Genomic DNA, 144,179 nt, shown 5'->3' with positions numbered 1-144,179 from the left:
TTTGAGGTGGGGGGTGCTCTCTGTGGGCCTGCACGCTCCTGTCTTTGAACCGAGGTCAGCTTCTTTAAAAGCAGATTATACTTCCGCTTCATGGTAACATCAAGGCACACTTCAATGTGTTTTAAGCTAAATAAAAGTAAAGGAAAGAAACGTATAATGTCATACTATTTAATCTTTTAGTGGTGTATTATTGATATTAAAACTTAAGATGTCCTTACATTTGGACTGCAGATATAAAAATGTAATTGTATCAAAGTTTTAATTTGTCAATATTCAAATAGTATTTTAAATGTGAATGCTGCATGTTAAAGTGGAATTTAAGTAAGCACGACATTTGCTTTGTTTTTTTTGTGCTGTTTATTCAGTACAATAGGCATTTCAGTGTTGACGTAAATTCTATCAATGGGAAAGATGCCACTACGTTCATGAAGCATGGCTAAATGCGTATCAATGCACCCGATTCTGATTTCCCACCCACCCACCCAGTCTCCAGCTGACACTGAGTGACTTGATACACCGTGTGTAGTTGTGTGTATGTACGTGCGGCTTGTTTTCTGACGCAGGCAGAGGCAGCGAACCAGTGATGCAGAGCCTCACCCTCACCTTTAAAACCATCGTTGTCAAGTCATTGTCACAGACCCAGATCTTTCTTCAAAGGTGGACGCATCGAGACCACAGCAGGTAAGGAGATAATGTCATTTCACCATTTAAAATAAACTTTAACTTTTTCTAGTTCTGAAATATGTGTTCTGTTTTGTGCACTGTTTGGTTGATTTACCAAAATAATATGTTTCATTCTAGTTGCAAAAGGAAAAAGGATTGGACGTCACTTCGTACAAAATCATCAGAAAATAAATATGTGGGTCTTTGAGAAGATAAGGGAGAGCATGGAGAGCATTCCTCTAGAGCTGAGCCGGTACATGGGGACGAGTGAGGAGGACATCTTTCTCTCTTCTAAAGCCAGTCTCTCTCACAATCTGCACAACAACATCCTCACACCAGACAAAATCCCAGAGTTCTGCCTGCCCCCTAGGCTTTGCAAGAGAAGCAGCACCTTGTCACACTCTTCATATGTAAAGTCAGAGGACCTGAGGAAGAAGAATATACATGCATCAATGGCTTGGAGGAATATAAAGAAACCGTTGCCATTCTCTGCAGAGGGGTATGGTCTGACTGGAATATTTGAGAGCCCCAACACTCGAAGAAAAGAGTCTTTGTTCCACTCAAAGCGCCCTGTTTACTTGTTTGATAGAAGCCGTCCTACTGCACCACCCAGAATGGCAAAAGTGACAAACCTGCCAAAGAAAACGTTATTGGGGGTTCTCCCTCTGTTCTCATCCAAGAGTCTCTCAGAGACAGGAAGCACAGGAAGTGAAACACCTTCTTCCAGTGACTGCTCTCCCCTTAGTTCACCTTATAGTCCTAAATCCTCCCTCTACTTACCACCAGGCAGTGGCCATCTTAAAGGAGCAAAATCCTGCCCGTCGCTGATTAACAGCAGGGAGACCAGAGTGAGATTGAAGAGGGGGGGTTTAAGTTTAACAACATCACACAGCAGCCCTCCGAGTTTAGAGGGCAGCTCACTCACCTTAGCTCCACCTGCTCTCTTCCCGCTGGATGTCCTGCAGTGCCAGGAAAGACCTCAGCACGAACACGTCCTCACTTTGCAGGGCAGAGGAAGAGTGCACCTCTATGCTGAGCACACCACATTCTCCACCAACACGTTTTTATCCCTTTCCACCGTCAGAGTGCGTGTGGAGTCTGTGGAAGGCCTATGGGATGATAGTGACCGACGAACCCTGAACTGTGCAGTGAGTTTGTGTCTGATCCCAGGGAAGCTGCAGCAACAGGAGGGCGCCACCATCAGGAACTGCCGCAACCCTGTGTTTAAAGAAGATTTTTTCTTTACAGAGCTCAGAAGAGAGGATCTGCAGGAGCTGCAGCTCAGGTTGAAAGTAGTGGGTAAACCTGCAGCTGGTGCGATGAGGAGAGGAACAGTCATTGGAGCGGTAACAATACCACTGTCTGAGTTACTTCCTCTTAAAAAACGCATAGATGAATAACTCATGTTGTGTCATTTGGAGAGTGGACAGCACATGATATAAATATGACACAGTGTACAAAGAAAGAGGTTAAAGAGAGGGACGTTAAAAATAAAATAGTTTGTGAAGGTTGTATGAGCATTTCGCAGCTATCGTGTTATAATTTTCAAGATAGTAAGGCTACCACAGAGAGTATTTAAAAGTGTATACAGTATTTAAAAGTGTATAATGTATTTTTGGTATTAAACCATACATGTAAGTCAAACTGCAGTGTCAAATATAGCATGTTTATGTGAGGTTACTGTACCTTGTTTTAGATATCCGGTTTCACCTGTCTCCCTAGCAAGAGAAAATGTTCATAATGTTTGACCATTAACATAATTATTAGACTTTTAAGTTCTTGTAGAAACTGTCCTGAAGGAAACATGTTGCTGTATTGCACAATGCTTGACATTAGTGGAATGTGTTATTGAGTTCACTGGTATGTCCTGTATGCCCATCTCCTTTTACTATTTTGCTTGTGTTGCTTTGATGTGTTCTGTGTGTTCTACACTAAGTACCGCTATGGTTCTAACATGTGAAATAGTTTTAACGTGAATGTTTATGCTGTCGTCTTGACCAGGACCAGAAGTGGGAAGTAACTAAGCACATTTACTCAAGTAGGCTACTGTACTTAAGTACGATGTTGAGATACTTGTACCTTACTTGAGTATTTCCATGTTATGCTACTTCGTACTTCTCTAAAATTGTGTCCTTTTACTCCACTACATTTAATGTATACCTTTAGTTACTTTGCATATTTGGATGATTAATGTGAAATATAAACAACACTTATAAAAGACTTTAGTTACACCTGGAGTAAATTCACAAGCTACCCTGCATACAAAGCATACAAAGTCATTAAAACTAGCTGAACTTTTACCAGCTTTGATAACACTTTAATGCATCAACAATAATAATGAAAACTTTAACTTTTGGTATATTTTGATGCTAATACATTTGTAGTTATACTTGAGTAGCATTTTGAATGCGGGACTTTTACTTGTAACTGAGTGTTCCTTCACTCTGGTATAGGCTATTTCTACTTTTACAAAAGTACAAGATCTGAGTACTTCTCCCACCATGTATATATCAACAGGACCTTTTGGCTTAATAAAGGATAAAGACCAAATAAAAGAAAAATACATGATTTATTTACTTAAAGTGTATTTACCTCAGGCCTCTTTCCCAGTGTTGCAGCAGTGTGCATTTGTAACGCTTACCGCGGGACGTCCTGATGTACGTTTTTTTTAAAGAGTGGCATGGATAAGTAGGCTACACACAAAGTAAGCATTTTAAGAAAACTGGATACAGCATAGGAGACATCTTACCGTGCATTCCTTTAGCGTTTTTCATAAACCCCGCCTTATATTCATGGCTGCCAAACCGCCTCTTAGGCAAAATAAAGCAAAATTAGTCTGGATTCAGCTATTACAACTTTTAGGACGGAATCATTTAAATAAGGGCTATTTAAGTGTTGTACTGGATGATTGATTTGAATGTTTGAATATGACAAGTTAATTGTATGTGATTACTTATGCTGCATTATTGACCAGGACACCCTGGAGAAGGACACCTTTTGAGTCAATGAGAACTTTCTGGCTAAATAAACAAAGGATAAACAAATACAAATGTATTTAAGGACTGCAACTGTGGAATAAAATCCCACATAAAGCCACTTAGCCTACTGCCTACTTATCCTCGTGTCCCCTCTTTCCAAGAGTTGCATAAGGGAGTGATCTTTCTAGAAACCAATCGTATTGCAGGTACGGCATGACGTCAAGTCCCGCCCACATCGGGACGTCCTAATCTGCAGACTGGGCAGTGGGTAAACGCAAGCGCCTGACAGAATGTAAACATGGTTACAAGTAGATGAGAGAAACGCCAACATGGTCTTCGAAAGCTTGGTGGTTGATGTCCTCAACCGATTTTTAGGGGACTACGTTGTCAACCTTGACTGCTCACAGCTAAAGCTTGCCATATGGGGAGGTAAGTGAACTTGTGTTTGTAATTTCCGTGGACTAGCTCGCTCGCCAAGCTAGCTAGCTAATGCTAACAGACGTTAGTCACCACTCGTGTGAGGCTTCCAGCTGTCAGCGTCAGTCTGGGTATTTATTTGTTAACTGTCCACTATGTACCGGTATATCAGTCAACAGTGTTCATTTGTGAATGCTACAATTACCTTTTTGATAACGTACCTTGTTTTCTACGACAAGGATGTTTGCTTAGTGGTAGTTTCAGAGAAGCAGTTCGGGGTCACACCCTTCCACAGAGCCAGGTGACAGTCTGTGGTTCAGACTGTGGTTCAGACTGTGGTTCATACTGAAACATACTGAATGTTTCATACATACTCCGTTTCAAAAGCTCAGCCATCGAGTCTGATACTCGCAGCTCTGCACACTGTCCGCGCAATTAGGGGATTAGAAGAGAGCTTTCCGAGCCAAAGCTAAAAATGTACAAACTTGTAGCAACTAGTAGACTAGTTTAACCACTGTGTATGCTCTCGTTTTACCAAACCCTGCAATGCAAGGCTTTTATATTACGTTGAATTAAATCGATACTAAGGTCTGTTGATCGGACTGTGTTTCTATGAGCCACAATCCAATACTAATCTGTTTGCTCATCAGAATGTACATAGTAACAATCAGTTAACAAATACTCATTTGATCACAGGTGATGCTGTTCTTAGAAATCTTGAAATAAAGGAAAATGCCTTGGTAAGTTGCTAATAAATGTGCAAAATTAGTCTGTTATTTATTCATTATGTGCGTTAGTAAACTGTTTATTTTGTTACAGAGTCAACTTGACATTCCTTTTAAAGTGAGAGCCGGTCATATAGGTGAGATTGTAGTTGGCGTCCCGATTTAAAACACTTTCTATGGAGAAGAATGTTTTCTCACTTTGTGTTTCTGTTAACAGGACGGCTTGAGCTAAAGATCCCATGGAAGAACCTGTACACACAGTCTGTAGAGGCAACACTGGATGGGGTCTATCTACTCATAGTCCCCACAGCAAGTAAGATGAATAGCATGCATCAAATATGAGATTTAATTCATCATCATTGACATTATAGTGTATACTGATTATTACCACCATTTCAGTTGACCAATACAGTTCCTAAAGGATATTAACTGCTGTATGTCAATGTCAAAAGGAAAACACAGTAAACATCTTTGCCTCTAAATGCATTTAAAATATCAGTCTTATCAATGTCAACCCTCCTGAATGACCCTTATGACTAGCACACACAACGCACTGTAGAACAGAAGTCAGACAAAGAGGGTCTCAAAACGTATTCATGACCCTAAAGTACTTGTCAGGACAAACAGGAAACTCAAGCACCACCTTCTGTACAGTTCATTGTTTCCAATGTGCAGTCGGATAATCATTTCTATTCACCCAATTCTTTCCAGGCATAAAGTATGATGCAGACAAGGAGGAGAAGCAGCTACAGGAGGCTCGTCAGAGGGAGCTACAGCGGATAGAGGAGACAAAGCAGAAAGCTGCTGAGCAAGGTGTGTTGGCGTGTGTTTTTTTGTCAATGTGTGTTCTAAAAATAGAAGTTAACACCTACTTCTGGTGATATGGCATGTTGTATTGAAAAGCATTGTTAGAAGGTTTTATATCATTATTGTGCATGAGGTCAGAGGTCTGTTTCCTAAAGTTAAGCTTCAGGTGCGTTGCAGGACTCGTTAAGGTCTCATATTGATAACATTTGTTTCTGTTGGACAGAGAATCCAGATGTTGAAAAACAGGACACCTTTGTGGAGAAGCTGGTCACTCAGGTCATCAAAAACCTGCAAGTTAAGATCTCTAACATCCATGTGCGCTATGAAGATGATGTGAGTATTCAACCCTGAGTTACCTCACTTATGGGTATGCCTGTACAGCGTTGCTCACATTTGTTTTTGTAAGCAGTAATTGATAAGCACAGAGAGAAAGACGTAATCCCCAACGGTTTTCTTTTCCACAGGTCACCAATCCAAACTGCCCCTTGTCATTTGGAGTGTCACTTAAAAACCTCAGTCTTCAGGTAATGTTTTTTTAAGGTCCCTCCTTTTAGATTGTATCCTAATAACATTCAATAATTAAGGCGTTGCTAGTCGTGAATTCTTAGTTCAAACTTAAACATTATATAATACAATTTTAACACCGTTTGTTTGACTCCTCCAGACATGTGATGAGAAATGGAATCCCAGACTTTTGGATGAGAATTCCCGACTTTTCTTCAAGGTGAGAAATTGAACCACATAATCAGATGAGCTATATCTGTACCCAAAACATTTATGCAACTAGAAACCGATCATATTTACTAATAACCCCACTTTTGGGTCCAAACCTTTGAAATCATTGTACACTGTCAGATATGTTTCTTCCTCATGGTAAGCATCTGAACTACTCTAATTGTCTTTTGTTTACCTTCTTCTCAGTTGGTTCAACTAGACAACTTGTTTGCCTACTGGAATGTCGACTCTTTACTCTTCTCCAATCACAATGCAGAGGAAGCCTTAGTGAGTATCACAATTAACGCTGTGTTGTACATTGCCTACGCAAGCCTTGCTTTAGTCAAGCCATAGTCTGTTTTATTCAGCATAAATAACACTCTGAACGGGCCAGTCGTCACTTTCAAGCAGCAGGGAAGATTCAATGTAACCTTTTTTTTTCTTAAATCCTTTAAAAGCCTTTGCTTTTAAATGTTCTTGGTGGAAATGTCAAAAGACTTCTGCAAATGCTTCTGAGCTTGATGCAGATTAAGTAAACCTTTCATCTAATGCACAAAGACTCTCCCTAGAATACGGCCAATGGTAATTATTGTTTTGTAGTGATGATTTAATTCTGGATGTTGTTAAGGCGTTAACACATAGAGATTCAATAAGATTTAAGAATATGAGTAATGATAACATATGAAATGTAAATTAAGTTCCTTTACCTTTGTCTTTTTGTAGCAATGTCTGCAGAGCAGCATCGACGCACAGAACTCTCTTTCAATCAGCCATGACTTCAGTGAGTATCTAACTGAATCTAAATGTTTTCAGTTTTTATACTGTTATTTAATATGCACACTTGAAAATATTGTATAGCTCTCCTAATGAAGCCGCATTTTACTACGCACACATAAATCAGTAGTTTTCTTGTAAAATGTGAAGTGGCTCTTGGGATGTAATGGCCAGCTCTTACACTGTGGGCCACCAACAATGTGTGAATCACACCATCAACAGCAACATATTTGAACAGATTTCAGCACTTTTGAGTTTCTATTGCTGGTACAAGCTTTTGCATTTTTGAAGGGAGAACTTTGCAATTGAAAAAGTATTTTAAAATGTTATATCCCACTAAAATACAGGTCCATAAATCACTGTACAAATGTAAAGTTTATAAGAATATCGTTAATGTTAACAGTTTGCTTCTAAAAATAATTTTGATGTTGCTGCTCCACAGTTTTTCGTCCTATCTCAGCGGCCGCTAAACTGCGGATGAATCCCAGGTCAGATGTGGACTTTTCCTCTCCTAAAGTGGACCTGATGGTCCATCTCAGTGAGGTGGCCATTGAACTCAACAGACCCCAGGTAAGTTTGTGTGTAGTGTATAAACTTGTCTATGTAAAAGGCAAAGCCTGTTTAAAAAAAGGGGAGAGAAATAGAGAGAAGTTAAGGAAAATAAAATGAATTCAAAATGTCAAGGGGTAAATTGTTAAAGAGCTGTTCAGTGATGATAACTGCATATCTGTCAGGACTCTTTGCACATGTGTAATTGCTACCTTCCTCTCTTTCCAGTACATTAGCATCCTGGGGCTGCTGGGCTCAGTGGATTTGATGTCTCGCAATCTCCCGTACAGGAAGTACAGACCCGAGGTCCAGGTTCACAGAAATGCCTGCATATGGTCAGAAAATACTTTTAACATTTGACTTTGGTTTTTAAATGCCAAATGACATGTGACATTTTACAACTTTAGTATTGTCGATTGTGAAGTTGACTTTATGCATCGATGTTCCCTTCTTGCAGGTGGAAGTACATGATCACAAGCGTCCTGGAGGTGGATGTAAAACCTCGTCTCCAGATGTGGTCCTGGCAGCACATTCGCATTCACCGGCAGACGATCAAGTGTTACAGAGAGCTGTACAAGACCAAAATCACCTGCAAGAAACCCAGCGAGGACCTGCTCAAGGAACTCGAGGTGAGAGAGAGCTGGACAAATCTGACAGGGGGAGGAGGGGGAGATATCAAGTTCGCTATTTTTATATCTCTTAATATCCTCATATTTGAAACACTGACAGCCTCATACGATTTTTCTTTCAAGTATTTTTCTTTCAATGTTGCCAAGTACTAGATAGAAAGTAGTTTCTCCCTCATCCAACCTATTTTCATGCATCATGATGCATTGATTTCAGCAAGATACAATTATTACATTTCTTTCATAAACCAATATTATGTAGTCTGTTTTTAATGTATTTTTTCATGCTTTAAAAAGTCCTTGTCTGTCATGCCACGAAGTATTATTTAAATGTAAGAAATTTGAAATGGGTAATGGTGAGGAAAGAGGCCAAAGTAGGAAGAAAATGTAATTGTAACTTGATTATATGTGTGGCCTTGAATTATAAACCTATGTGGCTCTCTAAATGTATTTCTTGTGGGAAAATACTTCCTATTCAAGTTCAGACCTGCAGTTTCTGCCCAAGTGTACACTGACAATACTTGCTTGGCTTCAGTGACCATCATTTATTGCCTGTATGAAAGGTAAATGTAATATAATATGCAACTAGTTAATTACCTTCTCAAAATCATTCAAGTGATGCATCGTTCAAGCCATAATGACCCACTTATCTGGTGTTCAACCCTTTAGAAGGATTGATCGAATTGCATTTGAGGTTATGTACTGCAGAGAGATACATCTCTAAATCTAAATGTATTTCCCTCTGTCTCTTCTCTGCTCTGCAAGCATAATCTCCTCCTGATGTGATTAATAATGAACAATAAGGAATCAATGCATTCCTGCATGATGTAGCAAGAAGCCGCTAAAAGCTAATGAGCGTGTCTTGTATCTATTCTCAGGGGCCTGAGAAGACCTTGGATATTTTTAACATCACGTTGGCCAGACAGCAGGCGGAGGTGGAGGTAAGCTCTGTTTCACCTTGTGAACTGTATTCTACTCTGTACTGTATCTGTAGCGTCAATTGTAATGTCTGCAGCACTGTAGCTAACAAATTATGCTAAACTGTTAAGATCATTTCAACCGTCCTATATTCTACTTTCCACAGATACAGCAAAACAGTGATGAATACATACATTTCCAATCATGCTAATGGATTACAAAAGACATATCAATTATACTCTGTACTATTAATTATTTGAAAGCAAGTTTCAACCATCATATGACCGAAGTGATGACAGTTATTGGCACTGGCATCTTGTGGTCTAAGTTTAGACTGAAGTGCTGAAGGATTATGCACTCAAGATGCACCTGTGAGTTTTACATAGTCTTAGCTTTACTGCACCTATTTTTGCTATAGACTGCAATTCTGCCACAGAATATTTCAAATACAAAATACTGCATATAAATATTGGCGGCTTGTTAAATAATATTTTGTCTTGGATACATTTTAATGACTCGTAATGCAATTTGTACTGCCAACATTTGAAAAAAAAAAAATAATAATATATTATATTTAAAAAAAATTCAAGCTGTCAACTATCTTTTTTTACTTTCCCAGGCAAGCAAAGCAGGTCTACGAATTTTCCGTCCAGGGCTTAAGATGGAGGAGGAGGAGTCTCAGGGCTGGTTGAGCTGGATGTGGAATTTGGGAGGAGAGGCCGAATCAGAAACCGAAGAGGTCAAGACTGGAGGTAACCCATTAAAAGAAAAACCAGCAAGACATTATAAAAGATAATAATAACAGAACCAAAGCAAAGTGCTCCAGTGTATTTTTGTAAAAATCCCTCTATGTTGTTGGCTTTTCTTACTCCTCACATTCTTTCTATTCCACGTATTCCCACTTGCCCTTTCTCTCTGTTTAAGGTTTTGATGAGCTGTTAACCTACGCTGAGAAATCCAAACTCTACACTGCCATCGGATACAGTGACACCGCTGCAAATCCAAACCTGCCAAAGAATGTGAGTCTCTTCCCTCTGACACCCACCAGTCAACGAATAATACACTAAAGTCTGGCTCTCCAACCCACAACAAACAAAGATCAAATAGCAGAAACTGTATCAGATACTTTAATTATGAACTATGTTGTTGTTTATTTATAGTTTGAGGACATGAAGGTCGATTTCCACATGGAGAGGCTGTCTGTGTCCATCAATGACAACAAGGACAAAGATGAGATCATCAGGCTGACTGTGGGAGAGCTCAAGTCCACACTCACTCAGAGACCTGGAGCGCAAGCCATCAAGTGGGTCCTTTTCTTTTGGGTGGGGGGCGGGGTCCTTCATAACATTGATTGCATTTGTACTTAATGTTTTAAAGAGCCTCCATTGAAAACACACCCTATTCAATTGATTTTGAGTAAAAAAACATTCAGCACAAGCACCTTTGTTTCCGTTTCAATACAAATAAAAACAAATATATATATTTAAAGGGCCGGTGTGTATGATTTATTGGGAGTGGGGATTTATTGGCAGGAATTGAATATATAATTTTCATAACTATGTATTCAGTAGTGCTGGGGGGAAACGATTATTTTGAAAACGATTAATCGGGCGATTATTTGATCGATTAGTCGACTAATCGAACGATTATTTTTCTGTTGTTCAATTCATAAAAAACGTAATGTAAAAAAAAAATTTTTCACGATACTGTGTCTCAGGGGATCTTAATATTTAAGAACCTATTAATGTGTTATACCAGATTAACGGAAATAATCTCAGCTAACTGACGATACAAACCATGTTTACCAAAACAAAACACAAGTCTCATAAGAAGCATCTAAATGACCCCTGAGCGAAAAATGCTAACGGACATTGGCACAGATCTCAAGATAAAAGTACCCTTATTACTTATCGTAGCTGCACATACAAGATATCCGATTAAAGCTGAGACTCCACAGATTATGTAGGTACATAGTATCATCACTGAGTGATCCGGACTCGCGACAGGGGAAGCAAATACAGTCATCACAACACGTACCTTCACAGAGCTTCTAGGGAGATCGTCTCACCGCCGTAGCTGTCAATCTGATAAAAATACGTGTTCAATGGCATTCAAATGAGAAAAAACGCGGCTGAATCGGTTAATCCATAGGTTTTTAACGTCTATGTATAAAAAAATTATTGAATTTATAATCCATAATTCCATTTTAAATCGGAGAGCAAATGCTAGCTGCTAATGGTTGCCACCACAGCTAGCTGCTGCTTCCGATCAAGCAGCAGTCTCAGTGAGATATAAATATATAAATATCTTTGCGTTTTGGACTAACTTTAAAATATTCCCATGCTTTTGAAGACCTGGGGCGAGATGTTTTCGTTTGAGGGCTTCGTGCGCAATCCTGTGAGGAGGAGTTGGTAGCCGTTTCAGTCTCCATTGTGTTAGAAGTGCGATTGCGAACTGCTTGTTGCTTTGGGTGACCCACGTGTGTGTGGCGTCATACAGTCTATGGTGGCGACGCGTCGACGCGGAAATATGTCGTCGACGATATTTTGAAGTCAACGCGTCGACGACGTCGACGCGTCGCTACAGCACTAGTATTCAGTCGTGTAGAACTATCTGGAACTAATAATCGTTGTGTTAGAATGAGGTGGTGGGCCCTCTCACATGCAAAGGGCCACTGGCTCCGAGCTCTGTCTTGACAGTAAATCTCATATTCAGGATCCTGATATTGGTGAAATCGACATTTATTATCTTTTTCTTCATCAGAATCACAGCCCAGCTCAGTTTGTTTGAAGTCACCGGCCTGGCCAGTAACCGGCCCGCACCGACCCTCCTGTCATCCAGGAAGGCCGCCACAGGAGACGGGACCCCGCTGCTCTGCATCCTGTTTGAGACCAACCCGCTGGATGAGAGCGCCAACCAGCGGCTTCATGTGGAATCACAACCCTTGGAAATCATCTATGACGCTGTGAGTGGTGTCTGTCGGCATACATGTACCAGCATTACATAATAAAAGAACATGAAAAGTTGTAAATATTATATATTTCTGGTGGGTTTTGTCTCTGTAGATAACGGTGAACAGCATGTCAGCGTTCTTCTTGCCCCCCGATGACCTGCAGCTGGATGAGCTCACCAACGCAACCCTCATGAAACTGGAGCAGTTTAGAGACCGCACATCCACCGGTCAGTGGCACACACATGTACAGACCTCAGGAACTGATCCCAAGCCTGGTCTCAACTCTGATGGGCAGATATGTCCATTCCTCTGCCCCTCTATTAACTGGGTCATTTTCCTTTTCCCATATGCTTATCCATACCCTGCGGGCCTCGCCCTCTAAGTCAGTTGAATTGTGGTGTTCCTGTTTACTTCCTTGTTTCCTGAGATTGTTTGCTGAGATTTTAAGCTTGTTTTGATATTACAAATGCACAAAGCAAAGCTACCCTTCCTTTGAACAGTACAACTGTTAGAAATGTTGAAATGGGAATAAGTAATTAGGTTAAAGGGGACCTATCATGCAAAATGCACTTTTGTACGTCTTTATACATGAATATGTGTCCCCGGTGTGTCAGGGAACTCACCAAGTGTCAGAAAACACAACCCTCTCTCTTTTCCTCCATACCCAAATCTCTAAAAACGGGGCTGCAACGGAGCTGATTATTATTTGAATTGTTCTGACATCAGAAAAGGGGTGCTCCGCCTATATGGGCAACTCTCCACCTATCAGGGGAATGAGAGACCGCTCGAAAGAGCTGGAGACGCTGTAGTACATATGCCAGGCCTGTAAGTGGCGCTGTAGTCTGCCACAAAAGCAGAATCAGCCCTTGCAAAAACAGGGCTGGAAAAGAGCAAATAGAGCGAAATGAGGCATGGCTTAAATGCATGATCTGTTTGGTATTTTGAAAAAAAAACTTCACAGACATGTTTTATATAGGTATGGCCCTACAATATATGTTTCAAATATAGCATGATAGGTCCACTTTAAATATATGCAGAAAACATACTCTAGCATATTTTACACATTAGGCTGAGAATGAATGTTATCAAGATTTTTTTTATAACAAATCATTCTTGTTATGTCATGAAAGTCTTTTTGATCACCGAGCTGATCCCTTGTTTTGTCTTTTCTTGCTACAATTAAGTTAACGACTTCTTGCTTTTGTTTTTAGGTCTGATGTATGTGATCGAAACACAGAAAGTTTTGGACCTGAAGGTGAACCTGATGGCCTCCTATGTCATCATTCCACAGACCGGCTTTTACAACGGCACTCAAAACATCCTGCTTTTGGATCTTGGACATTTTCAGGTCAGAGAGTGTAAAATGTAACAGTGGGCTAAATGTGCAACCAACACACAACTGTATAAAAGAGCCTTCTGAGTTGTTTTTTTCCAAATATTTAATTTGAGGACTTTAGAGTACTAAAAGTTTAAACATTTCAATTGTGTTGTCTTTTCAGATGTCCAGTCAAAGCAAGAAGAATCTGCCTCAGCTGTCAGTGGGCACCAGCAACATTGAAGACATTATGTCCAGAGCATACGACAGCTTTGACATACAGCTTAGCAGCCTGCAGTTCCTTTATAGCAAACCAGGTACCTTTCATGGATACTTTAGTCTTAGTGTATGATTGTGTGTAGTAGGTGATTAACTCTTGGAGCCTTGTTGGTTGTTGTAGCCTAGAAAACAGAGGGATGATTTTAGGACATTTAGTATTGAGGGATCATATATGAATGGAGGAAATAAAAGGAGAATAGGAAAAGTATGAATGCTCTGTTTTCAATTTTTCTGTGAAATAGAAGGAAATGCTAATCATGTTCTGTGTTTGTATAGATTGGGACTGGAAAATGGCTCGTAAGCAGAAACAGTCACCGCTGCACATTCTGGAGCCGGTGGATCTGACGGTGGTTTTCAGCAGGGCGATGGTCGTCACAGACTCCCGCATGGCAAAGTCAGTTTGAAGTTTTTCCATAACATCCTATTATTTCGTTTTCTGTGATGTAGGGCTAAAGATTCTGAGCACACTAAATCTTTTGTTCCGATGTTTGCATCTGTGTTCTAGGTTTAAGATGTCGGGCGAGCTCCACCTGCTGTCTCTTCGTATATCTGATGTTAAACTTCGAAATGTTCTGGAGCTAGTTGACAGTATCCCGCTGCCTGAGAGCATACCTGCGGCAAACGGCTCTGCTTCATCCTCCAAGGTAAGAACAGTCCAATTATCCCTAAATGGTTCTGTTCACATTTTGTGTTGATTAGATGAATTACCTAACAATAAGTAATGGTTTTGGGCAGAAAACATGATGTTTTGAGCTCAATTGTACACATGTTAAGTGTCAATGATAGCTATTTCGTTATAGTGAGACCATCTTCAGAGACAAAATGATTAAGAGGGATCTTTTGATCATTTATACAAATCCACCAGTGGAAGAAAATGATTAGATTTAGCATCAAATCTGAGACATAATGCAGCATGGTCGTGTCCATCATATACTTCGATCATAATGTTCTAAGCCCTTTCAAACTTGAACTTACCTATTTCCATGGGCTCCTAACAAAAACACAACACAGTGTTTATTACAGATTCATGGACAGAAAAGCTTGACACACAGTGCTGAGCTCCGTATCAAAGTATGTGTTTAGGTTTAGATAATGAACACCACCTCTATGGGGCAGGTACTGTCCTCTTTAATCTAATCTTGAAAGTTCACTGTCCCACACTCTTGAAGGATGTAATGGTTATGACCTAATAATAACAAGTTGTAGAAAATGAAGTATGTGTATGTCTCATGTTTTGGTGTTTTTTCCTCCTCAGCCGAAGCAGTCGTTCACCCCACAACTCACTCCCAGAAGACCTCTGAACTTAGCCGACCAGCGCTCCTCTCTCATGTTCGAGTCATGTGAAACCATCAGCATCACCTCGTTGGGTAAGACGCATTCTTGAGCCATTTCCTCCACGCTGTGCGACACGTGTAATCGTCGCACTACATTCTTTTGAGTGTGTGTATTTCAGTATAGCAGATATGTCATTGTGTGGGTTTTTGGATTTGTCGCCCCTCAGGTTCAGAGGAAGATTTGTTTTACGATGCTCCCAGCTCTCCCGTCGGTGATCGACCATTCTTCCCAGATAATCCGATGCCGCTGCACTACGCAAAGTTTAACAGAAGTAAAAGTTCAGAAGCTCAGAAGAACATGACTGACCTCATCTTGAACTTTGAAATCAGTCAGGTATAGAGAGGTCTTGTTAAACAAAGTTACAAAAAAACATTGTCTTTCATGCTGTTTAAATTCTCTAATTGTCTTTCCATTATTCTAATAGTTATTTTTTCTTTGTCGCTCTGCATGTTCTCCTCCTCTGTCTCCTCTTTGTTCTTCTAGTTTTCTGTTCAGTTGTGTCGTCTTTCTGGAGATCAGGAGGTCGCGGTGCTTCACTTGGACATAGAGGGTCTGGGCACTGAACTGAAACTACGCACCTTTGACATGACCTCTAACACCTACCTACGGGAAATCTGCCTCAAGTGCCCTGAATACATGGGTCAGTAGATGCTTTCAGGACTGAGTGTCTCCTTAAACAGTTCAGGAGACATTATTTATAACTCAATTTGGGGGTTATGAGTCTTAGCTGCACTTTGTATTTGTCATGTGTTAATTGTTTCCTCTTTGTTTAGATTCTGAAGAGCAGCAGGTTCAGCTGATCACCACTCTGGACAACTCAGAGGTTGACCTGCTCACCCTGGAGTATATTAAAGTAAGTTGTTATACCATTGTTGAAATTGATTATTTTGAGATATATTTATCTACAGTTTACAAATTGTCAGTTAGGATGCATGTCTTCCAAATGGTTGTAAATGGCTTTCTCATTATGGATTGTGTCCTCTTTTTTTTTAGGCTGATAGAAATGGCCCTGAGTTCAAGTCTCAGCACAACAATACAGAGCAGCTCATCAAGGTGAAGGAAATGTTAAATACATTATTTCCACTGTATTGGAGTACATTATTTTCTTGCACCAAGTTTCACCATCAGTATTTTATGCTTGAAAAAGTTGCTAAATACATAATTTAAAACCAAAATATGTTTAGACTGTTGCCAACAAAAGCAATATTTGATGCAAAAAAGAAAAGATGCCATTGTTTTTTCTCCATTAAAATGTGGACGTTGCATTCCCATACAGGTGACCTTCTCATCCCTGGATGTTCATCTACATACAGAGGCTCTACTCAACACCATGAACTTCCTCACCAACCTCCTTCCTCCATCCACCAAGAAAGAGGCAGTGCAGGAGGAGCTCCCCATCATTCCTGAGGAAGAAGAGGCAGAGAAGGAGGGAGAGAAGAAGGAGGAAACTACTGTAGCCAAGAAAAAAAGTACCTAATAAATCCTTTCAGAATTTAATTCAATGTTACTTTCCACAGCCGTCATTCTTCTGTGGTTGTCTTCTTCAGTATTCAAAGACTCACCTTTTCTTTCTCACTTCCTCTTGAAGGTACAAAGCCTTCAAAGTTTGCAGATGTGGTGAACTTGCATATCAGAGCTGATCTCCGCTGTCTGAAGGTTTTCATTCGGGGACAGAAAGCCAGGATTTCTGAGATTAGTATTGAAGGTATGAAATGGCTGTGAAGCTCTCTTGCTTGACCCTGAAGATATTAAATTCAGCCCTTCTCCAATACACTTTTGTGGATATTGATTATTTTATAGTTGCCTTTTTAGTTATTATCTCTGAATTGGCATTTCATGGAAGTATACCATTAACTGAGGAATGAACACTTTCTTACTGACTCACTTTCTCAACCACCCAGGTCTGGTTTCTGAGGTTCTGATGAGGAAGAAGGGGATGGAGGTTCTGGCCAACCTGAAAAACATTGTGATCCTAGACTGTGACAAAGATGCTCTTTACAAGAAGGTACAATCAGCAAGTGGCCCTAAAGGACTCTATGCTCATCTATCGTGACCTATGTCTCTTTGTCCAATACAAATCTGATTCTATGTCTATATGGTCTATATTTATACTAGTCTTTATTTTCTAAATGTTGACCACTATGCATGAGAGGCTCTGTAAAGAAATAGTAGGTGATTCTGATTTGTAATGGAGAAAGAGCTCAAACGCGATTGAATCTCCTCATAAGGAATTGCAGGTTTGTCTCGTGCTCTCATAGAAGGGCAATAATAGATAATAGTCTGTGCTTATGACTGTGTTTTTTCAGGAGAATCCAATAAGGCTATCTCTGTCGTGCATTCACTTACACACATACTTTTACACTCTCAATAAATCACCATGTGTATTTTAAACAAATTCAGAATAACCAATGTTTTGTTTTGTTGCAACATAAGAACATGTCAAAGAAGTTGAACGTCATTATGTAGCCTGTATTTAATTAAATATTTTAATTCACTATATGTATCTATCGGATAAAAGTGTCTAACAAGTGACATAATATTGTTGGTCCCACCTGAAAGCAAAAGAGAGACTTCAGATTTTAGGTCCAAGGTCAGGTGGCGAAACATTAGTGTGTTATTAAGTTTTTTGCCTTTAATCTGTGTGCTCTATTAAACTTTTGACCTAATATCTGTCCCTATAAATTCTCTCCTTATATATAATTTAGATGTGTTTGTTTATAGCTCTTTAATTCTTCTTTCCTTTAATTAATTTCTCAGGCTGTGTCTATAGCAGATAAGGAAGTGTTTGCCTTCCGCATGGTAAACTATACGGACGCAACAGAAGGAGACGCCTATCTGGACATGTCTAATGTTGACACTGCTGTCACGCTGACTGTGGGATGCATTCAGGTCATCTTCCTCAACAAGTTTGTCTCCTCCATACTGGTAAGTATTGCATATCTCTGTCACAATCCTACACTTGTAACAGTTGGTCTTTTCTAATCTGTGCGGGAAAAGGCTGATACAGCCCTGCATGCAAATTTATATATACTTCGAAAGCATGTGGGTCTCTACAGTTATTGTATAAGGTAATGATAACATTTGAACTGTACATTTTGAAAGTGCCATGAATTTAAATTCAATATGGTGCCATAAAGCTACATATACAATATAACACTTATTAACTCATTTAAAACTGTGGATGGATAGATATTGTCATTTGTAATACTTTTTTTCCTCCCAGGGATTTATCAATAACTTCCAGGAGGCTAAAGAGGCGCTGACTGAGGTGACAGTCCAGGCTGCAGAGAAAGCAGCGTCTGGTGTGAAGGAGCTGGCCGAGCGCAGCACTCGTATCAATCTGAACGTCCACTTCAACGCACCCGTCATCTTCCTGCCTCAGTCCTCCTCTTCCTCCAATGTCATTGTAGCTGACCTTGGTCTGCTGTCCGTCAAGAACCACTTTGCCAAGCAGCCCTCTAAGAGTGATGCCACGATCCCGCCTGTTGTGGATATAATGACCGTGAGGCTGACTGACCTCAAGATGTACAGGTCAGAGAACGGCCATCTTTAAGAAATATGATTCTATGTTAACTTATCGAAATAAGCTGTTTAGCAAAGCAGTAGATGATGTCACTGAATGCAATAATCACATATATTTTCCATAACTTTTCTCCTTTTGTTTGTGTTGTTGCCGTCTTCTGTCTTCAGGACCACATATAAAGATGAAAGTTTTCAGGGAGAGACCCAGCTGTTAATGCCAGTCAGCTTGGACTTGGAAGTGCAAAGAAATCTTTCATCCAACTGGTACCACAGCATACCGGACATAGAGATCACCGCTCATCTGAAACCCATGAGTGTAAGTACTTGGGAGGGAAATTACTGATTTATAGCAAATGTAGTTTTCCTTTCGACTACATTTGGGTTGGGCGATATGTCCAAAATTTTCTTTCCAAATATGTAGTAATTTTATATGTTAATAAAGATATATCAGAATAAATTGTCTAAATGAAATAACCTCATGGTAAGGCCTATTGTGTACCTTTTGTGAAAGTACTGAGTATTTCCTCATCTTTTATAAGCAATTTTCTGAAAATCTATGGTCAGTTTTAGCTTGTTATCAATTCAGACTATGTTATTGTGGATTGCAATATCGTGAAATATATGATTTTTTGCTTGTTTATATTATTTCATTGTTTTGGTTTGAAGTTTGATGAATGACTAATGACTATAATGACTATAATTGTGTTAGTGATAATCCCTTTAAGTTTGTCCAGTTAGAAAAATGGTGAAGATCGAAATATGAATCAATTCTCTGTATGTCCCCTCCAGCTGATCCTCAGCCAGGATGACATGACGGTGGTCCTGAAGACTCTGAGTGAGAACCTGACAGAGAAGTCTGATGCTGTTCCACCTCCAGCTCTTCCTTCTCCCTCCACTGATCGATCCTCCGACACCGTATCCAACAAAGAGTCCATGGGCTCTGGAACCACCGGACCAGCCAGCAGTAAGCAGTCTTAGTTCAGCATCACAATGTATTTAGTCATTTAAAACATTTGAACATTGGATACAAATGCTCTATGGGCAGATAATTACATACGTCAGTCCTCTAAATTAAACATTTAGCTCAGAGTTTAAAGGGTTAAGGTGAGCCTTACACAAAACAATCCTAGAAAAGTTAATGACATTTAAAATGTTTTTTATACTTTTTAAAGGGGACATATAATGAAAATCTCACAGCTTCAGTGCTTGTGTACATACATTTTGAAAAAGAAATGTGGGCAGCCTGGGTAAAAAAACAAACATATTTCTCTTCCTTTCCTCTGTCAGATACAAGCTCTTTATAATAAAAATAATCTCCACTTACATAATGACACCTTCCTTTGAAAAGGTTCACCTTATTTTTCTTGCAGGCCAATCAGACTGGACTTCTCTGAGGCTTAAAGAGACGGGTGCTAAAACAGAATTAGAGTGTTTATTCAGACAGAAAGCATGAGAGAAATAATGTGTTGGTTGTTTTTACATTAGAGAATCCAAACATATTATAGTAGAAACCCAAACAAATATATAAAACTAAAACTGAAAATATAATGTGCCCTTGAAAAAAATATCTAAAAACGAATCAACCTCTTTTTAAGAATGTTTGTTATTTGTGCTGTGTCATTTCTATAGGCAACACAGTGGTGACGGCTGCTGTTGTGGAGCCCAGAAAAAATAGCAAGCTGAAGAGCACACTGAAACTAGACTTCAAGTTCGACTCAATGACACTTGTCTTGTATAGCCCTAATGGGGATACGGTAATGCATACACATACACACACTTGCATGCACACACACATGTATACACACCAAGTGATGTATGAAATGAGGCTTGTTTGACCTAATTTTACAAAACCTGCATAGCAAACTTGTTCTAACCAAATGTTTATGTTCACTATCTAGTTACTACGCTAGATTCAACATGATGAGCAGCTGAAGTGGCAGAGTTTACTCTGGGCACCATCTCCACCTCCGTCCACATGTTCTCCGACAGCTCCATGAAGGCCTCAGTACGACTGTCTGCCTGCCTTCTAGATGACAAGAGAACCAGAATCAAAATGGTCACCCCGAGGTACTGGGAAAACACACACACAAAAAACACACCGCGCTCACACACATACAGTATATCAGTATAGATAACAAATGTTTTACATTGAGACAGAGCCTTTACCATCGCAGCCCCCTTCCTCTGGAATTCAGAGACTGCACTGACCTGCCCACCTTCAAAACACTGACAACAACTCACCATTTCCGACTGACCTTTCATGAGTGATTCATGTTGTGTCCTTCTGCTAAATGGAGAAGAAAATGCAATTGTATTGCTCAATTTCATTTGACTTTTTATCTTATTTCCTTTACCTCTGTAAAGTGTCTTTAGGCACCAGATAAAGCGCTTGAAAAATAAAATGTATTATTATTATGGTATATTTCATCATGCCTGTGAAATATTTAGTTAACATTTCACAATAATTGTAATAATTGTAATAAAGTATTACACAATATTATAATAATAATAATGAAGACAATATAATATAATATGCTCGTTTGATTGATGAGATTTTATAGTTGTCGGCCCCGGGATGGTTTGTGTGATCTTATGAAGAAAACTTGTATACTGAATATAGAAAAACATGATAAGACGTCTGAGCCTGTAACACATGAATACCATGCCAAAGATATAATTTAGGTCAAATTAAATGTAACTTTGTTTATTCCTCTCGTACTTTGTTTTCTCTAGGATGATTGCAATGCGTCCTGGTGCAGAACAGAACATGATGGTGGAGGTGAACTATCGTCAGGGCCGTGAAGGCACCACTCTGGACACGCTGGTGCAGGACGTGTACCTGTGTGCCAGCATGGAGTTCCTTCACATCGTGGCAGACATCTTTCTCAATGCCACCCAGCAAGGGTTTGCTCAGGCGCCACAACCCAAGACCAGTACTGGACCGGGAGAGAGAAAGAATATAAACTCCTCTACAACATCTAAAGAGTCCAGTGAGTTTACCATATCAGTTTTAATTAAGTTTAAGTTGTTTTTTATTCAGCATCATTACGCTATCTGCAATGTATCAGATGCAGCAAAGTGGTGAGCATGTGGATGAAATAATAACCTTTTTTAAATAAGAATTCAAATCATCTGACATACTTTTACCCAACTTGAACTGATGTGTACTCCATGATACTCTCTGCCGCTGTCAGCTGTCGCTCCAGCTGTGGTTTCAAAGACAGAGATAAATGTTATGGTGCGCAACCCGGAGATTGTGTTTGTGGCTGACCTGACGCGCGCCGACGCTCCGGCTCTGGTGATGACCACGCAGTGCGAACTAGTGATGAAGAGTAGTGCAGAGGGATCACAGATGACTGCTGTTATCAAGGAACTCAAGGTTTGTATGAACATGTTTATGTAAGCCGCAAAATGCAGGTTAAGTCTTAAGTGCTCTCGTATGCAATATAAATGTTATGGTTGTTACTGTAGGTGGTGGCGTGTCCATTCTTGAGAGAGAAGAGGAAAAACAACGTAACGACAGTGCTGCAGCCGTGTCAGGTTTTCTTCCAGAGTTCTCAATCCCTAACCTCCCCTCAGGCTATGGAGGTCTCCATCAATGCTCTAACATTAAAGGTAATTCTTTTATTAGTTAGGCTACCCCTTTCAGAATTATATTTGTGAAAGGTCTGTTGTTTTAAATTATACTTTTTAAAGAGGTTTTTTCAGTACGTTTCCGTCTAGACGTTGTCGATAATAAATTACTTATTAGGAAATGAATTGCTTTTTCTTACATATTAACTGACAGAAGTAAAAGTGAATAGATCCCTACCTTAACAGGAGATCAATTTGTTTCCCTTTTTAACGACCTTGTATGCATTCATTTTATCAGAAAACGCAGAAAGTCAACCAGTATGTCTGGCTACAACATCATAACATCATTCAAGTTTCCCTTTCAAGTTATAGTAACCATCCTCCAGACAGTAATTGTTTAAGGAGTAGCATAGAGTTTTAAAAAATTGGCATATTTTCTTATAATTGATGCAGGTTCGGCACAATACGTTTGGCATCAGCCAACAGAGATGTCAATTGGTGGCATCAAGTCAAAGAAAAGATGAGAAAAAGAAAGTTGACATTTTGTATGATTAGAAACGTAGCTTTGAACTATGTACTTGGTATAAAACATTATGTGTCTGCTATCTGAATCTCTGCCCAGGTATCTCCGATCATCATCAACACAGTGATGACCATCCAGTCTGCGCTGACTCCCACAGCGGAGACCCCCGAGGAGCTGACCAGTCCGGTCCCTGTGGACCTGTGGGAGAAACGGGGCTGGAAGGAGCTTAAACTGTGGTTCCTAGAAGAAGAGGGGGATGAAGACACAAAGTCACTGGCCCCACTGATACCAACTGGAGAGTCATTACAGGTGTGTGGCTGCATTGACGTAAATGATAATACCTTATAGTTGTATGCTATGATATTTGTTTTGCAGTTTTTATTTATTACCAATTGTTTATTTCTACTCTTTTCATTTCTACTTATGTGCAATGCCTTGTTTTTTATGCTGCTGCAACGCAAACATTTCCCAATTTGGGATCAATAGAGTACATCGTTTCTAATCTGTGATCACAGTCATACCAAAAACTCTTGATCAGTGGTTTTTGAATCTGTACACTGAATAAGAGTTTGATGCATTATAACAGGTCATGTCATTTCATGGCTATCCCTGCAGGTGACCATCAAATCGATCTGTCTGACTCTGGAGGCTGGAGTGGGACACCGCACGATCCCCATGCTCCTGATCAAGTCCTCCTTCCATGGAGACGTCACAAACTGGTCCACACTTATTAACTTACAACAGCATGCTCAACCTGGAGGTAAACCACACGGACACTATATTCTTTAACCTTATCCCAAGACCTTATCATAATTCTAAAAGATAACTGTAAAATATGCTGTTTGTTTTCTGTCCTTGGTTAATAGGTTCACTATTACAATGAGGTGCTGGAGTATGGGAAACCGCTGCTGGAGCCCTTAGAAGATGAGAAGGATGGTTTTAGATCATGGACTCTTGAACTGAAGGTACTGATATACTGTACACAAACATACCCAATATGTGAATATTCAAACATGCGCACAGTGTTTAACATGTTTATCTTCCTATAACCAGATGAAGAAGAAGCCAGTGAACTACATAGGTTCAGATGAGGTGGATTTTTATGTCCCAGACTATAAGACAGTCATTGTCATCAAGCAGTAAAGACCAGCTCAACATCACCCTCTCCAATGTGGGCTGGCCATGTATGAGTAACTTGGGCATGGTAAGGAGAAGGGATGTTAACATTTTAACAGGAAGTCAAAGGATAGGCGGTCCTCTATAATGTGTTCTCAGTCTCTCTCTCTCTCTCTTCTCTCATCCTCTCCTCTCTCTCTCTCTTCTCTTCCTCTCTCTCTCTTCTTTCCTCTCCTCTCTCTCTTCCCCCCCCAGGCATTTGCAGAGGCTGCCAAACAGACAGCTGACTCCTTCCAGAAGGATGAGGCTCCCTTCATAGTGAAGAACCGCCTCGCCTGCCAGTGTCCGTACCGCCACAGTGAGATGTTTTGTCCCATCGGCCAGCAGGGCCACCAACCGACACAGTTGAGCTGGAGGATGGGCAAACACTCGGGTTGGACTATTTCACCACAACAGACACAGACCAGTTCTCAGCCATGATTTCCTTTGAGTGGAAAAGAGTACTACATACAGCCCAGTAAGTTAACCCGTTTATGGAATCATATACCGCGTAACAAAATATTTTAAAGTCAATCATTATTTGTTGTGATGTCACCAGTTAAACATTATTGCCAACAGTCTTTAGTTCTACATACTGATATACAACTGCACATCAGCAGGAGAGGACTCTTTAAAGTAGAGACACTACATACTGATATACATAGAATTCACTTCAAGACACTGGTACTTGCTTACCATGCTGCGAATGGATCTGGCCCTTCGTACATCCAGGACATGGTTAAAACCGTACACCCCAGCGCGTGCACTATGCTCTGCATCAGCCAAACGACTCGCTGCGCCCTCGCTGCGAGGGGGACCCCAAGTTCCCATCGGCAAAACACGTGGGTTTGCTGTCCTGGCTCCAAGATGGTGGAATGAGCTCCCCATTGACATCAGGACAGCAGATAGCTTGCACATCTTCCGGCGCAAACTGAAAACTCATCTCTTTCAACTCCATTTCGAGCGTTAGAACTATTAACGAAGCACTTTTATACTAATAAAGGCTGTCTTATCTAAGCACGTTGAGTAGACACTTGAAATGTTTGGCTCTATGAAACCTGATGTACTTATATGATTCTGTTTTCTTCAAGGGTTGTGGTCTTCCTGGTCGAATGTACTTATTGTAAGTCGCTTTGGATAAAAGCGTCAGCTAAATGCAATGTAATGTAATGTAATATACACCTGAACATCAGCAGGAGAGGACTCTTTAAAGTAGAGACACTACATACTGATATACACCTGAACATCAGCAGGAGAGAACTCTTTAAAGTAGAGACACTACATACTGATATACACCTGAACATCAGCAGGAGAGAACTCTTTAAAGTAGAGACACTACAAACTACATACTGATATACACCTGAACATCAGCAGGAGAGGACTCTTTAAAGTAGAGACACTACATACTGATATACACCTGAACATACAGCAGGAGAGAACTCTTTAAAGTAGAGCACTACAAACTACATTACTGATATACACCTGAACATCAGCAGGAGAGGACTCTTTAAAGTAGAGACCACCACATACTGATATCACCTGAACATCAGCAGGAGAGAACTCTTTAAAGTAGAGACACTACAAACTACATACTGATATACACCTGAACATCAGCAGGAGAGGACTCTTTAAAATAGAGACACTACATACTGATATACACCTGAACATCAGCAGGAGAGGACTCTTTAAAGTAGAGACACACTACATACTGATATACACCTGAACATCAGCAGGAGAGGACTCTTTAAAGTAGAGCACTACAACTACATACTGATATACACCTGAACATCAGCAGGAGAGGACTCTTTAAGTAGAGACCTACACACATACTGATATACACCTGAACATCAGCAGGAGAGGACTCTTTAAATAGAGACACTACATACTGATATACACCTGAACATCAGCAGGAGAGGACTCTTTAAAGTAGAGACACTACATACTGATATACACCTGAACATCAGCAGGAGAGGACTCTTTAAAGTAGAGACACTACATACTGATATACACCTGAACATCAGCAGGAGAGGACTCTTTAAAGTAGAGACACTACAAATTACATACTGATATACACCTGAACATCAGCAGGAGAGGACTCTTTAAAGTAGGAGACACTACATACTGATATACACCTGAACATCAGCAGGAGAAGACTCTTTAAAATAGAGACACTACATACTGATATACACCTGAACATCAGCAGGAGAGGAACTCTTATAAGTAGAGACACTACAAATTACATACTGATATACACCTGAACATCAGCGGAGTGGACTCTTTAAAGTAGAGACACTACAAACTACATACTGATATACACCTGAACATCAGCAGGGGAGTACTCTTTAAAGTATACACAGACTAAACAGTATTTCTCAGATTGGGGTCAGGGTCCAGTGTCACTTATAGTAATTATAGATTATATTTTATATTTTATATTTATTCAATCTACTCTTACAATCTTTGACTTTTTTAAAGACCTGTCAAAAATATTTGTAAAACATTTCTCTTTCTTTTTTCTTTTTTCGCATTTTCTATAACCAAGACTGAGAGGTGTAAAAAGTATGCCTAATTCATTTATAAACCAAGAAGAGGACTTGAGTGACCTTTCAGTATATTCTTTATCTTGTAAGGGGTCTTTTCATTTTTAAATGATGACCTACTTAATTTCTGTTTTTATATTTGAAAATCATAATATTAAAAAATGTCAAAATAATACTTTAAAAGGTAAGCACTGATGAACTGCTCTTATTTCCTCTGCCCTCTCCAGCTCCGATGGGTCACACCTCAGCCAGCGTGATCCCCCTGATCAAAGTGGGCCGGGGGATGTACAGTGTGATGCACACAGACTCAGGAGTCACTCGTTTCCTGGTCTGTCAGATTTACACTGTGGAGGGCAGCAAGTACGTCAAGATCCGCTCTCCATTCCAGGTACTACACTGATGAACGTATACATATTCCCCTCAATTTTATACTCATTATGTTTATCTCATCTGTAATAACTTCCCTGTTAACTTCATCATTGAAAATAACTGATTATAAGCAGCAGTCTCAGCCGAGGTTGAACTTTATGTATTAAAATAGCATAGGATTTAAATTGAAATACAAGAACATACATCTCCAAAGCCTAATTCTTTCTCTCCTCTTTACGCAGATCATCAATCATTTCTCAATCCCATTCAACATTTTTGAGGGATCAACATGTCTGGGTAAAGCTCTCCCTACTGAAGAGTTCTGTGTGCCTTTGGACTCATATAGGTGAGAGCAAACACTTCTCTTTCCCTCTGTCTCTCTTTATCCCACTCTCACTATCGTAGTACACACTCCCTCACCCACATCTGCTCTCTGCTGCCTCTCAGGTCTGAGCTGAGCCTTCGGCCAATAACAGAGGAGGACACTGATGATCAGGAGGAGCAGTACGAGTGCTCAGAGGGTTTAGCTACGAAGACTTCCACGCTCATCAGCCCGACACACGCCTGCAGCAGACCTGCCGTCGGCGTGGAGATCAGGGTGGTGTTCTGATGGTCAACATGGTGCCCATCGAGAGACGCTGTGACATTCAAACACACTGGAGGTGTTGGGGAGAACTTCGATGTTCCCTTTGTGCTTCATCTGTGGCCTTCCATCCTGCTGCGCAACCTGCTGCCTTACCCCATCTCTTACAAACTGAAGGTATGATGTCTCTGGTAGTGACCTCTCCAGTGGGCCATTGGAGATGGAAAAGGACTATATGGCTTGTATGTTTTAGCACAGTCCAACATTTTACAAACTATACAGATTTTATGTATTGGTATTAATGCAAGTATAGTATACAAATGTTGGATGTCCGATCCAAGGCCGGGTCATTTTATATTAAGTATCTGCTGATATCGAGCCCTGACTTCTATTTTCCTCATCATATAGCTGAACGCTGCACACATCAATTATTGTCCAATATACTCTGTACAGTATATGCTTGACAACTGAGTAACTGCATTCCATTTCAAACTTAGCAATACATTAAGCATCAATGAATGCACCAACAAGGAAGTCCTTATAAACAGGGGTGCACATAACTTTTTTGCCCTGGTTCTCAAAGGAGCACCTGGAGATGTTGCTTGGTGCGCATCCTTAAAAATGAAATAAACAGGACCTTTTGAGGGGTACTTGACTTTATGAACGGGGGGGGGGAGGTGCGCTAGTGAGCACGCTCATGACTGGTCGCCGGAGCGCATAAAGCAGACCCTTCACGCCATAGCGAGGGGTAGAGCGAGGGATCGCAGATTCCGTCGTGCTCGCGGACGGATTAAAACAATTAAACCTAAATGGCTCGAGAATTATACTTTGGCGGTCGTTAATATACCTGGGCGGCCCGCCCAGTAAAGTCTATGTGTGGGAAACCCTGCTATCTTACCAGTTCTTATGCAACTCGCAAATATCTCTCTCTCTTTTTTTTTTTCTCTCTCTCTGTTGGTGCGCAAATGCGCCTTTTTTCCAATGATCCGTTGCTCCTTTTTTGGCGGGGGGTGCGCATACGCACCTGCGCACCAGTTATGTGCAGCCCTGCTTATAAACTGCTTGCAATTGCATTGATGCATGGCAGTTAGAAAACCCTAAAAGTCTGAAAACAGGCAATGCTTTCAAAAATGAATGGTAGTAATGTGTCAACACTTTGAAAGTAACATTTGCAAATGTAATGCAAAGGCTACACATGATTCAAATATATATATAGTTCATATTTATCTTCAGATTTGTCTACCTACCATCATGTCTTGTTTACAGACTCAAAACAGAATGAATGCTGAGCTTTTTGGCCAATGATCTTACTAAAGTCTGTTACCTCAGATTCACTGTTGAACTCAGTGTTGTTTTCTACCTGCTCAACAGGACAGTGGTGTCTCTGCCCCTGAGGCCACTCTGAACCAGGGCCACTCTGCCCAGCTTCACACTGCGGTCATCAACCAATCAAGTCTCGATCTGTGCCTACTGAACTACTTGGATCAGGACTGGTCTTCTGAGTACAGGTTGGACTTTGATGTCATTCATTGTTGAAGTTTTTTCCCATCGTTATTTTTTAAATGTGATTATTTTCATGGAAAGGCCATACTGTAGCTCCCAGAGTAGTATGATTTAAAGTCCACAACACAGGTTACCTTATCTATTAACATACAAAGTATAAAAGACAAGTCAATAACGTCTAGATTTCTGCAGCATAATTTCCCCTCGGGTTAGGCAGGCAAGGCAAGGCAAGTTTATTTATAAAGCACCTTTCAAACACAAGGCAGTTCAAAGTGCTTTTAAACACATTATCCTGTCATTTAGTCTCCACAGTGACCAGGAGGAGATTACCTTCATCGTGTTCCAGTCTCTACGAGAGTATGACGAAGAGGATGGTGAGGATACGGAGAGGAAGAGACCTGACTTGGACATAGCAGTGCATGTTGAATATAACCAGGGACAAACGGTGGTGGCTATCCACTCTCCATATTGGATGGTGAACAAGACAGGCAGGTTGCTGCAGTACAAGGCCGACGACATCCACCGGAAACACCCGCTGGACTACGACATGCCCCTGCTCTTCTCCTTCAAGCCTCGCTACTTCCTGAAAAACAATAAGGTAAAGGGGTTCATATATTAAACATTTTATAGCATTATAGTTTATGTGATATCTTGAGATCTTTTTGTAGGGAAAAACAATAACTACAATGATTTGTATTATGCATTGTAATGGTGAAAATGATAGTAATGAATGTAATATCTCAGAAACAAATATCAAAAGGCATACTTAACTATGCTCGCAGGGAAAAAGTCTGCTGCTTATTTTGAGCAGGTTGTCCATGTTTGAAAAAAACTGCATATACACTTTAATTTTAGTTGAGTGAGTATTGGTACATATTAATAATGTGGTCATTATGTTCATCCCTCAGGTCCGTCTCATGATATCAGACAGTGACCTCTCCGATGATTTCTCCCTGGATACAGTTGGTAGCTATGGAGATGTGAAATGCAAAGGCCGATACAAAGACTACTTGGTAAGATTTCCCACATACAGTAAGAGTCAGATATATTAGAATTTGAAATGACTTTGGTCTGTAACTCGTATTGGAAATGTACATGAGTGTGTCATCTGTGTATTTGTGTGACCTCTGTGTGACCTCAGGTTGGTGTGAAGATTGACGCAAGCAGTTTCAGTCTGACCCGCATCGTGACCTTCGTGCCATTTTACATGCTGGTCAACAGAACCAAGCACAGCGTGTTCATTTGTGAAGAACGGCAGGACAACTGGACCGAAGCTAAGCCCCTACAGGTCAAAGCCAAACCCATCATTGTTTGCGTCTGTGTTTCCCTGCACATGCTTTGTTATCGTGTGAATAATGCTACTTAAATGCTATTTACACAATGAAACACTTTAGCTTAACTGACTAATGTCCAGTACATTTAAACCCATGTTAATATCCTCAGGGATCATAAAACTGCTGTTACTTATTGCAATTTACTTTTCTTTTACATTTATTTACCCTCCCTTTATTTATATTTAGCCTATATGTGTTTTTATATTAGTTTGTTGTTACTGTACTATATGTTTGTAACTCGTATATTATTCTTTTGTTGTGCCTGTGGAAAACCAACCTCTTTCCTCTATCTACTGTACTCTCCTGTCTATAGATGAATGCCTCTCTTAAACACGTTTTAGTTTGATATCAAAGGTCTAGATTAGTAAACTACATCAATGATTACAGATTTAAAGGTTAGGTTTTTTTTAAACTGAATGATTACTGTGTATCAATTTCAGGTGAAGCCCACACTATACATGTTATTCAATATTTTTGTTTTATTCCGTATTTAGTCAGCCATTCCCTTTTGGCCTGAGAACGACACCAAGCGGCTGAAGATCAAAGTGGAAGGTTGTTTGTTGCCTCCTCGGACGATTGACTTCACACGACCAGAAAACTGCCTACTTCTGCATCTGGACAACTCTGTAAACACACACACACACACACACACACACACATAACTTATTTTCTTCTTAAAGAGCATTTTGAAAATACCTTGTAAGTTATTCTAGTATGTCAATTATGATTTTCTTTCCTGCAGGTGGGTGGGATCACTGTAAATGTGAACTTGTCCGAGCACTCGGCCACGATCCGCTTCTCTGAGTATCACGATGGCGCAGCCCCTTTCCTCATCATCAACAACACAAAGGACCAGACACTGCAGTTTTATCAGAGGTGAGACAATAGGAGAAAAGGCAGGGAAATAAACGTAACATTTTATACCGTGCAGTTTTGTTTCAGCAGTAAGTGTGGGATATATTTGCAAAAAGGTTGAGAAGTTAGATATTATAATCAGGATGGATGAAGCTTGTGACCACGGTTCATCATGGGATCGCTGGGCTCTTAAACTACCACAGAAATGCAAAATGTACAGTAGGTTAGGACTGTTTGGATGTAGAACATTTATTGTAAGACTTTTCCTACTGCTTTATCTTATAATATTTCAGTACTTTGTTGGTATAAGTGTTGTCTATAAATGTGCTTTCATAGTGCTCCAACTTGAATCATCTTGTGGATGCATCACACTCACCCTAAGTGTGAAGTGCACAATGAAGTGTAAACTGAAAATCTCTCAAAACCCAAAGTAGGATGTTTGCCGTGACAATGATTCAGCCTTTGTGTTTTCATATAACTCACTTTGTGATCAGCAGGTCAAAGTTTGAACAAAGTGGGATTTATTCATGTTCAACATCTACATTTCATTGTTATGTACTTTGCACATGTGTTTAATGATGCTCTTTTCTCTTGTTGCAGCAGTTTTAAACAGCTAAGTCTATGATAACTAACAGCGTGTTGCTGATAGCCATTTGTGTTTTTGTGTTGGGGGTCACGCAGCGCTCGGACAGATTCCCATTGGGTGGCTGACAAGCTACTCGACCTCTCCTTCTCAGAGGAGGAGGACAGGTAGAACAATATGGAAAAGGAAAAACTCTTCTGACACACTTTGAACTCAGAAAAATACACATGATTAAAAATAGGGGGAAAAGAACAGCCTCAGATAGCTAGTATAAGAGCTCTCTGAGCAAATGGGGAAGGAAGGAGGCTCTCACTATGTGGTAAAACTACATATGAAATGAAAACACAACTCCAAAGATCCATAAACAATTAATGGGGCAGGAAAGAGGGCACAAACAAAGACACACAGTTGATGCAGCCCCTCAATATGATTTGGTATAACATTACAAAAGTGCTAGTCATTTTAATTTGAGTTCAACAGTGGAGTGCAAAGTGTGTTCAGATCAAGAGTGCAGGTAAAGATATGTGGACGAAGAATACAGCTTTGGTTCTGGTTTGTCTGTGTAATCTGCTCCTCACCTTTACCAATGACAGATACATATCATCCAGGCCTTGTCCAACATGTTATCACCATCAGAAATAATGTTGCTGTCATCATTAGACTAGAATGTAATCTAAATATTTTTATAACACAACTATTTACACAGGGATTCAACTTTGTTCGAAAACTGGAATTCATTTTTTCACAATGTTTCCAACATTATTTATTTAAGAAGCAAGGCAAGGCAAGTTTATTTATATAGCCCCTTTCAGCACAAGGCAATTCAAAGTGCTTTACAAAAATGAAAGACATTAAGAGCATTACGAAATAGTGTATCAGAAACCTATTATAAAATGGCATTTAAAAACACTCAGCGTCGCTTAAATACACACCTTTCTATTGACGCTAGAAATGCACACTGATAGACCATTGGGCCAGAGTTAATGGAGCAGGTTAGACATCAAAACCCATTCTCATGTATTACTATGTTTCTTTGATCTAAGCGTTAAATCATCCCTACTCGTAGAAATACTAGTTTTGAATGCTGCCGTCTGGATGGGATTCCGCCGGTGGAATCACACCTCCTGCTTCTTCCAGTAGTTCTGTTGCTGACTCTTTGGCTTTTTCCATTGTCTAATGTCTGCTTTGTCTCGTCCGAATCGAGATCAGAGTGATCATGCATATATAAACTCTATCTCTCCAGCCGAGGTATTGGGGGCTCTTTCGGTGTTTGGCCGTCTTTCCAGTCATGCTGTCATGTTTCTGTCCGTTGATGGGAGTAGTTTGTGTATTCTGTCGGGGAGGTACTTTGTAATGTCGGTATATTCTTGGTGGCTGGGCTCTGTTATATTGTCCTCTGGTTTACTGTGGTCTGGTTTACATATCTTCATTTCTATCTTCTCAAATGAGTGGAATATTATTTCCTAATTGTAGTTGTTATCAGTAATGTTATTGACGTATACGGTATGTGTGTGTGTCTGGGTGTGTGCAGCTCTCAGAAGGAGGCAGAGCACGAGGGGCTGGAGGCTGGGAGAGCGGTGCATTACACCTGGACCGAACCCACCGGGTCCCGAGAGCTCTGCTGGAAGTGCGGTACTTACAGTGGGAAGCTGAAGAGTGAGGAGGTACTGTGCATGAGACATAAGACTGTTTGTGGTTGAGGAATAATACAGTATGTATACCTTTTATTTATAACAGACATCTTCATTTAGCCTTTATCTTATCATAAGTAAAGGTGTTTCTCACAGCCATCGCAGCGGTTAGCTGTTTTGTTTCAGCATTAAAGCAAAATGTGTTACCTTAGACATAGACCTTGTAGTGCTCACACTCATTACTTTTATAAGCTCAAGTATTTATATAGAAAATTTTAGAAAACAAACGAAAGGATCCTGTGATGTTGATTAAAGCATGTACTACTTCGAAATACAGTCCTAATATCTAGTTAAATAGCTCTATCCTTATTTTGGTTGTATAGTTTACTGAGGTGTATTGCCAATGTTGTAGGTTATCTTTGCCATTTTAATTAACATCTTAAGTATCCCTTTTTTAAATTCTACTCATATCGTAGTTCCACATAGTTGTCGGTGATACCAGCATAATACTGTCGGTGCATGCCATTGCTAAATTGACTAAATGTCAAAATGTGTATGTTGGGTGATAATACTGAGACGTGTAAAACAAAGAGTTGTTAGTTGATAATACATTTTATAAATACAATTTCCAATGTCATAATAAAACTGGGGCACAGTCTTTGTTGTGCTTAACAAAATGATGTTACTTTTAAACAAACGCGTGTTTGTCTGCTCTTCCATCTTTAGGACCTGCTGGTGGACATGAACAATGAGGGGAAAACTATTTGTGGTGTCCTTCTATGAAGGTAAAGTACAAATAGTTTTAAAACACAGATCCCTTAAATGGATTCTGCCAGAAAAGCTGCATTTCTGGACAGCTCATCTCTACAACTCTAGTTCATTTTGATTACACTGCCCTCTCCTGGTATTTCTGATTATCACAACACTTCAAAAGCAAACTTCAAAAGGCTAAAATAAATAGATAAGAATATTAAAAGTTATCATACCCAGCTTACAAGAAGTTGTTTGACAGTTTGTAAAGCTTTTTGATTAAATAGCTTAATCGTTAAGCATGTAATTGGTACATCAGTACAAAGTAACAAAGCATATTTCAATGCATTGTTTTAACGGTTTATTTTAAAGATAATAAGAGCATGTAGACACAGCTACCAACATTTCTGTCTTGGTTTGCTTTATCTTGTGTTGTGATAAGTGTTTATTGTTGATCCAAAGGTCTCCAGCGAGTTGTGCTCTTCACTGAGGAGCTACGCATCTACAAGCTGCTCTGTGAGAGCGAAAAGGCTCAGCTGGCCGAACAGGAGATCATCCTGTCGCTGCAGAACGTGGGCGTGTCTCTGGTCAACAACAGCAGCGGCCAGGAGATCTCCTTCATTGGGATCACAAGGTACAGCAACATACACATGCACATGTCTGAGTTTTGGCTTTTTAATGCCTGTGTGAAGTTGTATTTGAATGCCCTTTTGTGCTGTGTTTCCTTTCCATTTAGTTTTGATGGTTGTTTCAAAGCACTTTGAATCGCCTTGTGGCTTAAATGTGCTATTTAAAACCAACTTGCTTTGCATTTCCTAATGACCTTACACTCTGCTTTCTTCTTTGTTGCCTCAGCTCTGATGTGGTGTGGGAGTTAAAGCCTAAGAAGAAGAATCGGTGGAAGTCTATGAGCGCTAAAGAAGCTGAGATGCTGGAGAGCAGATTCAAAGAGTACATGGAGTCTGGCCCCGTAGACCACGCCATCGCTGACCTGGATAACAACTTCCAGGTTGGATACTAAATACTGTTTATTAAGCTTCTCTTATTTGAACCCGGGTCCAGGGAATGATAAAGTGACTAAAGTTGTCCATTTCATGTGACTTAGGTAGAGTATATATACTCATAACATGTCATTTAAAAAGTTGTAGCTGCAGGTGGTTGATTATTGAAAATAATGCTTTGTCGCTGGCATTCTTGTTCAATAATTTAACACAAATGTAAATCTCCTCCAGGTGTCCTTTACTCCCAATGGCCAGAATATGCAGATGTTCCAGCCGTGTGATGCTCCTCTCAGGAGGCACTTCCTGCCTGCAGTGAAGGTGGAGTACAGCGTCTCTCCACGACAAAGAGCCTACCGTGTCCAGATCCACCGCATTCAGGTACAGCCACATATAATCAAAATATACTCTTAATATCAAGTATATATGTATATGTCCTAATTACAGGCGGACAAGTCATCCAAATGCCTTCCTCAGCATTTGTTCATCAATATATTTTGATTATTATTTATCAGCTTTAAGTATGCATCCTTTCCTCCTGCAGATCCAGAACCAGCTGCCCGGAGCCATCTTCCCGTATGTGTTTTACCCTGTGAAACTGCCAAAGTCTATCACCATGGATGCAGGTCTGCTATTCCTCTTGTACGTCATGTTTAGCATTATGTGCTGTTTGTATGCAGTGTTTCAATTTGTAACATTATTTTATTTGTATTTTTATTACAGAACCCAAACCTCTAACTGACATCAGCATTGTTACCAGAACAGCAGGGCACTCTGATATCTCACGCATCAAGTAATTTTTACTTTGAATGATTTTCTGACTTCTCCCAGCTCCTCAAGTGTCTTTCCACTGTCCTTTATACCATTTCTGTGCTCAGTCTTACTCCTTACTCTCTAACATTTCATTGATCTGAAAACTATTTTCTTTTCAATCTTTTCCTGGAATAACTGTTTTCTTTCATTCAACTTCAAAGCTGTGATGGAAATGTTTGTCCACCTCAGGTACTTCAAGGTGTTGATCCAAGAGATGGACCTGAAGCTCGATCTGGGCTTCCTGTACGCCATCCTGGACCTGTTCACTCCTGAGAACGCCAGCATCATGAGCTCACAACAGGAGGTCAGATACTCTCATATAAAGAGTCTTTTGTCTAGAATCTGGGACACACAAGTTAAAGAGTCATACATTCTGACTTTTGTTGTCTATGCCAGTATAATATAATGCTTGTTTTATTCCACTAGGTGGAACTGTTCGAGAAGGACATAGAGTACATAAAGACAGAACTGAACCATGTCTCTGCTGCTGACACCTCTCCCATCAGCCTCTACGAGTACTTCCACATCTCCCCCATCAAGGTTTGTAAATTGTATACTACAGTATAGTTAGGAAATGCAAAAACACCACTGTTCCACCACAAGTGATGGAAAAGTCAAATGAAATAAATCCTTATCAAACATGAATACAACTGCATCAAAATCTACAAGACTGCAACAAAGACCCAGCTACATAACGTGTTTCTGTTGTGACTTAACCATAAACAGCCACGCTTAGTCATGTTTTGTTCTTTTTGTTGCAGCTGCACTTGAGTTTCTCTCTGAGTACGGGAGGGGAAGACGGCATGAAGGAGAAGAGAGACAAGGAACTCATCCCTGTCCAGTCCCTGAACCTGCTGCTGAAGAGTATCGGTGCCACGCTCACAGATGTGCAGGACGTCGTCTTCAAGTAAGAATCATTTGAAGGCCCAAATAACAATACACATAAATGACACGCAGGAGCAGTGTTTTGTTTTTGTGTGATTTGTTGCTGAAGGAGTCCTTAATATTTGATTTCAGGCTGGCCTTCTTTGAGTTGACCTTCCGGTTTTGTACCACCCAGCAGCTACAATGGGAGGTCATCAGGCATTATTCCAAGCAGGTAACACACATTCACACAAGGACAAGGACAAAAGCCAAGATTATAAAATGTTTTCAGATTGAATTTATTTTTAAGTTCCTCAAGGTTTTATTGAATAACATGAATAAAGACCAGATCCTGGCTACCATTGAGCTTACCAGTTTTTATCTTTGCTTATTTCAGGCTATTAAACAGATGTATGTGCTGGTGCTGGGCCTGGATGTACTTGGAAATCCTTTCGGGCTGATCAGAGGACTGTCGGAGGGCGTGGAAGCCTTCTTCTATGAGCCGTATCAGGTAGGAATGTAATGCTAAAATAGGCTATCAATGTTGAGGCATTCAAAACCAAAAGCTTACTTTGAATTCTTATTATTTAAGGGGAACATATACACAATACTCTAACTTTGAATATATGACTGGAGATTGTAAGCAGCAGAGATATTGTCTTTAAGTCTTCTTCATGTATAACTGTTATCTGGGGTTCTTCAGGGAGCCATCCAGGGGCCCGAGGAGTTTGTTGAAGGAATGGCTCTGGGGGTGAAGGCTCTGGTGGGAGGAGCTGTAGGTAAGTACGGCGCGCTTATAAAAAAAGTATTTTGATCGCTTTAGCAGAACTCTGAAATGGATATCTGCGGTAAATAAAGGGATATTTAAACACGTTATTCCTCCTTTTGTCAGGAATTATTCAATGTTTTTTGTGTAGGCAAATTACACATTTTGTACCGGTACTTTTGTTATTCGAACGAATATGAGATGTATGATCTCTCACTACTGTTTACATTCAAAAGTTAGCTTAACATGTGTCTTTTTTGCTCAGGCTTAAGATTAATTATTGTATGTGTTTGTGCTACTTTGGGATGGGTTAGCCAGGTTTCACGTCTCATTCCTGCAGCACTCTTGAACGTTGATCTGTTAAAGAAATGTGCTATTTAAATTAAATTCCCTTGCCATATGAACAGAAGATGAAGGGACAGTGAAAGAAGAAAATAGTAACGATATCTCCCACAAGAGATGTTCAAGAAAAAATAGACGTATGAAAGAAATAATAACTATAAACACTATTATGTGCCTTCCAGGTGGAATAGCAGGTGCAGCCTCCAGGATCACTGGAGCCATGGCGAAGGGTGTCGCTGCCATAACGATGGACGAGGAGTACCAGCAGAAAAGACGAGAAGCTATGAACAAACAACCCAGTGGCCTGAGAGAGGGGCTGGCCAGGGGAGGAAAGGGATTAGTGTCTGTACGTTCTCAAACTTGTGTTAATGAACCAGAAATATACCTTTTTGACGTGAGAAAATGTAAAGTAATGAATGATCTGCTGCTACTTGGTAATTGTGTTTTGTTTCCCCCTTCAGGGTTTTGTCAGTGGCATCACAGGCATTGTCACCAAACCTATCAAAGGTATGTTGAGTTGAACCGAGATCATTCGGCGCCTGCTGATATGACGACGTATTTGCTGAAATGACATAATATCTAAATATTGTTGTTGTGGATTCTGTACTTTTACTGGAACAGTGTACGAGCTGTGTTTATGTCAGGAGATCTTTATATCAGTTTCCATGAACTTGATGATATCTGATGATGCGTTATTTTTCAGGAGCACAGAAGGAGGGTGCAGCCGGCTTTTTCAAGGGTGTTGGGAAAGGTCTGGTTGGTGCTATAGCCAGACCTACCGGAGGCATTATTGACATGGCCAGCAGTACTTTCCAAGGGATCAAGAGGTATGTTGAACATGTTTTTTTAAGGTCATCAACATGTCAACTTGCACGATAAGAAGATAAATTGTCTTATTCCACTGCGTATTTTGGGTATGTTTAAGAAAAAAAAGTATGCCTAACATTTGTGTTCAGTTCAATGTTCAATAAGGTAATGTTAAAATGTATTTCCTTTTAATTGTTTTATTCAACACGCATTATTTTGTTTTCAAGCAGTTGACTGAAAGCTGCAGATAGGCACAACTGAGTACATTTTATAATTTGTACATGTTTTTATCGCATTTTAGATCATTGTAGCAATAATCAACAAAGTTATCGCAATTGTTCCTGGTATAGTGCAGCCCTAGTTCATTACTGTGTGTATGTATTCAAATGTGCTACAGTGTTCATGTTTTTACAACACCAGTGTATGTTTGCATATTTGCACGTACATTGGACATGTGGATCTGTGCTAAACTCACAAAAGAGTTTAACACCAAAACATGTAAGAAGATCATTATTTGAGCCATGCTTGTTTCCAGAAATAAACCATGCTCAGTAGTTGTACAAACAAAAACAGCTTCATTACAGCTGCTCATTGGGCCATGACAGGAGCTCTTTAGGTGTGTGTGCACATCTAAATGTTTGCCATAGCCATTGTGTGTGTTTGCAGTTATGTAGTATATATATATATATATATATATATATATATATATATATATATATCCAGGATTTATAAGAGTTCATAAGGCAGTTGTTTTTCTTTTTCAGGGCAGCAGAGACTTCACAAGATATCGCCTCTTTGCGACCGCCGCGTTTCATTCACGAGGATGGAGTCATACGCCCATATAAGGAGAGGGAGGGGCTCGGCAGCCAGATGCTGCAGGTAGGACACAACCTCATCCTGTCCTCAGTCAGACCTGGGCAAATAACATGGAGCTAATATTTGTATTTCATTAAGATTAGGAAAAGCTCTGTGACAATCATTTTAATACAACGGAATTTTGTAAATGTAATCAATGACAGGGAACTACATCATAAATGTGTTGCACACCCACACAGAAAATGCCTAGGTCTGCTAGTGGAGTTGTGGGTGTGAGCGTTAATGAAGGCACAGAGATTGATTGATTGATTTTTTTAACCATGACCCTTTTTGTGTAAGATCTTTAAACTTAATGTAGCTCATATATCCTAATATAGCTCAGTTATCATTGATTCATTCACCTTTGTGCCTCTGTTATGTGTTTTTTAAGAAGGTCAAATTACACATTTTCAACCAAAGTAAATAAGCATGAGCAACAATAGAGACATTTCACAACTATTTCAGTTCCAAGGCCAACATTTACTGAGATTTACTGAAATATGTTTTGTATTTTACTGCAGCAAAGCCTCTGTGCAGTGTATCTACCTGTTCCTTCTCCATATTATTATTATTGTTGTTGTTAGTGTTTTGACATTAGACCTATTTTGTTTGGCAAATGATGCTTCATTTGGATGCCCTTGCTGTCCTCAAGGTTTAAACAAAGTACCTGAAGCAGCCATCTGGCTAACCATATTGTTGACAGCACTGAACAGCTGAATGTGGTTGGGAGCTGCTGTTTCCGTACAATGGTTCTCATGTTTGGACATTTTAGTGAAGCTTTGAGGTGTTTCAGTTCTGCTCCATTAAGCTATATTTAAATTGTGGCTTACTTCTTTTGTGCTGACATCACGTAGTGGTCGAGCTGGATGGAAGTTTGTGAATATGAGTTTCAGGTCAGAGCTACACTGTTTGCCTTATAGCTTTACAGAAAGGTGACAAATTAAAGAGCCTTGGTGAAGTTTAGGGTCACAGCTAGCCTCCACAACATGTATGTTGGTATGTTGGATGATGGTAGTGGAGAGTCCAAGACTTCAGTTTGGTAGAGGTCTATGAGAGACATAGTGTTTGATTCACATCAGTGACCTCAATCATTCATACAGGTTTTTCCCTTTAATTTGTCGCCCATCTGTATCGCCATCTTTAGACCTAGCCTAGGTTTGTTAAGCTTGTTAGTTAGTGTGTTTATGTGCTAGAAACAGGTGTCATGCTTATGCTTCTGTTGTAGATAGGCTCAAAATAGTTTTTGCCTGAGTTTTATACTTATATATTTTGGGTGGGAAAGTCTTTACAGCAAAGCAGTTGGAAAGAAGCAAACATCTGGTATTTAGACTAAATAATAAAATAGATGATATTTACAACAGAATAACTATTTGATAGAAGAGAGACAAATGTCTGAGTGATGTTCTGTCTTTAATCTGCTGTGACAGCTGTCTGTGTGTAGCTGTGAGTAGAAACTGTTGTTCTCTGACCTTCACTCTTCTCTCTCGTCGTGTCCACAGCGGAGTCTGGCCTACTGGGAATGGTATAGAGCTGGTGATGAGGAAGAGGAAGACTAGCTAGAAGATAGCTGTAGTGTAGCATTAGTGTAGTACAAGTTTGATTCAAGTTAATTAACCAATGAAGAGCCTCTCAGTAATTCAAGAATATGTGTTTTATGTATTTAGTTGTTTATTAAATTGATGTGAGATTTCTTCATATTTGAGTGTCTATCCTTTATCATTTAAAACCCATTCTTTTCATTCATCATTTTCTCACAAGCTACAAAACAAACCCTCTTATGTTCAGAGATGTAGTCATTGTCCAACACTTTTCATTATCATTTTATTTTAATTTGTCTTTGTCCTTATTTCTTTATGTTTGTTTTATCATTCTGTCTTTCATTGCCCTCTTGTTCTCAATAAAATGTTCACATTACAACTTCTACCTGCCATTTTCTTTGTCTTTGTTTCATCCCATTTTTCCTCGTCACCCCTCAACATTTTCATTCATTCAGCTGAGGACCAGAGTAGCTCATGCTTATTTACAGTATGCAGTTGTTTGGAACACACTTTTATACATTTTCACTGAGCACAGTGGAGTGGGATCTATGTTTCAGTATAATTCAGATTCAGTTGGTCTTGCTGTTTGCTAATATACATTCTCACTTTTTTCTCTTTTTCTCCAGAAAATTGAGAATGGACGTTTTGCCAAGTACAGATACTTTGCTCATGCCAAGGTCAATGATTCAGACTTCTTCATGATCACCAAGAGGTGAGTGTGTTTCTGCATCCTGGTGAGAAGAAGAATTTCCGGCTGCTTTCTCATATCAGGTTGTTCTAAGATAACGTTTTATTTTCCTCTCGTTTTCACAAACACCTGTGAATATGTGAAATCATTAAATCCCAGATCATCGTCACAGCATGTTTTGATACAGTGTAAACCTGATGTGTGATATACGTTGCTTTGTCCAATCCTTTTTATGTGCTTTCTTTTCCAGGGGAATATTTTTTGTGACCAAAGGCACGTTTGGCCAGCTGACCTGTGAGTGGCAGTATCTGTTTGAAGAGTTCACCAAGGATCCGATGATTGTTGAGGACCGCCGACTTCGCATTGAGGCCAAGGTACAAAAGCAAACACGATATTGAAATACAAATCAGAAGCTTGATGCTCCTCCATAGGAAACCTTTGTTTATACTGATTCATAGCTAGTTTTAAACAATTATTATAGCACTAAATGTGTTGTCTTGTGCACTTCAGGAGAGAGTGAAGTCTGTCTTCCACGCTAAGGAGTTTGGGAAGATCATAAACTTCAAAACTCCTGAGATCGCTACTGTAAGTTGACAACTCATACTATAATGCTCATATATATATATACATATATATATACACTGAACAAAAATATAAACGCAACACTTTTGTTTTTGCTCCCATTTTTCATGAGATAAACTCAAAGATCTAAAACATTTTCTATACACAAAATAACCATTTCTCTCAAATATTGTTCACAAATCTGAAAAAATCTGTGATAGTGAGCACTTCTCCTTTGCCGAGATAATCCATCCCACCTCACAGGTGTGGCATATCAACATGCTGATTAGACAGCATGATTATTGCACAGGTGTGCCTTAGGCTGGCCACAATAAAAGGCCACTCTAAAATGTTCAGTTTTATCACACAGCACAATGCCACAGATGTCGCAAGTTTTGAGGGAGCGTGCAATTGGCATGCTGACAGCAGAAATGTCCACCAGAGCTGTTGCCCGTGAATTGAATGTTCATTTCTCTACCATAAGCCGTCTCCAAAGGCGTTTCAGAGAATTTGGCAGTACATCCAACATGTCACCCATTGAGCATGTTTGGGATGCTCTGGATCGGCGTATACGACAGCGTGTTCCAGTTCCTGCCAATATCCAGCAACTTGGCACAGCCATTGAAGAGGAGTGGACCAACATTCCACAGGCCACAATCAACAACCTGATCAACTCTATGCGAAGGAGATGTGTTGTACTGCGTGAGGCAAATGGTGGTCACACCAGATACTGACTGGTTTTCGGACCCCCCCGGACCCCCCCAATAAAGCAAAACTGCACGTTTCAGAGTGGCCTTTTATTGTGGCCAGCCTAAGGCACACCTGTGCAATAATCATGCTGTCTAATCAGCATCTTGATATGCCACACCTGTGAGGTGGGATGGATTATCTCGCCAAAGGAGAAGTGCTCACTATCACAGATTTTTTCAGATTTGTGAACAATATTTGAGAGAAATGGTTATTTTGTGTAGATAGAAAATGTTTTAGATCTTTGAGTTCATCTCATGAAAAATGGGACCAAAAACAAAAGTGTTGCATTTATATTTTTGTTCAGTGTATTTATATAGATATATATATATATATATATATATATATATATATATATATATATATATATATATATATATATATATATATATATATATATATATATATATATATATATATATATATATATATATATATATATATATATATATATATATAATCAGCCTGAAGTCACAGTAAAGGATTGTACAAAATGTATTCCCAACTTTGGTTTCTTGATTTTCAGTGGGTTCTGGCCAGATTGGACGATGCAAGAGAGAGTTTGCATAAATACTGACTAACGAAGAAGAGCGAGAAATGATAAAGAAAAAAGAACACACAAAGTCTGTGTGTGTCAGTGCCTTTGTTCTTCACCGCATGCTCATGTTGTTTACCTCCCTGTTTGAGTCCAATTACACAAGGCTGTATGTTGGTGTGTGTCGGGACGAGTGATAGTGTGTATGTGTGCATGCTTACAAAAGTGCTATATAGACGGCTGACGTACATTTATTTACCACAGAAGCTCTGAACTCACTCCACTGTCTTCGCTCTGATTACACTCATTTTGCTCAGCTGATATTTAATGATTTATTTTATTAAAACTGACTCACATTTCAAAATACAGCTTATCTGCTTGGGCCTGAATAGCTGTTGAAATTTGGAAGATTTTCATAGTTTGCCATTCTCAATCAAACACATTCAGTCAGTCATTTCCTTAGCTCTCAGTTGTATTAAACATATTAAAGATGTCTTGTACATGGTAGGAAACAGCCTAAATGACATTGAAGCCAAATGAACCACAGTTGTAGCACATTTAATGTTGTATGCTGTTTTGTTTTTTTACTGGATTATATATACAAGGGAAACTAATATAAATTTGAGATTGGCTCTGGAACACATATAATTCAAATTGTGCTCAAACTACTGTTTTATTTTACTCTAACACTCTCAATTTTCCTAGTTTTTTATACAAGATGAAGACTGCTCAGTGTATGATTGAGAGCCGCATGCTATTTTTATATTCTTGTGTATCAATCTGCTGTATATTAATCGCATAGTATCTGTATATACTCATCCTCACACACTAGTCTGTATTATGGCGTTACAGATTGTACTTTTGTGATTTTTATGTTTTTATACCACACATATGCAATGCCAACTATGTTGATGAATTATGCAGAGAAAAGTATATTTAAAAGAAATGAATGCTAATTATTAACAGCTGATGTTTACTCTGGTGTATATTTTAAAGGATTGCTTTGGGTTGTATCGCAATTTAGTTCGACTAAATATTAACAGACTTAATATTTCTTTTGCCATTAATGTGTGTTATTTTGAGCATCAAGTGTTCACTGCAGTGGTTCCATTTTTCCCCCATATGTTCCAAAAAAATAAAATATGTGTTTCAAATGTATCTCTTGTACCAAGGAAATTTCCACTTGCACTCTTTATTAATATCTTTAATTGTTTATTGAAAATGTCCATAAATATATCCATTTATCTTGAAAAGTAACATGTGAGTAGAGTCCTCCTAAGCACAACTTGGATTATTTACATCTAAACAAACTCATTGTTTGTGTGACTGTCCTGAGTAAATAAGGCACTTTTGAGCAACAGCCGACACATGTGGCTCAGTGATAGAAAAAAAAAAATTCCACATCATATTAAATCAAAGACTTTAGGACTAAAGGGACTCTCAGCGATTGCGTGAGCATAAATGATTTACTTGGATGCCTTTTCTGAAAATATATAAAAACTAATAAAATAAGTAGCCCACACAATAGGTCAAAGATATGATTCACTCATTTTCATATATAAACTTAGTACAACACATTTCTATAAAGGCTCCAATTGAAACTACAGTACACAAGAAAACAAACAATGCATTTCAGACAATAAGCTACCGAGACATTAGTTTAGGTCTGTCTGTTAAATGTTCATATTCTCTTAGGCTGGATTTGAACAGGCACAAAAGATTATTTTTAAACCTTTGGATTAAAGAACCATACATCGATCAGTGTATCTAACTGTTAAGAAAGCCAAGACAATTGACTGAAGTTTTGTTTTAATGTAATTCTCTTGTATCATGTGTCGTCCTGCCGCTCTACACCAGATTGAACTCCTTCAGGTTGTGTCTGAGGATGGTGTCTTTGACGGCGACGAAGACGAAGCGGATGTTCTCTGTGTCCGTGGCGCAGGTGAAGTGAGGGTACAGCGCCTTGTCCTTGTCCGGGTTTTGTTCTTGGTACATTTTCAGGATGAAATCTTGAGCTGCTGATTGATCCTGCTTAGGTCCTGTAATTCAAGGTCGGTAATATTTCATTATGTTTTCAGAAAAGTCGACAATTATTTGTTATTATTAGATTTAAAAATAAATAGACAAACCTAATCTAAAATATGTAACAAAACAAGAGAACAACATTAAATGGATGCTGGTCTTCAGATTTTTCTCTGTGCACAGGGTGTGTACCCTCCTGTTGTGTTCGGGTCAAATCTGACCAATTTACTACTTTCATCAATCATAACTTTTTTGTTTTACATTCGATTGCATTAGGGCTTTATTATATCCTTCACAGTAGACATTTGAACATATACAATTGCTGATCACCACTTGCATTGCATTTTGGATGATTTAGTCAACTTTGTAACACCCATAGTGTTCCCGGTCAAAAATGACCGCCATAAAGAAAAGGAATTAGTAACCATCCGGATCAGATAAAACACACACACAAACACTCACACACACATACACTATATGTGTTTCCCCCCTTATGTGCCCAACCCCCCATGTGAATCAGTGGCGTTTTCTCCCGGAGGCCAAGGGAAGCCAGGCTTCCCCTGTTTTTTCGGATTGTAGTTATAATTTAAATAAATAAATAAAAACACTTTGTTTTGTTTCGATAATTCTCCTTTGCTGTGTGTTGCTGCCGGCCGGCTCTCCCCCATTCTCATTGAGTACTTTACAAAGAGTGAAACAGCGCCCCTCTAGATGTTATGGTGAAACAGTAGATTGCACTCTCTGTTGCGAGAGGAGGCCAGCCGAATCTGGCTTCCTTTGGTGAAAAAAAATGGAGGGATTGACCAATCAGATGAGGCCCACGTGATGCCCCTGCCAACCTGTGATTGGTCAGGGCCATGCCAAGGGAAGCCAGCCGCCTCTAGCTTCCCTTCAGGGGCGGCTGGCGGCTGGCGATTTGATTGGACACTGCCATCCAATCAAATCACATCAACATCAGTTTTAATACTGTAACTGTCATCACCGCCGTTAGAAATTATCAAGCAAATGAAGCATTATGGAGGGTGGAGATTTGGCGTACTTAATCAAACATAACTTTACTAAACTTCCGCTACAGCAGCAACTGAAAATTAAATCAGATGACAGGCCAATGCCCGCACTCGAGCTGTGTGTACACAGAGGAAAAAGGGAGAGAATCGGACGTTCAATGAGGACAATTATGTCCGCACAGAGTGGCTAACTGGAAGCGCTAAACTTCAGCATCTATTTGGCTGGCCATGTCTTCTTTTTGACAAGGATTCGTGCTCCCTGAACAATCCTTGGGCAACTTCAGGATTCATCGACCTTGCCAACCTGTCACGGGCAATTGAGAGGCACGGTAAATCCAAAAATCACATAGATTGTGTGATTGTCTGAATACATTAATAAGTAAAATGCTTAAATTAATAAGAAGAGAGTTTCAGCTGGAGAGTGCGTGCGGACCTGTCGGTTAGATAACAGGCGTGTGCAAGTCCTGCATCTGTGTGATACAAATGTGTGTAAAATGATACCGGGTGCTGTAATCATTCATCTGGTTACGTTATTGACCACCCCCCCGACCCAAAAAATGGGCTTCCCCTACATTTTTCCCCACGCCACGCTACTGATGTGAATTACACCTGGCAAACACACACACAGAACAATTTGATACATGTTCCGCTCTTATGTGCCCATCCCCCCCACATGGATCACACCTGGCACACGCAATACATGTTCATTGTCTATTCTTTGTATATTTACTGCAGTTTTTCATGTAGTCTGATGAGTCTGATACAATATTTACAGTTTGAAAGGGTGTTAAATGAAATTTGGTGATGATGGTTTTTGCGTTAATGTACTAGCAGTTAAAACAGGACCGGTCAAATATGACCACGAACACCAAAGTAAGGGGGGGGGAACGAACACAACAGGAGGGTTAAGTGTTTAATAAATATTTTCATCGTTTTGTATGGCACCTTTTCTACCTCGTACGCCTCACACCAGTCGGTTTAATAGGTACACCCAGCTGAAACTACCAGTCTAAAATAAAAATGCAGATCTATCTTTATGAAGGTTACAATGTTCAGTTTTTGTTTAACATTTTTTTTTATTCAACATGTAATTTTGTAGGATGTACTTTTTGGTGCTGTTGTGCTTCATCATACAGAGGGGTTGTGTAGCCTTCCCTCATTGATATACATGGAGAGAATACATGATATAATCGGACAAATAATAGTAATCATACTCAGCATAATAGCCTACTTTTGTATTAGACTGCATTAATTTCAGCTACGTGTGCCAATAAAGTGGCTAAAAACTCACCTGTGAATTCCGGGAAGTAGTCGCCTATGTGAGAGTGCAAGATTTTCTCCTTGAGGATGTCCGTCTTGTTGAGAAAAAGTATGACGGAGGAGCGCTGGAACCAGGGGTAAGTTATGATGGTTTTGAACAGGGCCTTGCTCTCCTCCATACGGTTCTGAGATGAACATTGCAGCATAGAAAGAAAGAAAAAGGACCACACATTTAAAATGTTTAAAGTCTGGAACTTGATCTGCCAATCACTGAGCTGAATTCTCACCTCGTTGTCGCACTCAGCCAGGACCTGGTCGTACTCGCTGAGCGCCACCAGGAAGATGATGGAGGTGACGTTCTCAAAGCAGTGGATCCACTTCCTCCTCTCTGACCTCTGACCTCCCACATCCACCATCCTGCCATAACAACAACAGATAAGGTACGCAACGCCTTTAATGCTTATTGTTCCAATGCATCATGTTTAGCCGTTACCTGTTTTTATGGAGTGTTATATCTCACCTGAAGATGACATTCTCCATGTCAAAGGGGTATTCAATGATACCCGTGGTGGGCACTCGGACTCTGAGGATATCCTGCAGGTCAGGCAGATAAGAGGGTTGAGAAATCCGATCCAGGTCCGTGAGATAGCTGAAAAATGAGAAGAGAATGAGATCAAGGAGAGGATGAAATATGGATAATACCTGACATGAAGGGGATTTTGTGACTATTAAAACAGGTAAAAGGGGCATGAGATTGAACCTGATTGATCTTATCACATTAAGTGGTAGGATTGTACGAGTAAATTGCAAAGTCAGAGTTAGGGAAAGTGGAAACCATTAGAAAAAGAGTTTTGCTTTAAGAGAGAAGTACAATGATGTAGTATTTTTAGTTCACAGTGCATTTACAGTACATAGTTAAAAATAGCATCCAGAAGCTAAAAACAGTTACTTTTCTTATGCCTTTTTATCTAAAATGTCGAAGCTTCTCAAAGCTCTGAATTATTTGTTATGTTCATTTGTGTTCCATTATGAGCAGGTACATCTCTTTGTGCTCAGAAGGGACACCTCCTGTATTATAGTCAGATAGAAAAGAGTACAGATAAATATTAAGATCTAAATGCCCAAAGCCTTCAAGGAATACGTGAAGAAATACACAATCCTTTTTTTCTTTACTTATTTGTGTTGGTCTTGATGTAGTCAAATGGCAATATTCTAAATCGATATACTGTATGCATTAATAGCATAAACAATATCCAAGTGTGAATGAGTGTTATGAATTGAAGGTACATTTCCTGCAGGTTGATAACAAATTGATTTGTACAGGAAATAACAGCAATTACCTAACCTCAGTGTCTTAAGGTAGATACAGTACAGCTCTGCCTATAATAATGCAAAAAACACTCAAATACTTGAATCATAATAAATGCAACTCTCCCATATCATAGAGGGGTTACATCGACCTATTTGTGGAGCTTATTCTGTGGAGATGAAGCATTACCCACTATTTTGTCAACCTTCTGAATAACTGGTGAATATTTGGCAGAGCTGGGATCTCTGATAATATTGTGAAAAAAAGGTTGATGATATTCGCTCTTCTTTTTCTGACTCACCTTTACTCACTACTGGGTCACCAGACCCTCCTTCCACCCACACACTGACCTCCTTTTCCCCTCTCTCTCCAAGTGAGGTTCTTACCCTCATTACCTCTGCCCGCCCTACCACCTGTCCTCTGGACCCTATCCCTTCAAACCTCCTTCAGACTATCGCTCCTGATATTCTACCGTTTCTCACCCATTTCATCAACACTTCTCTAACTTCTGGTCACTTTCCAAACAGTCTCAAGGAGGCAAGAGTAAACCCTCTCCTAAAGAAACCCACTCTCAACCCGTCTGATGTTATAAACTACAGGCCTGTCTCTCTCTTCCCGTTCCTGTCTAAAACACTTGAACGCGCTGTCTTTAAACAACTCTCCTGTTATCTCCATCAGAACAACCTTCTGGATCCGCACCAGTCTGGTTTCAAGGCAGGTCACTCCACAGAAACTGCCCTCCTTGCTGTCACTGAGGAACTGCACACGGCTAAAGCAGCATCCCTCTCCTCTGTCATCATCCTGTTGGACCTGTCTGAATCCTCCTTTGCACTCTCCAAGAACTTGGAGTTTCAGGCTCTGCACTTTCCCTCCTCACGTCATACCTCAAAGACCGTACCTACAGGGTTACTTGGAGAGGGGCCGAGTCCGACCCTTGTCAATTAACTACAGGGGTCCCTCAGGGCTCTGTTCTTGGTCCCCTCCTCTTCTCCTTGTACACAAACTCGCTCAGATCTGTCATTAGCCCGCATGGTTTTTCATACCATTGCTACGCTGACGACACCCAATTCATTCTGTCCTTTCCCCGCTCAGAGACCCAGGTCGTCGCACGCATCTCTGCTTGTCTAGCTGACATCTCTCAGTGGATGTCTGCTCATCACCTCAAGCTCAACCTTGACAAGACTGAACTGCTTTTCCTTCCGGGAAAAGATTGCCCCACTCTTGACCTAACAATCAACATCGGCACCTCTGTTGTTTCCCCGACTCAGACTGCAAGGAATCTGGGTGTGATCCTAGATAACAAACTGTCCTTCACTGCAAACATCGCTGCTACAACCCGCTGCTGCAGTTACACGCGTTACAACATCAGGAAGATACGTCCCCAGCTGACCCAGAAAGCGACGCAGGTTCTGGTCCAGACTCTCGTCATCTCACGCCTAGACTACTGCAACTCCCTCCTGACTGGTCTACCTGCATGTGCCCTCCGACCTCTGCAGCTCATCCAGAATGCAGCGGCTCGTCTGGTCTTCAACCTTCCCTAAATTCTCCCACACCACGCCGCTCCTCCGCTCACTTCACTGGCTTCCGGTAACTGCTAGAATCCACTTCAAGACACTGGTACTTGCGTACCATGCTGCGAATGGATCTGGCCCTTCCTACATCCAGGACATGGTTAAACCGTACACCCCGGCACGTGCACTCCGCTCTGCATCAGCCAAACGACTCGTTGCGCCCTCGCTGCGAAGGGGACCCAAGTTCCCATCAGCAAAAACACGTGGGTTTGCTATCCTAGGTCCAAAATGGTGGAATGAGCTCCCCATTGAAATCAGGACAGCAGAAAGCTTACACACCTTCCGGCGCAGACTGAAAACTCATCTCTTTCGACTCCACTTTGAGCAATAGAACTATTAACAAAGCACTTATATACTAATAAAGGACTGGCTTATCTAAAGCCAGTTGAGTAGCACTTGAAATGTTTTTGCTCTATGAAACCTGATGTACTTATATGATTCTGTTTTCTTCAAGTTTGTATTTTATTGGTCGAACGCACTTATTGTAAGTCGCTTTGGATAAAAGCGTCAGCTAAATGCAATGTAATGTAATGTAATATTGAGCAACACGTTACACCTGTTTATCTAATTCTCACTATTTGGTGGAATCGGACAGCTGGTACTCCCTGCGCCGGTCATAGCATTTCTGTATCCCGCCATCGTCCCACAGACATCTGACAGCCGCTGCAAGGTCTTGATCAAACTCCTCCAGCTTGTCCACCTCCAACTCAAGGACTAGGTTGGCATGGCTCTATAGACACAAAGACAGAGGGGATTTTACTAAAAGACGGTAAACGGCTCAAATGTTGAAAAAGAACATTATTTTTCTTAAACTGTCTGTCAGAATATACCTGTATTTTCCCGCATCATTAAAATGTGCTAAACACATTTAAACAAAAGAAAATCCATTTCAATTTGGCCAAAAAATGAATCTAAAATCAACCCCAGACATTGACGTTAATAATAAATTCTCACTGATTTCAAAAGTTGAAGAGCCAGTTTTAGTCTGTCAGCAGTACCTGATTATTGGGATCAGCTAAATGTATCCCAAGTGCCTCCATGGCTCGGGTCATGGTCTGGATGGAGGTGAGGATGTTCTGGAAGACCAGTTTGGCGTAGCTCCTCTTGTCCTCATCTGTGTATCCTCCTCCATGGATAATCCTCATCTGTTTGATAAAGGTACTCTTCCCACTCTCTCCAGTGCCTGTCGGATACAGTGAAGATTAAATCCTGTCATATCTTTCAACACTCATCTGTCTGTTTCTTCGTAGCTTGTTACTAAAAAATCAAGTTGAAAAAAAATGTATGTCTTATATTTATTCCAACATGCCATGGAGCAACAGAGCAGTGTGCGTTTCCACACACTTTAATGGAAACGCACACTGCTCTTTAGTTATGATGAAATAAATTATAAATGCACTGACTTATATCGTCATATGTATTAACTGTCTTAGTTTATAACACACACCAACATTCTGTCACATTCCTCTTTAAAACACAAAGTCCACATTTCTCATTCAGACCACATGATGCAGAATGTATTTGTTTAACAAATGTGTGTTTGTGTTTGTTACCAGACAAATTATTGAAAGTTTCCGTGTGTGTGTGTGACTGTGTGTGTGACTGTGTGTCAGCGAAGTGTGTTAGAGCTACATTGTGTGATGACTTTGAGTGGTGCCAGCAGTGTTCTAGTTTCCTGGCTGTTTTGCATGACATCACGAATACTTGAGTTTTTCCATCTTAGCAAACAAGGCTTAGACAAATGTCTATATTTGAATGCATCTTGTTTACAAGTCAAGTTTCTTGAAAATTAGGGGGGTTAGAGCAAGACAGATAGGTCAACTCTGAGAAGGAGGCAAATGATCATCTCCTGTGTCTGACTTGTTTTAAGAGAATCAACTTTAAATGAGAGGCCTCACTTTTTTTAACATCTGTGCCTCCTGGTGTTAAAGTCTCTAGAAGGAGTCATGTGAGGTTAATTAGTTATTCTATTCGAAACATTAATGTGGAATTGTATGTAGTGATTTCAATGGCTCAGATCAGACTCAGCAGATGCCATGTTATAGTATCAAAACAGAATGACTTACATGGTCTCCAGTATTCCTCGCTATGTCAACATTATTTACTTATTTGTTGATTTACAGTTGATTTATCCACTTCCTTATGCTGTAAAACACATACAGAAGTCATACAAAAAGTGCAGCAACAAGCATACAAGTTTTGAGCACACATTACTAAACTAATATTATCAGTAAATAGTTCTACCTCAGTGGACACAAGCAATCAAATTGAATGAATATAAAACATATATCGTATGTCTAGTCTTTGATCAGGGACATCTTAGTTTGAGTTTGGAAAGACTCAGTGAGAAAGATACTGTGTGGTACTATGGGTAAGTAAAACACATGATGCTCTATTTTGGTGGCTTGAGGTCACATGGATGTTAATGTTCATGAATACTGTACGTGTTAATTTGCCTACATTTGTATCTCTGTGTACGTCTGCATGTAAATGTCTTTATATGTCAAAAGTGGTGCACTGTGGTGATTTACAGTTGGAAGAATGCTGACCACATATATATCTACACACACACACACACACACACACACACACACTCACATACACACACACACACACACACAGAGAGAAAAAGAGAGTCACTGTCAGTAGACATGACACACGAACACAATTAAACATAAACACAAGCTCACACCTACACAAACTTCCTCGTCACGACGCGCTGACTGTGAATGAATGTGGTGTTAATGTTGTCGAGATAAGAACTACTATAACCTGCCACGCTCTGCCAGATCACTTTTTTTTAAAGTTAAACTAACATGGCAGGGGAGGATTGAAGGAAATGAATGGTACAAAATAATTCACTAAACTACAACAAACTGAATTTCATCACACAAAACCTTCCCTGTTATATGCCAGGCATATACATTTTGTCAATGTACTTGTTTAGCATGGTCTATATTATTTATATCTTACAGCTATAGTATACGTTTATATTCCATTTAATCTTTCTCTCGTTTCAGTACATTTTTTCCCAATCAGAATAAAGACTTACAGCAAATAAGATGTTTTTACAAATGTGTTGCCATCATTTGAGAGAATGATAATTATGACATTTCTGTCCAGAAAAAGTCATGGAACTTTTTGTTTTACTTGTGTAAAACGGGAGCCAAAGCAAAAGTGTATTTTTTGTCAGTTGATATCAATACTAAACTAATTAAAATGTACATGACTGCATGGTTGTTAGTCTGTAACCAAATAACCAATACTGTATGTATAGAGTTTTGTTGACGTGTCCTACATGCTTTTATGTCAGATTACTGAACGGACAGAAGAGGCTGAATGTGTTTGTGTTGATCTTTCATTCTGCTTCACTCCCACTCATCCTCTCCGGGGACCCGAGTGTGACCATCTAATGACCCCCACTGAGAGCCCTGAGTCCAGGTAAATAAATGTTATTGTTTAATTACTTTCAGAAGTTGAATAATACAGATTACTTGATACTATGTGTATCTATTTTCATTGAACATCTAAATGTTACATACAAAGAAACACATATTAGGCTACATATTTTCGACAGTATTGTTGCTAACCATGGCTGCACATCAGTTCAGGTTCTACATAGTGAGTTAGCATGTCGAAAATCAAAAGTGATACTGAATGCTGAGCTTTAATGACTGAGTTGCTGGACACATGATATATTTGTTCCTGCTCACCAGACAGCTAAGCCCCTGTTCATAGTTTCACCAGCCTGTTGACTTGTTCTCACCACACACACATTTTTCAGATTTCCCCGCAGCAACTCTTTTAAGTATCTGTGTCATCATTGGCAGCAGTGAACCAGAATCTTCCTGATGCTAAGGCCTGCCTCTTTTTCAGACGTTAAGGATTTGTCAGTCATTTACTTTTAGTAAAGATTCATTTTCAAAGCAAGTTCAATCAGATTTATAATACATTCAATGGAGCCCTTTCTAAGAGAGCAGTGGAGGCAAACCTGCTGTACGGCTCACGTCCTTCTCTGGGCTGGATTTGCATGACTTTTGCATGAGGCGCACCCGCAGCAGCTATAGTTATGGCTTTCAAACACACCACTGACCGAGGGCCTTAGGTGGTGTCAGAGCACTGTTGGAGACATGGATGCTGTGCCATGCCAGGTCAAAACCCCCTGCTCCGTCAACTGTCCCCAAAGACATGCAGTTAAATGATATAGCACTGAAAGAACAAAAATGGGGCTCAAGCTTTAAGCCATTTCTCAACCAACATCAGACCTTCTGCAGTCAGTGAATTCATACCAGGAAGTGATGTGTGTGACAAAAATGAAAAACTTTTACGAGCATCCGAAGCTTTAGATTATTACCATCTCCATAAAGGCTCCCATAATGTTCAAACATCACTTTCATTACACTATAAGTAAAGGGCAGTTAGGTTACTCACACTGTCCATCAGCTGTACTGATAATTGATACCTGGACATCACATTCATATTTCCCCCTAACAATTGTCCTTTACTATATTTTTTCCTAATAAAAAAAAAAAGGTTAGAGTAAATGCCCACACTGATCCACTCCACCAAGGAGCAAATACTCCGACGGTTTTTATAGAAATGTAAGCTAGAATCGAGCTATCGTCCAAAAACACAATATCATTTTAAATAGTCAAATCTTGCTTTGCGTGTGACTGTTTTAAGTATTTCGTAGGCAGATAGGTGTTAAATGATTCCGGTAGACTCGACGAATCAAGGTTGAAAACTCTCCACAGTGCGTAAAATCAATGAATGGCACGGCTATGGCGCGCAGCTGCTCGGTGGGAAGCCGGAGCGCACTGCACCCCATCCGGAGACCAGAAAGAGCAATGAGGAGAAAGGAAATGTAGAGACAAGTTAGATTTAAAAGTTGTGCATCCCCATGAATTAGATCCTTGTTGGCAGTCACAAATATTCAAGCCATCAAGAGCCTCAACAGAATAAATGCCCCGTATATAAAGTGGCTGTTTATTCCTGCATTATATTATCATTTAAATTCAGTTTAATGGACATTGGGTGCTGCTCCACCTGTCATGATAATTGCATGTCCAGGAGTGATCAGGAAATACTCCATCAGAGGATCATTTTTTAGCTCAACTTTGAAATATTATTGAATGACATGTTGGCCGGAAATGTGGCACAGTAGAGATGAGGATGGAGTTTCCCTTTTTATGAGCACATTTTCCGGTCTATTATTTACCCCAGAATTGTACTAACTTTGGGTTAAGGGCCAGCTAGTTTGTGTGAGAGGTATTATAGACAATCAGAGGCATTGTTAACCCCTCCAGGTGTGATCCCTGCTTAGAGTTTCTCACCTAACAGCAGCAGCTTCAGCTCCCTGCGAGAGTCCTTCTTGTCTCTGCGTAGCTGCTTCTCGATCTCCTCGTTGATCCTCTGGTTCTCTTTGTCCTCCCCAGACACACAGCATCCAGCCATCGTTCACACTAACCTGCTGCCTCTCCAATAAGCCCTCTGCTGTCAACGTGAAAATCCTGAAGGCTGTCGAGGTGTCTTCTCCCTTTGGCTTCACAAGATCAGTGGGGAAACACGCAGAGCATCTTTAAAATGTCCCTTTATGAATTACAAAAAATGATGCTATAGAGTTTTTTCTATAAATTGAAGAATCCGCGTTTATTAAAAAAGAATCCTTCTTAAAATAAAACGTCCAGCGCGCATACAACGCGCTGACCCTCGTTGGAAAGGTGCTGCGGTTGGTCTAAAGCAGGAGGACACTTGTTGAACTTTATCCAGCCTGCTCAGAAGGGCGTGGCTGGCTGCAAATAGAAAGGGATAACATGGGAAGTTAACATCCAGAGCAGGCACACTGTGATGTATGTACCGCACAGAGATGACGCTGACATGATATTCAAACTTTGGTAGACTTTTGGGTAAAGGTAGGCTACGGGGTACGATTAGATCAAAGAAAGCTGCAAAAAAAATAAAATAAAAAAGCCAAGAAAACGAACTAATGACATACAGTAAAACTAGTGCTGATGACATGTTATCCAGCTTTAAATAGATTTGTTTGCAAATGTAATTTGTATGAAAAGGGGACGGGTTAAGGACGTGAAACACGCTACGGGGAACGGGGAAGTGAAGTATCCTGCTTCACTGCATCCTGTCATGGCCACCAGGGGTCAGAAAAACCAACTGTTAGTGCATGAATGAATGAGTGTTTGAGTCATAACCTGGTCATAACCCAAATAAATTGATCCTTACACATCTCAGTGACCACATGTCTATTGCCTCAGAAATAGGGAGGCCCAACACTTCTGTCAATCTATGGGAATTTTAAATTCATCAATGCCAGACTTTTACATGTTACTTGCTTTAAAAAAAAAAAAGAAGCCAAATGGCATTGTTGCTCTTGAAATATACCAAACTGTTTTTAAATATGATTGAGCTGAGCTGTTACCGGCCTCTGAAAATCAATTTAGAGTGGTTCTTTTTAATGGTCACATTCAAAGTCAGCCATCTTCAGCCTTCAGACAATATTTTCCTTTCGTAACTTTGGGTGTAACAAATGATTCCAATGTAACCTCTGTTCATTGTACCTATAGAAGGAAACACGTACACTTTTAAAGGGCTTGATTTATGAAAGACTTTGCAGGAATTCTTAATTTCTACATAATTCCCAGTAAAAATTTGTTTATGTATTTACATTTAAATGTTTGCATTTGTATTGAACAGAGTAGCATTATAACAAATACACCTTAAAGCCTATGTCAGTATGTCATTGGGCTTACAGTGAAAGATTAACATCAAAACATTTAGAGCAGGGGTATGCTGCAGGATTTTCACCCCGTGTAGTGAGTTTTTCTGGGTAAATGAGTGCATTTTCGACTTCTGATCAATTTGCTGGGAGAAATGTTTCAAAACATGGAAACTTCGTCTGCAAATGCTGATTCATGTTGTGTTATCCAATAATACACACAAGTTCAACTGTATATTTTATGTGAGTCTTTATTTGGTTGGGCACGTTGAAAATATCACAGAGCTACCATGCTAGCATTACCTGTCGTACCTGGATGACGACACTGCACCGCGCCCATAGGGCTTAATACTATTGGCTATTTCACAGTAACACACACAATTACACCACAACCCTTTTTGGAATCAATGGGTTGACTGCCATTGATTCAACAGACCTTCTAGGATTATTCTGCCTCTATAGCTGGAATGTCTGTTCTATATGAACAATCTGAAATATATATAAATTATTACACGGCTTAGTTGTATACTCGATTCTGATTGGTCAATTCAGAACATGTGAATACAGTAGTACAGACACTGTCAAGGACTATAATGACCGTTGCTAAGGAGGATCAAGGGAGATAACTCCATGAAATAATTTCAATTAATATTGGGAGTCAAGTCGTTGGTAGACTGCCATTAATTCAACAGACCTTAGAGGATTATTCTGTCTCTATAGCTGGAAGGTCTGTTCCTATCTGAACCTTAGTATATATATATATATTATAAGTTATTACACGGCTTAGTTCTATAGAAGAAATAAGATAATTTTTAAGTCATTAAAATAATTTCAATTAATATTGTGAGTGAAGTCGTACACATTATCATTTACGTAACCCAAACACCTGTGCTCAACTTATGTCTGTTTTTCTCCTTGTTTAATTGAGCAGATCAGTTAATAACTGCATTTTTCCAGTTATGGTTTGGCGTAATGCAATAAGCCTATTAAGGAGGAGGAGAGAGCGTCCCTGACAGAGACGGGAGGTTTGTCATCCTGAAATTCAATGTAAATGAGCCTCGTGGCATTGAGGTAGCACAGGGAGACCACATCTCCCCTTTTTAGAATCAATGGGTGGACTGCCATTGATTCAACAAACCTTAGAGGATTATTCTGCATCTATAGCTGGAAGGTCTGTTCCTATCTGAACCTTATTATATATGTATATAGTTATTACACGGCTTAGTTGTATACTCGATTCTGATTGGTCAATTCAGAACATGTGCCAGGTTGTTAACAGACTGCTGTCAATGACTGTAATGGCCGTTGCTAAGGAGGATCAAGGGTCAAGTCGTGCACATTATCCCTTACTCATCTCCCCTATAAGTTTAGAATCAATGGGTAGACTGCCATTGATTCATCCGACCTTAGAGGATTATTCTGCCTCTATAGCTGGAAGGTCTGTTCCTATCTGAACCTGAGATAATCAAATAACATTTGACCTTTATGAACCATTATGTAACCTTAGGATATTTCTGTGTCAATACACCATGCTAATGGCTCACATGGAACTGTAAACGATTTTCCTTCTAATGAACAACACTTTTTTCTCCTAATAAACTCTCTAAATTGTCACTTAAATTGTATAAGACAACCTAGTCTTTCCTGCAGCACTCTGCTCTTGAACCCATCTTCAGATGAGGAGTCCATGGGGGTGAGATGACGGTGAGTTGGTCTGATTTCCCATTGGTCCCTCTATGATGCAGAGCTACAGTACAGCTTCACTGTTGGGAAGAGCAGGATCCAGCAAGGTCGGTAATGTTGGCACCATCGTGCAAAGCCTTCTCCCCATGAGAACTTGAGCTGGACTGTACCCGTTGGGTGGCTCTACATAACCTGTATACATTTTGTTTGCATTTATCCCTGACGTAACACCACATCTCCCCTTGTTAGAATCAATGGGTAGACTGCCATTGATTCAACCAGGGGCGTCGCCTGGACCTGGAAACATTCGGGGCATAGCCCACAGTGGCGGCGCTACAGTCGAATTTTCTACATTTCTACAATTTCACATACACAATTGCGCCATCTGATGTCACAAACGTGTGCCTGCATTAGCTTTGTTACGGCAATGCATTGTGGGAGATTCTCATAGCACCTGAGGATCACTTGAGGGTAAGGTGCCTGTATTATCTCGGTGGACAAAATGTATGTTTTTATTTTATAAGGACAATAACGTACTGTTGTGTTTGTTTAGTTTAATGTTAATTGTGTAATGCTCACAGTCACAGCAACATGTTTTTTGTGTGATTGGCTATTTGTTTTATATGATTTATCAACATGATCATCAATAGCTAATCTGAGCTAATAAACTCATGTGAGCAGCATGGTGCTATTTCTCCAACAGAACCCAGCTCACGTGTCCTTTTATGCTGTCCATTGAAATGCAGGTATGTGAGTTTTGTACACCAGTTTATTTATGTTTAATGTTTCACATTGCTCCACATGATGCCTCGACTACAAAGTCTTCCATGTTTCTACGCTTCTTCCTCTGTGTCGGGAATATCAAGATCATTGCACAGGGCCTTGGTCTTGTCATAGACCTCATGTGCTTTCTTGTTACTTCGGTAACTTTTCAGTGTGTTCTCAACTGCTGTTTTGTAATCTACAGCCTGCACCAAGTCAATTGTTTCTTTCTGCAGGTATTTGTGCAGGCCCTGAGTGGTTGAGAGCAGTGTCTGGAACATGACAGCATGTAGATGGTACTGAATTTTCAAAGCTTGCTTTCCAGTCCCTTTGCTAGAGGGGCTGAAAGGCTCCCTAAAGTCTTGATCAAAGCAGGGAGGTTTTTGACATGCCCAGCGAACAAGTTTAATGTTTCACATTGCTTGTGAAAAATATACTACCACTATACGATCACTGATGTTTTGTTGTTGACTGGACACTTATTTTGTAAAAGAGATAGCATGAGAGGATCTCTTAAGCAATGCAGCTCACGTGTCCTTTTTATATGCTGTCCATTGAAATGCAGGAAAGTAATCAGCTCTGAGTGATCTGTTGACGAGCGGACACTACACCGGAGTTACATAAGCAGAGATAAAGTGCTATTTTGGGGGGAACTCACCTCCTCTGGGGGGGCCGGGCCATGCTCCCCCAGGAAGATTTTTTTTAAATATTGAAGTTAAAAGCATCAATCTTGTGCACTTTGAGAGCAACATTAAGAGATATGGATACATCTCTCAACACCCATATGTCAAAAAGAAATCAAAGAATCAGAAACGGGCTTATTATTTAAAAACACTTCATTTTCCAATTAAATCATAAACTATGTCAAATTATTAGAAGTTGTTAGTAATCAGATTAAACAGAACAAAGGGATGGAAGGAGGAAATAATAATCCCTCATCTCTTGCTGTTTGCGGTTGAAATGATCTCTTTTGCTGGCCAAATGGAAAGCAGTGATGTCTCACTTGCCTTGACTTGTATCTGCAGTCCCTAAATCAGTTCCCCAGTTACCCATTGCCTCTTGTCTGTTCTGGTGTTCCTGTTCATTGTTGTCTCCATTGTCGTTCTTGTCTGTTGTATCTCCTTCTTGTGTGTCCTTTCTCCTGTTCCCCTTTCTTCATCCTCTACTCTGTTTGGCTCATCTGTGATGACTGTGTAGGTAAACACAAACAAGTGTGTAAGTCAATCAGTTTCCAGCTCTGTCAAATAAACGAATTTCAAGATACACAAATGTGTCTTCATTAAAATGAGTGTCACCACACTGTCACAAAATGTAATACTAACCAATTGAAAATAGTTAAATTTACATCTCTTGTAGATATCACTGTTAGAGTAGTTATCTGCCAATAGGACAGAATCATTCCTATACAAATGCAGTTTGAGTAATTCACTTAATACATTTACTTAAAACTTTAATATAGTCATTTTCACTTAATACTCTAATATAGTCATCTTTCTGCATTCAACACTAAGGAAAGCTGTACAATTTGACATGATAATGAGGAAAAAAGGCCTCCGACAATGCAGATCATTTTTTGATCATATCAATTTTAAGATGCGGGTCAAGGCTTAATATTTGGGAGCATAGTGTCCCTTGCTCCCTTTCAGGAGCCCCACTGGATTGGCTTTGATCTGAAATATTTGTATAACAAGCTTGTTAGCTGGCTGTCCATCTCATAATGTTCACATAGAAACTAGCTGTCAATAGGAAATATCAATCAGAAGAATTATATTTTCATGCAAAATCTGTCTCAAAAAGAGGTTGCACATTTAAATGCAGGTGTTGTTATAGCAACGTCAGTGGCCAGACAGCCACATTTACTGCTGCAAATACGTTCAAACATGCTGTCGACACGTAAAGCAGTGGCAACTATGCCACCATTTCAGCTGACTCTTTCTCAGAAATACTGTCACATAACATCCATATATATATTTCAGTGCTAGGTTGATGCTTAGCTAAGCTAACTATGAAACACTTTAACTGACAGGAATCAGGATCAACTGTGTACTACTGTAAGGTAGCTTCTAGCTTCATGTCGAACACAGACAGTAAGTCAACATTTCCCAGAGAGCTTTCTTTGAAATCACCAAGTAACGCTAAAAAACACAACATTTAGATTGTATGACAAAGTGTTTATTTAATATATCTGGCTAGCTATAGCTACTTGCTAACGGTTTAGCTTACCCGCGCGATTCAAAGTAACGTCAACGTAGCTATAATGTATGCTTTGCTTACATGTTCGCATAACTTGTAAGTTTACTGACAGGTACATACCTTGTTCATCTGGCTCAGGTGGTGGCTCTGGGGTTGTTGTGTGAGCCACCACTTGAGAATTGCCGTCTTTTTTATTAAAGAAATGTCTAATGTCCATCTTCAGAATCTCCGCGTCCGGGGCTGACAGTTTAAAGTGTAAACATTGTCACAGAGGAGAGGTACGTACCTGTCAGCCAATAAAACACGTTTATGTCCATGCAACTCTCTGATTGGTCTGGTGGCGTCGTCTTGCCTCTGTGTTGCATTCACTGAACATAGGAAATTACATTCCTGCCGTCTGTCCTATAGGTAAAGTAGGTTAATGTATTATATTATTGAGGGAGAAGTTGTCCGGGGCTAAAGAAAAAACATCCGGGGCTAAAGCCCCGGATGCCTACCCCAGGCGACGCCCATGGATTCAACAGACTTTAGAGGATTATTTTGCCTCTATAGCTCGAAGGTCTGTTCCTAATCTGCACCTTATTATATATATATCAGTTATTACACGGTTTAGTTGTTGACTCGATTCTGATTGGTCAATTCAGAACATGTGACAGGTTGTTAATACAGTAGTACGACCGCTATCAAGGACTGTAAGGACCGTTGGTAAGGAGGATCAAGGGAGAGAAAGGAAAATAGGTTACAAGACGGAGCGCTGGACGTCAGTTAAATAAACTGAAGAAGGCAGACAGGAAGTCAACACTAACCGGAACACGGTATGGGCTCTGGAGTGTTTAAGGACTTGTTAGTGGATCAGAAACTGTGAACAGACTTGGACAGTGCTGCCGTAAAGTTGTTGTTGTCGCAGTTCCAGCCGTTGGTGCGCCGTGGAACAGAGTTCTTTTTTTCTTAGCGGAAGAAATACGATCGTTTTTAAGTCATTAAAATAATTTCAATTAATATTGGGAGTCAAGTCGTGCACATTATCATTTACGTGACACCACATCTCCCCTTTTTAGAATCAATGGGTGGACTGCCATTGATTCAACAAACCTTAGAGGATTATTCTGCCTCTATAGCTGGAAGGTCTGTTCCTATCTGAACCTTATTATATATATATATATATATATATATATCGGGCTCCGTGATCACCCTGTCTGTGGTTTTCCCCCATAATGACCGCCGTGCTGCACATATTCCTTTACTCAACACCACATCTCCCCTTTTTAGAATCAATGGGTAGACTGCCATTGATTCAACAGACCTTAGAGGATTATTCTGCATCTATAGCTGGAAGGTCTGTTCCTATCTGAACCTTATTATATATGTATATAGTTATTACACGGCTTAGTTGTATACTCGATTCTGATTGGTCAATTCAGAACATGTGCCAGGTTGTTAACAGACTGCTGTCAAGGACTGTAATGGCCGTTGCTAAGGAGGATCAAGGGTCAAGTCGTGCACATTATCCCTTACTCATCTCCCCTATTTAGAATCAATGGGTAGACTGCCATTGATTCATCCGACCTTAGAGGATTATTCTGCCTCTATAGCTGGAAGGTCTGTTCCTATCTGAACCTGAGATAATCAAATAACATTTGACCTTTATGAGGCAATATGTAACCTTAGGATATTTCTGTGTCAATACACCCTGCTAATGGCTCACATGGAAATGTAAACGATTTTTCTTCTAATGAACAACACTTTTTTCTCCTAATAAACTCTCTAAATTGTCACTTAAATTGTATAAGACAACCTAGTATTTCCTGCAGCACTCTGCTCTTGAACCCATCTTCTGATGAGGAGTCCATGGGGGTGAGATGACGGTGAGTTGGTCTGATTTCCCATTGGTCCCTCTATGATGCAGAGCTACAGTACAGCTTCACTGTTGGGAAGAGCAGGATCCAGCAAGGTCGGTAATGTTGGCACCATCGTGCAAAGCCTTCTCCCCATGAGAACTTGAGCTGGATTGTACCCGTTCTGTAGTTGGGTGGCTCTACATAACCTGTATACATTTTTTTTGCATTTATCCCTGACGTAACACCACATCTCCCCTTTTTAGAATCAATGGGTAGACTGCCATTGATTCAACAGACCTTAGAGGATTATTTTGCCTCTATAGCTCGAAGGTCTGTTCCTATCTGCACCTTATTATATATATATCAGTTATTACACGGCTTAGTTGTTGACTCGATTCTGATTGGTCAATTCAGAACATGTGACAGGTTGTTAATACAGTAGTACAGACCGCTATCAAGGACTGTAAGGACCGTTGCTAAGGAGGATCAAGTGAGAGAAAGGAAAATAGGTTACAAGACGGAGCGCTGGACGTCAGTTAAATGAACTGAAGAAGGCTGACAGGAAGTCAACACTAACAGGAACACGGTATGGGCTCTGGAGTGTTTAAGGACTTGTTAGTGGATCAGAAACTGTGAACAGACTTGGACAGTGCTGCCGTAAAGTTGTTGTTGTCGCAGTTCCAGCCGTTGGTGCGCCGTGGAACAGAGTTCTTTTTTTCTTAGCGGAAGAAATACGATCGTTTTTAAGTCATTAAAATAATTTCAATTAATATTGGGAGTCAAGTCGTGCACATTATCATTACGTGACACCACATCTCCCCTTTTTAGAATCAATGGGTGGACTGCCATTGATTCAACAAACCTTAGAGGATTATTCTGCCTCTATAGCTGGAAGGTCTGTTCCTATCTGAACCTTATTTTATATATATATATATATATATATCGGGCTCCGTGATCACCCTGTTGGTGGTTTTCCCCCATAATGACCGCCGTGCTGCACAATATTCCTTTACTCAACACCACATCTCCCCTTTTTAGAATCAATGGGTAGACTGCCATTGATTCAACAGACCTTAGAGGATTATTCTGCCTCTATAGCTGGAAGGTCTGTTCCTATCTGAACCTTATTATATATATATATATATATATATATATCTATCGGGCTCCGTGATCACCCTGTCTGTGGTTTTCCCCCATAATGACCGCCGTGCTGCACAATATTCCTTTACTCAACACCACATCTCCCCTTTTTAGAATCAATGGGTAGACTGCCATTGATTCAACAGACCTTAGAGGATTATTCTGCATCTATAGCTGGAAGGTCTGTTCCTATCTGAACCTTATTATATATGTATATAGTTATTACACGGCTTAGTTGTATACTCGATTCTGATTGGTCAATTCAGAACATGTGCCAGGTTGTTAACAGACTGCTGTCAAGGACTGTAATGGCCGTTGCTAAGGAGGATCAAGGGTCAAGTCGTGCACATTATCCCTTACTCATCTCCCCTATTTAGAATCAATGGGTAGACTGCCATTGATTCATCCGACCTTAGAGGATTATTCTGCCTCTATAGCTGGAAGGTCTGTTCCTATCTGAACCTGAGATAATCAAATAACATTTGACCTTTATGAGGCAATATGTAACCTTAGGATATTTCTGTGTCAATACACCATGCTAATGGCTCACATGGAAATGTAAACGATTTTCCTTCTAATGAACAACACTTTTTTCTCCTAATAAACTCTCTAAATTGTCACTTAAATGGTATAAGACAACCTAGTATTTCCTGCAGCACTCTGCTCTTGAACCCATCTTCTGATGAGGAGTCCATGGGGGTGAGATGACGGTGAGTTGGTCTGATTTCCCATTGGTCCCTCTATGATGCAGAGCTACAGTACAGCTTCACTGTTGGGAAGAGCAGGATCCAGCAAGGTCGGTAATGTTGGCACCATCGTGCAAAGCCTTCTCCCCATGAGAACTTGAGCTGGACTGTACCCGTTCTGTAGTTGGGTGGCTCTACATAACCTGTATACATTTTTTTTGCATTTATCCCTGACGTAACACCACATCTCCCCTTTTTAGAATCAATGGGTAGACTGCCATTGATTCAACAGACCTTAGAGGATTATTTTTCCTCTATAGCTCGGAGGTCTGTTCCTATCTGCACCTTATTATATATATATCAGTTATTACACGGCTTAGTTGTTGACTCGATTCTGATTGGTCAATTCAGAACATGTGACAGGTTGTTAATACAGTAGTACAGACCGCTATCAAGGACTGTAAGGACCGTTGCTAAGGAGGATCAAGTGAGAGAAAGGAAAATAGGTTACAAGACGGAGCGCTGGACGTCAGTTAAATGAACTGAAGAAGGCTGACAGGAAGTCAACACTAACAGGAACACGGTATGGGCTCTGGAGTGTTTAAGGACTTGTTAGTGGATCAGAAACTGTGAACAGACTTGGACAGTGCTGCCGTAAAGTTGTTGTTTGTCGCAGTTCCAGCCGTTGGTGCGCCGTGGAACAGAGTTCTTTTTTTCTTAGCGGAAGAAATACGATCGTTTTTAAGTCATTAAAATAATTTCAATTAATATTGGGAGTCAAGTCGTGCACATTATCAATTACGTGACACCACATCTCCCCTTTTTAGAATCAATGGGTGGACTGCCATTGATTCAACAAACCTTAGAGGATTATTCTGCCTCTATAGCTGGAAGGTCTGTTCCTATCTGAACCTTATTATATATATATATATATATATATATATATCGGGCTCCGTGATCACCCTGTCTGTGGTTTTCCCCCATAATGACCGCCGTGCTGCACAATATTCCTTTACTCAACACCACATCTCCCCTTTTTAGAATCAATGGGTAGACTGCCATTGATTCAACAGACCTTAGAGGATTATTCTGCATCTATAGCTGGAAGGTCTGTTCCTATCTGAACCTTATTATATATGTATATAGTTATTACACGGCTTAGTTGTATACTCGATTCTGATTGGTCAATTCAGAACATGTGCCAGGTTGTTAACAGACTGCTGTCAAGGACTGTAATGGCCGTTGCTAAGGAGGATCAAGGGTCAAGTCGTGCACATTATCCCTTACTCATCTCCCCTATAAGTTTAGAATCAATGGGTAGACTGCCATTGATTCATCCGACCTTAGAGGATTATTCTGCCTCTATAGCTGGAAGGTCTGTTCCTATCTGAACCTGAGATAATCAAATAACATTTGACCTTTATGAGGCAATATGTAACCTTAGGATATTTCTGTGTCAATACACCATGCTAATGGCTCACATGGAAATGTAAACGATTTTCCTTCTAATGAACAACACTTTTTTCTCCTAATAAACTCTCTAAATTGTCACTTAAATGGTATAAGACAACCTAGTATTTCCTGCAGCACTCTGCTCTTGAACCCATCTTCTGATGAGGAGTCCATGGGGGGTGAGATGACGGTGAGTTGGTCTGATTTCCCATTGGTCCCTCTATGATGCAGAGCTACAGTACAGCTTCACTGTTGGGAAGAGCAGGATCCAGCAAGGTCGGTAATGTTGGCACCATAGTGCAAAGCCTTCTCCCCATGAGAACTTGAGCTGGATTGTACCCGTTCTGTAGTTGGGTGGCTCTACATAACCTGTATACATTTTTTTTTGCATTTATCCCTGACGTAACACCACATCTCCCCTTTTTAGAATCAATGGGTAGACTGCCATTGATTCAACAGACCTTAGAGGATTATTTTGCCTCTATAGCTCGGAGGTCTGTTCCTATCTGCACCTTATTATATATATATCAGTTATTACACGGCTTAGTTGTTGACTCGATTCTGATTGGTCAATTCAGAACATGTGACAGGTTGTTAATACAGTAGTACAGACCGCTATCAAGGACTGTAAGGACCGTTGCTAAGGAGGATCAAGTGAGAGAAAGGAAAATAGGTTACAAGACGGAGCGCTGGACGTCAGTTAAATGAACTGAAGAAGGCTGACAGGAAGTCAACACTAACAGGAACACGGTATGGGCTCTGGAGTGTTTAAGGACTTGTTAGTGGATCAGAAACTGTGAACAGACTTGGACAGTGCTGCCGTAAAGTTGTTGTTGTCGCAGTTCAAGCCGTTGGTGCGCCGTGGAACAGAGTTCTTTTTTTCTTAGCGGAAGAAATACGATCGTTTTTAAGTCATTAAAATAATTTCAATTAATATCGAGGGAGTCAAGTCGTGCACATTATCATTTACGTGACACCACATCTCCCCTTTTTAGAATCAATGGGTGGACTGCCATTGATTCAACAAACCTTAGAGGATTATTCTGCCTCTATAGCTGGAAGGTCTGTTCCTATCTGAACCTTATTATATATATATATATATATATATATATATATATATATATATATATATATATATATATATATATATCGGGCTCCGTGATCACCCTGTCTGTGGTTTTCCCCCATAATGACCGCCGTGCTGCACATTATTCCTTTACTCAACACCACATCTCCCCTTTTTAGAATCAATGGGTAGACTGCCATTGATTCATCCGACCTTAGAGGATTATTCTGCCTCTATAGCTGGAAGGTCTGTTCCTATCTGAACCTTATTATATATGTATATAGTTATTACACGGCTTAGTTGTATACTCGATTCTGATTGGTCAATTCAGAACATGTGCCAGGTTGTTAACAGACTGCTGTCAAGGACTGTAATGGCCGTTGCTAAGGAGGATCAAGGGTCAAGTCGTGCACATTATCCCTTACTCATCTCCCCTATTTAGAATCAATGGGTAGACTGCCATTGATTCATCCGACCTTAGAGGATTATTCTGCCTCTATAGCTGGAAGGTCTGTTCCTATCTGAACCTGAGATAATCAAATAACATTTGACCTTTATGAGGCATTATGTAACCTTAGGATATTTCTGTGTCAATACACCATGCTAATGGCTCACATGGAACTAAACGATTTTCCTTCTAATGAACATCACTTTTTTCTCCTAATAAACTCTCTAAATTGTCACTTAAATTGTATAAGACAACCTAGTATTTCCTGCAGCACTCTGCTCTTGAACCCATCTTCTGATGAGGAGTCCATGGGGGTGAGATGACGGTGAGTTGGTCTGATTTCTCATTGGTCCCTCTATGATGCAGAGCTACAGTACAGCTTCACTGTTGGGAAGAGCAGGATCCAGCAAGGTCGGTAATGTTGGCACCATCGTGCAAAGCCTTCTCCCCATGAGAACTTGAGCTGGATTGTACCCGTTCTGTAGTTGGGTGGCTCTACATAACCTGTATACATTTTTTTTGCATTTATCCCTGACGTAACACCACATCTCCCCTTTTTAGAATCAATGGGTAGACTGCCATTGATTCAACAGACCTTAGAGGATTATTTTGCCTCTATAGCTCGAAGGTCTGTTCCTATCTGCACCTTATTATATATATATATCAGTTATTACACGGCTTAGTTGTTGACTCGATTCTGATTGGTCAATTCAGAACATGTGACAGGTTGTTAATACAGTAGTACAGACCGCTATCAAGGACTGTAAGGACCGTTGCTAAGGAGGATCAAGTGAGAGAAAGGAAAATAGGTTACAAGACGGAGCGCTGGACGTCAGTTAAATGAACTGAAGAAGGCTGACAGGAAGTCAACACTAACAGGAACACGGTATGGGCTCTGGAGTGTTTAAGGACTTGTTAGTGGATCAGAAACTGTGAACAGACTTGGACAGTGCTGCCGTAAAGTTGTTGTTGTCGCAGTTCCAGCCGTTGGTGCGCCGTGGAACAGAGTTCTTTTTTTCTTAGCGGAAGAAATACGATCGTTTTTAAGTCATTAAAATAATTTCAATTAATATTGGGAGTCAAGTCGTGCACATTATCATTTACGTGACACCACATCTCCCCTTTTTAGAATCAATGGGTGGACTGCCATTGATTCAACAAACCTTAGAGGATTATTCTGCCTCTATAGCTGGAAGGTCTGTTCCTATCTGAACCTTATTATATATATATATATATATATATATCGGGCTCCGTGATCACCCTGTCTGTGGTTTTCCCCCATAATGACCGCCGTGCTGCACAATATTCCTTTACTCAACACCACATCTCCCCTTTTTAGAATCAATGGGTAGACTGCCATTGATTCAACAGACCTTAGAGGATTATTCTGCATCTATAGCTGGAAGGTCTGTTCCTATCTGAACCTTATTATATATGTATATAGTTATTACACGGCTTAGTTGTATACTCGATTCTGATTGGTCAATTCAGAACATGTGCCAGGTTGTTAACAGACTGCTGTCAAGGACTGTAATGGCCGTTGCTAAGGAGGATCAAGGGTCAAGTCGTGCACATTATCCCTTACTCATCTCCCCTATTTAGAATCAATGGGTAGACTGCCATTGATTCATCCGACCTTAGAGGATTATTCTGCCTCTATAGCTGGAAGGTCTGTTCCTATCTGAACCTGAGATAATCAAATAACATTTGACCTTTATGAGGCAATATGTAACCTTAGGATATTTCTGTGTCAATACACCATGCTAATGGCTCACATGGAAATGTAAACGATTTTTCTTCTAATGAACAACACTTTTTTCTCCTAATAAACTCTCTAAATTGTCACTTAAATGGTATAAGACAACCTAGTATTTCCTGCAGCACTCTGCTCTTGAACCCATCTTCTGATGAGGAGTCCATGGGGGTGAGATGACGGTGAGTTGGTCTGATTTCCCATTGGTCCCTCTATGATGCAGAGCTACAGTACAGCTTCACTGTTGGGAAGAGCAGGATCCAGCAAGGTCGGTAATGTTGGCACCATCGTGCAAAGCCTTCTCCCCATGAGAACTTGAGCTGGACTGTACCCGTTCTGTAGTTGGGTGGCTCTACATAACCTGTATACATTTTTTTGCATTTATCCCTGACGTAACACCACATCTCCCCTTTTTAGAATCAATGGGTAGACTGCCATTGATTCAACAGACCTTAGAGGATTATTTTGCCTCTATAGCTCGAGGTCTGTTCCTATCTGCACCTTATTATATATATATCAGTTATTACACGGCTTAGTTGTTGACTCGATTCTGATTGGTCAATTCAGAACATGTGACAGGTTGTTAATACAGTAGTACAGACCGCTATCAAGGACTGTAAGGACCGTTGCTAAGGAGGATCAAGTGAGAGAAAGGAAAATAGGTTACAAGACGGAGCGCTGGACGTCAGTTAAATGAACTGAAGAAGGCTGACAGGAAGTCAACACTAACAGGAACACGGTATGGGCTCTGGAGTGTTTAAGGACTTGTTAGTGGATCAGAAACTGTGAACAGACTTGGACAGTGCTGCCGTAAAGTTGTTGTTGTCGCAGTTCCAGCCGTTGGTGCGCCGTGGAACAGAGTTCTTTTTTTCTTAGCGGAAGAAATACGATCGTTTTTAAGTCATTAAAATAATTTCAATTCATATTGGGAGTCAAGTCGTGCACATTATCAATTACGTGACACCACATCTCCCCTTTTTAGAATCAATGGGTGGACTGCCATTGATTCAACAAACCTTAGAGGATTATTCTGCCTCTATAGCTGGAAGGTCTGTTCCTATCTGAACCTTATTTTATATATATATATATATATCGGGCTCCGTGATCACCCTGTTGGTGGTTTTCCCCCATAATGACCGCCGTGCTGCACAATATTCCTTTACTCAACACCACATCTCCCCTTTTTAGAATCAATGGGTAGACTGCCATTGATTCAACAGACCTTAGAGGATTATTCTGCCTCTATAGCTGGAAGGTCTGTTCCTATCTGAACCTTATTATATATATATATATATATATATATCTATCGGGCTCCGTGATCACCCTGTCTGTGGTTTTCCCCCATAATGACCGCCGTGCTGCACAATATTCCTTTACTCAACACCACATCTCCCCTTTTTAGAATCAATGGGTAGACTGCCATTGATTCAACAGACCTTAGAGGATTATTCTGCATCTATAGCTGGAAGGTCTGTTCCTATCTGAACCTTATTATATATGTATATAGTTATTACACGGCTTAGTTGTATACTCGATTCTGATTGGTCAATTCAGAACATGTGCCAGGTTGTTAACAGACTGCTGTCAAGGACTGTAATGGCCGTTGCTAAGGAGGATCAAGGGTCAAGTCGTGCACATTATCCCTTACTCATCTCCCCTATTTAGAATCAATGGGTAGACTGCCATTGATTCATCCGACCTTAGAGGATTATTCTGCCTCTATAGCTGGAAGGTCTGTTCCTATCTGAACCTGAGATAATCAAATAACATTTGACCTTTATGAGGCAATATGTAACCTTAGGATATTTCTGTGTCAATACACCATGCTAATGGCTCACATGGAAATGTAAACGATTTTTCTTCTAATGAACAACACTTTTTTCTCCTAATAAACTCTCTAAATTGTCACTTAAATGGTATAAGACAACCTAGTATTTCCTGCAGCACTCTGCTCTTGAACCCATCTTCTGATGAGGAGTCCATGGGGGTGAGATGACGGTGAGTTGGTCTGATTTCCCATTGGTCCCTCTATGATGCAGAGCTACAGTACAGCTTCACTGTTGGGAAGAGCAGGATCCAGCAAGGTCGGTAATGTTGGCACCATCGTGCAAAGCCTTCTCCCCATGAGAACTTGAGCTGGACTGTACCCGTTCTGTAGTTGGGTGGCTCTACATAACCTGTATACATTTTTTTGCATTTATCCCTGACGTAACACCACATCTCCCCTTTTTAGAATCAATGGGTAGACTGCCATTGATTCAACAGACCTTAGAGGATTATTTTTCCTCTATAGCTCGGAGGTCTGTTCCTATCTGCACCTTATTATATATATATCAGTTATTACACGGCTTAGTTGTTGACTCGATTCTGATTGGTCAATTCAGAACATGTGACAGGTTGTTAATACAGTAGTACAGACCGCTATCAAGGACTGTAAGGACCGTTGCTAAGGAGGATCAAGTGAGAGAAAGGAAAATAGGTTACAAGACGGAGCGCTGGACGTCAGTTAAATGAACTGAAGAAGGCTGACAGGAAGTCAACACTAACAGGAACACGGTATGGGCTCTGGAGTGTTTAAGGACTTGTTAGTGGATCAGAAACTGTGAACAGACTTGGACAGTGCTGCCGTAAAGTTGTTGTTGTCGCAGTTCCAGCCGTTGGTGCGCCGTGGAACAGAGTTCTTTTTTTCTTAGCGGAAGAAATACGATCGTTTTTAAGTCATTAAAATAATTTCAATTAATATTGGGAGTCAAGTCGTGCACATTATCAATTACGTGACACCACATCTCCCCTTTTTAGAATCAATGGGTGGACTGCCATTGATTCAACAAACCTTAGAGGATTATTCTGCCTCTATAGCTGGAAGGTCTGTTCCTATCTGAACCTTATTATATATATATATATATATATATATCGGGCTCCGTGATCACCCTGTCTGTGGTTTTCCCCCATAATGACCGCCGTGCTGCACAATATTCCTTTACTCAACACCACATCTCCCCTTTTTAGAATCAATGGGTAGACTGCCATTGATTCAACAGACCTTAGAGGATTATTCTGCATCTATAGCTGGAAGGTCTGTTCCTATCTGAACCTTATTATATATGTATATAGTTATTACACGGCTTAGTTGTATACTCGATTCTGATTGGTCAATTCAGAACATGTGCCAGGTTGTTAACAGACTGCTGTCAAGGACTGTAATGGCCGTTGCTAAGGATGATCAAGGGTCAAGTCGTGCACATTATCCCTTACTCATCTCCCCTATTTAGAATCAATGGGTAGACTGCCATTGATTCATCCGACCTTAGAGGATTATTCTGCCTCTATAGCTGGAAGGTCTGTTCCTATCTGAACCTGAGATAATCAAATAACATTTGACCTTTATGAGGCAATATGTAACCTTAGGATATTTCTGTGTCAATACACCATGCTAATGGCTCACATGGAAATGTAAACGATTTTTCTTCTAATGAACAACACTTTTTTCTCCTAATAAACTCTCTAAATTGTCACTTAAATGGTATAAGACAACCTAGTATTTCCTGCAGCACTCTGCTCTTGAACCCATCTTCTGATGAGGAGTCCATGGGGGTGAGATGACGGTGAGTTGGTCTGATTTCCCATTGGTCCCTCTATGATGCAGAGCTACAGTACAGCTTCACTGTTGGGAAGAGCAGGATCCAGCAAGGTCGGTAATGTTGGCACCATCGTGCAAAGCCTTCTCCCCATGAGAACTTGAGCTGGACTGTACCCGTTCTGTAGTTGGGTGGCTCTACATAACCTGTATACATTTTTTTGCATTTATCCCTGACGTAACACCACATCTCCCCTTTTTAGAATCAATGGGTAGACTGCCATTGATTCAACAGACCTTAGAGGATTATTTTGCCTCTATAGCTCGGAGGTCTGTTCCTATCTGCACCTTATTATATATATATCAGTTATTACACGGCTTAGTTGTTGACTCGATTCTGATTGGTCAATTCAGAACATGTGACAGGTTGTTAATACAGTAGTACAGACCGCTATCAAGGACTGTAAGGACCGTTGCTAAGGAGGATCAAGTGAGAGAAAGGAAAATAGGTTACAAGACGGAGCGCTGGACGTCAGTTAAATGAACTGAAGAAGGCTGACAGGAAGTCAACACTAACAGGAACACGGTATGGGCTCTGGAGTGTTTAAGGACTTGTTAGTGGATCAGAAACTGTGAACAGACTTGGACAGTGCTGCCGTAAAGTTGTTGTTGTCGCAGTTCCAGCCGTTGGTGCGCCGTGGAACAGAGTTCTTTTTTTCTTAGCGGAAGAAATACGATCGTTTTTAAGTCATTCAAATAATTTTAATTAATATTGGGAGTCAAGTCGTGCACATTATCAATTACGTGACACCACATCTCCCCTTTTGAGAATCAATGGGTGGACTGCCATTGATTCAACACACCTTAGAGGATTATTCTGCCTCTATAGCTGGAAGGTCTGTTCCTATCTGAACCTTATTATATATATATATATATCGGGCTCCGTGATCACCCTGTTGGTGGTTTTTTCCCCCATAATGACCGCCGTGCTGCACATTATTCCTTTACTCAACACCACATCTCCCCTTTTTAGAATCAATGGGTGGACTGCCATTGATTCAACAGACCTTAGAGGATTATTCTGCCTCTATAGCTGGAAGGTCTGTTCCTATCTAAGAGCAGGATCCAGCCAGGTCGGTGATGTTGGCACCATCATGCGAAGCCTTCTCCCCATGAGAAGTTGAGTTGGACTGTACCCGTTCTGTAGTTGGGTGGCTCTACATAACCTGTATATATTTTTTTTATTTATTTTAATAATTATTTATTTGATGTAGGGAAACCCGAACATCTGGAGGAAACCCATACATTGGGGCAGGGAGAACATGAATGTCTGTGGACACATTTTTACGACTTATTTTGATAGAGCAAGTCAAAGAGGAGCTTCTTTCTTAAAAACGTCTGATAAGGGATACGACTCCCCTTTTCACTCGCTGAAAACATTTGAGCTTCTTTGGTAAACATGCCCACGTTGTGTCGTCATCGCCCTGATCAGTAGGTGTGATTGCAGCTGTAGCAACATCGTTGGAATTAGTTGAAATTGGCCGTGCGTCTGCATTACTGGCATTTTCAGTTTTGGAGACTACGCCACTCGCATCAGTTGACTTGTCAGTTTTATTGAGAGGAACATCTGATGCCTCTGAATGATCCAGGGTGCAAATATTCATCAACCTACTAGCTTCTTTTAAAAAAGAGCTGCAGCCCAGGTCCTCTGACTTCTCTAGATTTGAATTGTCGGCAATCAAAGTCTTGGGTGTGATTAGAGGATCTTGACAGAAAACATTCGGCTGTGTGTCTGCATTACTGGAGCTTTCAGTTTCTGAGACTTCTTCAATCGCGTCAGTTGACTTCATGAAATTATTGACAGGAACATCTGATGCATCAGAATGGTTCTGGGTGCAGATGCTCATCATTGAAACAGTTTCTGGTAAATAAGAGCTGCAGCCCAGGTCCTCTTTCAGGTGACCCATTGTTACAAAGCTGTGAGTCAGGGCTTGCTCGGGCGTGATTCGCGAGTTACCATCCAAGTCAAGTAACTGTTTAAGCAGTTGTAAAAATGCCATCCTGTCCTCATACTCAACTTTGTCATTTTTCTTTGAGTGCTTTTCTACTGCTGCATCCAAACTTTTGAGCTTGTCAAAAGGTCTCTTTATAATTGTGCTCGAGACACCGCTTGACTTCTTGTACTCCCGTGGCGTCTTCAGTCTCCATCTTGTATGGTTGAATTTGTTTACCATTTTGAAACACTCGGAGCTCTTCTTCCCAGCATTTAGCAGGTGGTCTCCTGGCTGACCGATCAGACGGCAAATGGCTTTCATCACTTGGTATGACGTTCTTCCACAGAAGAGCCTGTTACCAAGATACATTTCTCCTAAAACACATCCCAGTGACCACATGTCGATGGCCTCAGAAATGGGGAGGCCCAAGTAAACCTCTGGTGATCGGTACGGACCAGCTTGCATTCTAGTTCCTACTTTTGCTTCGGAAGCTGGGATGGACAAGCCAAAGTCGATCAATTTAATCCTTAAAGGCTGAATCCGTTGGTCCACAAGCATGATGTTGTCTAATTTAAGGTCTGAATGAATGATGCCAATGCTCTTCAGGGCCTCAAATGCAACAAGTAGCTGCTGTGAGATGGGGCGGATCTCATTAAGCGATAATGGCTTGTCTCTCTGTACAATAAAGTTGAAAATGTTCCTGTCCAGCTTTTCAAATGCAAGGCAAGGAGAGTCTCCGCATATGAATTTTTCAATAAATCTTACCAAGTTGTTCTTCTCTGGGTCAAGTTTCCTGACCTTTTCTAACATTCTAACTTCAGTAACATAAGGTTTTATGTCTTTGTGAATCTTAATGGCTATAGTCTTGGATGATTTTATGTTGCGACATTTTGCAACTTTGCCAAAACTACCTTCTCCAATAAAATCCAAAATTAGGTAGTTTGCAGAACTGCTGGACAGTATGTCATCCTTTTTCACCTGGATTTGTTGACTCATTTTTGCTGTAAAATGTTGCAAATGTTCTCTGAGTTGAGTCAAAGTGGATTCCTAAATCTTCTGAATGTTAATCACATTTGCAAGATTTTTGAAAATGGAATGTGACATCACGATTACATCATTCTATTCAAAAGATGAGAGCAAACAGCATTCTAAATGTAATTGAATGACAAAATCATGATGGCATCATAATGATGACATCACCATGAGAATATGGAAGCAAACAAGAGACAGAAGTATTTGAATTTTATTAGACACCGAATTTATAGCATTGAAAATAATTACTTTGAAAATCATGTATCTGAATGTTTTTGCTCCGAATTTACCTATGTGAAATAAAAATGTAAAAATTCAAGTGAAAAAAATTCGAATGTTCAAATTCAGATCCCAAAAATTCGACGTCAAAAAATTCGGTGTATAAAATTCAATGTCCAAAATTGCGATGCAGCATCATCCGGGCTACTCAGACAGGATAAGCAATCGAGCCCTAATGCAATCAAACTGACTTGGCCTATCAGAGCACGGCTTTGTCAGTCATGTGATCACAACAACCCGGGAGAAAAATGACGGAGAACAGCGGGGCTCGCCGCTCGGGTAAGCAGTCAGTTTGTGCTCTTTATCTTACAAGCAGTAAGGGCTCGACAGCATTTGTATCTTACATTAGCTAAATGAGTGAAGTAGCCTTGTGCCTTGCTGTTAGCAAGCTCCGTAGTTATCATTAACTGAAGTGAATCACAACGTTACCGTGTCCTTTTGTGTGTGTGTGTGGGGGGGGGGGGGGGACGGTTTGCAAAGTAACGTAACGATCACTTCGGTTAGATAAGTCAAGTAGACCATGCTACACTATACGAAATACTCTCTTACAAAAGCCCTGCATTTAAACATGTTACTTTATTAAAAGTATGCTAGTATAATTAGGAAAGTGTTGTTAAAGTATTTAAAGTAGACACAAGTTATACTATTATATTATATCATTTGATTTATTGTTATTACCGATGCACGAGTTGACTTAACTGTTGTAGTTGGAGCTCATTTTGAACAATGAGCTAACTAATTCTTACTTTCATAATGGTTTACTGTGCTGACTATTTTCTACATTAATAGATGAAGGTCTGGTTTGTTCAAACTCTCAAAATAGTAGGACCAGAGCCCTAGAGACTCTAGGGCTCTGAGTAGGACATGCTGTCATAATTACCCAGAGTCCGAAGTGACACCTTTACAATGTTAAAGCTGTTAGTTAAATGTAGTGACGTAAAAACTAAAGTATTCAAGATAGTGTAGTGGAAAAGAGATAATGTTTTTTTTAAATGTTACTAAAACAAAATCTCTTGTTTTGGACTGACAGCAATGATTCAAGAAATAGTAGATAAATAAATACACACACATCAATGTGTTGTGGATGGAACACAACAAATGGTGCTCTTACCTGTGATGCCTCCTCCAAACATTATAACCAGACTGTATCATTCAAACTATAAGTAACAGTTCTAGCTACTTGACTTCAGACAAACAATTCAAAAGACAAAATCAACACAATTTATTGAAAGACCAATCTTTATTTCTCTCCTTTTGTTTGTGTTATTAAACCCTGTCAATCTAAAAAACTGAGCAACTCAACAGTTAACTTTATATTTCTTATTGTCCAAAGCATCTATTACACTATTTGTTCCCCTCTCATATTCACAGGATGGATGATTAGAGACTTTGGGGGAGACCTCAGCTTTATGAACGTCCTGTCTGTTGCTTTGGCCGGAGAGGGCTGAGGGTCTTTCCCTGCGAGGAGTCCTCCTCGCAGGGAAAGACCCTGCAGGCCTGAGGGGAGGACCAGACCTGATGAGGGGACCTGCACCAGCTGCACCTACAGAACTTAGCCCATGCTGGGCATAGCTGTTACCACCTGCACAGGCCTAGTCTGTCAATTAACAGATTAACATTTAGTGTAACTTATGTATATTATTTCGTTTTTATTTAAAAAAAAAATGGTGATGGTTCATGCTTGATAACTTTTAGTTCACATTTCAATAAATTGTATTTGCACTCCTTTTGTCCGTTATTCTTACTGAAAATGTTAGATTACACATTCACATCTGAATGAAGATTGGTACCATTTATTTATGACGTTCCAAACTCGGCGGCACAAGGGATGTGAAGCTCATAAAGTGAGGCAAATGCATTTGATCAGCTGACTTTTTTTTTGCCAAACTTTATAGGCCTGACAATCACACTGTCTCTGAGGTGCAACGTAAAACACAAAACAACACAAATGAAGTTCCTGTTAGACTACAAAACTAGTCAGTGTGCAGGTCTTTGTGTTACAATATAAGTGTCTCTTAGTGAATGTCCTGTACTGCTCTTAAATCTCATCACATCAGCTTCTCCTTTCCCTCTTGGATGTTCTTCTGGACCCTCAGAGAAAGAGAAAATGGTGAAGCAGTCCTGTCTCTCAGGCGTGTCCTTTCCTAACAGAAATATCAAAAAACATATTATTGCAGAGCAAGTGTGTTATTTAAGAAAGAGGTGTGTTTGTTTGTTCATAAATATAATGATTTTTTTATTTGAATGTGTTTTTTAAATCCAACAGTGTACTACAAAGATAATCAGATTATGAATAAACCGTTCTAAATTCATCAACATTGAAATAAATGTATTATTATAATAATATTTAACTGTTATCAAAACTTAGTGCAACTGTGGAAGCTTGCTCTGTTCGGTTGTCTCACTGAAAGACAAAGGGTCGCAGCTCTCACTATGTGATGTTGCTTGGTAAAATGTAAATGTAACCTTTTGCTAATAAAGTCCACTCAACATCACTGATGTGTAGGTGATCTAGTATTCAGCCATGTTTAATGGCATGTCTATCAGTGTATTGGAGTCATTACTTTATGCATTCTTTGTAAAGTATGAAAAAGGTGTACCTTGGAATCCGTGCTGAAGTTCTCTGCTGCTAGGACTCCAGATCTGTCTCTCCTCCTCTGGTCCAGCCTGTCTGGATCACCTTGAGGACACTTTGAACAAACAGATGTAAAGTTACATGCGTGGGTTACAGACTTCTTTCCATGCAAACAACTTTGTATCTTCTTTTAAAAACAGGTCATAATCTTATTGTTATACTTCAGAAATGGCTGGATATCACAGTCCTTATACTGTATCAGTTTGAGTATTATTGTGTAGGTCCTTTTTATTTTACTGTTACTTTGGATGAGGTTTTCATGAGTCAGTCAAATTAATTTGTTTTCATATGCCATATTCATATGTATCACACACGTAAGGGTAAGACACAAACCTATTGAACAAATGCAATGCAATGGATAAGCTTAATTTCCACTGAAGTCACAGATAACGTCATATATCATATTTAAACAAATCATTTCCTTGTCACTAAAGCATTGACTACGCTATTCATCGTCCTTAAATGCAGGAATTAAGTTACATGTTCTGTTCTACAGCCACGATGAGGCTGTTTCTCAAGTGTGATGATAATACAATTAAAAGAGGCATTGGTAATAATATTAAAAACAACAATGTTTGGGTCGTTCGTCGGATAGGCAGTTAGCTGCAATAAATAACTCCAGTTCAACAAACCATATTACAATATCTAAGGGAGCGTTATTATCTTGAAATGTGACGTTCATATTTTAAAGATACACACATTTCATTGTGAGGTTGATTTAATATACACTAAGCCTCTCTTCAACAATACGTTGACGTTAGCTAGTCTATTTTATGCTATAGTAGAGCATAGCGAATTTAAATGAACCTTAACAATGCATACAGTAACCTAAATAGCAAACTAACTATCTAACGTACAAGGATGACCTTATTTTAGCAACCTCGCACAGAAGCCTTTTGGTATACAGTAGCATCCCACTTAATGTTTTACACTCTTGGATGCTACGCATAGCATCGTTAGCACAGATGGAACTACGATTGCTCAAATGCTAACCCAACTCTAAACATTCATTAACGTTAGCTTAATAAAAACACCAGTAACATAACATAAAGTACGCAGGGTTGACTTACCGAAGAAACTGCATTCATGGACGGTCTGTTTCAACGGCAGATAAATCCTATATTTGCAGGACGAATAGTCCACCAGGAGCCAACACAACAAACACGGCCGAGTTCAAGTAGTGTTCTCCTCATGAGCTGAGCCGCTGTAGCATCACGGAGCTAACGGAGCTAGCAGAGAGGAGCTAGGAGCAGCAGTCCCGTTGTCATGAAGGGGGAATCTAACTATATACAGAATATGTTTTTGTGGATCCAGGCTAGAAACATGTTCATTTTCTGATGTTAAGTTGGACATTTTAACAAAGGGTCTACGGGAATTGCTCCCATCTGCATCCATCGCCTACAGTTTGCAGCATTGGGCTTCACCGCACTGTCCCGGGGTTTGCCGCTTGGCTCTGATAGGCCAGAAGTCGGTTTGATTGCATTAGGGCTCGATTGCTTATCCTGTCTGAGTAGCCCGGATGAGGCTGCATCGCAATTTTTGACGTCGAATTTTACACACCGAATTTTTTTACATCGAATTTTAAACACCGAAATATTTGACGTCGAATTTTTTTCACTTGAATTTTTGGGATCTGAATTTGAACATTCGAATTTTTTTAAGTTGAATTTTTACAATTGTATTTCACATAGATAAATTCGGAGCAAAAAAAATTCAGATTCATGATTTTCAAAGTAATTATTTTCAATGCTATAAATTCGGTGTCTAATACAATTCAAATACTTCTGTCTCTTGTTTGCTTCCATATGAGAACAAAGAACATGTTTTTACGTTAAAATAAAGATGTTGGGGATAGTGGTGGTCTAGTGAGGTGGGGTGAAGATCGGAAGGTTGCGAGTTCAAATCCCGCCAGGAACACCACCACTAGTGTGCCCTTGAGTAAGGCACTTAGCCCTTAGTTACTCCAGGGAGAATGTCCCTGTAATTGTAAGTCGCTTTGGATAAAAAAGCATCAGCTAAATGAAACGTAATGTAATGTTGCAATCATAACTCTGTTTTTTTCCAATGTAAACTTAAAATAAAGGTTATTCACTTCCAAATCCTCAGCTTGATCAAATCACTTTTGGTTTCCGTCATGTTTACTTTGCAGAATAAGTGTAAAGGCTTCTTCTCTTCTGTATCCGAGCCATGATTCATTTAAACATTAAATAAACACTGACACAAAATCTGCTTTTTGTCTTTGCACGAAGGGGCTGTTTTTCTTTAAACTGTGTACCACAGGATACTTCATTCCTTCCATCAGCAAAAGCATCTTATTTCACTCCACACAACGCATAGGATAAATGATTCAATCAAAACTCTTTATTTTATGCCTAAAGAATTTAACCAAACGGATGTAGTTTCTATGGAAACAGAAGTTAGCACATAAATGACAGATTTCAATGTTGTTTATTTTGAACAAAACCAAATAAACTTTTTTTAATTTATTTAACATTTTATTTAACATTTCTGAATTAATTAATAATAAAATAAATATATTCGAATCATCCAGAAAGCTTGATGAAAGTGAATGTACTGTAGGTGTTTTTAAGGAATTCAAAAAAAGTTTTTTTAAATGATTGTGTCAATCTGTTATTATGCTATTTTGTGCGAGATCAGTCGATTTAACCATGAGAAAAAGGATTACAGGGGTTATGAGTTCAATAATTAGTATTGCCCTCGAAGGATGTTGCAAAAATTGAAATGGCCCTTGATAGGAAAGACTCCAGCCCAAGTTGTGTATGAGCAACTTTGCATTTTCAACACATGTAATCTTGTGGGAGACGACAGTTTTGGGTCAAAGCAAGAGCAGTAATGTACAGTATGCGTACAGTATGTAACAAAACTCAAATTAATTCATGAAAATACAAATAAGATACAGGTTCACATGTACTTGTTAAGTGAATGTTTGATCATGTAGGAATATAACGTGTGTGTGTGTGTGTGTGTTTCACAATTCAAACTATTTAAATGAATTGTGGTGTTGAGTATTGGAGCAGATAACCTTATAATACCAAATATAAGGTTATACCAAATAACTACAAGCAGTCTTTAGGCTTTTTTGTGCAATGTACTCTCTGTTTATCCACACTTGTGTCCTCTTTTGCAACAACGTTCTCAATACATACATTTTAGAGAAGTCCAGTCCACTCTGTATCATCATGATTGCTTTGCAACAAGAACATTTACAAAAACAGAAAGACTGAACATGTTATTATCAGCGGGAACAGTAAAGTACAAAGATTTCACTTTTCTATTGAGTCCATTAGGAAGGGTCTATGGGCTGCTGTATTTCCTTCAATGCGCTTGTCAAACCGATACTTGAACTTCCAATTTTCAGTGAATCTGACTAATGAAAATGTGTTTTGTGAGAGAAACATTTAGTATATAAACATCAAATATTTGAGGATTTAAAAAGCAGTAGATTTTACGAATTGTGATCAATCTTCTTGGAGTTGTTGAAAAATGTACAGTCAAAAGTTTCTAACATTACTTATGGTGGTGTTAAGTATTTCAAACCAGGAAGTAAACACAGGTTCCTGCAAGGCAACTTCACCTATCCTTCTAAGTATTTTGTTGTTATTCTTATCTGCTTTTGACTATTTCCAAATGTGCAAATTACCTCCGAAAACCAGTGGAAGAAAGACAATTTAACTCTAAGGGGCAAACATTGTATTAAACTTTATAGATTATATGATTCTGCAAATTAAGTACCACAACTGTTTTCCCTTTAATTACATTTTCAGTGCTTGACAGAGGTTTGTAATACAAATTAAAGTTCAAATACAACTTAACTTAGGACATCTGGCATTATGGGGTGAAATAATGATATCGATTTAAAGGCATTTTAGATATGATAGCTGTATCACTAAAACACTTAAAATAAAACATATTGAAAGAGTGCCAGTTTATGGATACAGGAAACATGTTACACATTTATGATTGGAAATCAAAATTATAGCAATACTTCAAAATCATGTGATCGAATTTCAAATCTTCAGGATGAAAGCAGAGAGAAAAAGAGCAGTTAATGGAAAGTTATTTTCCCCAAACTCAGCCCTGCAGTTCTACATAACCCTGTCCTCAATATGTACGCTGCTCTTAAACATACTGCAGGAAATGTGAACAGCAGCGAAGGTTTAAAACAATGTATGTCAGCAAGTCAACACCAGCTGGAGTCTGCGCTCTCTTAAAGGGAAAATCCTGTTTAAATACAACTCACATGTGCTCCCTCAGAGTAATGATGTGAACATTGACAAGTCACTATCGACACGTGGAAACAGCCCTTTGTGCTTCAAATTATTAAACAAATCCAATTATCAATTTCATTTTTGCTAGTACAATATTATTTCTTATGATGTAAAAAGATGGTATTTTCACCTTTGCTTTATGTAACACTAGAAATGTGTCCGGGTGGTTTCTGCTCAGCGGGTTGAATAAAGTGTGTGAATTGTTTAAACAAGGATTTTCCTTTGAAGTAGCAGGGACAGTGTAAATAAGCACTTTACAACAGCAGCCAGGCACACAAGTTACTGATTACTGCAACTCTACAACAAGTGATCATCGACACTGATAGGTTGAAACAGTCAAGCTTCAAAACCTTTCCTTCGATTAGCAGAACCACATTAACAGTTTAAGCTTTTAGTGAAATATGTGATGAGTCCGCCCCCTTACATTATCCTGTTAGGCCACGCTGTTGGTTAGTAGCTGTAAGATTTACCTTAAGCCGACTGAGTGGGAATTGGAGATGAAATTAGCTTGTTGAAGTGGTTGTTGCCCACCCACAATCAATCATCCTGGTATGAAATTTCACCAGCAAGCTTAAATATCTGAAAATGGGATCTATGCGGGAGGTCTCATTTCCTGCCAAAGTGGCTGTTAGATGCCAATCCAAAGCCAAATAGGGCCGAAAACACTCCAAATTGTGGCACAATGTAATGTTGTTTAATCCTAGTCACATGTATACAAGGCATTACAACGCACATGGATTTCAAGATATGAATCTGATTTGACAATATTGTGAAATCAATAGAAAGTGTGTTCGGATTACAATTCACTCATGATGTTCTTTTAGTTTCCTGTAATGATGTCATATTAGTTACGTTTTTTAAAGCCGTTCCCAGGGCTTCTTACAGCACAGAATAACAAAGAGGGACCACCGAGCCAAAACCAAACAATCCTGCAGCTGCACAACAGGACTTTATCAGCTACACTAGCTTCACGTCTCATAAAAACACAGACTTTGTATGGGACTTCAGAGGCACAGCTTATTTAATAAGGCAATATGTACACATGATCTGTATCTTCTCCTATGTTGTCATCTTATAAATAATGTCTAAAATAATACTGTACATTTTAATTAAATGGTAGTAATCAAGAAGAAATATAAAAGCACCTGTGAATGGGACTGACATACTATAATACTACGTTTCTATCAGGGTGTAGGTCCATGTGTTTAAGGGTGATGGCATATCAGATTATAACATCACGTCTTTAAGATTTTTATACCAAATCTGAGACAAAGCAACATTTAACCTGACTACCTTGTTCTAGCACTACTTGTTAAATAAAACACACTAAAGGTGGTTGGTGGTGGAGTGTTAAGGATCACAAGATGTGCGAAACACTAAGAGATCTAAAAGTTGACAAATACTTGTGGAGACACTGTGTCATACAGTTAAATATAAAGAATAATCAATGGGTGATGTGATTACACCTATATGACAAGTGCTATGTTCCTGAAGCCAGTTAAAAACTATTGAAGTTAGCCCTGTGGATTGGATTCAGTCTGCAGTTTTTCGTATAAAAGTAAATTAAATAACCAGCTGCTTTAAGTGCTGGCATACCAATCAATGTATTGTTGGATAATAATACTCCTCTTTATGCCGTTATGAAGCTGAGCAATGTTTCTTTGCTGAAAAACTGGCAAAACATAACATTTACATTCTCCTCTTAAAAAAAGGAAACAAAAACAAACATGTAAATAACATATTTTTTTCTTCCAAAAATGAATTAGCCATTAGACATACAATACAATTACATAGATACATATTTGCAATACCGCACATTCAATCTGCCAAAAAGGTAATGATTACAAAGCCAACAAAGATGCTGCGATATATATATATATATAGAGAGATGTATGTACAATGATTATAGCGTTCATAATTGCACTATGCCTCAATAAATGTAAATTACAGGCTTACTTTCTAGGGAATTGTTACAAAAAATACTTTAAGTAGCTTGGGAATGAAATAATTGCAAATCAGAAAGAAGAAGGGCTTACTTTGGTACAATCTGATCATCAGCACTGTGCCCTTTTACATAGAAATTAGCTAAATGTATTCTTCACTGCTATTGACTAACAACAGTCAGGACAGCCGGGTTGTGAGAAGTGTAATAAAGACAAAGCTAAAGCGTGACAGGATGGTGTATATGCTAGGAGAAGGGGTTTGCAGTGGGTTGTGATTGGACAGCTCGAGCAGGGGTGAGGGGGGGCTGTCCCATTGACTGTGTTGAATATTAATTGGAGGAATCAGTCGATCGATCAATAAGGGACAAGTCAGCGTTCATTAACACTTCCTGTTCCCGTCCTCAACACTTATCATTTCATCTAAGTAGTAAACCTCACAAAGTGGAGTCTAGTTCTTGAATAGTTTTGGCATTGGCAATAAATACACAGATAACCGTAATAAAAAGCGTTAATGTGGCACAGTTTAACATAATCATTTAACAACGTAGTCACATAAATAATCACGTCCATCTGTGTAGAACAGGTGTGCCTCCTGATCTCCTTGCTCAAAGCTCAGAAGTTTTTTTTAAAGCCTGTGACTTGGGCTATTTCCCCTTTTAATGTACTCATTGGATGGTACCAAAGTCAATGCAATGTATTAGAAACAATAACGATATGAGTCTATCAATACCAAATCAATATAGCATTTTTTTTAAATCACAGTTTATGCCAATTTATTGAGAGACTTGCCAATCAGTCCTATGCAGGAAAATAAAAGCTGTCAATTATAGATCTAAGGTAAACGGCCGGAACGAAGCTTCTGAATGAACCAAGGGGAAAGGAGGGAGGGTTCAAAAAAAAAAAGAATGAAAAACCTTTTTTCTTCTTCTTGGCTATAAAAAGGCAGGAGGCAGGGAGCGCATTGCATTTGCTCCAGCTCTGATGTATCAAACTGACAGAAAAATGTTTTGCCAGACCTTGAATGCACAAAGTAGTTTCTTTCTTTAGGCCAAAAATCGAAACAAAAATTCACAATGCGCAAAGCCTAGAAATGAGGATCCTTGCTGTTAACATTCAACAGCATATCCCCGCAAACCATTATACTTTAAATGCATTGCCCTCCTCCTGCTCCATATATTTAATCAACTCCTTAAATAGCAAAATAACATTTACTTTGCTAACCCTTGGGGACCAAGAGATCAACAAATGGCAAATAAATTATTATTATTATTATGCAACCATTAGATTTCTCAGATTTTCTTTTGTGTGTGTATATGATCTATGTTTTCACAGATTGCCTCAGTCAGTGTGTGGGGGGGTCTCCCGCTGACAGCCCCACCCCCCTCTACACCAGGTTGTACTCCTTCAGGTTGAGCTGCAGGATGGTGTCTTTGACGGCGGCAAAGACGAAGCGGATGTTCTCTGTGTCCGTGGCACAGGTGAAGTGTGAGTAGATGATTTTATCGCCGTCTGGATTCAGGTCCACAAACATCTTGAGGATAAACTCCCGTCCTGCTTGGGCATCCCTCGCGGGACCTGCAGAGGTGAAGACATGCTCCATGAATGCATTTCACTACAGAAAGTAAGGTACAAATAGTTCTGATAGGATATATCTTAGGATGCTAAGACATGTGTATATTCTCCATTCCTGTTCATGTGTCCTCTCTTAATTTTTACTGGCCCGTGCATCTCCTAATCGTTGTAAACAGCCTGCTCTCGTCTATCCCACATGCTCCACTGACATCCAACATCTAGTTACAGGTGGCCTGTGGAACTGCCAGTCAGCTGTTCCTAAGGTTGACTTAATTTCTGGCTACGCTTCCCTGCAGTCTCTGGATTTCCTTGCTCTCACTGAGACCTGGATTACTCCATCCAACATATCCACCCCAGCAGCTCTCTCCACAGCATATTCCTTCTCCCATACACCCAGACCCACTGGCAGAGGAGGTGGCACTGGTCTCCTGCTCTCTCCCAAATGGAGCTTTTCCCTCTACCAAACTCTCCTTCCTCCTTTGAATTCCATGCCGTTACTGTAACCCATCCTATACAATTAACCATTGTTGTTCTCTACCGTCCACCAGGCGCCTTGGTGGACTTCTTGGAGGAATTAGATAATCTCCTCTCACTCATCCCTGAAACTGGCCCTCCCGCTGTACTTCTCAGAGACTTCAACCTCCAGACAGGGAAGATAGACGAACTAACATCTCTGTTAACCGCCTTTGCTTTCTCACTGTCTCCATCCCCACCAACTCATAAAGCTGGCAATGTCCTTGATCTCATATTCTCAAGGAACTGCACTACTTCTAACCTCTCTGTAAACCCACTTCACACCTCGGATCGCTTTTTCATAACATTCTCTCTACCCCTTTCCAAACATAACAAACTAATCTCTTCTAGTTCTGCACCTGTCCGCCGTAACCTTTGTTCCCTCTCCCCCTCTACTCTTACCTTAGGTGCTCTCAGCCCTCCCTTCATCTGACTCTTTCCAACTTCTGCCTCCAAACTCTGCTGCAGAAACTCTCCTCTTGACTCTCTCATCCTCTCTCTGGACTCTCTCTGTCCTCTCACATCTCGGCAGGCTCGTCAGTCCCCTCCTGCTCCCTGGCTAAATGACGCACTGCGTGCTAATAGAACCATCCTTCGGGCAGCTGAGCGGAAATGGTGGAAATCCAAACACCCTGACGACCTCCTAACCTACCAGGCTCTCCTCTCCTCTTTCTCTTCTTCAATCTCTCAGGCAAAAAGCACTTTCTCTATCTTCTCCACCCTCCTTGACCCCCCCAGAGCCCCTTCCCCCTCCTCCCTTCTTCCAAGCGACTTTGTTAACTACTTTGAAAAAAAGGTTGATGATATTCGCTCTTCATTTTCCGACTCACCTTTACTCACCGCTGGGTCACCAGACCCACCTTTCACCCACACACTGACCTCCTTTCCGCCTCTCTCTGCAAGTGAGGTTCTTACCCTCATTACCTCTGCCCGCCCTACCACCTGTCCTCTGGACCCTATCCCCTCAAACCTCCTTCAGACTATCGCTCCTGATATTCTACCGTTTCTCACCCATCTCATCAATACTTCTCTAACTTCTGGTCACTTTCCAAACAGTCTCAAGGAGGTAAGAGTAAACCCTCTCCTAAAGAGACCCCCTCTCAACCCGTCCGATGTTAAAAACGACAGGCCTGTCTCTCTCCTCCCATTCCTGTCTAAAACACTTGAACTGCTCTCCTTGCTGTCTCTGAGGAACTGCACACTGCTAAAGCAGCCTCCCTCTCCTCTGTCATCATCCTTCTGGACCTGTCTGCTGCATTCGACACGGTGAACCATCAGATCCTCCTTCACACTCTCCAAGAACTTGGAGTTTCAGGCTCTGCACTTTCCCTCCTCACCTCCTACCTCAAAGACCACACCTACAGGATAACTTGGAGAGGGTCCGAGTCCGACCCGTGTCAATTATCTACAGGGATCCCTCAGGGCTCTTTCCTCGGTCCCCCTCCTCTTCTCTCTGTACACAAACTCGCTCGGATCTGTCATTAGCCCGCATGGTTTTTCATACCATTGCTACACTGACAACACTCAATTAATTTAGTCTTTTTCCCGCTCAGAGACCCAGGTTGTCGCACGCATCTTTGCTTGTCTAGCAGACATCTCTCAGTGGATGTCTGCTCACCACCTCAAGCTCAACCTTGACAAGACTGAACTACTTTTTCTTCCGGGAAAATAGTGTCCCACTCTTGACCTAACTCTGTTGTTTCCCCGACTCAGACTGCAAGGAATCTGGGTGTGACCCTAGATAACAAACTGTCCTTCACTGCAAATATCGCTGCAACAACCCGCTGCTGCAGATTAGGGTTGCATATTGTTGACTTTTTTACGATACCGATACTCAACCGATACATATCGTGATACTTTCATGTTGCATAGGGGAACAATGTAATCATCCTGCAATTACTCCCATGAAGCGCTTTATGACAATAGCCGCGTTCACACCGAAGTACTTTTCCCACTTTAGTTCCGATATAGTTCCGAAATGTCGCGTTCACACCAAAAAGAGCCGGAACTAAAATGATCAGAACCTTTTTTACCCCCTTTTCCGTCCCTGCTAGAGAGCAGGTACCTTCGTGGGAGAAAAAGGTTCCTATGTCTGATTGGCTGGGCGGAATGCAAACCACGCCCCGTAAAACTCCAAAAAAGTTTTGTGAAGCAGCCATTTTATTATCCTCGCATTAGCATTATTAGCATTAGCATTAGCCCAGCGCACAAACGCAGAGAGACTAAGTTATGGCAACACAAAAGAAAACATGGGAGCGGTGGAGATGAGGAGGTGTTGGCGTTCTGGCGATTTACTCGGAAGGCTTCAGTGGAAGCTGCTGGGAGTCCCAGCAGCTTCTACTGAAGCCAGTCCCCAACTCCGGGGACTTCGGGTGGCAGTATATTCCGTGAAGTTGTTTTGCAGGCCGCAAACAACTGCAGGCCGCCAGTAAACCCAAAGCAGAAGAAGAAGAAGTGACGTCAGCGGCTTCATTTACCTAATCCTTCCCCAAAAACTTATTCCGGTGTGAACGCGATCTGTACTTAGTTCATGAGAAATAAAGAGTTCTGATTAACTAAGTTCTCATGAACCTTTGTGAGAAAAGTACTGCGGTGTGAATGCGCCTATAGTTAACATGTCAAATGAATATTAAATTAAATTGTGGGACTTGGACCTTTTAGTACTGAATAAACAATGAAAAACACGTTATCTATGAAGAAAACAGATTCTGCAATATCATTTATATCAACCATCAGGCATGAATAGTACATCTTGTCAATGGAAAAAGAAAATAGCACCAGTATAATCAATATTCAACCTGAGATTCGACTGACTAGAGAACACATAAAGGATCATGAGATCTCGGCATTGCACATAAAACAAATAGCATCATTAAAATCAACATTTGCCTGATGAAAGAAAACAAATCCCACCACAGTTCAGTTTTGTGCATTCATCTTCAAGAAGATGAGCATATCTGCTCTCTGGATGCAAACGGGCCCTTTCACAGCGTAGGATATCACCTGCTGAACTGAACACTCTCTCGTTTGGCACGCTGCTTCCCTGAACACAAAGGTACTTGGTTGCCATACGAGACAGCATTGGTTGGAGCTTGGATGTGTTGCCACCTCTCCCAGAAATAAACTTCTTGCAGTGGTTACAGACCCCACCATTCAGACTGGCAGTCATATGCAGCCACACTTTAGATTTTCTGTGATTCGTTTGCGGAGTTTCACTGCGAAATTGACATCGTAATTCCGACGGTTTGGGCACGAGTTTAAGGATATTACGCCTCACTTTTAGTTATTTCAGTAATACCGGGAAACGGTATGCACCCCTACTGCAGATACACTCTTTACAACATCAGGAGGATACGTCCCCTCCTGACCCAGAAAACGACGCAGCTTCTGGTACAGGTTCTCGTCATCTCACGCCTAGACTACTGAAACTCCCTCCTGGCTGGTCTACCTGCATGTGCCATCCGACCTCTGCAGCTCATCCAGAATGCAGCGGCTCGTCTGGTCTTCAACCTTCCTAAATTCTCCCACACCACGCCGCTCCTCCGCTCCCTTGACTGGCTTCCAGTAACTGATAGAATCCACTTCAAGACACTGGTACTTGCGTACCATGCTGTGAATGGTTCTGGCCTTTCATACATCCAGGACATGGTTAAACCGTACACCCCAGCACGTGCACTCCGCTCTGCATCGGCCAAACGGCTTGCTGCACCCTCACTGCGAGGGGGACCCAAGTTCCCATCAGCAAAAACACGTTGGTTTGCTATCCTGGCTCCAAAATGGTGGAATGAGCTCCCCATTGACATCAGGACAGTAGAAAGCTTACGCATCTTCCGGCACAGACTGAAAACTCATCTCTTTCGACTCCACTTCGAGCAGTAAAATGAAAAAACAAAACTAAAAACTAAATAAAAAGCACTTATATACTAACAAAGGACTGGCTTATCTAAAGCCAGTTGAGTAGCAGTTAAAATGGTTTGGCTCTAAGAAACCTAATGTACTTATATGATTCTGTTTTCTTCAAGTCTTCTTGGTCGAATGCACTTATTGTAAGTTGCTTTGGATAAAAGCGTCAGCTAAATGAAATGTAATGTAATATGATTATTTTGCAGGCTGGTGCATTTCAATCTAAAGTGAAGCAAGCGTTGGAACTACATAGTAACACATTGTTTGAAAATTAACTTTTAGCCAGTAGTTTAATTTTTTTCATTGCAATCCAAACATCTCATTTCTACTCTGGAGATGTAGATATTTACATTCGTATTTACATGTATTTAAAAAAAACTGCTTTTTTGTTAACAAAAAATTAACCCTGGTGCGTCCATGTTGATGGGGATTAGAAGTTGATTGTTCCTTTGAGAGAAAAATAACGTTTAACTTAATTTGATCCTTTTTAAATAGGGTGATACAAAATGAAATGTAATGTCTATCTGTAAGGAAGGAATTATTAAACTTAGGCACCTTGTTAATTAACAAATATATCATTAATATATCAAACACTGCATAATATATCAGGAAGAATTCTGTCAGGATACATTTCAAGCAATTCTTGACAGATACTGATAAGCTGACCGATACATCATGCAGCCTCAAAATCTAACACTCTTAATAGTGGTCTTTAGGTGTTATTTCTGCCAGCATAATGCAGTATTACTGACTAGGCGATACTAATGTATACAAACAAAATCATTGTAAGACAAGACTTGAAAAAACACCATCAGCATGGTCAAATATGATTCTTAAAATTTGTATTTTACACACGCTGAATCGACACAATTGGACAACTTAATAACTAGTATATTTGCACATGCATTATTGCTTTTATTCTCCCTATGGAGTAACACATGTCAGTAAATGTGAATATTGGTGTTTTAATAGCAGTGCATTTCTGAAATCAACTTTTATTTATCTATTTAGTTATTATGAATCATATGAATTTTTAATTAGCAAGATCTTTCTAGTTCAAGTGCGCAAACTAGCAGCTAAGAGGAGCTTCCTGCTTGTTTTAGAGGTTTGATAGGTTTGGGCTGGACTGAGTGGACACCATGCTGCTGTCACTCACCGTCATACTCTGGGAAGTAGTCGACCAGATGGGAGTACATGATCTTCTCCTCCAAAAGGTCCTTCTTGTTGAGGAAGAGAATGACTGAGGAGTTTTGGAACCAGGGGTACGTGACTATTGTCCTGAACAGAGCTTTACTCTCCTCCATCCGGTTCTACAGAGAGAGTGGATGTGTGTGTAAGGAGAGAGAAAGAGGGGAGGAGAAAATACAAAGAGATAGAGAGAGAGAGCGAGAGATAATTATTTAATTAAAACAACAGTCTTTCATACTCATTAAGGACAGATTTTAATAATCGTTCACCGCACCAGAGGGAGAGCAGGAACGCTGAGGCGCCTTTAAGAGTTTCATTTCGCTCTTGCACTTTAATTCTGTGTCTAATTGAACTAAACAACCGTTCTGAAAGCAAGCCTTGGATATCAAATTGCCGGTACATTCGAGTATTAAGAATATCTCCAGTATATTATAAAAACTAATGTTAAGACACGCAGGAGGACATGCAGCTGATGTCTTCTTCTTCTGCACTTTACAGGGCTTCCAGTAACAAAGGGAGGAAAACACATGGGTGCAAAAACAGAGACACTCACATAATGAACGCACAGCTGCTCATTAATACACTTTAACAAACTGACACACACGCTATATCCTCTTAAGAAGGTGATTTGGCCCAAGGCGGTATTCAAAACAGCTGGCTGATCATTTACAAATGCTTTCCAAGGGAAAAAAGGTGGAGGGCGGCCAGGCCGGAGGAGAATCTGATTTCCATTGTTTTAAATAAGGAGTAGCTTTTCATCATCAGAGGAACTCAACTTCCACATCACATGCAATACTAAAGTGATTTAATAGATGTTTTTGAAAATGTGAAATTAAGATCCCCAAAACATTTTAGCTCAGAGTTTTACATTTAAAATTGTGAAATGTGTGTGTGTGTGTGTTTTCATTATTCACCTCATTGTCTGATTCCACCAACACCTGGTCGTACTCGCTGAGTGCCACCAGGAACATGATGGAGGTGACGTTCTCAAAGCAGTGGATCCACTTCCTCCTCTCCGACCTCTGACCTCCCACATCCACCATCCTGCCATGGCAGCAACGCCCAGGACAGAGAAAACACTATGAGCAAAATGCTTGCTAATCTGTTTGATTCTCTTCCCAACACAATTTAAGGAAAGATATTTGCCTAACAAACAAAACAAAAGTGATTAAAATGTGATGACTATTGATCCTAGGGTGTGAGTCAAAGCAGAATATCAGCATTGTGAGTACGAGTACTACTTTTGATATTACATAAGTGGGGAATTTGCTGTAATATATACTGAAGAATCAAAAGCTCAGCCCGGTGCTATTACAAAGCTTTAAGTTGGTTGTATTGGTGTAATTGATATTTTACCAGCTTATAAGATTAAGATAAAAATGTACTTTATTGATCGCAATTTGGGAAATGTTTGCGTTGCAGCAGCATAAAAGACAAGGCATTGCACATAAGAGAAATTAAAAGGGTAGAAGTAAACAATTATAAAATGTAAACATCTCAAAATAGAGATAAAACAGCGTTATACAGTATATCAATTTGTTTATGTCAATACAATTAAATTAGGTATATTTAGTTGGGTAAAAAGAATGCTATTTTCCTTTTAAATGTAAAAGTTTGGGAATGTTATATTTTTTGGATTAGTGAAAGCATTAATCTAACTTGAACAGTTGTACTGATAAACATCAGTTGTTGTTGTTGTTGTTGTTGTTGTTGTTGTTGTTGTTGTTAAGCTTTGTACACAAGGGCCATATATTATTTCTGATTCTGAATACATCTCCTGACTGACCTGAATATGACACTCTGCAGGTCAAACGGGTATTCAATGATTCCCGTGGTTGGGACTCGAACCCTCAACACATCCTGCTGGGTGGGGAGGTAGGACGGCAGCGAAATCCGGTCCAACGCGTTCAGGTAACTATGGTCACAGAGTAAGGAAATTAATCATTTATTTATCATCACGGAAACCCTCCAGAATATATGTTTCTTGTACACATTTTTGTAACTTTTAATATACTGTATATATTTTTCAATATTAAATTGTATCTTTCAATTTTAAATTATCTTAATTTGTTTATGTATGCACCAACAAGGCACATTTCTTGCACGTGAAACCTAATTAGATATTGATCCTGATAACTGTAGTGGTTGCTGGGAAGTTTTGTATTTCAGATTTATCTTATTTCAAAAAGTCTGCTGTGAGATATTTTATTAGCCTCAGTTTGTTCGGACTATACTCACTATTTAGTGGAGTCTGAGAGTTGGTATTCCCTCCTTCGATCGTAGCACTCCTGGATGCCTGGGTCATTCCATAAGCTTTTGATTGCATCTATGTAGGGATTCTCGAACATGCTGATCTTTTCTACGTCCACCTCTTTCACAAGGTTGGCATGGCCCTGGAGGAAAAAGAACAAAGACAAAAACTGACATGACTTTCTGAGACACACATCTTTACTTAACAACACCAAACTAAAGGTCATTCTTTATTTACCAAAACTTAAATATTTTCTGATAGTCTAAAAACAGTGCCTATCAAAAACAATCAAGTTTTGTAGTCCTAATTATCCCTGGTATATTTTCTCACTCACTCACATATTCAATAACCTGGAATAACTCTACACCCCCAGGCTCAGCCTAGATCTCAAATCTGAGGCCCAAATCCCACCGGGGCAATTAAGTGAAACGTGTTTCCGCCCCAGATTCCCATTTAATTCTCCTGTGTCCCATGACGGTAGATCAACATGTGCATGAATCCTGAAATTCTTTCTATTTCGCATACTGCACTAATTCAAACAATAAACAAATATCAATATAAAAGATCATCATAAAGTGAACATTAAGATCTCATATAAAACAGGATATACAGATATTTCGTTCATGGGTGGGCTTGATAAGCCTACAATCATGACAGTAACAATAAGTGCACGGACACAGCCAGTGTAAACATGATCAACAGGTTTCATTTTCACTTCCTTAGTATTGTCAGTCTATTCCTTTGTCAGAGGTATAAAACTTCCCATTTTAGCCCCATGTTTATGAAGGCAGAGGGATGTTGGGTATAAAGTATTACAGGCATTGTCATATGTTTTTACTTTTTTTGAATACTGAACTGTACTAAACTTTTTTTATGTATTTGATTATTTGAGGGATGTGCTTGGTTTATATTGAGACAAATGTGTGAGACACTTTTGCTGAAACCGCACATTCAGTTTCATTCTTCATAAGCATGTCGGATGGGAAGCGAAAGCTCACATGGACAATGACCCCGCTACACCAGAGACGCAAAAAGTGACTACTCGAGTTGAATCCAAGATGCGGCGCCATTTAAAAGCCCCAGTGCTGAAGGTGTGAGCAAATCAACCCTAACACACCAAAATATTCCCATACAGTTATAATATCAGCAATTTCAAATATTAGTATATATTCAATATTGGTATCACCTTGAATAGTACATTTCTATCCCCCTTTTTCTGTGAATATCAATAAAGAATTTGACTGTGTCCTGTTCCCAACATCCTAGGATTATAATCTGACTTCAGGATATCACATTAAAATATACTCAATTATTTATCAGCCCCTCGTAATCAAATCCCTACAAAACCTTTCAACGAGCGATATGACTGGACTGTGGCCAGGCGGGGAGAAGCTGAAGTAGTGTGGTCAGCTGTCACCTCAAATGATCTGATTTATAAAATAAATAAATGAAGAAGGTTGCAGAGTTGATGACGACTATGCTCAACTTTTCCCTGTCACTCTCACAGGGACTAAACTGTGAGTACTGGTTACTGTAACCGCTCCCAAAACTATGATTAAAAAGGTGAAAAGTAGGAAATAAAAGGACCTGCAGACAGAATATTTAAGGAAAAGTGAGATCAATTTTGGGTGAGTAGTGTAAGGAAGGTTTCAAATGTGTATTTGCATATGTGTATTTGAGTGTATATCTGCCCTCATAGATTTGAGTGCACTGAAACGTACAACACAAATACACAAAGGGTGCAATGAAGGGCTGAAGCGCTGTAAGGACACAGGAAGTGTCAAAAGGGACAGGAAACGATAATGGATGGCTGTTCCAAATAAGATAGACTGCACTCTAAAAATATACAAGGGCATTGGGGCCACTTTGTAGCGTATTTTATCCCAAACGATTATTTACAGGAGTCACAACAATCGTTATTTCAGTTGAGGAATTTGAAATGGCCTGAGCGAGAGGATCTCATTTACCTTGTTGAGCTCGTATTTGTAGGGCACCTTGAGCGTCTCCGAGGCTCGGATCATGGACTGCATGGATGTGAATATGTTCTGATAGACCAGTTTAGTAAAACTCCTTTTGTCTTCATCAGAATACCCGGTGCCGTGGATAATCCTCATCTGTTTGATGAATGTGCTCTTCCCACTTTCCCCAGTGCCTGAGAGAAAAAGTAGAATTATTATAAGTGTTGGTCAATCTACTTTGAAAGCATTCGAAAAAGTATGACAGCAAAGTTAATCAAGGGAGAAAAATTGTGTGTTTAAATATAAGTACTTAGAAATATTAATTGAAACTCCATGTTATGCAAAATGAAACCAATCTTATCCAAAAAGATTGCCACCAAAGTGCAACCAAAATATTTGAACTGAACTCAATTGAGTTAATTTCAAAAAGTGAACACTTATTTTCAGGTCATAGATAAACCAAAAACTAAAATAAGCCTGGGCCAAAATGGTAGTTTGAGTATATGAAAACACAAAAATAAGTTATTAACTACTTGAACCACTATGCATATGAATGTAGTTGAACTAACAGCAAGCTACTGCAAAATGCATGAATGCAGTGTTTAAATGTAGTGCTAGCATAATCAAAATGTAGATTTGGCAAAATTGAGGTCATAAAATCTTCTAAAAACATTTAAAAAATACAATATGAATGTATGGAGTTTTTATTAAGGTAAACACAACATCCTATCTGGGAAAACACACACATGTATACATTACACACAGATGTACAGCCCATGCACACAGACATACAGTATATACTCAGTCACCCATGCACTCAGACACACATAATATTATGTGCTGGTTCCTTTCCTCTCAGCCTGTTGGCCTGGTCTGCTGAGAGACCAAGAACAACATCTCCCTGCTCAGTGGTGACAGGGACTGTTTGGGTGTGAAAAACTGAGGTGTGATTTCTCTTTGGTTCATTGAGAATCTTGGCAGAGCAGCTGAAAGGTCCAACTTCTATCTCACCACTCACCTTTGAGTGTGTGTTTCGACATGTCAATGCCCAAAAGATGTGTGCTGCATTCCAGCGTTACCTTAACTCCCTATTGTAAGGCCTTGAATTGTATAACATAAAAGTATTTTTTTGCCAAATAAGTCTCTCAAGCACTTATCCAAACCACACTCAAGACTAAACTTTTGATAAAATACAATAACCTACAGAAGAACAGTGTTCTTTTTGTCTCTTTTATAGGGGCCTGACATTAGTGTTTATATGCTGAGGCCGGGCCAAGTGCTAAACCCCTAAAATCTTAATTACAAACGCATGTAGCTGAATATTTATTCTCATACAACTTGTTTGTGTGTAGTTGGTTGCATAGGGCTTTTAAATATCAAAGTATAGCCTGTGCAAAGTTCATACATGCTCTCACTTTTTGATGTTGAATTGGGTTTTCAATTGCTACATGTTAATGCTGTTGCGTTATCATTTGGTGCACTTTTAAAATTGTAGCACCAAAGCCTGGCTGAACCCGTCACCGCCTGCTTTCCACCCCCGCTATGTCCAACTATAACTAACTATTACATTAACCTCCTGACAAGTAGTAGTTGTTGCCCCACCATAAATGGTGTGAATCACAACAGTTAATGAGTCAGCCATAAAAAATAACCACATTCTATTTTTTAAACAGGCAAAGCAGAACAGTGCAGCATTTAGAATAAGAAACATAATTTAAAAGCCTTAGAATATTGAGGACAACAATTTCTCTAAAACATTTCCACCTCTGGGTTTTAATGGCTATTCTCTATTACACCAATGAGAGACACTAAGAAGCCTGAGAGACAGCAAGTATGCAGGGTTTGAGTGTGTGCTGGCCATTAGAGGCTGCTGAGTCACCTTTCAAACAAATGCAGTGACCAAGCATTAACCCCGTGTTTGAGTTTCGTATAAAGGCTTAGCATCTGACGGAGGATGTCTGATACCACGACTCATGAACATGTTCAGATTCCGAGAAAGGAGACATGCTGTACAAGTATAAAAAAAAGCCGTGTCTGTGTGCGGTGCATTTATGTTATTCTGAACATTTGAAACTTGAATGTGAGCCGCCATATTTTCACAACCTTGACTGTCACAAATTAGAACTGGTAAACAAACATATTAATTTGCTTTCTCCATTAGAGCTGCTGTTCATTAGCAGCCTGACGCTGTAGTTTCCACAGCACCTTGAATGTATCAGTGGACTGTGGACCCTGCTTCTAATAGCATTTTACAAGGGTCACACACTGCTTGGTTCTTATTATGAACTAATAAGCTTATTGTATGGTAACATTTGAGTCATGGCATTACATTTGTAGATATAGGTGTGAGCCATTTTGTCCTTTTCCCTCTCAGTTAGATAAACATAATTTGGGGTTTTTGGAACATTCATTAAGTGAAATGTAACAACTCTGCTTTGTAATTCTGGTGCTTAATTTCATAAAGAAACTCACTCCTGTGGTTGTCAAATAAATGCAGTGTTAATGGCAGGCAGCCTTAAGCCAGTACCAGCAAAATAAAAGGCAGACATGAATTGAATTAGAAATACTGTAGAGTGTACCACTACCATGAGCCTTACTAGAAACATTTTGTTGTTGCCTTCTCATGATAATGTGAGCTCTTTCAGTGAAGGACAATTTCATGTAAATCAACACAGTAATACGATTCAAATTAATTGAATAATGAATACAATCTGAGAGAATGCAGGTACTATGCAAGTATCTAACTCCACTGCAATTACATATTTTTCGCTATAGTGAAACTTAATCGTAATATATCATAAAATTGGCTTTCTTTAATTGCAATTTGTATCGTTCCACTGTTAACTTGGCTGTATTCATTCAGGAATCATATGACATCTTTAGTGCTTCCTATCGTAATTACAACCATGTGTTTGTTAAAGGCTTGTTAAAAGTTGCGGTGGACTTTGTTCAATCCAAGCCTTGATAAAGTTCCCACAGCTTTTATTGGGCCGATAAGTGCAGCTGATATTGATTGGGTAGATCTGCACTTCCGCACATGTTTTTGACCGATGATTTGCAAAATGTGAGAGTTAAAAGTGCAGATTAAACATGTTGTGATGCTGCAATGATTTTTTAAATGATATCCAGCTGTGAAAGTTGAACACAGTTACATTTTCTGTGAATAAAGAGGTAGCCTAATTAAAAAAACTCAGCTGTTCATAACTGTTCTGATGATTAAAATCTGATTTACTTCAAACCCTGCCGTCCTACTTGTCTTTGATTTTCTCTGTGTAAGTGTGTTAAGGGGGACATAAACTAGATCCAATGGTCTCCTGAGGATTGGAGCTGGGCTGTGCCACTTTTGTAATTGAGCATGGTAAATCAATTAAGCAGATGGAGAAAAGCCTAAAAACGTCTCATGTTTAACCCTTTTGACTTTCAACAGATGTTTCAGTCCTCAATGCTCAATAAATAGAAGTCACATGTGTGCAATACATGTTGGAATGCAGCGTGAAACAATATCTCAATCCACTTAGACAGATAAAACTCCAATAATTACACTGCCATCCTAGGAAACTCTACACCCTGCATGTTCTCTTTCAGTAGTTTCCGTTCAGTGTGTTGTGTATGTTCAGTAAACATGCTGAAGTGAGGCAAAGCCTTTCTAATGACAAATATTGTATTCATGAAACACACAGCCCTTACACAGACATGGACGTCGAGAGATCAAGGGTATTGGTCAGTTGATCATTGGACTTTTTTCTAGATGACCGAGCATCCTTTAAATTGTGTTGCACTATAAGCTCACTGAAAGGAGTTCCAATTACTATAGTTGTAACAGCTATTAACTCAATATCCATCAACAAACATGCCAGAATATTCACTGATTCGATTGGTAGCCATCCACAGAAATGCCTTTTATACAAAACCAACTAAATAAAGATAGCAGCCTGGAAAACAGTATATCCCTCTAGTCTAAAGCATATGGAGGATAGTTAGCATCCAAATGCTTGCAGTGAGCAGCTATGTGCAAAAAGATAAAAAACATGGCCCTATGACTTTAAAGTCTCCAGACACTATGTCACCATTCTCATGCTGCTGCTTTACTCTCTTCCCCATTCATCTTGAACTTCCCATTACTGCAAAGGTTTGGAATCTCAGCTACTGCAATGGAGCCTTTCTACCTTCTTCACCGTCAGTTTACATCTCTTCAGACCTAATGTCATTTAAAAGAGTAACTTTACTAAAAGTGTCAAGACAATACAACAGTCTAAGTCTAGTGGTATTTATCATTTTCACCATAACAAACAAGGTCAAGCTGAATGTCCTTATCGCCGGTACATTTTCGATGGTTTGTAAAGTAAAGGAGAAGTGCTCTTCTTTATCTCAACAACTAGTCAAGTGCCCTCTAAGCATTGTCCGCTCCGCCTCCAGTGTAGCCTCAATTGGAAAATAAGTGAGTTCACTTGTGCAGACTTTTGTCCTAAAGAAAATTCTAAATGTGGGAGGATCTGTCCCAACAGCAGTCTCATTTCTCTGACACAAATGTATTAAAGATCTTATCTGGCTCTTGATGTTATATGCAGCACTTTAATCTGACAAATTGAAACTTTGTTTGGAGGTGTGCCCATATTTCGGTTACTGCTCTGGCTGCTGTTCAGGAACAGTTTTGCTGGAAGTGCGTTTGGTTTACTCAAATGTTCTGTGGCAGTGGTTCAATAACTTTTGTTGTCATGCATGCTTTTGAAAGCTTTTTTTTTTATTCAGCATTTACTGGATAATTCTGGATAACCTTATTCTTGCTGGCCTTAAGTCAAGATGTCCGCTGTGAAAAAGGTCGGTTCAACTCATTCCAGACAACGATTTTGGTTTTGTTCGGCAGTTTTGGTACCACTGAGTTACGTTATTTTTCTCACTTTTTAAGTGTGCATTGTGTGGAAAAGTTGTTAGCCTTGTTGATTTACATGAAGCCTTGAGCATTAACAGGTGGAAAAAACACTTTTGTTTTATTTCTTTGTAAAAAAGATTATGAGTGGTTTCATTTTCAATTAATGTGTAATGTAATGTTCATATATTCCTGGTAGGGATCATTTTCAGTTGGCTCTTATCGAGATGCCCTGCCTCATTCTTCTTTAGTGGACAATTAATGTTAGCTGGACTTTTCCTAAATCACCTTTGTTAGTGAATGTATTATCTCTGACTCATGAACAGGTGTTTCTCTTGGCACTTTGAATTGCCTTGTGTTGAAAAGTGCTATATAAATAAACTTGCCTTGCCTTGCCTTGCCTTGCCTTGCCTTGCCTTGCCTTGGAAAGCTCTACACTATTAAACACTCTCTCCTCTTGCTTCAGCAACTCTTCCACTCAGTCACTAGTTTTGACAACTTAACTGAGTGACAAGTGACAGTTTCAATACAACTCCATTACTATTATACAATGCCTCAATATATATTGGTGCACAGGGAGGCTGGATAACAGGCTTGTAATGTTTAAAAAGTTAAGAAATTGAAAACTTCTGAAAGTGACGGCAGAGATTTGTGCTGGATCCCAGGAGGCTTTAAGCAATTAGTGAGTTTGAAAACCCACAATACAGCATATGGGTTAATGGAGCCATAAAGAGCAAGCATAATTTCTTCTGATTAACTACTGGGAGGGGGTGGTGTCGTGGATATTTTAAAGATGTACAATGAGAGTAATCAATAATAAACTGGTGAAAGCAAGCAGTGTTGTCTTGTTGGTTATTTATTTGAAGCTTCAAAAAGGTACAGGTCTCACAGAGTGTAGGATAGTTTGCAGAAGTGTGCGCAATAGTCACAGAATAGCAAAGCTTACAAGATAGGGCGGGCAGACAAAGTTTTGTGTAGCATGGCGGAACGCCTCAGAAATCTGCTTTCACACGGATGTCTAATTTCGCTATTAGACACAGGTGTCCTTGAGCTATAGAAAGTATAACGGTTATCAGAATATGGAAGTTCAAACTTAGTGTGAAGAGGAGTAGTTTCAACAGTCTGCCAAATCAGCTCTGTGGCCTTGAAGCGCTTGAGAATAATAACCCTCATTAGAGTATGCAGAGAAAACAGCACATATGAAGAAATGGTACAGTAGTGTTAGACAATGCTTTTATAAGCATTTGGTTTTAGCATATAAGGTAACATAAGAAATTGCCACTACAGTGGTCATAATTGTTTTAAGAGCTCAGACACGAGCGTTGGTGTGACATCACGCATACGGTTCATCATTACTGGAAACCATTTACTCTGCTCAATATTCAAAATGTATTGGAATAAGCTGAAATATAAGCAACTTTAACATCCAAAAAATATATAAAAAATACATACTGATTAAGAATCCTTATTAATTTGGTCTGAGCCATCAAATGTTTTGTATCAGGAGAATAATGATTTGTCATTGAATAAAAAACATATGTCTTATGAGAACTATAGTTTCATCCTCAAACTTTCATACTCTTTGGTTGAGGTCATTGGCTGTTTGCGTAATAGACTAATTACTGGGAATTTAAAGAGATTAGGTGAAAACAACAACTCAATTATTTGTCAGCAGCTCCTTCAAACCCTGTTAAGAGGGATTCATTTTATCGTTGCATACATACTAACAGGAGGGCAAACCTATGCTAAAACATGCCTAACGAGGCAAAAGCCTTGCACGTCTTCTTCAGAAAGTAGCCTGGGTAATGTGAGGTTAAATGCTAGCCTGTTCCACTTCTCCTCAATGCATTTTCAGAGGGAATAGGAGGAACAGGAAGAGAGGTTTCTCGCACCGCTCTCAACAACCACAGTCATCACAACTAATGGGCTTTTCGTTGCAAATCTAATTTAAAACTGGATGGTGAGTAGATGACTTGTTTTCCTCAACTGTCTCCAATATGACTAATACTTCTCGGCATTATTAACAGCCGCCCCATATCACAAGTCTACACTGTAGAAATGCATGGTTACCATAAGATAAGACGTTTATGGCACACCAAGACGTTTCAAACTTGTGTGTCTCTGCTACAGTTGCATGATTTTGAATGGTGATTCAATTAATTTGAGATTCATTCAAATGCATCATGTATAAGAAGGTGGGTGCATGAGCATACCATCACACAAGCCTCTTGTTATATTTATAAGATGTCGACCTTGCTCCGTACACTTGCACCTGTGATAAAATCACTGCCAGGGTTAGGTGTTAAGCTGCAACACTGCCTTGATTACTCCCAATAAAACGCTAGACTTTGGCCCTGCCATGTTTGACACACTTGCATGCACACCACCTGGAGGGGCCCTGGAGGCCTGGCTGCACAGGTGGCTGTCAGGCCAGTGAATGCATTGAGAGGTAAGAGTGTGAGGCCCATGGTATGGAGTCAGATTTGGGTCAATATTCGCGCTAGAATATTGACCCAAATCTGACTCCATACATGGTAGACACATTTGTTTCCTAGCCGGTCACAGTTATTCAAATCAGCTGGTTTTATGCTGAGAACCCTACAGGCCTGGCTGGGCAGCATCTCCTCCCTCTGCTGAACTGCCAATCTGTGCACTCGACTCACAACACCGAGGTATTTCAACACCCAACTTCACTCAGGTGGGAAGACCCATTATTAGACCCCCACGGCCCACCCCCCTACCAGACAGAGGTATTTTGGTGAGAGGAATTTGGGCTTTGCATCTCTCTCCCCACTCCCCTCCCTCCCCTTGTTTATCCCCTCCGAGCTTACCGAGAAGCAACAGTTTCAGCTCCCGGCGTGCGTCCCTCTTGTCCCGGCGGAGCTGCCTCTCGATCTCGTCGTTGATCCGCCTGGCTTCCTTCCCCTCCTCGCTGAGGCAACACGCCATTATGGATTCCAGTGTCATTCTCTCTCCTTTTTTCAAACACGCACTTTTCCCTCTTACTGATTCATTCAGATTTCAAATGCGTCGGTGTAAAAAATTTAAAAAGCAGAGGCCTGTGATCCCCAAATAACGTCCTTATACAGGCCTGCGTGTGGTGAATAACGCGTGGACGCCCTTATAATGAGCCCGAAAAGCGCACAGATTGTGGTTGAAAGGAAATTGTTATAGTTTAGAAATTATTGACACCCCGTTTCGGTTCGCTTTCTGGGCTTCCCGTGAGCTTCAAAATAGTGTCCAAAGCAGGTTGGGTTGAATATCTGTTCAATCTTAATTGGTGTAATCGGCTTTTCCTTCTCAATATGATCAACAGATCATTTTAAGACACATCCTCAATACTGCTCGGTGTGATCTCGTTAAGCATTGCCATCCGTGCCCTGCCACCTCTCTTCAAAGTCTTATTTTTCAATCAACAAAACCAATGTGTTCAAGTAATCGTCCGTGGGTGAAAGCAACGGGGAAAACACATGAATAAAGCTGTCCGTTTAATTTTCCAACGGCTCGACTCCCGGGCGTGGTAAAGCAGAATATGGCGGACTTTCACTCCAATCCGCTAGGCTGGGATACAGTACAGTTATCTCTCGCTGTCTGCTCAAAAAAACCATGAAAGCCACACATAACATGGCATTTCAGCCGGAACTGTCGATGCCGCGAGCAGCATATATCCCGTCTGTTTTAAGAGGCGTTCACGTCCATGGCTCATCAGAATGGTGAAGAAAGCGAAAACCGCCGTGTTGTTGCCTTTCCCCCGGCCAATCTTCCCCTTTTCCTCAATTCTCTTCATGTGTTTTTATTACAGAGGCCATCCACTCCTCCGCTGGCAGGGTGACGTCGGCCTCTCGACAAGGGGGGAGTGTCACGTCAAACAAACGCCACACAAGTATTTATACACCCCAATCTGTGGAAGAGAACATGTGTATGAGTGGAGAAGCTGAACCCTTTTCTCTATGGGCGTGGGTGTAATAGTGGACACAACTCAGTTGTTGTGCTGACTTAGTGGAGTCGTCACAGTCCCCATATAGACTGTAGATGTTCTTAAATATGACGATTAATTTGTACAACAAATTCAACTGTTTCCCATTGCGAGGTTAACACTTAGTGGAGTTAAAATAGCATCGTGGTGACAATTACAAATACACCTGTATGCAAGCCTGTAAATATTCCTTCATCTATTTGTGTGTTATTATTGTTTTGGATTGACTTTATGAAGATAGCCTCAAAATAAAAAGTATTTATCTCAATAAAATCAGTTTATGGTTACATTTAGTAAATTGGCTTTTTATTGCAGAGCAGTTGCTTTAATGCTCATTACATCCTTTCCAACCTTTATATCTTACAATTTCATGAACATAAAGACAGACGGAAAAGAAACGCTTGAACATTGTGCAGGAGAGATACCTAATGTACCTTATAAATACATATGTAAGTAGGCCTATAGTCATAAAACAATCAAATAAGATAATGATATCCTCTGTGCATTATGCCTTTAACCAACTGGATAGTAACACTGTTACAGTTGTTAGTCACATTATTCTAACAAAAGGCCCACACATAATTGATGAAATTATAAGTGGATGAATGGATAGATGGATGTTGGAGGCCATATCACATATCCACAGTTGTTCCATTATGATCATCTCCTCTGTTGCCAGCCTGAGCCATTGGTGTTATCAGTAAATCAGTGTCCTTTTTACTTCTGCCTTTTCCACAACTCAATAATTGGATATCATTATCCACTCATTGTCAGTCAATCATATTATAACACAACACTATTGTGTGAGTTGTTTAGTTTGTGGGCTTTAAGTGGCTCCTGGGCTTTCAGGGGACTTCTCAGTGCCAAACTAATCAAAACAGTAATAAGTCTGGGTCCCAAGTAACATACTTAATTTGTACTTTGGATCCCGGTCATATTAATGTCCAGAACCACGACTAGTGTTGACCTTCTTTTCAGGCCAGTTTTGGTTTAAAAGCTTTTTATTTTTTAGGCCTGCCTGAAAACGTGCCAGCTTTGTTTTGCCAGCTTTGTTTTGTGACAGATCTGTCACATGCTGTGTTCCTTCTGTAATGCTGCATCAAATTCAAATCATTTAAGCACTGCTTTGCTAAGTCTAAAATACAGATGGCCATGCAGGGCAAAGTTCAAGATTGTTCGGAACTGCACCACAACGATAAACATTACTACTGCATACTCTCAGTGCTTTCATTAGTGTGTGACATACATCTTTGCAAGTCAGAGCAGAATCAGAATACCTTTATTTGTCCCACAGAGGAAATGTACGATGTCATATACGATAAGTCAGGCCCTGACTTATCGTATGACATCGTACATTTCCTCTGTCAGGGTGACAGTAGGCTATGGGTAAGGTAAGGTAAATCATCATCAAGCCAGAGACCCTTAATAGTGAATTGCAAGCGATTGTCTTCAATAGCTTTTATTAGATAGATAGATCTGAGCCACAATGAAGTACATGAAAATGTTACATGAAGAAAACTATTTGTGCGCAATTAATGTTAGCTGTCCTGGGACCTGCCTAATTTGTCCCATATTTCTAGTTTGGGGAGTCATTCGACCTGCCGGTAATGAAAGTCAACCAACAAGCTCTGTAGAGGGGAAACCAGCCACAGGTCAGTAACATTTAATCTGTCGTGTAGCCTACTGTCATAATCGTGGTAAAAGTAAATATTCCAGTTAAACTAATGTATTATGTTAGCTGAAAATGGTATCATCCCAGTTTATTTGTCATCAACCATAAAACCCTGCACATTTTAAATGTCACATTTTGTTGGTTGAGCCTCATGTGTCCCTCCCTAGTTGTTGCAACTGATGATTGCATGAACTTTGAAATGGGTCATACTGTTTTTGAAAACAAATTGTATTTTGTACTCACTGGTTCTCATTTGTGAATGTGTTTAATTTATATTATTGGAGACAATGCTATGTGAAAGTACCAACGGATGTACAAAGAGTAATTATAAATAGTGTGGTGTGCACATGAGTTATTTCACCTGGGAAACATGGCCAGCAAAAATGTGCACATGTATTGCAAGGTAAATCAGACTTTTATTTTGTAAGGGACCGCTTTCGGTGACTTCCTGCCCCGTGTCACGTGATCAAGCCCTCGCCTAGATACGAGCAAAGCGTCGCTGCTCTACGGTCGCTACGGAGAGAGGGATGGGTCTGTTGTAGTTAAAAGACTGTACTTTCCCACGGTGTTAGGTCAATTTACTGTCATGGCAGTCTATGGTACATGCTTCTGGGTTGTTGCGACAACCACTTTAAATCGTGCTAACGTTTGCATAGACACTTTCGGTTGCTGCTAGTACTTTAATCTGTCTTGGCATGACTGATAAAGATTAGTTAGCATGCTAGCGAGATAGCCACACAGCCTCAGCAACACACAGCGACCACACCTGCCAGGTAAGAAATCTTAAGTAACTCATCTGCAGGATTTTGGGACGTTACAATGACGAGCCATTAACAATTTCACCATAAGTAATTACGGTTAAAATCGTAGTTGTGACGTAATGTTTGCCAGCACAGTTTACAGCAGGTGTTTTCGAGCGACTAATTCCTTGTGACAGTAATGATGCGGCTCTAATAGGATTTGAGCCCTCTCCTTCCTGTCGATTGTTTGAGCAGTACGCCAGGATAACGAAGAAGGAGCTTAGTTTAGCTGTGCGTGTCTTTCTGTGAAAGAAAGTAGTGTTTGGTTCGTCTCACTTTTATGCAATACAATTCTCAGAAAGAGGCTGTTTATTTCTACATTTGGGTGTGTGATTTATGTGCTTGAGTCTTAAGTCGTTTTACATAATTGATTGGCCTACAGTGCATGTGAAGCAAGCAATACCCTTGTCTAAGCATTGAAGTTTCGAACTTAAATACTATATGATTTTAGCCATAGCAATGGTACACTTGAAGTTTGATCTTGATGTGTCTGTGTGGTTTGATCCATTGCCCCAAATCATCACCACTTTCTTTAGTCCAGCTAAGGTTAAATCATGATGTTTGTTCTACTTTGATAGTATTTATTTCTGTGGATCAGTGTGGCTGTAGGTTCCTAGCAGACATGGGCAAACTACAGAGCAAGTTTCGCAAGAGGTCGGAGATCTACAGGTGAGACGTGTGAACTATTATAAAAAGGTTCTGTGTAATTGTACTGTATACTACATACTAATTAGAACCAGAGTTTCTGTACATACCTACATACATTCTTTGGAAATATGTTGCTGTCTGTAAAGTTTACTCATCTTTTTGGTAGTGGGTATGATTACCAAGAAGCTACGTTTTATAATGTGCTATATCAAGAGGATACTAGTGCACACAGTGTATTACATTATACGTATGTGTTTACGTGGGACATGTCATTAACAAATGTGGTCATTGCAATCATCTCAATAATTCTTCTTAAGCAGATGGGTTTTAGCAGTGCAGGTTGTAAAGGAACCTAATGATTATAATAGAGATAGAGATGCCACAAGCTAAGAATTGTGGCTGAATATATATATATATATATATATATATATATATATATATATATATATATATATATATATATATAATTATAAAACATTTGTGATTCCCTTATTCTATTGGTGTTTTATGTGCAGGACAACTCAGGTGGAGAAGTCAGAAACTACCTTTGACAGCAAGGTGGTGCAGTACGAACCTGCCCATAAAGGGTCCACCAACACCGTCACCAATCTGAGCCCAGAGCTCTGTGTTTCCGGTGGAAGTGACCAGGTACATTATTCTATGTACTAGATAATACAAACAATGTACCCAAATAATACAAAGTTGGTGATGTCTTTATTCAGACTTCAGGGTAATAAATAAACCAGTGTACCAGTTTAAAGATAATTATAATGACTGATTCCTAAAACAACTGGAAATGCACCGTTCACATTTTTATTAAGATGGTAATCAGTGTCATGGATCACAAGGTTGTCAGTGTTATCCCGTCCTACTCCATGTTGAAGCACAAATTGCTCCTGATGGTCAGGCCAGTCTGCTAGCTTTTGTATTTGGTGTGGCTCAAAGGGGTATATGACGTTGTGAAACTTGTGACGTACTTTGGATAGAAACTCTCTTAAATGTAGCCATTTAACATGATGTGGAAAATCATGTGATTCTTGTGTGCCAATATGTCTGTGTGTGTCTGCTCCTGTAGGCTGTGGTGGTGTATGACTGGAAGCAAGGCCGGATGTGTCAGACCTTTCAGGGTCACAACCGAGAGGTTACCAAGGTAACGTCAATACTATGTGTGCACAAGCTGATAAAGGTGTGACGCTGTTCAGAACTGTGACACATCTTGACTCTGCCTCCCTCTATCTGCCAGGTGGTGTGTTATCCAGGCAGCACATGGATCTTTAGTGCCTCACGGGACAAGACTGTCCTGATGTGGGACCTAAACCAGGGGGACGAACCTATCCAGGAATTTTGTGGGCATGAGTTGGTGGTCAATGGACTAGCTATCAGTCCTGGTACGAACACACACACACACACACACACACATGCTTTTGTCTGTCCCTTGGTCTGCCTTTTACTCGTAAATGCGATATCTGAGTAAAGTTTCAAAGACATTTCTTCAAATGTGGTCTTAAGGAGTAACTGATGGTCAAAGTGTAAGTGCCTGTGAGCTCATAAAACACTTTGACCATAACTCAAAAGAGCATATGCTTATTATGTAACTTTTACAGAAATGTATAATTGAATAAAATGATGGAAGTGATGACATTTTGGTCAGATGTTGATGTAGATTGCAACTTTGTAACTCTAGTCTTCCTTTTCTGATCTGCACTGATCAAATTGAATTGTGTTTTTTATTGGTTTGTAGAAGGGAGAAAGCTGTGTACTGGTTCCCGTGACAACTGGATGTGCCTGTGGGATATAGAATCTGCAAAATGTGAACAGAGACAGAACGTTTCTAGAAACCTGGTGAGAAAAACAGTATGTGCTTTTGTGCACATAACCATGTACTATGAATTGTTTCAAGCACACTGGATCCCCTGAGGTGTGTACCTGAACATGACAGAAGAAGAATCTAATCAAAAAGCTATTCAATCTGACTGTTCCTCCTGACTTCATGCCCTGCAGGCTTTACACTTTTCCATTGTCCTCTCTCCTCTGGCCAGGTGACTCATGTTTGCTGGGTACCAGGCAGCTCCTCTGTAGTCCAGACCTCTGAGGATAAGATCATAAGGTACAGAAAGACTTGCTACTGCAACTATATTACTGTAGAAGAAAATATGCCATCTGCTGCATGGGAAGATCATTCATTAGAAATCCACTTTGTTTGCAAATGGTGATGTAATACACTACAATTATTCACTAAAAGGTCACAATATCTACTTGTATAACTGTCTTACACTTAACCTCCTTAAACCCCTGACATCACCTCATGAAGACCACTGTTTGTGAGGAGACGCTAGGCATTGTAAACTGTAATACTAAGATGTCATAATTATACAGATGTAAATAGAAGACGTGTTTTCTCTTTTTATAAATACAGTTATCATCAGATCGTGCCACAATAGACACACATTCTCTTTCTCATTCAATGAGTTGGATAGAGCCTGCAATGTATTTAAGCAGTATATACTTGACATGAAGTCCACTTCATCACCTTGCAATTGGCATTATTTGATTGAATTTTGTCTCTGTATTAATTCAATAAGTTATGATGCAAACAAATATTGTGTTTGTTTTTGTGTGTGCACAGAGTGTGGGATAGCCGTGCATGGCAGGTGACCAACACTTTTCCTGCCAAGCAATACATCCAGACCCACTGTGACGTGTCTCCAAATGGACACTACTTGGTGTCCAGCAGCAACGGCTTCGGAGGGCAGGGCTGTGAAGCCACGGTGAGACCAGTGTGAACCTTTGGATTTAATAACTGGTAAAACCTCCTTCTGCAGTATAATAACGCTTCGGTAGAACCAGATCATACCTGAACAATTTTCAGGTATGATTAATTTTGGACCATTTTTCCTCCTTCAGGTCATTCCACTGCATTTCTTTTGGGATAACGTCTTGGCTCTCTCCAGTAGCTGTTTCAATAATTGTGTATTATTGCTTTTTTTGGTGTGTTAGCAATAGAAAAAATAACCTATTTCAAATCATTCTTCACCCCAATAAAATTCTAAGTTGAAAGTTGACAATCTCCAATGAATCTACTGTCTTATTTAGATCGTTTTTTAAAACTGCTGACAGTCCTTTGTTCTCAGTGGAGTTGTGTCTGTGTTATTAGCTCTGGGACCTGCGCCAGCCCGGCTGTAAGGTGGTGGAGTACAGGGGTCACCTCCAGACCACCGCCTGCTGTATGTTCCTGCCTACACCTCCTGGGGGCTCACCTCAGGTAGCAACATCCTCACATGACAGCTCTGTCAAGGTCTGGGATCAAAACACAGCAGGTAACATCTACTTATGCATGGACACGACATTGATATACAAACAAAAACAAGCACACATGGTCTCTGACACTGTTCCTCCGTTCTCTGCTCAGTGTGTTTAGGGACGTTGCATCTGGATGGCGCTGGTCCACTGGTTTGTCTCGCTCCCACCGACTCTGCCAATCTGCTGTGTGCCAGCTTCAACAACGGCCTCCATCACATCCAGCTGGGCAACGGATTAAGCATGGATCAGGATTCTGGGGCAAGTTCAGGTGGAGCCGGTGAACTGGACGTGAAAGTTGTGGCGCGCTTCTGAGAGCTCAATCCTGACCTGTGCAAAGTAAGCGGTATCACTGGATATGGCCGTTCTCTTTTTTTACAATTTGACATATTTTTCTGTAGGCATGTTTTGCTTTACGAGACTGCCATACAGTGAAGATTGACAGAGGATGCCATTGAGTAGAGGAGTACATGATGATGATGATGATGATGATGATGTCGTGTATGCACCTTTTGTCCAGCAAAGCCCCGTGGAGGCCATGCTGGGATTGCTGCCTTCTTCTACACAATCTGAAAGATGGGGGATTACTCTCAGTTTATACCCTTCTTCAGCAAGGTGGATCTGACAAGATGCTTCATGGACAGGTTGTACGGATTTTATTGGTGGTGCTGAATATGTCTGGAGGATATCTTGATGCAGAAGTAGTGGTGTAAAAAAGTGGAAGCAATCCATAAAGAAAAAGAGCCAAAAAAACAACTATTTGGTCAGGTATTACTTCTTTAGTACGTGCAATCAGACTAGCAGTCTTGTTAGTCAATCACTGTGTTAAGTTATAATTATCTCCAAAACAGAATAATGTGGGACATGTGTATGTTGATAATTATTTTGTTGTACCATAGCATTAACCTAATAGACCAAATGCCTCCCTACAACACAAGACTGTTAAGAAATTAGGTTTGTTTACAGATTGTTATATTTTTTAGTGATCCACTTTATAGCTAAGTATTGTTTTAATGAATAAATGGGAATCAAATATATTGCAAATACAAAAGCAAGCTTCTCTGCAACCTGTTAACATTAAACGTGGTACCAGTCATTCTGCTTTTAATATGGTGTCTCTACTGTGATATTAATGACAGATGTTGAACTACTTTGTAATAATGAGCAATCCAGACTTGCTATTGTTCAGCCAGCACATGCTAATGTTAATATTAGCAGCCTTAAGTAAATTGGACATTACATTCCTACCTTTACTGATTATTGTCAGAAAATGAGTACAAGTTTAAACACTTGCATTTGAAGTGCAAATGTAATATAGATACTTATAATTTTCCTTTTTTGTTTGTGGAGATCCAGGCTAATAATTTTTCAAAAAAACTGATCATTACAAGCAGTGAGAAACCAAAGGGCATTCCTTTTGTGAGAATGTTCTGTTTAGGTGTCTGTCACTCTCAACACCAGTTAATTTCATCTGTCTGTGTTTGATACACTATCATGAAGCAATTAATAAATAATTGTATGTCTGATGAGTAAATCTTGGTTGTCACTCCTTGCGTCAACTGAGAACTTTAACTTGGTCAAAGACTTATATTAAATATGCCTCTTACGAACTTGTCATTATGATTGGTTGCTCCATCTCGCTCAGAGTAACATGTACATTACTCCACCCTGAGAGAGATGCATCCCAATGAAATCAATAGTATGTACTTTGGCCTACTGTGAGAAAAGATCTAATGGGTTAATTATTGATTAATACTGTCTGAAATCGAATGGGCTGTTCATCTCAACGCACACTTTTGTTGTTTGAAAAGGTTTCTATGACTTCGCTATACTAGAGTGAATGGTGATACATTTGAGCCTTTTAAAAAAAGATTCTGATTATCATGAACACAAATGTTCACATCTGGAGGAAAGTATTAATGAATCATAAAGCCGACTTTGTCATACTGTGGTGTAATTTATTCAAATCTGGACCTCATTTTCACGGACAAAAAAAGAACCATTTAGCCAAGACACAGTCGCACAGACAACAGCAAGCAGAACAGTTCGGTGCTTGCCAGATCCAAACATATTGATGAAATAAATAAAAAACATACATAAATTGCATTGAAATCAACAAAAATATACATAATTGGCACAGCAATTTAAAACAGGCCACATGGAATCATAGCTAAAAGTAGGATACAGTACAATAACAGAATTACTAGCCGTTCATCAGGCAGTTTCATCAGAGAATACATATAATCTGGACGCAGTATTTAATACATAATTGAGAGATGTCAACAGAAAGATCCACTGGCATCTTTCAACGCCACGTGAAAATGTAAAGTGGTACACGAGCAGGCGTGCAGCTACAGTAGTTGCAATGTATTTTTCTGTGTTTAAAATGTTTTTTGTCTCACAAACATGTTTTTGTTGCCAGAGACAACTCATTTGAGTCAACATCCTTCAGTTTTCAGTGTCTAAAAGACAACACCCAATAAGAACCGCTCAACATCCTAACTTTAGGGCCATGATCGTTTTAAAAACTAGGTGAATACCATCCTTTAATATCATACATGATTATTACTAGCCACCTTTATAAATAACGTGTTGTCATCAGTAAAACCTACCAGGCTGTAACATAAGCTGTCCCTCTGCAAATTAATCCTTTTTAAGATTTCCCAACATGTTAGCGATTAATTCAGTGGATTGCTGTCCAGTTAGGTCTTATAAAATACAGACCACATGTTTGATAATTTGGTCTACAGTACAACATCAGTGCAAAAGTTGAACAAATAAGACTCATAATACATATCCCTAAAATAATTCACTTCTATTAAACTCATCACAAATCACATTTTGGAATGGTCCTCTACCTAAGTAGTCAACAACAATGTAACAAGTACTAAATCAGCATGCAAGAAATCCTAGATTACTCTGGCTATATGGGCTACCGGGGGGTTGGGGGGAGTTACTGCAATGATGGAACTGGTTGCTTGAGGTGAGATTTTCAATAATTTGATACACACTTTTTTGTTGCATTTTGCAGACTTAAGACTTCATTTCAAGACAGGATGATAGGCAATAGGTCTAATAAATGGGTAATTATCTGAATGTGCTGAGACATAACCACAGCGCTAGGTGTCTGTGTATGACATGTGTCCTTTGCTAGTCAATCTTCCTTAAATAAAACAACCTGAAAAGCGAAAGAAAAAAAAAAGTCCCCAAAATGTGCACAGTATTAGGGTCACTTTTGTATAAAACATGCATTTACAAGAATTGAAATATCAAAAGGCTCTGCCAAGGGTAGATGAAAAGATGAAGATATAAAACAAAGAGAAGCATAGCATCCCAGTCTTTTAGGACGGCACATGATGAGAAATACTTAAAAATATATTGGCAGAAGTAAGAAAGACATAAAAGCCTCAGGAGCTAGAGTAAATACAGTACTAAACACCTGTGTAGAGAGCAGTTTTAGTACAATGATATACTGTAAGCATCAGTCAGCTGGTTGTAAATCTTTCATTAAGTTACCGGTAAGATCATTCATTACATACTAACGTGAAACAATTTAAATAATGTACAGCTTCATATGTATCATTTCTAATGCAGAGTCAAATTGAGTTGTACAATGCATGTTTGTATTTTTGCCACAGGATCAAAACTAATGTCTTTTTTAACCAGTTTGAGAATTTCACACAAAAAGAAATTTGACTCAAAAGTAGATTTTTTTTTTTCCAAATTATTTTGTCTTGATAATTTGATTCAAACTTTAATCTTACCAATGTTTCCCCACATTTGAAACAGGCGATTTACCACTAGCTGCACTTAAAATCCCTGATAGTATAAAAAAAGCTGGGCTTGGTCTTGACATCATACATGAACCAATCTTTGCAATTTCAACATTAAGCAAGAACACAGACTGCACACCAGATTTATCAATATGTTTTGTAACTTACTGAAACAGATTTTAAATCATATCTGAAAAAGCATTGACTCAAATAGACCAAGACGTGATTTTAATACACTTGATATCTCTTTTCCAATTCTATATGTGTTGGTTGAGTCCCTGAGATATTGCTGCCTGTCTGTTTTCTGCTGGTCTGATGGTGACAGTGCTTTTCCATTTCACAAGCTTGAAACGCACACACATACAAACACAAATGCATTTGCACACACATTCAAGTAGGTCACCCAGATGTGTTTGCTCATGCTCCTTTTCACATTTACAAACACACAATGAAAAAGAGGTCCTGACGTCAAACTATTGCCACTATGGGACGGTGACTTCCAACTAGATCTACATGTTTTTATCGGATGGAGAATTAAATAAATCTTACTATAAACAACTATCTAAAGTCTTGAGATTTTTAACGTTTTAGAAATACAATGTTTGTATCGGTCCCTCGCATCATACCGACAAACCCTTCGCTGCTTCGATAGTTTTAAAAAGGGGGAAATGCTTATGGACACCTGTGTAAGAATCTTAAACCCCAGGTTATTCACAAGGATAGAAACAAACAAATATACATAAGATATGATTCCTGATCTAGGAAAAGCATTGACAACGCTTATCCAAATACCAAAAATCCAAACCCGATAGTGGGCGTTTCTTAAAGTAGCTGAGGTGTATTAGACCAGCATATAGAAAACATTTTATATTGTCATATATCTTCCTCTTGAATTAAGCAAAAACCTTTCAATCATTGAGACAATCATAAAAGCAAAAATAGTTGTTTGGTTGATTTGCGTAAGCTCCAAGTCAACTGTCCAAACCTCTGAGGATTTGAAGGTATTCTGTGACTAAAATCAACTAAAGCAGATAAAATACTGTTTTCAAATCTAGTTTAGTCCCCCATCTTACAATAGAGTTATAAATACCCAGTAGTTGCGTAGCTGCAGATGTGTACAGGAAACACACGGACATCAACTGCAGCAGCTTGTAAAATATCCCCTCCCTCCCTCCCTCCCTCCCCTTCCTGCTCGCTGCTACCTACTGATCCACGGTGCGTTCCAGGCCGTCTATGACGCGGCTCAGCCTGATGTTCAGCAGCCTGATCTGAGTGTCCAGGTGGTCGATTTTCTCTTCCAGTGAACCTGCCCCTCCTCCCCGGCGCCAGTACGCTCCCACAGGCCCCGTCATGAAGTACATAGCCATGATGAAGCAAAGAGGCAGCACCGCACGCTCAGGGTCACCCTCAAACTTCTGCAGGATGTACAGGCAGGACAGGGCGAAGAGCAAAACACGTGCCAACCAGAAGAAGCGGCCGAACACACCGTGTAGAAGGTAAAAGAAAACCCCCAGGAATATGGAGAGGACCCAGTAGGCCACAAGAACAGCTGCCACCAGGAGCAGGGCGCGGGCCGGAGTGTTGGTGAGGGATGTGGGGCTGAAGTAGTGGCTCAGGTTAGAGGCTACATAGGGGAGAAAGATAAGTATATGTTACAAAAGTGTACCTCACTCTGCACCCATCTTTCTATGTTAGAAATGTAATAATACATTTAAAACTTACAGTCAATGCCCATCACATCCAGCAAATCTGACCAGATCTTCCAGATGGTGTCAAGAAAAGAGTCCACTCCATGGACAAACCTCTCCGTGGTTTTTGAGAAAAACTACAGATACAAAAGAAATGCAGAAAAAAGGGTAAGACTGTTGGAATGTAGCATTGCATTCTTAGTTTAAGACCCACTGTTTATACAGAGAAGTAAAAACGTTGAAATGGAAAAGTCCTACAGTTCTGCAAAAGAAAAGGAGGGTTGTCAAAATATACAACAAGAGAACTGCAGGGTAATAATACTTCATTAATGTAACATTGCAGTAGCACGTCAGACAAAAGTTCTTAGCATTGACGACACAGGGCTAACTTTACATTTAAATTAAAGTATTTTTAACACAACACATGTAGAACATCACGCCATTTAGCATCAGTATCTGACTATAAATTGCTTTTGTGGCTATATATAAAAAAATTACCAATCATCATCAGTTAAAACATCATAAGTCTGGTGTATTGTATGCAAATGATCCCCACTGTTTCTAATGTAATCAGTCCTTAGTTTGCATGCTGCTACCTGTAAAGCAGACAAACTGAGAAACATGGCTTTCATTGAAATGTACAAGTTCATATGGTCACATGATCTAAATGTGGACTTATGCTCAATATGATTTGAACAGTGAATAACTAAGTATTTAGTCTCACTTATGTCACTTTTGGTTTGGCACCTACATACGGGAAATAACCATGGATGTATAAGGAAATAACACTATATTTCAAAATACAGGAGGAAGTGCAGCTAAGCCAATGAGAGCACAGAAGCTAATCTGTTTCCTTAGCAAGAGCCGCTATGGTATAGTTTGAAGATGAAGTCGATATAAAGAAACAGCTATGACCTGAACCAACGGGGCTACTACATGCCATCTGTTTGGTGACATTATGCACTTGCAGATGGGCTCAGAACAATGAATGAGAATATTGGCAAAACAACAAACTATAGTATTGAACTGTAGCTGCATTTAAACACAACTAAAGCCCGTTGTACACGGCAGCACGACATCAAGTGACACCTTCCATAGATGGATAAAACATGGAATAATGGCACATTTTTCAAAATGGCATCCGTGCAATAGTAGTTCAGGCCCGGGCGCGCTTGTTTCCTGTTTGCCAGACCACAAAACCCGCCTGTCTGCTAGCTTCTTCAAGACACAATTGGGCCTTTTCCAGACCATGACTGTCCCACACTGACCTTGTATAACCCTCTGATGTTGTCTTCTCCGAAAACACTGCTGAGGGTCTGGTAGATGACGTTCGCTGCCCGTCGGAAGCTGTTCTGGTTGCTGGTCCTGCTCCTGGCCGCTTCGGCTGTGCAAAGCAGAGACACGGAAAGCACCAAGATAAGCGCGAAAACCCGGATTCCCTTCATGCTGCCGAACCCCCGAGATGTCAAGCAGAAATATGTAACAAAAAGGTTAAAATAAACGCAAGGTGAGAATGGGTGTAACTGCCTAAACACCTTGGTGGGGGATGATGAACCACTGACTGTGATGGTGGTTACAACCCGTGTTGCGTTCAATGATGCCTCGTTTATTCGTCCTCCAGCCTGCGTTCATGGGCTTTTCACGTGATAAATTGAATTGGTTACTTACAAAATACATAGTGTGTATGTATACCAATAGGACAGCGGTGTTAACGATTAATGCGAATCAACACTGTTTAGAGTGACTTACACACATTTAAGCGTCAAGTTCCCCTGATTTCAATTGTTCCGATTAACATTAAAGGCATCGTTCTACTCATGCGATTTTGAGACACAATAGATTAATGTGCAGTGTGTTGCTGCCCTCCAGCGGTGGATGAGTCTAACGCATTGTTTCTTCCACACCAAGGTTTTATTTTACGTCATTTCAACTCCATCCTGCTTGGGCGTTTTTGTATTTTTCAGTCTCCTTATCTCTTTGTCTACAGCTAAACAATTACAATACTTACCAACAGTTTAATTAACTAGGCTATGAGTCTTAATTGTCAACTTTTGATAGTTAAAGGATGAGTTAAAAACGAAAACATTCTCTGCTCTCTACAAAAATACCTTATTTTGTCAGATTTTAGGCCTAAGCAAGGCTATCCACTTTCAAAATCAATATATGAATAGTTCCAAAGGAGAGCAAGTATTCATGGTACAGCCCATGATATAATTTAAAAATGAACTAATTGAATACAGAACACATTTTACATGCCTTGTTTTTCAGTGTGTTGTATTGGGACAAGTAACATTGCATTGCTTGGTTTAACTTGGTGTGCACTTAGATCTTTAGGGACAGATATGGCCAATATTTTATTCTGTTGTAAAACATTCAGTTGTGCAGTTTTTCTTACAGACTTGGTATTGATGTGAGTGAAGATTTATAGTTAGTTAGAAGATAATATGTTTTCAGGAAAATCTGATATCACTTTCAGCATATAAATGCCTGATTAATCGTGATACCAATCATTGTAATGTTTTGCATATGTGAGATGTTTTTTTTTGTTACAGTTACTCCAATCATTAGAGGAATATTTGTGTTGATGATATTATTATTGTTTCAACTAACTGTCCCTCTATATTAACAACATTTGTCAAATCATAGGCCAGTATGCAGAGTGATCCTCCAGCTCATGAGACGTGACAGGAAATTGAATTTAAGATGCAGTTCACTGCTGTTCCAGAGATGGACTCGTTACTTGGAAAGCTTTCCCCTGAGTTCTCATTATCCATATCATAACTACATTGCAAGGCAGTAATGGTGCAGGATGAAGTAGGTCAAGGCTGCACATAATGAAAACAGAAGTGGGGACAAGCATTACAGAAGTGCAGCAACCCTTTGTTTTTGCAAGCAAGCAGTGTTGCTTGTATTACATTAATATTTTTTTTAAACATTTCATTAACAGTGGAGTCAGTATGCACAAATGATGAGTGAATACACACATACGAGAATCATGGTTATGGACCATTCAAAATGAAGTACATTTTTCAACGGTCTTATGTGGCACCTTCCCAGAACTAACCATTAAAATATTCATGGAGCTAAATAAAACAGCAAAGCATCGCTGTTGGTGAAATTCTTGGTTTATTTATGGATAACATGCGAGCATAACCAATAATATTAATAAAGGCAATACCATTCATAGTTAAATGTTCAGGGGTTATACCGGCATTATAACAATAACATCAAGGTGATACTGCAAATACGTTTTGGGCATGTTGGTTTATTGGTTTTGTTGTTCTTCTGAATAAAATAAAGCCCAAAATACACATAATTAAAATAAATGTAATGTTAGCTGGCTAAACTATAGCTGTACATACAATTGAAATGCTGCTGTGCACTGCCAGTACTCCATTAATGAGTGTCTGTGGTTAGTTAAAAAGTCAGCAATAATAACCAATACAAAACAAATACAAACGTATAATACAATGTCTAATCTTATAGTGAGTGCATCAATCAACAAGTTGCACATGTCTTTATTCCAGATGGCTTTGCTCCATTCCTGACCTTGACCAAGAGAAAGTTAATATTCAGTAGGTCCAGTGAGAGGACACCAGGACCAGGATAGTATGCCCTTTCACCTGTTAGGGTATTCAAGGTGGAAGACATGCATTTTCATATAATTAAACCAGACCTGAGTGCATCTGATGTGTCAGGTGAGACTGAATGTATTTACTAAATATGGAATAATTATCATTCAAGTCAGGCAAGAGATTGAGCTTATACTACTGAATGTAAGCAAGAGGGAGAATGTGTTGAGGACTGTTAATGAAATCTTTCCGGATTGCTTCCTTATTCACTTTGAGTGTTTGCTTGTCTCTTGGTTGATTCAATGTCTCTTTAGCTAAACATCCATGGTGGCCGCAGTCTTCAGAACTGCTCCAAGCATTTTGAGGAGGTAGTATCGAAGGTTCCAGGCCGCGGGGCCGACATTGTCTTGCTCGCTTCAGGAAGCGTGCTCAGGGCTGTGACGGCTAAAGCAGGACAGTCTGAGAAGCTTGGCAGGAATATGATAAGCATGTGGGCAAAGTAAATGAGGGCAAAGTCATAAGATGTCAGTTTGCATGAAATTATTTAATATAGATTTTCTCCCTCCAGCTTAATAGGTGTTTCATCTACAGTAGGTTGGCTTTTATACAGTATGCATACATATAAGGGAATATGGGAAGTTGAGGAACATGATGGAAAATATAAGGACTAAAACTGTAACTTGATTTTAACTGTGTTGAACATAGAAATGTAAAAAAAAAGGATGATCAGACGTGTATGTTTTGTGCAACCTTAACAGTGAATCAAAGACGTATTTTCGATTGACTAGGACCTTTTGTCTATTATCTTTATTAGCAATAACATTGCAAACACATTCTGTGGGACAATCAGACTAAAGTCATACTAAAGACAGTAGTTTGTCCATTTAACCGCTGTTCTTTTTAAGCCCCTTAAACTTTGCTCACCATTTTATGTAGAAAGTTTGAATAGTTTTCAGGCATTTTGACTGAGATGGCCTTCATTGCCAGTCCCTCAGCATATGTTGTTCCTGCACCTGCACTTCTGTCTCGCTTTCTTTTTTCCTCCCTTCACTTTTCCCTCTTTTGTTCCTTTATATTCTGCCCACTTTAGCTCCTTCTCTCTCTCTGTCCCTCCCTGAGTCCAGGGCCGGACTGGGACAATAAGTCAGGCCGGGAATTATACACCCAGCCAGGCCACTACCAGTTTTTTGTGCCATTTTGCTGGATTTATTTGTCAATATTCACAGCGTTGCTGCAGTGATAGCCCTCTAAATCTACTACCCAAAAATAAACATATGAACATGCTCCCCCGGTAAGATTTTTTACTTAAATGCATCAATCTGGTGCACTTTGAGGGGGAAATAAAGAGACTACACCCATATGAAACATAACTGTATACATTTAAATAATCATAAAATCATAAGAACATGGCCATAACCAATAACATCCCATATCCAATATGAAAAAACATTGAAACTTGTTTATTTATTTGTTTTTGGTTCATTTATAGTTGTGAGTGTGTCTGGGCTCCTGAACCAGCCTCACGCGTCTCCCCCCTCTCCCCCCTGCTCCTCTTTGAGGCAGAAGCAAAGACTAGTTTTAGCTCTCAACAAGTTTTAATAGTTTATCTTGCCTTTTTTCACCTAGTTAACGTTTTTTTTTTTTATTATTCATGCATATTTTACTAATCACTCCCCCCCTAAAATGGAAATATGTGTTTACAAAAATGGTGACCAAACCGTTTGAGACCCACAGAGAACTTAGACTAAGTATCTAAACACTCAGAGAGTCCTTTACTTCACCTGAGTTGTAGTTATCAGTCTCTCAGTCTGACAGGAGAGGACTCTCCCCCACCTTGTTGTTGAAACAGCTCCTTATATCCGTTAGCGCAGCTAGCTAGCACCAGATGCTAACAACAACAATACACGTAACCGGTGCGCGTGCTTTATCTCACTCGCTCGCGCCACACATAACACACACCCTCCCGAGCTTGAATGACACACAGAGGCCAATCGAGGGCATTAGTATGATCTGTATGAAAGTGGCCATGTCGGCAGGCCACATCATGTAGACAGCCAGTCACCCTCTGTGAGGCAGAGTCAGACCCACATTTGCGCAGCGTTGCGTTCACAATACATACGTATAAAAAAAAAAATCCTCAGACCAGCAGGCCACTTAGCAGGCCAGGCCATCGGGAAACCTCCCGGTCCTCCCGATGGCCAGTCCGGGCCTGCCTGAGTCTCACACTTTATTGGCCCCAGGCAGTGCTAAGCTACTTTGTAAGCCTGGGCTTCCTTTCCATCACAAACCCTGAATTCTCTCCCCACTCTCTCTGTCTTTTTTCTTGCCTTTTCTGTGTGTACAGTGGCTGCGGGCTAAAAGTCTCCATCAGTCAGATATCTTATCTATTCTTTCCCCGGGCCAGGCCTATGGCTATGAGAAGGATCCACTCCTCAAGCAGCCGCCTCCTTCCAGGGACACAACCCCAGGGCCCGCCTACTACAATCCACTGCTGGTAAGGACAGATACACATTCACACACACACTCCCACACATGCAGGCTCATGTTGAAGTTTGAATGTACTGTAAATCCATCAGAGAACGTGAAGTGTTCATTTGTGTGCTTTCATTAGACTGTATGAATGTGTGTCTGAGTGTACTTACTCTGCCCATGAGGTATGGTCCATTAGTGCTAGTCAGATCTAATGCACCGCTGAACCCCCAACCCACCCATTCAATTGGCCCAAAACCCATTTCCATAGCTAATGAATGCAGCTCTACTTTAAAAAAGCCACAGTGCACCAATTCTCATCAATTGTACATGCCAACAAAGAGAGCCATTAGTAATTATTCTTTAAGCTATATTACAATATTCACTTAAAATAATGCACACGCCTGCTAGTCTGGCTCTCAATTAAGTAATTTTTCATCTGTTAATGACCAGAGGAAGTCAACAGTGTCCTTGAGTGTTGGCAGAGGTTGTGTCAACACACCAGCGCAGGCACAGAGGCACACTGTGATTTAGGGCTATCAACAGTGCATCCATCCTCGGCTCTTTTTTTCTTCTGCTGCTCTCCCTTTGAAACTTCAGCCCCACTCTGCCTGTGTTCTTCCCTCCGTCTCTCCATCTGACACACTCATTTCTTTAAACCAAAACACTTCCCCCACCCCATGCTCCGACTGAGTTCAAAAGTGTGGGGAGACAGAATTAAGTAGTTGTCTGAGTATACAACTTCAAAGTATAGCCAGGGCAACCTCTGAATGATAAGACATTAGAGAGAAATCAAAAGAGAGTCTGATTGTTATTGAGGAAAAACAAAAAGATTTTAATGGGTTGACCTTAACCTTGTGGTTCATGTCTGTATTGACTGAGCAATTACTCTGCTCCATCTACTTAGGAATTGGAACGAAGAATAAACTTAAATGTTGAAATGGCGTGTAGTTATTGGCTTTTACAGGCTCATGATAGCTAAAGACGGACATGACAATGCACTCAAAAACGCTTGGGCTGATTTAGAAACAGTATCACCATGAAATATTTCTTAGTTTAGACTGCATATTTTAAGATTTCTTAGATTATCATAACACAGCTGGCCAGATGTTAACATGGAGCACAGACTGTGTTAATATAAAAGAGACAGAGCGGCCAATACGTTTTAGAAATTGACATTTTGAAGAATAATCATTGAAGCGCTTTCTTTTTGGCCAATAAAAAAACATAGCAATGGTTCCAACACAGAATCTGTTGTATAAAATCAATTTAGCTACCACAAGGTTTCTGCTGTTCTTAACTTGTTGAGGGCTCTCAGTTGATATGAAGACAACATGCCGACCCACTTTAAATCCTTTATACAGTATCACAGTTTTGTGATGCTGGGGTTTGCATCAATAAGGAGAGAAAGTTAACATTTTAAAGCTATAAAAATATGATATGTAAATACTAAAATGCACGCTGGAAAATGTATTATGTTGACTCTCAATTTGATTATCTAGGAAGTACAGGTGGATAAGGGAATAAAGGAATATAACGTATTTTATTCAGATGTTGGGACACCATAAGCAACCAGAACAGCTTCATACTTCTGTGCAAACATTCTGCTTGTCTCGATGTAATGGAGGGATAAACATAAGTATTATAAAATATATTCACTCGCGTATTGTTAATTTTGAAAATGTAAGTATTGGTTAGTCTCTCTACACAGAATCAGTAAATGGAATGTGGATATGAGACACATTAGCAAAGGTGTCCTTTCAATAGAACCACAATAAAAGTCACACCCATTTGGTTTTTGTGTTTACTTTACTGTGTCTGCCCCACACATGACCATACAGACAAAAATGTATTCTCATTTGAATATAAAATAGCCTCCTATTCCATTTTATGAAAGCTGGATACATGTTTATATCCCCTAGCTCTGTTTTTGTTTTGCTTTTAAAAGCTGTCCTTGAAAGTAATTGGCAATGTGTGCAAGCTGCAATGCCAGCGTGCCATGCAGAACAGATATGTTTTGCTTTTAACTTCAGGCATTTGAACATCCGTGTTTTATATTTCCCTTCTTCAAAACTGTTGAAGTTGAGATAGGGAGACAGGCACTACATGGAGTTCAAACCATTTTGACAATCCTCCCATAACGGGCCTCAAAGAATAGACACAGACAGTTGGGTCAAGAAGGGTAAAAAAGAAAGGGAAGAATTTGTTGGAGACTTTGATGTTTTTATTCAGTGAGCAAAGCTTTTTTTTCACGTCTGTTTCATTTAAGTATAGGTGGGTTCATTTTTTAGGGAAAGGCAGCAGACTTCTTTCAGTGTCAGTAATTTAAAGAGAACATGTTTTGAAGTCCTGGTATTGAATAACTCGCAGAAAGATTTCAACCGTTTCAAAATATACTCAATAAAATCTCACAAATAGTATATAAAGTGTATTTGGTGACCCATGAGCAGCTCATTTCCAGACATAGCCTCTGTCAGTAGTTAAGCTGCAGAATGGACTGGACCTATCTGAAAGGCCGGAGGCAGAGGAGAGCTGGCTGTAAAACTCAAAGAGATAAGAAAGGACGGAGGGTCTCTCCTAGATCTCTGACATACTCTGGCATTTGTCTGAACTTCACAGTTCATTCAACCCCAGCTTCATGAGCTCTGGCTTGAAGAGACACCAGATAAATGTGGATGAGTCAATCCTGATCATTCTTCTTTGTTCATCCATTTATCCTCTTTTCATCTTGCTCTCTCTCTCCTCCTGCCATCTTCTTTTTCTCATTCTTTCACCCTCACTTCTCTTCTCTTTTTTATTCTGTCTTTGTCGGTGGTCGGTGAAGATTTCTGCACATAAGTAAAAAGGAGTCCGCTTTAGCAACATGACAGGGAAGAGAGGCAAATTAAGAGTGAACGAGGGACCAGGACAGAATTACCCTGAGAAGTAAGTGTTACATGTCTTACTGGCATGTATTATTGGCTGTGATTCTAAGATATTGTGTGATGGATAACCATCAATGCATGTTTTTAAAATCGAAATAAAGAGGGCTAAATTAAATATTCAACAAGGATTAGTTAGATCAAATGCTCTAGAACTGCTCTTGAGAACAGAGAAGCGTCTCCATTTAAGTGAAATGTGCTCTGATCCTACAGCCAGGGCATGATGTTTTTCATTCTCTCATAGCCTTTCTAGCAGAGACCTTATTCAGCTCTCATGCATTGGTGGGCACACACCAAACTCAGCTATGCATAAAGGAATTGAATAAGTAATAGCAGGTAAAGTGTACTTGTGAGCAATGATACTGTACATACGGTAGTAGGCAGACATTTACACGCTCACCCACCCATGTACATTTTCAATCAATGTAAAACGACTACAAATGCTTTTCCCTCTACTACTTCTACTCACCCATCCCCCCTCTGTCTGTCTTTGCGTTGTTTGTCCCTTCCTATTTACTTTCCCATCACACTGCTCTTTTCACCTTATATTTAATATATTGTACCTCAGTACACCACAGTTTCTCTGACATATTCCTTTCTATGATTTTTTTCTCTCTCTCTCTCTCTCTCTCTCTCTCTCTATTTGTATCCATTCTGTGTGTTTGTCTGTGTCTTCTACTGTATACTCAAAGACATTATTATTTTCTGTGTCTGTCTGAGAAACATCAACCTGCAATGAGAATGTGAATCTTCAAAAGGAGAAGAAAGTCAGAGCAGAGCATTACATCCCTCGCTACCATGAGCTGTTGCCCAAGCTAGAGGAAAAGAAGGCGAGTACACTATTGCCCGCCGGCCACACGAGGACGAAAACGGCCGTTTGCGTTACTGTTTAGTGTCATATAGACCATTCGGCCACACGAGGACGACCGAATACGGCACTAAACGACTGAGGAAACGATAACGGGTCCCAAGGTGGATAGAACGGCATACGCAACGCTCTGGGGGGTCCAACGGCTCCGTGTGTACGCCCTATACGATCATTTTCTGATAATGATGAGGCAATAGCCCCACCTCTCCCCACCTCTGCTGCTCACCCCCGCGTCAAAGTAAACTGCACACTGAATTCAGATTATTTATCTTTCTCTCAATATGGACATAAACGCGAGTGAAGTCTAATCTGACAGGACGGAGACACGCAGCTCTGCTCACCTGCAGCTCCTCCCGCTGTGATGCGGCGGTGAACGGAGTAAAACACACACTTCAAGTCAGATCATCACCCTTAGCTATTTTATTTATTACCTCTCAAACTACCTAAACTAGTTATAAATGTTTATTTTTACTGTCGGCCGAGTCACTCATTACTGGATCAGCTGCTGCATGACACTGGCGCGCTGTCCGAAGAGAGGGAGGAAAAAGAGAGGCTCCGTGTATTTTATTATTATATTATATAGAGTCGTTATTCATTTGTTTTAAAGCTCAATAAATAACAAAGAAGACCTTTGACCGGCACTTTTATAATTTTGTCGGAAGATTTAAACTTTAATACACGTTGACTGGTGAAAAACTCTGCCCGGTTCCCTCGGGCCCCCACCGGGGAGAATAAACAGAAGGGCAACCATGACAACCATGCTTCTTCGCTGCTTTTGTGGAGGAAGTTACAGCGCCACGTACAGGCTCCTGCATATGTACTGCAGCTTCTCCAGCGGTTGGAGCTAAAAGGAGCGGTCTCGTGTGGGCAGACACTATCCGGATAACTATTGCGTGTGGACGGAAGCTTGTTTGCGATTGCGTTTGCGTTAATCCTATGCGTTTAGCCGTTTTCGTCCTCGTGTGGCCGGGGTCTATGTGTTTGTGTTGGCTGGTGTTTGTTTCCATGTGGTGCTACTGTATACATGCTAAAGATAGACAAATGAAAAGTGTAACAGATAAGAGCTTTAGGGGAATGGGATCAATATCAAGATATGTCCCTTTAGGGCATTGGTTCCCAAACTAAGGCCCGCGGGCCGAGTACGGCCCGCCTCCACATTTGGCCCGGCCCCCTGAACAATACCAGAGACGCATTATGATTTAAAAAATTTTTTTTTAAATTTATTTATTTATTATTTTTTTTTTTTTTTTTCAGTCTGGCCACGCGAATCCTAGACTAGCCCTTGTCAAAATGTTGTGACCTGCTCTATCGAAATCAGTCGCATTGACCCGAAGACACCTTTTGAGTTGTATACACTGTTGGAAAGAGGATATTCCTAGCTTTCTAATGATATCAGGATTGTTTTATTACTTCAAATATTAAGCGAAATATGTCACATTATATAATGACTGTCACCGAGTCATCATTTTGAGAAAAAGGCCTTCAAAGTTGTCTCTTCTCTGGAATCCATCGATCTGATTGATTATTAGCGGAGCAAATGATCAAAAATACTACCGAGGGAAGATATTTTCGTTTGGAGGGGAAGCTCGCGAGTGTGTGTGTATACGTGTGAGTGTGAGTGTGTGTGTGAGTGTGTGTGCTTGTGTGATTTTGCGTTTGTGTGTATTGTGTTTGTTTCCCGGGGAAAACACTCACGAGAAACACCGGCTGTTGTTATGCCTGCCGTTCTCCGCTTGTAATTATGCCGAAGCTTCAAAGTTGTATTTATCATCTGAATTTGCCGAAACAAGTTTAATATTCTGAAAGCCAAGACTTTGTTTAATTGAAATCAGATGAAAACAAACTGTAACGGACCCTGCAGTGTTATCTATGATTACTATACTCTTAAATTCATAATTTCAGCGGAGTGAGGGGGGAGCGGCGCTGCGGAAGAGCAGATTGCGAGTGAGAAATAAATAAATTGGAAATAAAAGTTTCATATTATGAAAGCCAAGACTTTGTTTGTTTAAAATCAAACAAAACACCCGAACCCCGAAAAAATATTTTTTTTACGTAAATCCACGTTTATTTTGAGAGATTCTGCTCTGACAACTAAGCTAAACTTTTACCTGTTAAGATTGTGCACGGCACAACAGAAAGTTACAGTAATTTTCAATGGACTTTTTTTCTGTGAAGAACCCAGAGAGGGTTATTTGGTTATTATTTATTTCATAAATAGTGTTATTTATTTCATTAATAGTGTAGCGATCCTGATAGGCTACTCAGGGTGTCACTTAGGCAGGTGGCTGAGGTGCAGGGCCTGTGGTTGGTGGAGCGGACGGGGGAGGGCGGGGAGTTGTGACGTAGACGGTGCTATATATGGGTATTTGTAGAAGTTAGATGAGTTGAGTGTGCGGTAGAACCCACGAAGTGTACTTGACCTGTTATCATCTGTCTTCAAATACTAGTTATTAAAGCCTAATAACTACAAGCCTGTCTCCGACTCATCTTGGGAACGTTACATTGGTGTCAGAAGTGAACTTTTCGAACAAGGGACGTCTATCCGGACGAGAGTCGTAACTGCGTCACGGAGCTAGCCGGGAAGCTAGCGGGGATGAATAAGTTCAGCAAGATGGGAGTGAAGCAGGAACACAGTAGTGATGAAGAGGAAGATGGAGCATGCGGGTGGTCGAAGGACATGAGAGAGGAGTTCATGAGTGCACGGGAGGTGAGAGAGCGCCTGAGAGAGTCGGCGGTGAGGATGGCTAGAGACGCGGGAATGTCTCCGTCTTCTGCGGCAGTTCGCGCCATTTCCAAGCTGGAGGTAAACAACAATGGCGGCGCCCATCAACCCGCAGCAGCCGCCGCCGGGTCAGTGAAAACACCCAAATTCTCATGCCCAATTTGAACTGCTTGCTCATGCCGGGGGGTGGTCAGTAGAGACTAAAGCACTACAGCTAGCGTTGTGCCTCACAGAAGAGGCTCTTTCATGTCTGCTACTACTTAGCCTTGAGGACCGACACAGCTATGAAGCGTTAGCAGGGGCTTTAAAGAGGCGGTTTGGACAGTGTTTCCCGCCAGAGCTGCTCCGGAACGAATTGAGTAACCGCTGTAGGAAGTCTGGAGAGACGCTGCGTGCGTTGGCTAACGCCGTGGAGAGCCTGACGCGGCGGGCATATGCACACATGCCACCCGGAGTGCAGAGTGAGCTGGCACGTGATCAATTCATCAGGGCTCTCCTCCCTGCAGACTTGAGGGTTGGGGTACAGCTGCAGCATCCACAGTCCTTGCAGGCGGCCTTGGAGATGGCTGTAGAGAGAGAGATTGTGTGGAGTGTAGCGGCGAGGAGCAACGGAAGGCCGGTACCACCGGCTGTGAGGAGCTGCAGAGTGGAGGAGAAGCCTGTATGGGTTACCGAAATGACTGAAAGTGTTCAAGTTTTATTAGAGGAGAAAATGAGGGAGATGGAAGCAGCTGTCAATGCAGAGAGGGAACTGCGGCAGCAACAGGAGGCTAGACTCAAAGCGGAGCTGGCCTCTCTTGAGCGAGATCTCCAGGAGAGTAAAGAGAAGGAGAGCCTTGTGGCCTCTCTGGAGAAGTGCCTCCAAGAGGGCAAAGAGAGAGAAAGGAGCCTGGTGGAGGAGGGTGCCAAGAGGGAGGCGCAGTTCAAAGAGCTGCTCAGGAGCCTGGAAGCCGAGAAGGACAACCTGGAGGAGCGTCTGACGAACCAGCTGTCCCAGCTCAATGGCAGCATCGCAGACTACCAGCAGGAGGCGGCGGACAACCGGGAGCACTTGGCCGAGCTGCAGCGGGAGGTGGAGCGGTTGGCGAGGGAGCGGGCCGAGTTGGAGGCTGAGGCGCAGAGCGAGAGCGACCGGGCCGCCAGGCTGGAGGAGGACATGAGGCAAGCACAGAGAGAGAGAGCAGAAGCAGAGTCTGGTAAGCAGGAGGAGCTGCTGAGTAGTGCTGTATCAACGCGTCGACTTCAAAATATCGTCGACGACATATTTCCGCGTCGACGCGTCGCTACACACACACGTGGGTCACCCAAAGCAACAAGCAGTTCGCAATCGCACTTCAAACACAATGGAGACTGAAACGGCTACCACCTCCTCCTCACAGGATTGCGCACGAAGCCCCCAAACGAAAACATCTCGCCCTAGGTCTTCAAAAGCATGGGAATATTTTAAAGTTAGTCCAAAACGCAAATATATTATATCTCACTGAGACTGCTGCATAGCCTAGACCGGAAGCAGCAGCAGCTAGCTGTGGTGGCTACCATTAGCAGCTGGCATTTGCTCTCCGACTTTTACATACAATGGAATTATGGATTATAAATTCAATCATTTTTTTATACATAGACGTTAAAAACCTATGGATTAACCGATTCAGCCGCGTTTTTTCTCATTTTAATGCCATTGAACACGTCTTTTGATCAGATTGACAGCTACGCGGTGAGACGATCTCCCTAGAAGCTCTGTGAAGGTACGTGTTGTGATGACTGTATTTGCTTCCCCTGTCGCGAGTCCGGATCACTCAGTGATGATACTATATACCTACATAATCTGTGGAGTCTCAGCTTTAATCGGATATCTTGTATGTGCAGCTACGATAAGTAATAAGGGTACTTTTATCTTGAGTTATCTGCCAATGTCCGTTAGCATTTTTCGCTCAGGGGTAATTTAGATGCTTCTTATGAGACTTGTGTTTTGTTTTGGTAAATATGGTTTGTATCGTCAGTTAGCTGAGATTATTTCCGTTAATCTGGTATAACACATTAATAGGTTCTTAAATATTAAGATCCCCTAAGACACAGTATCGTGAAAAAATATTTGTTTACATTACGTTTTTTTTACATTAAGTTTTTTATGAATTGAACAACAGAAAAATAATCGTTAGATTAGTCGACTAATTGATCAAATAATCGCCCGATTAATCGTTTTCAAAATAATCGTTTCCCCCCCAGCACTACTGCTGAGGGAGAAGCAGCTGCAGAGGGACTGCATCAAGTACCAGGAGAGGATCAGCGAGATGGGTAGAGACGCTAAGGCACTGCAGCAAGGTTACAACGAGCTCCAGAATAAACTAGGACAATCCCAACTGGAGACTTTGAAAACTCTAGAAGACCTGAAAAGGACAGAAGCAGAGTTGGATACCTGTAAACCTCAGCTGGATGAGTCCCAGAAGCAGGCAAGCGTAGCTATAGTGGAGAGGAGTATCATGGAGCAGAACGCCCAACACAGAGAGGCCTCGATGAAGGCAGAGGTGGAGCAGACCCTGGACTCTGTGAGGTTCAGACTCGGAGGCGAACTGAAGGAGATGGAGCTGAGACTGGACGAGGTGGACAGAAGCGGAACTATGACACCAGGACAAGAGGGCAGCATTTCCGGGCCGGGGAGCTGGTCTGGGTCTACAGCCCACAACGGAAGAAAGGCCGGTGCCCAAAACTGGACAGTCAGTGGGTTGGTCCCTGCAGAATACTGGAGAGGATGGGGGTAGTGTTTGTGCTGAGTTTTATTTGTTCCTCGTGGGCGAGGAACTTTGTAGTGGCTGAGGTGCGGGCCTGTGGTTGGTGGAGCGGACGGGGGAGGGCGGGGAGTTGTGACGTAGACGGTGCTATATATATGGGTATGTGTAGAAGTTAGATGAGTGGAGTGTGCGGTAGAACCCACAAAGTGTACTTGACCTGTTATCATCTGTCTTCAAATACTAGTTATTAAAGCCTAATAACTACAAGCCTGTCTCCGACTCATCTTGGGAACGTTACAATAGTGTTATAATTTATTTCCTGACTTTTTTTCTGTGAAGATCCCGGAAAGGGTTATTAATATTTGGTTATGTGTGGCTTTCTAGAAAACAATAAATGTTTACGTTTAGACACCCATGCGATCGTCACACTTTTTCTGTTACAAACTGACCCGGCCCCCATCAGAGAAGGGAAAAGTTATGTGGCCCTCACAGGAAAAAGTTTGGGGACCCCTGCTTTAGGGGATAGTCCTTTTGAAATGTAACTTGTTGAGTGGTGGCCACTATGACTGCAAGTGGCAATTAAACCTGCATTATTGTGTTTTTTTTTGCACATGCGGTTTGTGTAACAAGGTGTAGGCAAAGTATTGACACATTATCACCATATAAAAGTCAATATGGTGAACATGTTCAGGTTTCTGGCCACCTGATGAATGGAAGTCCAGTATTTATTGTCCTTCCAGTGTTGTTTTGCATAGAAATATGTTGAGTATTTGCTTTGCATGCTCCTGAGGTAACTGAAACAGATGTTTTAACATATTACAGAAATAGTAGGAAGTAGGTCTCATAATAATTCATAACCCGTAGTTAAATGTTGATGTTTTGACATGTATCAGGTGTATTATAAATGCTTGAGATGACATAATATTTACTTTGGCAGTTAAATAGCTTGTCCTCTTTCTTCACTGCACTTTGATAAATACTTTAGATTTGAAAATCTGCAGATGGAGAATGAGTCATGATAAAGCAGAATGATTTACAGAGAGAACTGATTCAAGGTAAGTACTTTGGATTTATTCTTGATTTATTCAAGTAGAGTCGATAAAAGAGGAAATTATTCTACCCCTCCTTTCCTGTCTGAGAATAACACATCAGTTTATCTATTCACCCATAGAGGGCAGTAGAGCATAACATTTAGTCAGACCAGCAACCACAGATGTATACAAAAATAGTGGATACTTGGAGCAGGTTGAGTGGAGGTGAGTTACTCACCTGCATATGAACTTGAGTGTGCTGGCAGGGTTACGCTTTGTGATGCCTTATTTCTCGGGTCAGTGGGGTGGAGTGCGTGATGCAAAGTCTGAAAATGTTGGCTGTTCTGTGGAGAGAGGTGAACGTATCCCGTCTGTCAAGGACTTGTACCTACGCCTTTCTCTCTTCTTGTCCATTATTTCCTTGAACATTTTGCACTACTGCCTCTCCTCTCTTATAGGTTAAAGCTTCATTATACATGCCTTTTTTGCATTTGGTCTGCCAATTGTTCTGACTTACTATGAATGATCCTGACTTTTAACCCCTTTGCCTTCTGTGAATGCTTGTTTTTGTGCATCATGCTGCATTGGTTCCCCCTGTGATAGCTGCACCTCACACCCATCATCATTAGGACCTGACACCTCAACTCACATGTACTCCCACTCACACATACACTGACCATATGGATCATTACCCACAGTGGGTCACACAGGACAAACACCTTTACTTCCTAGAGATCAGCAGACTGGGGCTGCTGGTGTCCCATTGAGTATGAGTCTGTGTGTTGGATTTCACCATTAAATAGGCATTGTGACATGGCAAGGGCACTTTAACAAACCATTATTCCGTGTACGCTTGCAATCAAAAGCCAAACAGGTGGAGTTGTACCAGTGCAATGCGTGAGATTACTGTGTGAATATGATGATCACTGTCTCCTTAAACAAATGTGTGAATTCCGTGTCAACGTTATTATGGATGATGATGTTATTTTATAAACTGGGAAGCAGTATTTGTCCCACAGGGGAAAAGAAGAACAAAGATAACATTGCATTATGCACTGAATAACTCTGGATTTGGTACTATCTACTTTAAAACCTACTCTACACATTCAATAACATATTCAATGTTTTATAGTGTTTTTCAAATTCATCATTTTGCAAGCTTAAAATATTTTGTACCCCCTATTTAAAGCCCATATTCTTGTGCCTTGCAATTATGTATTTTTGATGTAAGATCTTTTCCTTTCTGCACGTTGCCTGTGTGTTTTCACAAGTCGCTCACTCATGCTGTATATTCTAATATTTGTCTTTACTTCTGTGTGCCCTTCCTCCAATTAAAAAAACAGAGAAATATTAAAGCAACCGTTTCTCTCAGTGTCTCTTTCACTTCCTTATGCTCTCTCCTTATTTTAATTGACACAGGTACATTAAGGTGACATTACTGGAACATTTGAATACAACTAAAGCATCACCTTGTAATTACTGTACATTTCTTGCTTTCTTTTTCTCATCAGGGAGTTCCTGGTCCAAGCCAGTACCACATCAGAATTTTAAGAAGCCTGTGAAGTCCAGTGGAAACCTGCCGAGGGTCACATGGCCCCTTCTCTCTCAGACTGAGGTACAATGCACACAGAACTTGATATAGTTCATAAGTCATTTTGTGCTCTGTATTAGGCCCGTGAATCAGATTGTGCTAGAGCAGGTTCTTTCTCATGCAGATTCGGCACTGCATTTGCCTCCAGGGTCTTTCATTTTTGATATTCAACTTCCTATTTTTTTGTTTTTGTTTTATTCACTCAAACAAGATGACTAAAAGTTGAGAAAATTAGAGGATGATACTGTAGATTTGTGCAACGATAAGAAGTAACAAAAGTGTATCATGTCTTAAACTGATTGACAAACCAGAGCTGATCAGGCAGAACAATGGCCACGTTCTAGAATTAGACAGGGGTGGCCATTTTTCATTTTAGAACTTGCTAAATCGGTACAGTCTCCAGGTGGGGCTAACCAGTAAAACAGTCATTATACAAGCTATCAATACACCGAATTCCTCTCTTAAATGCATCACATAAAGGTTTGTTTTTAAGTTTCTTAATATTTAATAGTTGGGTCAATATCACTATAAAGTAACTTTGGTGTCCCCATCAGAATCACTCATGAAAATGTAGCAGAACATTGAAACTCTGAGGTCTTATTATAAAAGGCCAAACATTTACACACATATCAGTACAATGATAAGTCTCTTGAAATGTGTTTCCTTCATTTTATACCTTATTCTTTCATTGGATGTACATGATTTTGGCATGTCCCACACACTACTCTGCTAACTACAGTTTGTGTAATAAGAGGTTAAATGATACTACATAAAAAAAATGATATGGTTACTTTTTCCATTAACTGAAATATATTGTTGAGAAAGGGACTATAGCTTTCTGAAAATGTACATTTTATAATCACTATGTAATTACACAATGTTTTTACCCTTTGAATTTTGTCCATGACAGGGTGGATACATTTTGCTGTTTGCATGTACTTGCAGTTAATTTATGAAAAGTGTGGGAGCTTGTCCAACATCCATTTCTAACAGCATAACGTCTACTTAATACAATAAATATGAAGTTTAATGGAAAATCTCAGATTTTCTTTTTGGAAATGGGGAAGTCTCAAATGCACCGTATGGTGATATTGACTCAGTTGCTTTTTCCAAACCCAAATGAACCACTCTTCACATCAGCATACAATTATATATTTAACCGGCTAAAACAAACACATTTAGATTCTTAGATTAAGTGGGATTACTCTACATAATGCAGTATACACAGAAAAATCAATCGTATCATATTGAAAAGACTTCTCAGGCATAATTTATTGGAGGCAAATGTATTCAATTTACAATTTCTCCAAAGAGCCTGGATTTGAATATGGAATATTTAAGATTAAGTTACAGATCCCAGACATAGAGCCAGGCTTTGCTTGTTTAATTGATGTGATGAGATCGAAAGGTTCCTTTAGAAGAGTGGGAAGATGAGTTTATTAAGAGGCTCAGAGGAACAGAGATGAAGGATGTGAAAATGTGTAGTATTACGTCTCAGGAATAGCTGAACTCCTCTGTGGCACTGCCCCACAGATTAATTCCTGTGAAACTCTCCGACTGATGTTTTAATTATCACTCTGACACACATGCACAATGTGACGGTGTTTGCTAGCACACACATTCAAATTAAGACATACACATTTGCAGATTTCACTTGCGAACAGATATAGAAATATATGGGGTGTCAAGTACTGCTGACATGGCTACAAATGAACACACCCACATGTCATGTATACACACACGCACACAAATACATATACATTTGGTCACATTAGGACGTCTGAAACATAAAACATCTTGGTAGTTTCCTGGTACAAGATTTATGGGTTCATTTGATCTCAGAATGTGTGTGTGTGTGTGTGTGTGTGTGTGTGTGTGTGTGTGTGTGTGTGTGTGTGTGTGTGTGTGTGTGTGTGTGTGTGTGTGTGTGTGTGTGTGTGTGTGTGTGTGTGTGTGTGTGTGTGTGTGTGTGTGTGTGTGTGTGTGTGTCATTGCTCTGACCCAATTTTCCTGGTCACATGCTGTGTTTCGTGCGTCGACCTTGTGATGTCGTCACTGACGCCCGTCAAGGAAATCTGTATTAATGTGTGTGTGTGTGTGTGTGTTCGTCTGTGTTTGTGAGTGTGTGTGTGTGTGTGCACCCGTGTCACAAGTCATCTCCCATGCAGAACTAAGAACGACACATTTCTTAGATCTTCCTCTCCCTGTGAGTCCGGCTCCATCTGACACTGTCACCCTGTGGACGGATGGAGAGGAAACAAGGGAAAGAGGGAGGGGAAGATAAGAGGAACAGCTGGAATCTTCCAGCTCTTGCCTCTCTCTCCTCCCTTTGACTTCCCAATTTTCTAATATCAAAGCTTCAATCCGACTCTTGAATGTAAAAACCTTGCCTTTCCCTCGATTCTCCTTGCCCTTGCTCCCTCAGCCATCCCCATCCCTCTTTTCTGTTCCCCCAGTTGAATTGTGTTCTTGTGTCTGTATCTGCAGAGAGCCTGTCCGTTGTCCTTTTTTAGTTTTTCAGTGCATTGAAGGGCGTTTCTCTGCCTCTGCTTCATGCTGTCCATGCTTGGTCTTTTCCCCACTGGGGCTCTTCTATATCCTGGCAGTGTCTGTGTCTCCTTAGTCAAAAGCTCATTGGCTATTGTTGTTCAGGGCCAACTTGAATATTGTCTGGTTTCAGTTGTGACAAACTGAATCCGCCAAGTACAAATCCTACTCGTTGTGGCTTTCACTTTTCTGTGCCTGACCCCGCACTCTGATATCCCTATACATTTTTCAAACACACAATTTTGCCTTTTTGTGCAGTCCAGGGTGGTTTTCTCTTTGCGCTATTTTATATGCTACCCTTCTATTTGTTTATATGTATACATTTGAAGCTTAATCATCATCTCTCGTTGCAAAAATAGTCCCTTTTCACAAAGATCAGTGCTAATAGCCACACTCAGTTACAGTGACATTAGCGTCTTCAGATAATTGATGGTAACTGAAGCGCATTAATAACGGGTGTCGGCTTCATCTAATTTATTTTAGGATTCAGTCACTGTGGTGACACAGTGACACAGTGACACAGTGACAGGATGTAACAATGAAAGTTGTGTCATGAAAATAAATTAATACATGAGAAAAAAAAGACTAAAAATATCACTACATCGACTAAATATAACATCTCAATGTGTCAGGGCCATTTTCAGTGTAATATCTTCAGCTCAATATCTTTTGTGAATCGAACCTTGAAACGGGGCAGATAGCTCCTGCAAATGATGAGCAATTCAAGGAGCTTTCAGTGAACTCAATCCATTCTATGTGAATTCTCCTCAACATAAACTCATATTAACAGTGAAATGGGGGTTTTGTTTGGTGCCAGAGGGCCTTGCATTTCTTTGATTGCTCACTCTGAGGCTTCATTAATCCACATTAACAGATGCTAAGACGTTCTGTCAATGAGGTACCCACCGAGGCACCTTGCATGGATGCCATATTGGCCGGCATTTCCTGTCATACTGTGTTTGAAATGCTAACAAAGTTCAGTCAGTAAGTTTAAGGGGAAATGTGGCCATCAATAAGACAATATCAAAGCCAGAAGGGCATCATTGGATTGACAGATGCCACAAATCCCAACTCTACAACTGACTTTGGATGAACACAGTTTGTTTTGGCCTTGAAACAGCATGACTTGTAACTCCTGCTCCTCTTTTCTTCTAACACTCGTTATTTTTTTAACCCAAACACTTTTCCTCTCAGTCGGTTTCTTGTCTCTATTTCATCTGCCAGCTGCACTTCTTTACTTGTTTTTCTTTCATTTTTTCTTCTAAAAGCTCAATATTTCAACTGTGTGCATCACTCCAGTCCAGTTATCCCAAAACACATTTGTATATAGGCTGCATATTGTTGAAATTGAAACAAAAAAATCAATGATTGGCATGTTTTCCAAAAAAAAGGGGTACATTTGGGACCATTCTTAGTTTGAAAATCATCTGTGTGTGTGTGTTTGGCATGGCGATGTTGAAATAATCAAGTACTATTATTTTATTTCTTATAATAAGATCCAGCTGAATGGTTCAGTTGAGAGAGGCTGAAGTGAAATTTGGAGTTACATTGAATCACAGTTCACCTTCAGTAATTTTGACTGAAAAGGGAACCCATCTGCCCCGGTCTCATGATTGCCGGTGTTGTTATAATAGGCAATCAGATGAACATATTTATACCCTGGAAGTGAGACTGGTAAGCATCTGCAGCGCTGAATCACCTCTGATATCAGCAAACAAGTCAAAAGAACATCACAAACCTGATTGTGTGCATCATTATCGCTGAGTCAGGGATGCTGTTTACCCCATCTCCTTTTAGCTCTCCTGTCATTGCTATGTTCTGTATTTTACTCTCTTTTCTTTTTTATTGTTACTAGGGCTGTCAAGTTAACGCGTTAATAACGTGTCAACGCAAAAAAAAATTAACGCCACTAATTATTTTAACGCGATTAACGCATGTGTATTTTTTTTCGTCGTCCGCCCCGTAGTTTCAGAGCGCATCGAGTTTAAAATACCATCTACAAGCTGATGTTGACAGCCCCGCTCCTGCCGCCCGCTTGTGGCAGACCACACTTCCACGCTCACCGGCAGGCACCGACTGGCTATTGGGAGGACCGGGAGGGTGTGTGTATGTGTGGCCCGAGCGAGCGAGAGAGAGACCTTACGTGCATTGTTGTTGTTAGCATCTGGTGCTAGCTAGCTGCGCTAACAGATATAAGGAGCTGCTTAAATGAAAACAGAGGAGCGACATTTCGCCGACAGCTGCGCCGAGCACTTGACTTTATGCAGGAAGCCAGACAGTGGGACATTGTACGAGAAGTCAGCACACTCAGCACGGATAGTGCAACATGATTGCAGCGTCCAGGCAGCTCCCGTTCGAGCATTCTTTCACACACAGTGACGTCACAGCTACCCACAATGCAATGCGCGCCATATCTTTTTTTATAAAGACGCCATTTTTCTGGAGGTGCAAAAATCCTGGCAATGCTAATGTAAACAGCTAGTTTATGTAGCCAGGCAGAGCGCACTAGGTTTTTTTTCTGAATTAAGGACCAAAGAAATCGCTGCATGTCTTCGGATTACATCTCTGGACTTGAGGGGTGTGCTCTAGGTCGTTACCAGCGTAAACTAGAGCTGTGTGGGTTGTTGGATGTACAATGTATGGAATTACGACCCTCAAAAGTGGCCTTCGGTCGATTTTGGCTGTATCTACGTCTATCTTCTGGAAACACCAGGTGAATACCCCACTTGTCACAATAATATTATCATGCCAATGCATATATGTGGTATTTTAGAGTTGACTATATTGATTAAGGCAATCGACTATGATATTCTGTATGCACCTCGCGTGAAATGGTTGATACCGGAAGTACGGTGTCACCCTCGGCCCAAAACCCGTATGTGTGTGTGAAAGAATATGCCTTGAGTTGCACATAGCTCCAACGATCCATCTCTCAGACACATACACACACACACACACACACACACACACACACACACACACACACCATTTTTATTGTATTAGGTTCCAGGTTGAATTGAGGCGAATATTTGTAATGTTCAGAAGTTGTTGTGTTTAATATTCATAAGAATATTTGTCATTGTTCAAATGATAATAAACATTTGCATAAAGCATATTTGTCCACTCATATGTTGATAAGAGTATTAAAAACTTGAAAAATATTCCTCTAAGGTACATTTAAAACAGATAAAAAATGTGCGATTAATTTGCGATTAACTATGGACAATCATGCGATTAATCGCGATTAAATCTTTTAATCGACTGACAGCCCTAATTGTTACATGTTACTTGTTAGACGCTTTTATCCAAAGCGACTTACATACTCAATACTGTGGGCAATCCCCACAGGAGCAATTTGGGGTGAAGTATCTTGCCCAGGGACACAACGACATGCTGACTGCAGTGGGGTTTGAACCTGTGACCCCCTGTTCCTAACACCTACGGACACTACACCACACGGCTCCTTATTGTATATTTGTTTATGTTTAGTTTTTCTTGGTCTTTATTTATTTTCTTTAGTTTTCTCATAGTTTATTAGCATTTCTTCATTCAATTGGGATAGCAGAGGGCAGAATAGCATTACAGCTCTGTCGAAAAACAATGGCAATTTGTTTGTCTGCTTTTAAGTTGTCAGTTGCACTTGGCAACAGCCCCTGACTTATCATGGATAAAAACTATTATTTTGTATATCTTAGGAGCAATGGTTAAGCTGAATCTCCTAGCTATATGTCCTACAAGGGCCCCTCAAATAAACAGTTGATAAAAATGTAACCCTTTACCTAAACTATATCCATCCCCATATGGTGCTTTCTGGTGTGTTATGATGAGCAGTAAATCACTACAAGGCTCATATGGTCGATAATAGACTGTTGGTGTAAATGTAGGCTGTGCGCAATTTGGCTGTGTTTGTTTGTCTTCTTTCTATGCTTGGTTTCTCTGACTGTGCTATTGTTGTTCCTGTGGATAAAGCAAATATTCACAGCTATTTTAGTTTAGGTGTTCCAGTTAGAGAAACAAATGTTAAAGAATTTTACTACAATGCTGATTTCAGTAGTTCTCATTCCCTTTTTATCTCCCCATTAGAGGTTAACCCCTGCAAAAGCCCTGTCGCCCCCCGTTGGTGTGTATAATGGTCAACGCTGTGCCCTGGAGCTGCTTAAGAGAACCACGGGAGTGAAGAAAAGCCATTTTGTGTCACTGCAGTGCGCTTTACTAGCAACCACAAACAATGTTCCACACCAGGTCAGCGTGTGTCTTGTTGTGGTTGTGTAAGTGCATCGTTAACTCGAATCATGAGACCTTTTACAGAAGGTTTATAAATTCAGTTTTTTCTTAATTGTTGTTTCTAATTTGCGTTGCCTTGTCCAGTGATGTACGTGTCCTCCTACATCCCTGACTAAATACAAATACCAAAGGACTCATTAAACTTTCTATGGATGAGCCGATTTTTATTCCCTGAAAATTAATAACACATGAAAATCTGCTTTTAAGATACTGTATATGTATCATGTTTAACATTCTTCATACTTCATATATTGTACACAAATGTATCCTTCATTTTCTTGGTGGAGTGTTTCATTAAGCAGTAGGAAGGGCTTTCTCAGCTATAGTGTGCTCTCTCTCTGTAGTGTGCTTTTTCTTCTCAAGCTGTTTTCAAATATGGTGTTCACACATACATACATGCTAAAGTACTGTTAATGAGACAGCTATTAAAATAGCAGTAACACATGAGTGTCTCCATGTGAAATTAAGTATTAGTGTGCAGGTGTAGCGCACAGTGAAAGCCAACTGTCAATCCTGTTTGTGTCATTGTAGAGTTTTGGACAGAACTGATAGGTTTATGGGAAGTAAGCACTCCAGGATGTTGTCTTGGGCCAACTCACAGTACAAAGAAGGGTCATATAAAAACATACTCTGCACAAGCACACACAATAATCCCCATTTGATGTCATCTATGCAAGTTCAGGGTCCTATCATTTGTTTGAGCATGGTTTAGCCCGGGAGAGTCTTAAAAGGCAGATTTAGAGAAAACCAAGAAGGAAGGCTTTGGCTCCAATGCTCAGCGCAACTCCTTCTTCCACAACAAGGAATTGATGGAGGTCCCAGGTCCAGGAGAGCATGAGGTAGGAAGATCTATCAATAATCATGGGGAACTTCAGCCTCAGAACGTCTGCCACTGCCAGCTAATGTAAGTCTGATTCCCTCTGTCTCTCAGCATGCCCTACAGTTACTTTTTCTCGCTCTTCTTATCCTCACACCTAGTTTCTGTTGTAAAGCTGCTAACGCCTACCTAACAGAGGCGTCATAGGTGAAGTAAAACAGCATTTAATGCCAAGTTTTGTTTTTTATAAATGGGCCCTCACAGCGGTAGCATCTGACCCACTGCTCCCAGGGTTTTGTTTTCCAGCAGTTAATTGTCTTTGACTGCTTCTTTTCATCTTTCCCACTTCCTTCTCATGCTCATTGATG

General features: G+C 40.2%; 6 protein-coding genes across 12 annotated transcripts; 3 read left to right on the top strand and 3 right to left on the bottom strand.

Moving 5' to 3' along the window:
• The first annotated feature begins 887 nt into the window (after window positions 1-887).
• On the top strand, window positions 888-2,063 carry LOC117543955 (C2 calcium-dependent domain-containing protein 4C). The gene has a single exon (XM_034212647.1). It carries the CDS (start codon window positions 888-890, stop codon window positions 2,061-2,063), a length of 1,176 nt encoding a protein of 391 aa, XP_034068538.1.
• Window positions 2,064-3,850: 1,787 nt separating this feature from the next.
• On the top strand, window positions 3,851-44,646 carry LOC117543967 (vacuolar protein sorting-associated protein 13A-like). Its single transcript, XM_034212665.1, is given in 82 exon segments — window positions 3,851-4,070; window positions 4,755-4,798; window positions 4,878-4,920; window positions 5,001-5,096; window positions 5,495-5,596; window positions 5,814-5,923; window positions 6,055-6,114; window positions 6,255-6,314; window positions 6,512-6,592; window positions 7,028-7,085; window positions 7,521-7,648; window positions 7,856-7,962; window positions 8,085-8,256; window positions 9,132-9,194; window positions 9,791-9,923; window positions 10,096-10,190; window positions 10,332-10,474; window positions 11,935-12,136; window positions 12,237-12,351; window positions 13,336-13,472; window positions 13,624-13,756; window positions 13,995-14,112; window positions 14,224-14,362; window positions 14,974-15,085; window positions 15,220-15,386; window positions 15,537-15,693; window positions 15,827-15,906; window positions 16,047-16,106; window positions 16,330-16,522; window positions 16,642-16,758; window positions 16,955-17,058; window positions 17,811-17,978; window positions 18,277-18,584; window positions 18,744-18,891; window positions 19,365-19,539; window positions 20,205-20,354; window positions 20,501-20,642; window positions 21,309-21,565; window positions 21,770-21,954; window positions 22,047-22,190; window positions 22,771-22,980; window positions 23,287-23,409; window positions 23,411-23,431; window positions 23,538-23,636; window positions 23,725-23,799; window positions 23,801-23,875; window positions 24,043-24,183; window positions 24,186-24,272; window positions 24,274-24,304; window positions 26,594-26,754; window positions 26,978-27,081; window positions 27,183-27,253; window positions 27,256-27,368; window positions 27,370-27,495; window positions 28,690-28,826; window positions 29,125-29,419; window positions 29,730-29,834; window positions 29,963-30,109; window positions 30,650-30,781; window positions 30,898-31,031; window positions 33,125-33,257; window positions 33,951-33,977; window positions 33,979-34,009; window positions 34,437-34,608; window positions 34,830-34,983; window positions 35,207-35,353; window positions 35,517-35,598; window positions 35,696-35,765; window positions 35,975-36,089; window positions 36,212-36,325; window positions 36,547-36,692; window positions 36,803-36,884; window positions 37,047-37,160; window positions 37,353-37,428; window positions 37,940-38,103; window positions 38,219-38,264; window positions 38,461-38,584; window positions 39,329-39,443; window positions 41,584-41,669; window positions 41,896-42,019; window positions 42,156-42,230; window positions 43,480-44,646. Coding segments are annotated over 82 exon segments (9,741 nt in total). The 5' UTR covers window positions 3,851-3,970; the 3' UTR covers window positions 43,531-44,646.
• Window positions 44,647-45,280: 634 nt separating this feature from the next.
• gna14a (guanine nucleotide binding protein (G protein), alpha 14a) lies at window positions 45,281-56,371 on the bottom strand. Of its 2 annotated transcripts, XM_034212664.1 has the most exons (7): window positions 55,991-56,371; window positions 51,656-51,840; window positions 51,233-51,387; window positions 48,298-48,426; window positions 48,065-48,194; window positions 47,809-47,962; window positions 45,281-45,527 (listed from the first exon to the last, which is right to left on the bottom strand). In XM_034212664.1, the coding sequence occupies exons 1-7, from the start codon at window positions 56,109-56,111 to the stop codon at window positions 45,337-45,339; spliced, it is 1,065 nt and encodes a 354-aa protein (XP_034068555.1). In that variant the 5' UTR covers window positions 56,112-56,371; the 3' UTR covers window positions 45,281-45,336. The 2 variants fall into 2 exon arrangements, with proteins under 2 accessions (XP_034068555.1, XP_034068554.1); XM_034212663.1 differs by having other exon boundaries at window positions 47,809-48,194.
• A 26,650-nt stretch (window positions 56,372-83,021) lies between these two features.
• On the bottom strand, window positions 83,022-106,332 carry LOC117543949 (guanine nucleotide-binding protein G(q) subunit alpha). The gene is made up of 7 exons (XM_034212630.1): window positions 105,241-106,332; window positions 97,552-97,736; window positions 95,572-95,726; window positions 95,120-95,248; window positions 94,248-94,377; window positions 93,302-93,455; window positions 83,022-87,732 (listed from the first exon to the last, which is right to left on the bottom strand). The coding sequence occupies exons 1-7, from the start codon at window positions 105,374-105,376 to the stop codon at window positions 87,542-87,544; spliced, it is 1,080 nt and encodes a 359-aa protein (XP_034068521.1). The 5' UTR covers window positions 105,377-106,332; the 3' UTR covers window positions 83,022-87,541.
• Window positions 104,291-114,336, top strand: wdr31 (WD repeat domain 31). Of its 6 annotated transcripts, none has more exons than XM_034212628.1 (11): window positions 104,291-104,369; window positions 107,966-108,037; window positions 109,456-109,526; window positions 110,021-110,153; window positions 110,581-110,655; window positions 110,749-110,893; window positions 111,247-111,347; window positions 111,545-111,612; window positions 112,132-112,273; window positions 112,660-112,822; window positions 112,915-114,336. In XM_034212628.1, exons 3-11 carry the CDS (start codon window positions 109,480-109,482, stop codon window positions 113,115-113,117), a joined length of 1,077 nt encoding a protein of 358 aa, XP_034068519.1. In that variant the 5' UTR covers window positions 104,291-104,369; window positions 107,966-108,037; window positions 109,456-109,479; the 3' UTR covers window positions 113,118-114,336. The 6 variants fall into 6 exon arrangements, with proteins under 6 accessions (XP_034068519.1, XP_034068520.1, XP_034068517.1 ...); XM_034212629.1 differs by lacking the exon at window positions 104,291-104,369 and adding an exon at window positions 106,212-106,292; XM_034212625.1 differs by lacking the exons at window positions 104,291-104,369; window positions 107,966-108,037 and adding an exon at window positions 109,059-109,182 and having other exon boundaries at window positions 112,915-113,141; window positions 113,323-114,336.
• A 403-nt stretch (window positions 114,337-114,739) lies between these two features.
• On the bottom strand, window positions 114,740-119,876 carry bri3bp (bri3 binding protein). The gene is made up of 3 exons (XM_034212622.1): window positions 119,532-119,876; window positions 118,298-118,400; window positions 114,740-118,199 (listed from the first exon to the last, which is right to left on the bottom strand). Exons 1-3 carry the CDS (start codon window positions 119,706-119,708, stop codon window positions 117,778-117,780), a joined length of 702 nt encoding a protein of 233 aa, XP_034068513.1. The 5' UTR covers window positions 119,709-119,876; the 3' UTR covers window positions 114,740-117,777.
• Between the last annotated feature and the right edge of the window lie 24,303 nt (window positions 119,877-144,179).

The sequence above is a fragment of the Gymnodraco acuticeps genome, unplaced genomic scaffold, assembly GCF_902827175.1.
Source record: "Gymnodraco acuticeps unplaced genomic scaffold, fGymAcu1.1, whole genome shotgun sequence".
Classification (NCBI taxonomy): Eukaryota; Metazoa; Chordata; class Actinopteri; order Perciformes; family Bathydraconidae; genus Gymnodraco; species Gymnodraco acuticeps.
Note: the sequence above shows the minus strand (reverse complement) of the source record. Positions and strands in the feature narration are given on the sequence as shown.

What these genes read in the sequence shown, in the direction of transcription:
- LOC117543955 (XM_034212647.1), top strand. Translation starts at nt 888, where the DNA reads ATGGAGAGCATTCCTCTAGAGCTGAGCCGGTACATGGGGACGAGTGAG.
- gna14a (XM_034212663.1), bottom strand. Translation starts at nt 56,111, where the DNA reads ATGGCTGGATGCTGTGTGTCTGGGGAGGACAAAGAGAACCAGAGGATC. An exon ending in TAGCTGATCCCAATAATCAG is followed by an intron (nt 51,388 to 51,655) that starts GTACTGCTGACA and finishes TTGTGTCTATAG; the next exon opens with AGCCATGCCAACCTAGTCCT. An exon ending in ATGGAGAATGTCATCTTCAG is followed by an intron (nt 48,195 to 48,297) that starts GTGAGATATAAC and finishes TTGTTATGGCAG; the next exon opens with GATGGTGGATGTGGGAGGTC.
- LOC117543949 (XM_034212630.1), bottom strand. Translation starts at nt 105,376, where the DNA reads ATGACACTGGAATCCATAATGGCGTGTTGCCTCAGCGAGGAGGGGAAG. An exon ending in GCTGAAACTGTTGCTTCTCG is followed by an intron (nt 97,737 to 105,240) that starts GTAAGCTCGGAG and finishes TTTTTCTCTCAG; the next exon opens with GCACTGGGGAAAGTGGGAAG. An exon ending in CTCTCAGACTCCACTAAATA is followed by an intron (nt 95,249 to 95,571) that starts GTGAGTATAGTC and finishes CTGTGACCATAG; the next exon opens with TTACCTGAACGCGTTGGACC.
- wdr31 (XM_034212625.1), top strand. Translation starts at nt 109,138, where the DNA reads ATGCAATACAATTCTCAGAAAGAGGCTGTTTATTTCTACATTTGG. An exon ending in CTGTTTATTTCTACATTTGG is followed by an intron (nt 109,183 to 109,455) that starts GTGTGTGATTTA and finishes TCTGTGGATCAG; the next exon opens with TGTGGCTGTAGGTTCCTAGC. An exon ending in AAGAGGTCGGAGATCTACAG is followed by an intron (nt 109,527 to 110,020) that starts GTGAGACGTGTG and finishes TTTTATGTGCAG; the next exon opens with GACAACTCAGGTGGAGAAGT.
- bri3bp (XM_034212622.1), bottom strand. Translation starts at nt 119,708, where the DNA reads ATGAAGGGAATCCGGGTTTTCGCGCTTATCTTGGTGCTTTCCGTGTCT. An exon ending in ACATCAGAGGGTTATACAAG is followed by an intron (nt 118,401 to 119,531) that starts GTCAGTGTGGGA and finishes TTGTATCTGTAG; the next exon opens with TTTTTCTCAAAAACCACGGA. An exon ending in GGATGTGATGGGCATTGACT is followed by an intron (nt 118,200 to 118,297) that starts GTAAGTTTTAAA and finishes TCCCCTATGTAG; the next exon opens with CCTCTAACCTGAGCCACTAC.